The sequence below is a fragment of the Engystomops pustulosus genome, chromosome 3, assembly GCF_040894005.1.
Source record: "Engystomops pustulosus chromosome 3, aEngPut4.maternal, whole genome shotgun sequence".
NCBI classification, from domain to species: Eukaryota; Metazoa; Chordata; class Amphibia; order Anura; family Leptodactylidae; genus Engystomops; species Engystomops pustulosus.
In genome coordinates, this window is record NC_092413.1 from 188,417,908 (window position 1) to 188,545,940 (window position 128,033).

At 43.0% G+C, this 128,033-nt stretch overlaps 3 protein-coding genes across 6 annotated transcripts; 2 read left to right on the top strand and 1 right to left on the bottom strand.

Annotated features, from left to right (window-relative positions):
- Positions 1 to 28,689: 28,689 nt before the first annotated feature.
- GK5 (glycerol kinase 5) lies at positions 28,690 to 48,094 on the bottom strand. Its single transcript, XM_072143401.1, has 16 exons — positions 47,638 to 48,094; positions 44,594 to 44,687; positions 44,226 to 44,301; positions 43,165 to 43,258; positions 41,416 to 41,547; positions 39,094 to 39,169; positions 37,342 to 37,403; positions 35,734 to 35,807; positions 35,586 to 35,646; positions 35,379 to 35,505; positions 35,184 to 35,288; positions 34,249 to 34,343; positions 31,055 to 31,158; positions 29,465 to 29,524; positions 29,254 to 29,387; positions 28,690 to 28,844 (listed from the first exon to the last, which is right to left on the bottom strand). Exons 1-16 carry the CDS (start codon positions 47,758 to 47,760, stop codon positions 28,696 to 28,698), a joined length of 1,566 nt encoding a protein of 521 aa, XP_071999502.1. The 5' UTR covers positions 47,761 to 48,094; the 3' UTR covers positions 28,690 to 28,695.
- RNF168 (ring finger protein 168) lies at positions 47,703 to 56,482 on the top strand. Of its 4 annotated transcripts, none has more exons than XM_072143397.1 (7): positions 47,703 to 47,894; positions 49,629 to 49,965; positions 50,045 to 50,121; positions 52,576 to 52,755; positions 52,992 to 53,116; positions 54,177 to 54,249; positions 55,095 to 56,482. In XM_072143397.1, exons 2-7 carry the CDS (start codon positions 49,653 to 49,655, stop codon positions 55,959 to 55,961), a joined length of 1,635 nt encoding a protein of 544 aa, XP_071999498.1. In that variant the 5' UTR covers positions 47,703 to 47,894; positions 49,629 to 49,652; the 3' UTR covers positions 55,962 to 56,482. The 4 variants fall into 4 exon arrangements, with proteins under 4 accessions (XP_071999498.1, XP_071999501.1, XP_071999499.1 ...); XM_072143400.1 differs by having other exon boundaries at positions 47,703 to 47,890; XM_072143398.1 differs by lacking the exon at positions 47,703 to 47,894 and adding an exon at positions 47,990 to 48,198.
- Positions 56,483 to 62,810: 6,328 nt separating this feature from the next.
- UBXN7 (UBX domain protein 7) lies at positions 62,811 to 85,417 on the top strand. The gene is made up of 11 exons (XM_072143402.1): positions 62,811 to 63,139; positions 65,645 to 65,795; positions 71,430 to 71,494; positions 71,887 to 71,952; positions 78,692 to 78,804; positions 80,314 to 80,460; positions 81,464 to 81,554; positions 81,874 to 82,001; positions 83,827 to 84,259; positions 84,336 to 84,415; positions 85,177 to 85,417. Exons 1-11 carry the CDS (start codon positions 63,082 to 63,084, stop codon positions 85,336 to 85,338), a joined length of 1,494 nt encoding a protein of 497 aa, XP_071999503.1. The 5' UTR covers positions 62,811 to 63,081; the 3' UTR covers positions 85,339 to 85,417.
- The last annotated feature ends 42,616 nt before the right edge of the window (positions 85,418 to 128,033 follow it).

The window sequence follows — 128,033 nt, forward strand, 5'->3', positions numbered from 1 at the left end:
GAGGTGGAGTCTGCAAATTGTAATATTTTTTCACAATACACTCATTTTGGGTGGAAAATTTTACATTTCTAATGGATAAAATGAAAAAAGGCTCCACAAAGTTTGATACGCAATTTCTCCCGAGTACACCGATACCCTACATGTGGTGGTAACCTGCTGTATGGGCGCACGGCCGGGCATAGAAGGGAAGGAGGCGCCATTCAAATCAGATTTGCTATGTCACATTGTACAGGCTATAATTTTTTTCTTTTTTTTATTGTGCACCTATAGGGGCTTATTTCTTTTGCCACATGAGATGCACTTTTCTAATACATAATTTTGGGGCATCTATAGCTAATTGGTGAGATTTAATTAACTCTTTGTTGGTGGAGGAAATGAAAATCATCAATTTTTAGGAAAATTTTTATGTGTTTTTTTTTTTTGGCCGTTAACCATACCATGAAAATAGTATATTATTTTTATTCTTTGGGTCGCCACGTTTATGAAAATACTTCATTTATATATATTTTTTTATTTTTTCCCATTTTTACTGTATAAAAAGTAATTTGGCAAAATTGTTGTTAATTTTAGCATCACCGTCTTTCATATGCATAACTTTTTTATTTTTCACCTCAAAAATCTGTTTAAGGGCTTATTTTTTGCAAGAATGATAGCTCTTTTTAGTGGTCTTATTTTAGATTGCGTAACTTTTTAAAATCACTTTTTTAGAGCATTTTTAAAGGGCATTAATAAAAAATCATCTTTAGCAGAGAGAGTTTTTTTAGGTTGTTTTTTACGGGGTTCACTTTGCGGATCTAATAACGATTCTGTTTTATTATACAGATTGTTACGGACGCAGGGATACCAAATATGTGGGGGTTTTGTGTATTTTATTCAATTGTACTGAATAAAAACTAATTTGGAGAAAATCTTATTCATTTTAGCATCACCATCTTTTTATATGCATAACTTTTTTATTTTTTGGCAGATAAATCTTGTTAGGGGCTTATTTTTTGCGAGAACAGTTGTTCTTTTTAGTGGGCTTATTTTGGAGTGCATAACATTTTTTAAATCACTTTTTAGAGCATTTTTTATAGGGTATTAATTAAAAATTATCTTTTTTCGGAATGTTTTTTGCGTTTTTTTCCTCCGGCGTTTACCGTGCGGGTCCAGTAACGATTCTGTTTTATTATGCAGATTGTTACGGACGCGGCAATACCAAATATGCGGGTTTTTTTTGTGTTTTTATGTTTTTTATACTTTATTAAGTTTTTTTATGGGAAAGTGACATTTTAGGGGCTTATATTTTTATGTATTAATTTTTTATTTATTATAATGTGTAGTGTTAACTGTTTTTGCATATTTTTACTTATACATACTTGAACTTAAACCAGTGATGCTCTGATCACTGGTTTAAGTTCAATACACTGCTCTACAATACTATTTTATTGTAGAGCAGTGTAAACTGTCTGAGCAAGCTTGCGCATGCTCAGACAGTTTACAGCCAGACCCGGAAGGGGTCTGGCTGCCATGGAGACCGGGCAGCTCCGGGGCACATGCCAGTCCTCGGAGCTGCCCGGAAGAGGATCGGATCCCCCGGTAAGCGGCACGGGGATTCCGATCCACAGCGCTAACACCGTTACACGCCGCGGTCATGTTTGACCGCGGCGTGTAAGGGGTTAACACCCGCGATCGGAGCCGGCTCCGATCGCGGGTGTTAGCGCAGGCTGTCAGCTGTACTAGACAGCTGACAGCCGCTGCTTCTGGTACCGGCTCCGTTCGTGAGCCGGTGCCAGAAGCAGGACGTTATAGAACGTCCTCGTGCGCTAAGCATCTAGCCCCGGGGACGTACTATAACGTCCAGGTGCGCCTAGGGGTTAAACAGCTGTTAACATTTGTGTTTACAAAACACAACCTTAACGCTTACGTTAACATTGTGTTAACACATATGTTTGTTAACACAACAGTTAACATTTGCTTTTTGTAAATGCAAGTGTTAACAGCTATTTAATTAGGCAAATCTCTCTCCAGCTGGTGCAATGCGTTTTGAAACACATACATTAGACACAACGTGTGACTGCACCCTAATGCCGGCAGCACACGTGGCCTGTTGAACCCGTTTTTGGGCCGTTTTTTAATGCAGCCCGTTAAAAAATGCATGCGTTTTTTTAACGGACTGCTTAAAATCGGCACAAAAACGGATTCAAAATGCCACGTTTCCCGACAGCCTAAGGCTGGTGCCACACGCACCGTTTTGTCTGTGTTTGAAAACGCAAACGCAGACAAAGCCGCACCCACCGGGGCGGGCCACGGCCCGATCGCATCAGCGTTTCTATGGAAACGCCTGCGATCGGGAATGAGCCGCCGGTGTTGTGCGTTAATTTAATGCAAAACACCGGCGGCTCGTTTTCGATCGCAGGCGTTACAATAGAAACGGTGATGTGATCGGGCCGCGGGCCGCCCCGGTGGGTGCGGCTTTGTTTGTGTTTGCCATCTGACATCGCCCTAAGGCTACATTCAGATGATGTATGCCCGCCGTACCGTAGTATGGCGGGCATACATCGGCCCTCCGGAGAGGAGAAGGGGATGAGCGCAGCTCAACCCCGCCCCTCTCCATAGGAATATACAGCGCACGCAGTGGCGTAACTAGGAGAGACAGGGCCCCCTAGCAGGCTACTGCATGGGGCCCCCCTTCCCAATTAAAAAAATATAGATGTTAGTATACTCACACATATAAATACACTCATGTGCATATACACATACATACAGTGCCATATGCAACATAATCACATACAGTGTATACAGACACCATATACACATCACAGATTCTGCATTTATACATCACAGTATATGTTATATACATATTATGCTGGACATGTGCAGTACAATATAGATATAATGGTACATATGCTCCATTCTTTATTGTGTCAGGTCGGATGACAGGGCCCCCTGACACTGTGGGCCCCATAGCGGCTGCTATGGCTGCTACCGTTGTAGTTACGCCCCTGAGCGCACGGCGCCGTATCACGTAGAAAGATAGTGCTGCACCGTACCGCTTCTGTACAGGGTCGTGAGCCCATAGAAGTGTATGGGGGACGTATATCGGACGTATATAGATCCCCCATACATGTGTGTGAATGCAGCTTAGGACTGTAGTTGTGAGCTATGACTATTACCCATAATATCTCAATTTACAAAGTGTCATTTCACAGAAAATAGCGATGGTTCAGGAAATTACTGACTGTTGGTGATGATTTGTTCAATACATCTGAGGCCTCCAGACAAAATTATAAATGAATGACTGAATGAATAAATGAAAATTACAACTGCATTCCAGGTTCCATAACTGGCAATGGCTTCCGGATATAAAGATTACCTGGATTATCTGTATATTTGCATGTGTATGTGACCAGGCGCTTGTCAGATCAGTTATAAACTGTTTGATTGCTTTTGGACAGGTGAAGCCATGCAAATAATAGGAGAAACACCTGGTCCTACAACAAACAGAACCGCTCCGGGGCAGATGTTACGTCTTGTATGGTATCTTCTTATCACACGCTCATCTGTGACACTGCATAAAAAGCTCAGTCATGTCTGCCTTTATTACTGATCTCTCACCCTGATATTTACTCACTAGTTATTTGGAGAGGACAGGCAGCTGGTGTGACATGTGACAAGCCTGTTACCTGTCAGTCTCCGCTCGCTGTAGATGAAAACTCCTAGAAAGACAACACCCTGGACAACTTTTCTCCTGCCTAGGCCAATCACATCCAGACAAAACCACATACTGATGTATGAAAATGCAATAAATAACATGTGGATACAACTGCAGGACACTGAGATTTACAAATATAGGATGTAGCCAGATGTTTTGTGAAGGGTTTTCTTCCAATTTTGTGATACATTCAGCAACCGTCAGATTTAATAATAAGATCTGTTCGATGTATTCGCAGAGACTGTAAAACCAAGTCTATTTTTTATTAATCTGATTTACAGTCTTATAGGGTTTCACAGAAATAGGGACCATTTCTAGCCAGATGTAGAATGCTAGAAATGTATGGTGAATACTTTTAAGGACATCTACCACCAGGATGAAGGATTGTAAACCCAACACATTGATATATACTGGTGTGTGCCAACTCTGGCAGGATCTGCTCTGTTTTTAGCTTCTTATGCCTTGGATTTTACAAAAAAAGTGTTTTAAAATTATGCAAATGAGCCAGAGGGCCTGTTAATGTAATTTGCATAATAGTGAAAGTCTTTTCTTTTATATGTCAGTCTACTTGGTTAATAATCCTTCATCCTGGTGGTAAATTTCTTTTAAGAATATAAAAGAAACAATGGGGCCTATGTTTACACGTGGCACTTACATTGTTTTCTGAAACGCAATACACCTGAGGAGAGGAGATTAATTACATTACATTTTAGTTTACAAAACACAATGCTAACAGTTAAAATTTTGTAAACAAGAAGAAGAAGAGCTGAACCAGCATCAGCTCCATGACGTACTATTACGGCATGGAGCGTGAAGAGGTGCAATAAGACTCCATTCTCACGTTTAGGTTTTCTAATGAAGATTTTTAAGTCAAAAACAGGAATGGATCATAAAGGGACAGAAAGTATAATAGGCCTTTCTACTTTTTTTTTTTAACTCCACTTCTGGTTTTGGATTTATAAAACTGCCTCCCAAAACCTGAATGTGGGAATGGAGCCTTATTGCACTTAGCTCTCAGTAGATGCCGAATTCAGAAGAATTTGATTGGATAATAGGATATAAGGGGCTGTCTTAGGCCTCGGCCCAATCAGAGATGCGTCTCTATGGAAATGCATGACCGATGACCAGAACTGAGTGTTTTGATATTTTTTAAAATATTATAACATTTTTCGGTTTCTGATCTCTTTTGTTTCCATAGAAACGTATATGTGATAGGGCCGAGGCCACCCTTGTACCTTTTACCAACGCGGCGATAGCGGTACGAGGGACTGCACCCATAGGGCGCGTTAATACGTTCCGCTAGCGTTGCGTTCATAACGTGATGCTACTGCACAGGGGGCGGGCCAGCCCCCGCCATCTGTGCGCTAGCCCTGCGTTATGAATGCGACGCTAGCGGAATGTGCAAACGCGCCCTTAGGGTGTGGTCACATGTACCTCTTACTAACTAAATCAAAGCACATGGAGCATCCTACGGCCCGATCGCATATGAGTTTATACAGAAATGCAGATTAACCTGGTTACCAATCACATGATTTCCATAGAAACGCATATGCGCTCTGCCCTTGGAACACCCCCCTGCGCTTTGATTCAGTTACTAAATGAAATCAAAGCGGTACGTGTGATCACACCTTACAGGCCCTAATTACAGTACATCCTTACACCCTTCCCTGCTCACAAGAGCTTACAATCTATGAATCTCCATTTTGGCCCATATGGAGTACAGCGATTGCTTTACATGAACAATGGTTGTCTTCATGGGACAATATATTACTCTATCAATCTATTTACTCTTTAAGTACGGTATATCTTGGAATAAATGACTATATATACCCGAGCAGTATGCATTATTGATATACTCATTCATATATAATACGCCTGCAGGCAATGGCGCCTTTCAGTGGTTTGTTGTGAGCTGCTGTGCATGCCCTGGATGCATCACTGACAGGTAGAAAGCTATGAATGAGCCCTCACAATCCCCCACACACAGACAGGATCCTCTTCTCTGAAGTTTTCAAGTATTTTTCCTTCTTTGTGTTTGATTCCACTGTAATTACAATTGGCTCAACATGAAGCAACATCCCACTCCCCTGCGCCACTCCTGCACACGTCACTCACATCACTCACTATTTACAGGCTAAGAATAGAGATCCAGGGCCAAGTCTTTGTTACCAGCAACAGACAAACGACATGTCGCTACATTGCTCACATACTCCACGTCCTGTTTTGCTGAACCAAGGGAATCACAATGCTAGTAATGTACACAATACATTGTTATGCTTCTCCATTTACATTGTGTATTTACACAGAGGTACATGGCAAAGTCTTTATATGACTTTACTCCATTTCCCATGTATAATAATAATTAATAATTTCTACACAGATCCAGCACTCCAATAAAAGACAGAAGACAGAGCAGACAAAGGAGAGGATGGAGGACAAGGGAAAAGAGCCACAACCCTAATCGCAAGTACCGTATTTTTCGGACTATAAGGTGCACCGGATTATAAGGCGCACCATCAATAAATGCCTACTAAAACATCTAGGTTTATATACAAGGCGCACCGGATTATAAGGCTGAATGACAAGCAGGTGGCAGACCTGTGCATAGTTCAAGGCAGCTGTTGTCTGCGTTTTTCACGCGCGTTTTTTTCACACACACGCGCGCGTTTTTTAACGCATTTTTTAAAATCTCGACATGCTCTACTTTTGCAAGTCACTTGCGTGACAAACGCACCCTACAAATCTATGGAGATGCATCAAAAACTCATTGCACTCTGAGACACTTGCAAGACCAGTGCAAGTGCAATGCGTTTTTCACGCAGCAATTGCCACAGAAAAGATAGAGCTCAGTCCTCAGTTCATTTCACATGCATTACCTGAGCGTGAAAAATGCATTGAAATTGCATTGAAAACGCGCTTGAAAAACTGAGACACTGCCACAAGACCGAAAACTGATTGCACTCTGATGCAAAATGTGCGTTTTTCACTGACCAAACCCTGATCGCACCCTGATCAAACTCTGACGTGATCTGCAACCCAAATGTGGAGGGGGCCTAAGTACGGTTCATATATAAGGCACACTGGACTATAAGGCGCACCTTTGATTTCCGAGAAAATCAATGTTTTTTTGCGCACCTTATAGGCCGTCACAATATTCCGGGATTTTTCTGATACACAATGGTACCACATTTTTTACAAAAATGATCATATACATATGTACACATGTAATGGAACCACCTACCACGTAAGTTACTGTTAAACAACAATGTAATCATGAAAGTATTTTCTGATTATATCTCTGCTTCTCAACAACTTGAAAGACGGCAAATAAAAGAGAAAGCAAAGAGTCGTCATTTGTTTTAGCTTCTTTAAATAAAAATGTCACATGGATTTTAAAATGTAGGGAACATTAACTGCCCTAATGTTGTAGCTTATGTCAATCTACATTTCTGAATTTCATAGGTTACTAACCTTGTTAGTTGAAATTGAACTTATTATATTGCCGCGCTCTGACCGGTGATGGTGTTGGTGTTTAAAGTTAACAGGGCAGTTTTATATGTTTACTATAGAATTATGTCCTAATTTAGTGCAAAAATTGTCTTATATGGCTTGTGCAGCCTTGGAAAAGGGGCAGGGAAAGGAGTGTGCTCCTAAAATTATGCAAAAATAACTGTGATGTCCTGTCTTCTCCACTTGAGTCAGTCCTTGAAATCAGGTTTTGTTTTTCTTGGAAGGACCACGATGCCATGAAGCTGGACAACTTTGGGACACTTTTAATAAATCTGTCCCAGTGTGTTGTATAAAAACTTTTGCAGCTTTCTTTAGTTAGTCACAATTATTGGGGGCACAAAAAAAATGGAAGGCAAATGGAAGTAGTTTGACGGGAGTGGCTTCCTCTGTTAACAAACAGGGACACAACACGGACAGGCAGCACCGTGGGCCTACGGCAAGGACCAGTGAAGCTGCAGGAATGTACGCATAAGATTTTTTTTGTTTTTACAGTATATATATTTTTTTAAAGGCTGGACAGCCCCTTTAATGTCAGCTGTCTTCTCTTTCACATCCAATGCACAGAAGTGCAAGACATAAGAAGGCTGGTTTAGTTCTTCAACCTCCTAAATGCACTTTACAGACAGTAACAGAGGTTAATGTGACTAGGTGTCAAAACTGCGCTAAAAGTGCTGCTTCTTGATCAGGACTCTGTGGATTGATTAAATTCCCTGGGTGACCCCTTTAAAGGGGTCAATGTGCTACTGAATAGCTGATTGGTACAAGAGTACTGCTATTGAGTATAGGCCATCAATAGCAATCCCTTGAGTCATCTATTAATAGCTTAGACCAAGTCAATTTTTATTGTTTTAGCCACAGGTCCATCAGCCATAATTTCTTTATAATATATGAATGGAAATTGAACATTATTGACATGTTTGTAGATAGTAATACATATAGCATTGGCTGTTCTCGTAGGTTTTGCACTGAACACGCATCAAAATTTCTCATGCGCCGAATCTTGGATTATTTTTGTCTTTGCTTCTATACAGCAGCTCCATCCCGCAGCATTTATGGGCGTAGCACCTGCCTGGTGTGGTCGCACCATTAGTTATGTCATGTTGACGTTTTAGCTCCTGATTCAACAAGTCACTTACAAGTGACAACTACTGTCACTTGTTAACAAATGCCAATGTCCCCAGGCAGGTCGTGATGATGGTGGTGACAACCAGTGTCACTTCTTAAAAAACAGGTGCTGCATGCAACTATGTATGTGCAATACCAACACAATGGGCTGTACCGCTATTGTTGTTTTGTTTGTTTGTTTTTTTATTGCAAGAGGTGAAGTACAGCTCTAAATTCCATTTACATACATTGGTTGGATACGTCATCACTTATAGATAGTTGTGGAGGCTGGTCCCTGCCAGACCTCTAATTTCCATGTACTATATGGTCACCACAGTTTTGTGGGTCTATTTTCTTGTCTGGTGTGAAATAAAATGTGTGATGGTACTTTTATCTCTGTGTGGGCATCTGGGCATGGTTCCTGGCCAGTATACAATAAGCAGGAGCACTAGGTCCCTATTACAAGGGCCCATCGAGTTAGGTCTAAGGATATCAGAACAAGTTTGACAGCAAATACTGTACATAATCTAAACAACCTACCAGTATGTTTTGGAGTGTGAGAGGAAACCGGAGTAACCGGAGGAAACCCACGCAAACACGGAGAGAACATACAAACTCTTTGCAGATGTTGACCTGTGTGAGATTTGAACCCAGGACCCCAGCACTGCAAGGCAGAAGCGCTACTCACTCAGCCACAATTCCGCCCCTGTCAGGTAGCAAACTGCGTCAGAAATTGGATAGAGGTTATAAACCCTAGTGATAGGCACAGTAGGTATCCAGACAGTATACCCACAACACAAACAATATTCTGATTCTTGAGCCAGATTTCCACACCAACCTATATTCTGTATTTGGTCACTGGATACAGGGTGGTTATAGGACAAAACAGGCTCAGGTTCAAAACCAGTGCAAAAAAAATTAAATTAACGTGATCTGCACACATTGCATATTCTTTGCGGGCTTTATGCATAGATTTTGATGTTCAAAATCTACAGCATAATACAGTAGCAATAAAGTGAATGTTATATGGAAAAAGTTTTTTTCTGCGTAGTAATTGTTGCTCATTCAAAATAAAATAAAGTTCATGTTCAAATAAAGTACTTGTGGATTTTTGCATCCGTTTATGGGAGAGTAAAAATCCGTATCAAATCTTCATCGAAATGCTCTTTTCATGCAGAATTCCCTCACAGTTTAAAGGGCTGGGGAGGAAAGAATGTGGTAAATCAACATAAAAAATGCACAAAAAAGCAACACTAAATAGACAAATCCACATGTAATCTGCACATAAAAACAGTGCCTATTGGAGGCAGATTTTCATGCGGATTTGCCTCCTGATAACTGCTACATGTGTAGTCACAGTCACAGTCAAGCAAACAAAGTCCAATATAGAATACCTAATAACCAAACAATGGAATTATCAGTACGGCTTTCCTTTAAAGGACATCTACCACCAGGATAAAGAATTGTAAACCAAGCACATTGGCATGCTGGTGTGGGCCTCCTCTAGCAGGAACTGCTCTTCTTTTAGCTTCTGATATGCTGATTTTTACAAAAAAGGCTTTTAAAATTATGCAAATAAGCCTGAGGACTGCAGGTTCCATAGGTGTTAATGGAGCCCAGAGCCCATCAGGCTCATTTTCATAATTTCAAAAATTTCAAAATTTTGAAAAATGTTTCTCAAAAACAAGGGCATAGGAAGCTTAAAGGGGTATTCCAGGAATCAGCATAATTCATATACAAGTGGGTCCTCAAAATATAAGCTAATATGTAATTAGTTGTTATTTAAAATTTTGCTCCCCTTAGCAGAAAAATGCTGTGGACATACAATGCAATGAAGAATTAAAATGCTACCGGCCCTTTAATCAGTCCGTTAATTTCCTCCCCGCGGTCCGTTGCAGGGTATACACAGGAGAGAAGATGGCCGCTGGTCACATGTCCACATCACATGTTCTGCACCCGCCTGGGCAGGTCATGTGATCACCACTAGTTTGGCTGTAGTCGGTTGGTTGCAGTGCATCCAGTATGGCCAGTGTTTTGGTGATGGCAGTTACACATCGTTACTATGGTAACAGAGCAAGAAAACATGTTAGATCATCACTGGGAGCAGAGCATAAGAGGCAGGAGGAGTTACTGAGAACTAAAGGATCTTGGGACTTGTAGTTTCCAGTGGCAGCCATCTTGGTGATAACTTTAGAGAGGCCAATACATTTTTGTGAATCATAAAATCATACCATTTAAGCTCCATCTTGTGACTAATGACATTGAGTTTTGTTACATTCATTTACTTATAGCATCATGGGTTTTTGTATCAGACGTTCATATTTCCGGAATACCCCTTTAAAGGGCACATACCACCCCGATTCTACCTATAAAGGTAGAACAGGTGGAAGGTGGATGAATAGGACGTGAGGATAGCCCTTTTTTGGGCTAATCCTCACGTCTCGGCTATCTTTTAAAAAACTTTAATGAAGGCATATGTAAATTTTTTTATGCGGCTACTGGGGCGTGGAGTAGCCGGACATGAGGCTACTAGTCGCAGCTACTCCACGCCCCAGTAGCCACGTTACTCTGCCTACCATTTAATCTTCGGCGCACAGCTCCTCGTAGGTGCGCGCCCTCGTCCTAGTCCCCGGCGTTCTGCGCATGCGCAGAATGCAGGCCTTGGCTGTGCGGCCCCGGCTCCGAGGCCGGAGCTACTGCGCATGCGCAGAAGGCCGCAGATGCCGGGGGACTCGGGCGAGGGCGCGCAGCTACGAGGAGCTGCGCGCCGAAGATTAAATGGTAGGCGGAGTAACGTGGCTACTGGGGCGTGGAGTAGCTGCGACTAGTAGCCTCATGTCCAGCTACTCCGCGCCCCAGTAGCCGCATAAAAAATTTTACATATGCCTTCATTAAAGTTTTCAAAAAGATAGCCGAGACGTGAGGATTAGCCCAAAAAAGGGCTATCCTCAGGTCCCATTCATCCACCTACCACCCGTTCTACCTTTATAGGTAGAATCGGGGTGGTAGGTCCCCTTTAAAGGAAACCTACCACTTGTAGTGGCAGGTTTCTGATGGAAATACCGGGCACCAGCTCAGGGTGAGCTGGTGCCGGAGCTTATTTTCGTTAGTGTTTTAAACCGCGGTATCGCGGTTTAAAACACTTTTTAAACTTTATAGCCGGCGCAGGCAGGTACGCGCTCGGCGCTTACCGTGCGCGCGGCTACATAAGAAGTGAATGAGAGCCGCGCGCATGGTAAGCGCCGAGCGCGTACCTGCCTGCGCCGGCTATAAAGTTTAAAAAGTGTTTTAAACCGCGATACCGCCGGTTTAAAACACTAACAAAAATAAGCTCCGGCACCAGCTCACCCTGATGGTAAATGTCCTATACATTTTTTACACCAACAAGATATGTGCACCATAGAGGCCCCATGACATCTATCATTAATATTCTACACCCACCACTAGGTTGAAATGATATGGAGAGGATTTGGTGCACTGTACAAGAAGAATAAAACTCCTACTGGTCTCTGCCTGTAAAGACAAAACCTTTTTGTGCCTGTGTATATGTAGTTATAAATATGTGTCTATGAACTGATTGTGACTTCACAAGGGGCACAATCACTGTAATATTCGGAATGTCTTGTGTATTCTTCTACGTCTTACAATTTGCTCATTATTACGAAAGCAGACTAATATCTCAATAAGTGAGTGCAGCACTACAAGACCCTTACAATACACAATGACTTCCATACACCAAATATTCCTAATTTGCATGTAAAATGAATCCATGCAGAGCCCAGTAAATGTCACAGCAGTAATCTGATCGGAATAGAAGTTTATAACTACTAGTTTTTCTTAAAACTGTACAAATACACAATAAACTGGTGTTAACAGAAATATGTTTGTTTATGTCGTGTGATATGAAGCTACACCTAGGAAAAATTAACAAGAGCAGTTTTTTTCTTGTTTCCATTAAACGAAATCTACCATTGAAATCTATCATGATAAACCAGGGACACTTACTCATAGATCCCGGCACTGTGACTGTGGTAATCTGCTTATATATGTTATCCTTTTCAAAATATGCCCCCCCCCCTACTTCTGTCTGCTGCAATCTCACACAGTGGGAGGGTGAAGTGCTTCTGTGCACTGTAACAGCCTGTGAAGCTACAGTATGGAAGGGCTCTGGTAACCCCCCAAATCACTTCGGGCTTAGTAGCCTAATTTTAAAAATGTAATTTTAGAAGGAAGGAGGCCCATGGATAACAAATATAACAGGATCACCACAGTAAGCTCTTGTGTCACCCTCTTCATCCTCATAGACTGTAAGCTCTTGTGTCACCCCCTCATCCTCATAGACTGTAAGCTCTTGTGTCACCCCTTCATCCTCATAGACTGTAAGCTCTTGTGTCACCCCCTCATCCTCATAGACTGTAAGCTCTTGTGTCACCCCCTCATCCTCATAGACTGTAAGCTCTTGTGTCACCCTCTTCATCCTCATAGACTGTAAGCTCTTGTGTCACCCCCTCATCCTCATAGACTGTAAGCTCTTGTGTCACCCCCTCATCCTCATAGACTGTAAGCTTGTGTCACCCCATCATCCTCATAGACTGTAACCATTGTGTCACCCTCTCACCCTCATAGACTGTAAGCTCTTGTGTCACCCCCTCATCCTCATAGACTGTAAGCTCTTGTGTCACCCCCTCATCCTCATAGACTGTAAGATCTTGTGTCCCCCTCATCCTCATAGACTGTAAGCTCTTGTGTCACCCCTTCATCCTCAGACTGTAAGCTCTTGTGTCACCCCCTCATCCTCATTGACTGTAAGCTCTAGGGTTACTCCCTCATCCTCATAGACTGTAAGCTCTTGTGTCACCCCCTCATCCTCATAGACTGTAAGCTCTTGTGTCACCCCTCATCCTTACAGACTGTAAGCTCTTGTGTCACCCCCTCATCCTCATAGACTGTAAGCTATTGTGTCACCCCCTCATCCTCATAGACTGTAATCTCTTGTGTCACCCCCCTCATCCTCATAGACTGTAAGCTCTTGTGTCACCCCTCATCCTTACAGACTGTAAGCTCTTGTGTCACCCCCTCATCCTCATAGACTGTAAGCTATTGTGTCACCCCCTCATCCTCATAGACTGTAATCTAGATTCTAGTAACGCCACTGACTGTAAGCTCTTGTGAGCAGGGCCCTCAATTCTATTGTTCCATATGACTGTACACTGTAATGAAGTATTATATTTGTATATGTCCCCTATGATCTGTAAAACACTACAGAATATGATGGCGCTATATAAATAAAGATTATTATTATTGCACTAACCAACATTTTTAATAATTTGAACTACAAACAAACCCCGGCATTACCCACATGCTAGTAAACCACTGTCAGTATGTTGTCAGGAAGCTTAACAACTTCCAGATCGTGTTTCTTCCAAGGCCCACGTGGTGGCATCACCCAGAAAATCAACTTCAAACTGCGATGTAAATTGGATGTATAAAATCACAAAGGCAGATGCCTCAGCACTGAAGTCAAGCTCTCCCTGAATAAATATGCCCTTTTGTAGGTTCTTCATTAGCAAATCAGGAAAGTCCGGACATTGTTGGCCAAAATGGGAGCATGCTCATGTATGGGGTCAAAACGAAAACGAAATCTCCCAATAAGTTGTGTCAGGGCCTGTGATGCTCAGTCAGAGAGAAAATGAGAGTTATCTACATATAAAGGTTCCCATAGATGACAGCCATCAGGACACATTCATTGTTTGCCTCATTAACGGAGGGGGGTGGACTAGCGGGCAAGCTTTTAGGAAATGAGGTCAGGGGAGTGGTCCTGGATAATAGGGGTGAGGGGAAAACAATGGCAGTGATGTCCATTAAAAAAATCTTTATGGAAAAGAGGTCACAAGAAAATCTGTAATACGAAATAGGAGATAAAATGTTCTATATACTATTCTATCACTGTCCTCTCTCCTAATCTATGGGATATAGAAATTTCCAGAATTTGAATGCATGTATAGATACGATTTTGTATGATTTTGTATAAATAAAACAAATATTTAGCAAAACAAAGTGGTGGAGCGGCACCGTGAAAAAAATTATAGGGTCTTCGTCGGGGTCCGACAACCCCTCAAACAGTAGTACAAGGCAAACGGATGAAGCAGCACTCCAAGAAGGTAAGGTGAAGAAAGTGTTTTTATTCCACCAGAGATGCGACGTTTTGTCTTTTCTATAAAGACATTCTCATGCTTGAAAATGTCTTTATAGAAAAGACGAAACGTCGCATCTCTGGTGGAATAAAAAAACTTTCTTCACCTTACCTTCTTGGAGTGCTGCTTCATCCGTTTGCCTTGTAAAACAAATATTTAAGTGTAACACCTCACTGCTTGCTGTCAATGAATGTGGACACAGAGACAGCTGTGAGCTGAAGTTCTGTGTATCTATTTGTTGGATGTATTTAGCTCACAGAGTATCTGCCTACACTAAATACAATTGTATCTACATGTCAGGTCTGGATATATACAGAAATACAATGTCTGAATGTAAAGAATGTTCACAAAGAAACATGAGAACATCAAGTATATGGGAAAGTTGTAAAAAATTATATTTAAAGCCGGAAAACCCCTTTAACCAAACAGACACCTAGATAACCCCATTAATTCTTAACTCCCCCCTTTTGTCTTGATTTGTGGTTATGACTATTAAAGGAAACCTACCATTTAGAATGGTCGGAGTAAGCTGTAAGTACCGGGCACCAGCTCAGGGTGAGCTGGTGCCGGTACTTACTTTCGTTAGTGTTATAAACCGCGTTATCGCGGTTTTAACACTTTTTAAACTTTAGAGCAGAGGAGGCTTCGGCAATGTGTGCGCACGCCTACATAGGAAATAGCGGAGATGTTGCGCGCGCACGGTCGCGCGCAGCGCCGAAGCCCCTTCTGCTCTAAAGTTTAAAAAGTGTTAAAACCGCAATACCTAGGCTGGGTGCATAGGGCATTTCATCAGTAGGGGGGCTGGCTGCATAGGGCATTTCATCAGTAGGGGGCTGGCTGCATAGGGCATTTCATCAGTGGGGGGGGGGGGGGTGGCTGCATAGGGCATTTCATCAGTAGGGGGGCTGGCTGCATAGGGCATTTCATCAGTAGGGGGGCTGGCTGCATAGAGCATTTCATCAGTAGGGGGGCTGGCTGCATAGGGCATTTCATCAGTGGGGGGGGTGGCTGCATAGGGCATTTCATCAGTAGGGGGGCTGGCTGCATAGGGCATTTCATCAGTAGGGGGGCTGGCTGCATAGGGCATTTCATCAGTAGGGGGGCTGGCTGCATAGGGCATTTCATCAGTAGGGGGCTGGCTGCATAGGGCATTTCATCAGTAGGGGGGCTGGCTGCATAGGGAATTTCATCAGTAGGGGGGCTGGCTGCATAGGGCATTTCATCAGTGGGAGGGCTGGCTGCATAGGGCATTTCATCAGTAGTGGGGCTGGCTGCACAGGGCATTTCATCAGTAGTGGGGCTGGCTGCATAGGGCATTTCATCAGCAGGGGGGCTGGCTGCATAGGGCATTTCATCAGTAGTGGGGCTGGCTGCATAGGGCATTTCATCAGTAGGGGGGCTGGCTGCATAGGGAATTTCATCAGTAGTGGGGCTGGCTGCATAGGGCATTTCATCAGCAGGGGGGCTGGCTGCATAGGGCATTTCATCAGTAGTGGGGCTGGCTGCATAGGGCATTTCATCAGTAGGGGGGCTGGCTGCATAGGGAATTTCATCAGTAGGGGGCTGGCTGCATAGGGCATTTCATCAGTAGGGGGGCTGGCTGCATAGGGCATTTCATCAGTGGGAGGGCTGGCTGCATAGGGCATTTCATCAGTAGTGGGGCTGGCTGCACAGGGCATTTCATCAGTAGTGGGGCTGGCTGCATAGGGCATTTCATCAGCAGGGGGGCTGGCTGCATAGGGCATTTCATCAGTAGGGGGGCTGGCTGCACAGGGCATTTCATCAGTAGTGGGGCTGGCTGCATAGGGCATTTCATCAGTAGGGGGGCTGGCTGCATAGGGCATTTCATCAGTAGGAGGGCTGGCTGCATAGGGCATTTCATCAGTAGGAGGGCTGGCTGCATAGGGCATTTCATCAGTAGGGGGGCTGGCTGCATAGGGCATTTCATCAGTAGGGGGGCTGGCTGCATAGGGCATTTCATCAGTGGGGGGGGGGGCTGCATAGGCCATTTCATCAGTAGGGGGGCTGGCTGCATAGGGCATTTCATCAGTAGGGGGGCTGGCTGCATAGGGTATTTCATGAGTAGGGGGCTGGCTGCATAGGCCATTTCATCAGTGGGGGGGGGGTGGCTGCATAGGGCATTTCATCAGTAGGGGGGCTGGCTGCATAGGGCATTTCATCAGTAGTGGGGCTGGCTGTATAGGCCATTTCATCAGTGGGGGGCTGGCTGCATAGGGCATTTCATCAGTAGGGGGGCTGGCTGCATAGGGCATTTCATCAGTAGGGGGGCTGGCTGCATAGAGCATTTCATCAGTAGGGGGGCTGGCTGCATAGGGCATTTCATCAGTGGGGGGGGGGTGGCTGCATAGGGCATTTCATCAGTAGGGGGGCTGGCTGCATAGGGCATTTCATCAGTAGGGGGGCTGGCTGCATAGGGCATTTCATCAGTAGGGGGGCTGGCTGCATAGGGCATTTCATCAGTAGGGGGCTGGCTGCATAGGGCATTTCATCAGTGGGAGGGCTGGCTGCATAGGGCATTTCATCAGCAGGGGGGCTGGCTGCATAGGGCATTTCATCAGTAGGGGGGCTGGCTGCATGGGGCATTTCATCAGTAGGGGGGCTGGCTGCATAGGGCATTTCATCATGGGAAGGCTGGCTGCATATGGCATTTCATCAGCAGGGGGGCTGGCTGCATAGGGCATTGATGGCGAATCTTTTAGAGACCGAGTGCCCAAACTACAACCAAAATCCACTTTTTTACCGTGAAGTGCCAACGTGGCATTTTAAGCAGTAAGTTATTGCTACCTGTTGTTCCACATCTTTCAATTGTATTGGCCGCCTTAGTCTACCAATACAGTTGAAAGAAAGAGGGCAGATAGCTTCTCTCCAGGGTCTCTCTGTACAGTATGAAGGTGGGTCTAGCAGGATGACCTCCAAAAGATAATACACTTCTGTCAACACCTTCTAATTTTTTCCGCAGTTCCAAACAGCCAATGAAGTGTCACTTTAAAATAGCGCTGAGAGCAGCATCTCTTAAGTTTTGGTAGATTTGGTCCTGTTTGGTGAACTCTGTCCTGCAGTGATGGCCTGAGTGCCCACAGAAAGGGCTCTGAGTGCCACCTCTGGCACCAGTGCCATAGGTTCGCCACCACTGGCATAGGGCATTTCATCAGTAGTGGGGCTGGCTGCATAGGGCATTTCATCAGTAGGGGGGCTGGCTGCATACGGCATTTCATCAGTGAGAGGGCTGGCTGCATAGGGCATTTCATCAGTAGGGGGGCTGGCTGCATAGGGCATTTCATCAGTAGTGGGGCTGGCTGCATAGGGCATTTCATCAGTAGTGGGGCTGGCTGCATAGGGCATTTCATCAGTAGGGGGGCTGGCTGCATAGGGAATTCCATCAGTAGGGGGGCTGGCTGCATAGGGCATTTCATCAGTGGGGGGGGGGGGGCTGGCTGCATAGGGCATTTTATCAGTGGGGGGGGTGGCTGCATAGGGCATTTCATCAGTAGGGGGGCTGGCTGCATAGGGCATTTCATCAGTAGTGGGGCTGGCTGCATAGGCCATTTCATCAGTGGGGGGCTGGCTGCATAGGGCATTTCATCAGTAGTGGGGCTGGGTGCATAGGGCATTTCATCAGTAGGGGGGGCTGGCTGCATAGGGCATTTCATCAGTAGGGGGGCTAGCTGCATAGGGCATTTCATCAGTGGGGGGGCTGGCTGCATAGGGCATTTTATCAGTGGGGGGGCTGGCTGCATAGGGCATTTCATCAGTAGGGGGGCTGGCTGCATAGGGCATTTCATCAGTGGGGGGGGGTGGCTGCATAGGGCATTTCATCAGTAGGGGGGCTGGCTGCATAGGGCATTTCATCAGTAGGGGAGGTGGCTGCATAGGGCATTTCATCAGTAGTGGGGCTGGCTGCATAGGGCATTTCATCAGTAGGGGGGCTGGCTGCATAGGGCATTTCATCAGTAGTGGGGCTGGGCGCATAGGGCATTTCATCAGCAGGGGGGCTGGCTGCATAGGGCATTTCATCAGTAGGGGGGCTGGCTGCATAGGGCATTTCATCAGTGGGGGGGGGGCTGGCTGCATAGGGCATTTCATCAGTAGTGGGGCTGGCTGCATAGGGCATTTCATCAGTAGGGGGGCTGGCTGCATAGGGCAAATTATCAGCAGGGGGACTGGCTGCATAGGGCATTTCATCAGTAGTGGGGCTGGCTGCATAGGGCATTTCATCAGTAGTGGGGCATGGCTGCATAGGGCATTTCATCGGCATTTCATCAGTAGGGGGGCTGGCTGCATAGGACATTTCATCAGTAGTGGGGCTGGCTGCATAGGGCATTTCATCAATGGGGGGGGGGCTGGCTGCATGGTGCATTTCATTAGTTTCATTACTGGGGAGGCTGCAACCAATGCAGTTTCCACCCCAGGCTTATATTCGAGTCAATTTGTTTTCCCAGTTTTTTATGGCAAAATTAGGGTTCTCAGCTTATACTCGGGTCAACTTACACTCGAGTATATAAGGTAGATGGATTTCTACTGAGAACGAATAACATACAGATGTCTCTATTTACTTAGTATGTGACTTCTAAAGGCACACTACATTTTATTTAGGAGTAGTAGAGTACTGGAGGGCAGAATCATTTTGAATACTACAATTTTAATTTTTTTTGCAAACATTTGCAAAACCAATTATGATTTTTACTTAAAATTTACATGGGACTGTATGTTGCTTGATCACATAAAATACATCTATTTTATATACAGTTTGTGGCTACAACGTTTATAAATGAGAAAAAGTTCAAGGGGAGTGAACACTTTTGGAACCCAGTTTATTTGTGTGTAAACATTAGCTTCTTTTTAATGCTGGAACTTATACACTGGTGTAAGGTTCATGATAAATTCTTCTTGTTGTGTGTGAATGTTGGCTCAGAAACTTATGTCAGATAATTATTTTACATATAGAGTAGCAACTTTATTATAATTCGAGGAAAATGTCGACACCCTTTAAGCCCCTGCACATAACAGCCATGCGGAAATTCTTACCTGCTCAATCACATCAGCAAATGACATCTAATGATATATCAGAACCTTATTCTACAAGGAACACCATCTCTGTATGAAATGGATCTCTAATGTAAGTGTATATGAACAAAGGGCTATATATGTGAATGGGAGGAGAACTCTATAGTATCAACAGTGAGTGCTCGGATTTTGCAGGAAAAATCCATTAAACCATGAAATAATAACTGGAGCTTAATGATTTTCTGCTGAATTACAGGTTTATGACCTCTCCCTCAAATGGAGGAGGGGGAAATCATCACCACAGGAGTAATCAGTCTCTGCCTGTTCACAGCTTCAGCACAGGATCAGCTCTGGTTTGTTGGCATATGCTAAAAATGTCCATACGCCCCCAGGCACCAAACATATTCCAGACTGGCTTTACCAGAATCACTGAACTGAATGGTTCAGTTCAGTGGTTCAATCTGGGTAGCACGGTGGCTGAGTGGGTAGCACTTCTTCCTTGCAGTGCTGGAGACCTGGTTCTAATGCCACACAGGTCAACATCTACAAGGAGTTTGTATGTGCTCTCTGTGTTTGCGTGGGTTTCCTCCGGGTCCTCCAGTTTCCTCCCACACTCCAAAACATACTGGTAGGTTGTTTAGATTGTGAGCCCCATGGGGACAGGGACCAATTTGACATGCTTTGTGCAGTGCTGCGTAATCTGTAGGTGCTATATAAATAAAGAATTATTATTATTCAGTTTGGTTAATAGCACAGACACACAGAGCAATTTTGTCGGACCAAACTCACTCACGTGCAAAGGAAATCTACCATCAAAATCAAGCATAGAAAACCAGGGACACTTGCTCATAGATCCCGGCACCGTAACTGTGCTAACCCTCTTATATTTGTTATCCATGGCCTCCTTCCTTCTAAAATCAAAATTTACAATTACACTAATGAGCATGAAGGGCTCTCCTCACCTCTCTGTGATCTGGCTTTACAGGCTGTTACACTGTCTCACACCCTCCCCCCCCCCTTCCCCGTTTCCTCAGCACTTGTGCAGTGAGCAGATACAGTGTATATAAAATAAATTTATTTTATTAATATGATTATCTTTTTTGTCTGACGTTTGTTACTTTAACTTCCTTCCCGGCCTGATTTTGCTGGTTTTGGACATGCTAAGCACTGTATTTATTATGGTATGTGTTCATTTAAAGCTCTAGCTTTCTTATTTTGATGGTTAGTGTCGTTATCTTTGCAGTGCTTTTTCAGGTAAAATAGAAGACTCTTATTTTATATTGTTACAATTTTTACTGTTAAACCAAATTTTAAGGCTTAGAAGCCGAATTAGAATAGAAATAGTAACAAAATGTTTTTTATCATTTGTTTTTCCATTTGTTAATCATAATTTTTTTTTTACATCTTACGGTTTACTCCTGTGCAGCCCCAGGTGAAAAGGGGCACAGTGGCAGTGACATTTGTCACCATTGTTGTCGGGTCTAGATAGACCTAGCAGAAGCCGCTCACTACCAGCATCCCAGCGAGTGTTTTATCACGTGACCACCGAGATGCATAGAGGAAGTGGTCCAGCCGCTGACCCCATAGCAGTGTCTACGTGAAAAGCAGAAGACAGCAAGGCAGCTGCCCCATTGCTCCAGCAGCCACCTAGCCTGTGCCATGAATATACAATGGCTCAGGCTTCAGGGACCCGGACTGCCCCCTGTAAATATTCTACAGGTCTAGTAGGTCCTAACTCTCATCCCATTCCCTGGATCCTAGTACTCCATTCGATCTTGCTTCAATGTGAAGTTATTTTTATTTCGGCTTTGTACAGAAATACATGATGTTTCGACTTACATAGAAGTCTTTATCAAATGCAAGAGCCACTGGATGAGAGGAGAAGAAAAGAAGAGTAAGGTCCGTCTGTATGGCATCCATGCCCCAGAAGAGCATAGTAAGGGACCGGATCCATTCCAGAATACCCTACAATTTACAGGAGTGCAATACAAGATCATTAGTTGATTCCTTGGATACTTGTGTCTTTCATTCGCCCATTTATGATGGAATAATCCTCTACGGGTACTTAGATTTTCCTGCATACAGAAGTGCATAATCCCATAAACCAGCCTGAAATCCTTTGTAAAATTCCAAGCAATTTTGAGTAAATTTTGTTGCAGGTTTTCTTACCTCTCCCATAGAAAGAAAAGATCTGCTGTGAATCTGTGGATTTAAAAAAAATCTGCGCACATTTCAGTTTCTGTGCAGATAATTTCCATGTGTTCATAACTTTACTACCACAGATTCCAAAGATATTGTAATCTGCAGCAGATTTTAAAATCCACAACATATCAAATCTTGATTAAAGGACATTTACCAACAGGATGAAGGATTGTAAACCAAGCACACTGATATACTGGTGTGTGCTCCCTCAGGCAGGATACAAATCTTCTTATGCCCAGGTTTTAAAAAGAAAAAAAAGGCTTAAAAAATTATGCAAATGAGCCTTTGGGGCTCCAGCTCCATTAACACCTTTGGAGCCTCAAGGTCCTTAGGCTCATTTGTATTTTTTGTAAAAAAAACCCCCAGGAAAAAAGAAGAAGAAAGAAGAGCAGATCCACACCAGTATGTCAGTGTGCTTGGTTTACAATACCTTATCCTGGCGGTAGATGTCCTTTAAGTAGAAGTTTAATGGTCTACATTCTTGTATTTAGAACTTCATATCAAATCTTTCTGTGGATTTTAGGAGCGGATTTCATTTATCTCTGTAAAAGGGTCAAATTGGCAGTAAAATTTTTATCTGCACGTTAGGATTCCTCACAGATGGGTGGATTTTCAGTGTTTCAGTTTTTCATTGATACATTTGTGGTGAAATGACCAAATTGCTGCAAAACAAAGAGATAAAAAGTGATAATTCAACATCCTTAGAAAACACTTTTAGGATTTTGTAAGAAAGTTTGAAAGAAAAATCATGAAATGCATAATGTAAGAAGCATATTGTCACAGATGTATAGATCTCGATAAATTACACATAAAATCTTCCACACGGCAGCATCATAAAAAACTCCCTCAGAGCTCTGCAGCATTAATACCAGAAAGAACAGGCTGCGTTTTGAAAGTCCCCCCATTTCGGGCTCCCTGACTAACTGGATTAGACCACCTGTCACCCATATGCCGTCTGTACATCTCAACTTTCAGAAGCAACTGAGAGGATAATCAGCCTTATGTCTGTTCCTAGAGCCCTTCTGTAGTAGCTCTGAATGCGGGATTCCTCCTCCCTGCCCCTCCCAGTAGACCCTCACAAAAAGAGATTATCCCCCTTGGTCTTTGCCCAAAACTGATTCATTAGTAACCCATTACTTGCCAGAATTTCCTCATCTTATATGACACCAGATATGACTCTTAGTCCTTCATATAAACTGTCCCAGGAGGGTCAGAAATCAATGATGACCCCAAAAATTCAGATTTTGTCCCCAGCATTTAAGATAAGTTATCTCCTATGAACAGGCTTTGGGGATAACTTGCTAATCATTGGGGGTCTGACTGCTGGGCCCCCAGGTCTACAGACCAGAGATCCCGTTCTCAATAATGCAGCAGGACGAGTATGTGCCCTGCCACTTCGTGTAGGAACGACGGGAATAGTGGAGCACAGTGCTCGGCCATCTCTAAGCGCTCCCATAGACAGTGATTAGAGCCGCAGAGTGCATGCTCGCCCAGCCACTCCACCCATTGTGTATAAGGGATAACTTAAATACCTAGGACAACCCCTTTTACTCCTCTACAGAGATCTGGCCTTTAGGAAGCCACCAGGTCAATACATTAGTCCCACTACAGGTTGCAGATAAACAGAAGGATCATGAGATGCTGATATGACACACCAGAGGGCCAGGCAGAAAACGGGCAGGAAAAAGCCAAACTCAGGGCAGACAAAGTTCCAGGACAGTTGAGGCCAATTGTCAGGAGCAGGCTGAGGTCAGGGCAGGCAAAGTTTCATCATGGTTGAGGCTGGTTGTCAGGAGCAAGCTAAGGTCAGGGCAGGCGAGTACCAGCATGGTTGAGGCCATTTCTCAGGTAGGCAAGTCAGTACTGTGGTAAAGGATTAGTCAGGGTTGTCCCAGAAACACAGCAAATCATATAAATAACACAAGATTGAATTTGTTAAATTTGATTGAAATATGCAATAGTCACGGTAATGGACCTTTGTCACCAGGAATTTGTTGCAGACACTTTTGCAAAGGACACACTGGTCATTTACATACAGGCAGTCCCCGGGTTCGTACAAGATAGGTTCTGTAGGTTTGTTCTTAAGTTGAGTTTGGATGTAAGTCGGAACTGTATATTTTACAATTGTAGCCCCAGCAGAAACTTTTTTGGTCTCTGTGACAATTGGATTTGAAAAATGTTGGGTTGTCATAAGAACCAGGATTAACAATGATGCTTGCTTACAGACACCTCTGATAACTGTTACAGCTGTTTATTGTAGCCTAAGGATAAAGTACAGTAAATTACCAATATCCAGAGGTCCGTTTGTAACTAGGGGTCGTATGCAAGTCAGGTGTTCTTAAGTAGGGGATCGCCTGTATTTACAACCAAAGTAGGAAGGTAGTGTTGGGGGCTCCAAGTAATCCATTGGCCATGACACTGGGGCATTGGCAGTCATGAGCCATCAGCAGGAAAAAAAATATAATTTTTATCGATGTTGGATTTTTACATTTAAAACATGTTGAATAAATGTACCACTGAGATAACAAACTGATCTGGTGAGCAGGTCTCTCACTCCTGTTGTATTATCCGACAATATTATTGCTCTGTGATATCATATTTTATTCTGCATATATTCTCCATAATCTGTAAAGTTATGTGGAATAGGACAGCAATTTATACATAAAGATTTATGAGGATTAATAATAAGCGCTCTGTAAAAAAATATTTACCGATTCATTCCACCAGAGAAATCATATAATAATCTATTATGTACTTTATTTAGTAAACATTTATGTAATAACGTCGTCACTCACCAATAAGCGTACAAGCACTGCTATAGCTCTGCCTGGATGGTTGATTTACATAGGATTTGCTTGGATAATTGTTCAAGTGAGAACATAATACAGGCCAGTAGAGGGCGCCATACCGAAGCAGGAGCCAACAATCTACATGTGCTATTTCCATGTGTCATTCAGGGGATTTCAGGGGAGGCCGGATTTTTAGGTCTCCAGCTAAACTGTCAGGTTATCCTTAAACATACAAAATATTGTGTACATGCTCCATAAAAAATGTAATGTATCCTAAAACTGCTTATAGGCATAAAAAGGATCCTCTATATCTAGTTCAGTTAAAGGGCTTCTCCCGAAATTTTATGTTGCATATGACATGTCCTTTTGGACAAATCATCAAAATCAGATTTGTGAGGCCTCACCTCCAATTATTTAATCTCTCACCAGTTGGATATTAATGACCTTATCCTGAGGGTCAATATCAAGTAAATTTAAAAACAGAAAATCCCTTTAAAAGGACATCTACCACCAGGATGAAGGATTGTAAACCAAGCACACTGACATACTGGTGTGTGCCCCCTCTGGCAGGACCTGATATTGTTTTTCTAAAGCTCCATGCCTTTATTTTTTACAAAAAAAAGCTTTGAAAATTATGCAGAATTTAGAATTGTAATAATAAGTGCAGATGACAACATGTTTCCATTTCACATTTGTTCTTTATTACAGATGATAATTTACAGCACACCTACAGTTAATTAGTAAAATTCATTAATTTTATCCATAAAACTTATAACTGAGGTAACATCACATAACAACTGACACAGAGGCCTCCATTTCCTACAGTAAAAATAAACTATTTACCCTTCATTCCATTTGTTTAAGGTACAGGACACTTCAGGTTCACGGTCAAGTAGCCGAATTTCCCTTTCAGTAAGACAACAGGTGATTACATCTGTTCTGTAAGGTCCGGCATGTACATGATAAGAGGCCGGGGGTGGGATGCAATACTTTGCATAAAGTCTTTCCATCTTTGAATTAAGATTTCACGTTTTCTAACCTTTTGCTATTGTTTTGTGCTTTTCACATGATTTAGCTTAGTGTAAGGATAAGGGATCTGACCAGTGAGGGTCCTACAGCTGGGTCCTCCAGATATCTAGAGAACAGGGGGTCCCAGTTCTGCTGCTGCTCCATTCAATAAAATAAAAGTAATAGAAATTGCTGAGCGTAGCGCTCTGGTATCACCAGCACTTCTATTCACTACCTGTGTGAGAGCTGGAGAGCGGTGCGCACTGTGATTGTCAAATCTCCGATACTTCCATACTATGCAGGCTCGTGATCGCTGGCGGCCTCAGCAGTTTGTTATCCTATGGAAACGGGATAACACACAAACTTGGTACAACGCCTTCATGTCACAGAGCGTTACACATTACCTACAATGAAAGCAAGACAACTGTAGCTCTATGAGGATTTGATTTCCCTGGGTTCACAAGGTTTTATAGAGCACGTGTCTGCAGTATTGTAGACGTCTGTACTTCTTAAAAAAAAAAATAAAAAAAATTCCCTTTCTAGAATCCTGCGTTGCGATGTTCCTCCATTATTCATCATGGGAATGTATACATTATGTGAAGCTTGTGAGACCAAACTCACTCATGAGCTCCAAGCCTAAAAGTTAACATAGGGACCCGCTGAGTTCAGTTCAGTGATTCCCGGGTCTAATAAATCCCTCATGTGCACGGGGCGAGTCTGTTGGACTGATTTGTGAGCAGCGGGATTTAGGCTTCTTTCCCAAATAATTTTCTAATCCGTTGTAAGGACTGTCCCTATTAACGGAGGGCTTAGACGTATCCCACTGTACACTCATACATGGATACGTCATCCTCCCCCCTAGCTAAAAGCAGGAGGAGAAGTGAACATCAATGATTGGCTGCTGCTGATGTTCAGAGTGTTTCCCCAGTGATGTAACTGTCCAGCGGAGGCCAGGGGTGGGACACGATACTTTGCATCCGTCCCCGATAGTCACCAATAACCTCCAGTGAACGTATACATCACTCTGCAGGAGGACGCAGGATGGAAAGACGCAGCTCGTCTCAGGATGAGATGTATACTAGGCAGAATAAGCCGATAAGGATGCCTCCATCCACCAGTATACGTCTATGGATATGCTCATTGTATACGCTTGGGGCTTTCCTGGTGTATAAGTTGAGCGCATACCATAGTCAAGATGTGAATGTAGACTTACTCTGAATGAAGACTACTTCAGTTACCCTTTTACCTGTCCCAAATGCCTGATTACAGTGAATAATAGAGTGTAATCTCTAATAACATAAAGTGCAGCAAATGGATTTTAGGTTTGGTTTCCCTTTAAGATTACATCAAAACTTCATAGGTTTATAAATAGTGGATTAAACAATCTGCATTGTTCACTGCCCCGATCTGGGAGGACGCTGCACAACGCGCTTAAAATAAGCTGGCATCACTTTTTCCATGTGTTAGTATGAATTAAGATTTCACGATTATAACCTTTTGCTATTGTTTTGTGCTTTTCACATGATTTAGCTTAGTGAAGGGATAAGGGATCTGACCAGTGAGGGTCCTACTGCTGGGTCCTCCAGATATCTGGAGAACAGGGGGTCCCAGTTCTCACTAGGTGATGGAGCCACAGCTCAAGACTGTGTCCTGCTGCTCCATTTAATAAAATGAAAGTAATAGAAATTGCTGAGCGTAGCGCTCTGGTATCACCAGCACTTCTATTCACTACCTGTGTGAGAGCTGGAGAGCGGTGCGCACTGTGCTTGTCAAATCCGCAATACTTCCATACTATGCAGGCTGGGGGCCCCCTTCTTATGATCGGTGGGGGCCTCAGCAGTTGGACCCTTGCCAATCAATTTTAACAAACAAACTTGGTACAACGCCTTCATGTCACAGAGCGTTACACATCATCTACAATGAAAGCAAGATAACTGTGGCTCAATGAGGATTTCCCAGGGCCGCCATCCTTCAGGTTCACATCACTTAGTATATTTTTTACTAAAATTTTTGCTGAAATGACATTACATTTTGGTGGCAATCGCACTGGATGGAGCTTCTTATTATACTCTTGTCAAAAGGAAACTGTTGTTATATAGGTCACAAGTTTTGTGCGCGACTTTTGGCTGTTCTGCAAGTTTTCCCAAAAGTAGGTGAAGAATGGCATGACCTCCAAAGACCAGTACATTTACTATAGGTTACGTCACATACAACAGCCAGAGCAGACGCAAAAGTATGAAGCTGAAGTATGGAGGACCAGAGAGATGCTGTACTTAAAGGGGTTTTGAAACTAACTAAAGTTAGGCCCTAACTTACTGATCAGTGCCGAAACCCCCACAGACCGTGAAAACGAGGGGTCTGTCGGACCCCTTGTCGCTCCATTTTACTAATGGAGAGCCACGATCTCTGTCAGCTCCATAGTTTTCATAAAGCAGAGCGGTCATGTGCGGCCGTCTGCTCCATTAGTCTGACGGAGCGACGAGGGGTCCAACGGACCAGCAATGAGACCCTCACTGATCCCATGGATAGGGCCTAACTTTAGTTCATGGGAAAACCCCTTTAATATCAGTCTTGATACGTTACCCCCATTTTTCGCTGCAACCTTTCTACTATAAAATCTGTTCCACAGATTTCAACTAAACAAAGAAAACAATATGTTAGGAAAATTATTCCCTGATGGATAAGGTACTGAAAGGCACTATCACATAAGAAATACATCTCAACAATTGTGGACTTCCCAGCCCGGCACTATATACTATATACTAAGACCGTATGGCGGCACCAGGTCATGACTTACCAAGTTATGATAAGATGAGACACATGTAATAGATCAGTCTCTGCGCAGACTGTGATGAACAGGTATAAACTCTTAAGGCGACTACATGAAGGCACATAACTTACCATACTAGCAGCAACAAACGCTTAGAAAAGACGTGTTCTACCAATCCAGGTATAAATAAAATTCCTCTGATGTACGGACAGAGCATACAAAAACAAAAAAATAAAGATAGGTAGTAAGTTCCGATTTCCTTCCTTTTTTTCAGGCTGGCCAACCCATTGTGGTAACCATATCCCTCATAATACTATAGTCTCCTTCAAAGGCACCAGGTGTCCATAGTGTCATGACCCAGTGCCCTCAGGGCATATAGGTTACAGCGCTATCTAGCAGCTACGAGTCTCTATACCAGTTGGAGCATCGCTGTAGCGCCAGTTCCCAGCCCGTCATGGAGGACTCATAATCTTTTAGCTTGCGCCCTGGTTCATACAAGACTTCTGGAGCTCTGAGCTTCTTCAATTCTTCTTTGGTGGACCAGAAACCTATAAATAAGTGGGAAAACATGTTATTGCAAAGAAGATACTTTATACGATCTTCTGACATCCATGGCTGTATCTATAGTTCACACATGGCTTATATTAAATGGGTTTTGATTGCACCATATATACGTTCTCAGTTTAAGAAACGACTCAGTGGGAGCCCCTACTGCAATTACGGCTTCTGGCCACTATGCAAAGTATGGAGCCAGCTGATTAAGGCTCAATACCCTGTATTTTCAGCTGATTAGATAATGGACTCACACACAATTACAATGTGGCATAAGGGGAGGAAAGGTTGCAGATTCTGGGCTATGCGCTAGGAATTCCGGCTTTTTCATGACAACAGAAAACAGGCGTACAAGCCATGAAAAATACCTTGGGCCTTTCTGTCAAATGTAATACAAAGACTTACCTACAGCCAAGCCAGCTAGAAAAGCAGCGCCCAGGGAGGACATGTCTGTGTGCTTTGGTTTATCAATGGTTTGGCCAAATAAATCTGCAGTCATCTGCATCACAAAGCTGTTGTTACTGACTCCTCCATCAGCCCTGCAAGGGGGAGAACCACCCATTAGAGCAATGAAAATAGATATCAGGATATACTTATATACTGGTTATGTACATACCTGATTTTTGAGATCTTAATAGAGGTCTCTCTCTGCATGGTTTCATACAGCTGCCTATTCCTTTGTAAAAAAAAAATAAAAAATAAATAAAAAATAATATAAATATATATAACACAAACAAAAAGGAGAGAACATAACGAATATAGAAATGATACTATAATACAGATAGAAGGACACACAAAATACAAGCAGCAGAATTGACGTTGACAAAAGGTTTAAGAAACTAACCACGCAGAGTCAGCTTGGTCAGAACAACTGTTCAGTGCGGGGTAAAGTGTTAGTTTATCAATATCTGATCTGTGAGAGACCAAGTGTAGATCATTAAAATTTTGTGGACAACCTCTAATATTTTGACAAATCTTGGGCTACATGAACACATACGGCGCCATGGAGAGAAGGAGGGGTGACCCCTCCCCATAGAGATACATGCCACATGGCGCCATAACACAGGGAGAGATAGGACATGTCCTATCTTTTCCTTGTGTACGGAGCGGTACGGTGCCGCAATCTCTCTGTGCAGCCATTGCAGTCTATGGCCGTTTGCATGGGGCCTAAGGGCCAGTTTTACTTCCGTTCAGACTTCCATTATTATCTTCCGTTTTAAATGTTGAAAAGTCTAAAGGATCTATGAAAATTTTGCATTGATTTCAATGCACTTTGTTATCCGTTGGTATCGGTGTTTACCTCCTCCGTTAGGCCGTCCATTGCGTTATTTCTTTCCATACTATTGTTAACATTCTTTTCCATGGCTGACGGATGGTCTTTATTTGTATCAGTTTGCACCATCAGTTAATCCATCTTTTTTTTTTATACTGAGCATGCACGGATTTTAAATTCCAAAGTTTCAATTGAATTTAAATTCAAAAGCAGAGGAATTAGAAAAAAAAAAAAAAAAACGGTAACAAACGGTTGTTAAGCAACATTTAGAACGATTTGTTTAAAGGCATCCTTTAAAAAAACAAACCTCATATATAGCTACTGATGGATCCCTCCAAATCTAAATTACAATCTGTTATTTCCAAAATCAGAAACTACTAGACAGATGTCTGAATGCAGTTGTGACCTTGGCCTTACAGGTGACTGTGGTTTATATTATCGTTTAGTTTTTATATGATAAATAAAGAGGGATACATTTTTTTTTTTTTTTTTTTTTAACTTTATTGACTTTTACTTTTTTTTTCTTTACTCCCAGTGTAACCTAAAAAACGCAAATCATAGACTGCACTGTGTAATACAAGTACCGTATTTTTCGGACTATAAGGCGCACCATCAATAAATGCCTGGTAAATCGTCTAGGTTCATATATAAGGCGCACCGGATTATAAGGATGAATGACCAGCAGGTGGCAGACCTGTGCACAGTTCAAGGCAGCTGTTGTCTGTAAGTACGGTTCATATATAAGGCGCACTGGACTATAAGGCGCACCTTTGATTTCTGAGAAAAATCAAAGGATTTTTTGTGCGTCTTATAGTCTGAACAATATGGTACTAAGACAGAAGACCCCTCAGCACCATTTGTGGAGTGCAACCGGGGGACCATTCTCGGGGCAGATTTTAATGAAATAAAGTTAATGTGCATTTAGTAGTTTACCTAAAAGCCACAGACTCCAGTATGGCTCGTACGAGGTGGCACTTGGTGGTGGAAGGCTTCAGTCCCATGAAGGAGGCGCATGCATAAGGATCATTCACTGGAGCCTAAATAGACAGAAAACATTTAGCAGGAAGAACGTGCTCCCTGCCACTGCCTTCCATAATATAGTAATAGAGAGACACTTACATACATGTACCGGCAGCAGGGAGGGAGAAAACAGACACGTTACAAGCAGACAGTACACACTCTATATGCATCATCGCTGTCTCTAGGGACGTATATGCATATAACACATAGGCCCACGCATAACGTGCACAATTCAAGACACCATGGAGCAAGCGCTTGTTAAAAGTCGCAGGTGAACCTCAAGGCACTGCATCCCGTCATTGAGGCTGCGGTCACACGTGGCGTTTACATTGCGTTTTGAAACTCAATACAAAAGCTGAGGAGAGTTGCCTGATTACATTGCATTTTGTATGTGTAATGTTAACCGAATGTGAACGCACCCCTATGGGGGAGATTTATCATAGGTTTCTGAGCTAAAACTGTTCTAGTTGCCGATGGAACAATCAGAACTCAGCTTTAATTTTATAAACAGCTGTGAAAAAATGAAAGCTGAGCTCTGATTGGTGCCATGGGCAACTAAAACAGTTCTGCTCTAAGAGACTTATGCTAAATCTCCCAATGGATTGTGAATGTGAACACACATTGCATTAAGCCCTTTTTCACACAAACGTATGATTTCTTCAGCCGTGTATTCCTGTGCTGTATCAATCAGAATATGCGTGACGTTTTTCTTCCGTAATTGCACGTATATCACTGTGCGTATCCGTATAAAATTTGGTCGACTGGCAAATGATTCCTGGCGGACTATTGGCTGGCTGACAGAATGCACCGATGTTCCGATTGGGTTTCCATGGGACCTACAAAATGGAAATACTGGAGAAAATAGAACATGCTCTATATTTTTACGTTTCGCTCGCTCACGATATGGTGGACGAAATGGCCATGTTAATGGATAGCCGTATTGGCCATTGAAATGAATGAGGCCACATGCTACCCATATTAAAACGATATGTTGCGGCGAGCTTATGGACGTTTTCATACGTTCCTGTGAAACAAGCCCAACACAGCGATTACAAAATGCAAATGTGAACACAGTATAACACGACAAATCACCTCTCCTCAGCTGTTGTATTAGGTTTCAAAATGCCATGTGTGAACGCAGCCTCAAAAGAAATGCATGTTAATCCGATTCAATCCTATAAAAGAGCAGCCAATTACAGCATGTTTGCATTTATTTTGTGAATCCCATGCAGAATCCTGAAATGGGTAACAATGCAACCACATAAAAGCACAATGTCGCCATAGTGTCACATGCTGAATGTCTCTGCATAGGTGGATCAATAGGACGTGAGGATAGCCCTTTTAAGGACTAATCCTCACGTCCTCGCACTTTTTTGGAAACTTTTATTCGGCACATATGTAAATTTTTTTATGCGGCTACTGGGGCGTGGAGTAGCCGCATCTGAGGTTACACGAGGCGGCTACTCCACGCCCCGGTAGCCTCTTTTCTCCTCCTACTTACAATCTTCGGAGCGCAGCTACGAGGAAGCTGCGCGCCCTCGTCCGACGATCCTGCCGTCTGCGCATGCGCAGAACAGCAGGATCGTCGGACGAGGGCGCGCAGCTTCCTCGTAGCTGCGCTCCGAAGATTGTAAGTAGGAGGAGAAAAGAGGCTACCGGGGCGTGGAGTAGCCGCCTCGTGTAACCTCAGATGCGGCTACTCCACGCCCCAGTAGCCGCATTAAAAAATTTACATATGTGCCGAATAAAAGTTTCCAAAAAAGTGCGAGGACGTGAGGATTAGTCCTTAAAAGGGCTATCCTCACGTCCTATTGATCCACCTACCACCCAATCTACCTTTATAGGTAGATTTGTGGTGGTAGGTTCCCTTTAAAGCAAACTACATAAAATCAATAGAACTATGTATGTACAAGGGCAGTAACGCTACTCCTGGGGCAATACCACCACTGTCGGCTCAGTGTATGGTTTGCAGGTCTCCAAGAGCTGGACATAGCTGCTGTGACTCAGTTTCTGCTCCCTTCCTCCTCGAAGACATCTCTGTAGTCTGACACAACACTGATCTTTTGTCCATCTTGCAGAATTCAGCAAAAACAGTTAATCAGAATGTGGGCATTTAAATGGAATCCGTCCCAAAAATTAACTTAAGAAAACTGCAAATGAGGCTGAAGTGCTTTAGGTTGTCCACAGAGCCCCTGAGCTCCACAGTAATGTCCTCATCCTTCCACCTACGTCACTCTTGGAGCCGCAGCCCTTGGGAGCTAAAACACTTCAGTCTGATTTGCATATTTCTAAGTGGAGTTTTTTCATGGAAGGAACTGCTAAAAAATATTCACAAAGGTAACATAGCAGTTAGTTCAGGTATGTAAACTGTGACAACAGATTCCCTTTAAAATGGGGTTTTCCCACGAATCAAGTTAGATGCTACAGGATAGGGCCGAACTTGCTGATCCGTGGGGGTTTCAGTGATGAGACCCCCCCCCCCCAGATCACGATGGGGGTTCCAGGTACTTCGGTCGGACCCCTCGTTGCTCCGTCAGACCGTGCATGAGCAGTCTGCTCCATTCATCTCTATAGAGCTGACAGATCCGGTGAGCGCAGCGCTCTACAATTTGCATCAGCTCCGTTGAGATGTATGGAGCAGAACGGTCATGCACGGCCGTCTGCTCCATTACTCTCCCAGAGCAACGACGAGTCCAACTGAGGTACCTGGAAACCCATTGGACCCCTTGTTTTCGTGATCTGAAGGGGTCTCAGTGATCAGCAAGTTAAGCCCTATCCTGTGGTAAACCACTTTAAGCAGCCAAGAAAGTGGAGATAATAGCATTTTGTTCTGTTGGATTGCAAGTTATTTCACATAAACTTGTTCAGATGATACATGCAGTGTTTGCTGAAAAGCTAGAGACCCTATAAATGTGGAATCCATATCTAAATGCAATCAGGGTGTAGCACATGACCTTACATTCACTTAGGATACGGCCTGATCTTATTAGCGTTTTAAGTGAAACGCATGCGACTGCTTATTACTGCAAACCTGTAAACGCATTAGCTGTAAACGCAGCGCTAACGGTACGTGTGAACGCACCCTTAGGCTATGCTGAAGGCATTACCTGCAGGCCGGTAAAGGATGGTACAAAATAAATCCCTTCACAGTCTGGGACATCTCTGGCCATTAACTCTGTGTCAGCGAAATCTGTGAAAAGATCTTAGGAATGGAAACATTTTTTTATCATTCAAAGCCTTTATTGAAACACATGTTAACACATAAGGGTGCCTAACTAATACACTGATCACATGCAAGACGAGTTCCTTTACCACGGATATAGTAACCACCTGACTGACTTTTAAGCATCTATACAACGTTTTTAAAATTTTATTTAATGGTTTATTTGTTTTAACAGAAACAAAGAAAAAGCTATTGTGTTTCTATAATTTCATATGATTGGTAAATACATTTCTAACATCCATTCTAGAGGTTATAACAAAATAAAGTAATCTCTTATAATATTTCTTTACATGGGACCTTTCCCCACCTCACACATTTAGTGATCAACTTACCTTAATGTAGCTACACAGATCCTGAATTTAGAGTATCTGACCGTTATAGTCCTCTCCACTGTCAGAGAGGAGGTGTTGGTCATAACACGTGCCCTCCGAACCAGCACCATCCTTTCTGACCGTGGAGAGGAATACAATGCTCACATACTGGGACTCATAGCTCAGCAACTGTGGGGGTTAGAAAGAAGTGTCAAAGTGCCCCAGGATATGTGTAGCAGCCCCTATAGTATGGTATAGCCATTTCCACCTGTGTGAGGTGTTGAAAGGTCATCTTTAAAGGAACTGTCCTATGAACAAGAAGCCAAGAACAGTGCACGACCATCTCCGGTAGTCCAAAGGACAATGAATGCAGTGCAGCAGACATGAGCTCCCTTTGCCTACCCCCCAATCAAGTCTCCGGTTGGTGATCAGCCAATGGAAAGACAGGATTTATCTTCTATAATTACAAATAATTTCTAGCTATTCTGAAGACTTACTTAGCACTTACTCAGCTCTTGTGCCCATTTGATCGCCGTCCCTGTATCGGAGGCATTACCCTCTGCTAAACACACCAACTCATTGCCGATCTTCCAGCCCACTAGAGGGTATAGACCTTACAGGAAGAAGAACACAAGAACAATTAGATAACTTTACTAAATATGTTATGGTAAGTTATGGAATAACAGCCAATCTTGCCCATCACCTGCTATAGACGTGTGCAGATTGCTCCCAGTATTGATGGTCATAAATGTTCCAGTTCCCATTGTCAATTTAACATCCCCCACATCAAAACAGCACTGTCCGAACATCCCAGCCTGCTGGTCCGCCACCTGTACAATTATAAAGTGATGATAAATGTGAAAAGTAATTGCTTTTACCAAAACTCAGGAACATGTATGATATCACTCACCAATGCCCGAATAGGTACAGAAACACCAAATATGCTGGGATCCACTTCTCCAAAGTTATGACTAAAGAAAGGATAAAAGGGAATCTAAGGACAGAAATTACCCACATACAGGATGGATACAGACCATAAGAAACCTGAGTGACCGTACCTGGTATCCTCCACAGGAGGAAATATAGATATAGGGATGGAGAGCAGCGAGCACAGGAAGGAGCTCCAGCACATCTACAATACAAGGACAGGATCACTTATATGAGATAATATAATGTATGAATCAGGGCCAGTGTAGAAAATATCTGTTAGAAACAAAAAGATTTGGACCAGAATTGGTTTGGCTTTGGGTTAATCTGTGTGTTCCCATTGGTAATCATTCTTTACACCCCTGTACAGGGATCTGGAAGACAAAAGGCAGGTCAGAGGTCCCAGGGGTCAGGTAAGGAATAGTCAGAGACGGACCAGGATGGGGGCAGGCAGAACACAAGCAGAGACCAAGATGCAGACCATTTGTCAAGATAAGGTTTCGGTCAAGCGGTGTCATAGTAAGCCATAGGGCATTAAAGAGCAACTCTAAATCCCCCCCCCCTCACAAATCAATAACAACTTTGTCTATTAAATTTGTTACCTATATCCAGCGGTTTCTTTGCTATACCCCTTTAGATTATATCTGTGCTGAAGAAGCTTCTTCCTCTGGCTGTGCTGACAAGCCATGGAGTCCGTCCTATAAACAAATCTACGGACTCCTGGGAGGGGAGGGGCTGCTGCTCCCTGCTCACAGAGGAGGAGATTATGTGACTGTGCTCTCTCAGTGTATGTAGCAGGGCTGAGTATGTTCAGGACAGTGGATATATACGTCTCCTACACAGAACAGTGACGTACAAGAACTACACTGTTCCCTATCAGTTCCTCCATGCCAGTCTGTAATTCTACAGAACGTTCTATGTCACTCTCTGTACCTCTCTCCTTATAACTTTACAGTTGCGCTTTAAGTCTTCACGTTAAAGTGGTATTCCCACGAAAACAATTCAGGATAACAAAATAACACATTCTCTAACTCCCTGTTATTAACATAAATACAACATTTCCCAGATATAATTCCAACATGTCTCTATCAGTCCTGGTATATACAATTTTGGTTGCCCCAGGATCCGAAAATCTTCTGACTATGGTTGGGCAGGATAGATTCTTCTCATGAATAGCAACTCTTGTCTGAACACTACAGTGCTCTCTGCCTTCTGTCCCCGCATTACAAGACCAGCTCAGACACAGGCACAAGAGAAGATTACTCTACAAGCTACATATAAGATAAGGTCTTTAACCAGTGGGTGTGTTTGTTACAGCGGAGATGTGGCAGAGCTGAAGTGTTTTATATCCCTCTCATGGATCTCATTATTTCTAATCTGTCTCATTTTTCTATGTGTCAGATACTAGTAGAATGTTCAGAAGGTAAATGAAAGTGTAGATAAGCCTGTACCCTGATAATCAAAAGCACATTGTCAGCACACAGCACCTCGTAGCACAGGGGGATCATGAAGTGTCTAAAGAAAGACCCCGTAAAATTGTAACGCAAGGGGTTAAAAATAAGCTTTATATTGTAAACATAATTTGGGAATTATAAATTTTAAAACCCTTTTAATCATGTGATATAAACTTAAGCTTTCAAAAAAGCTGAAGCCTGAATGACAGCCATGGGTAACTGTTGACACTGGACATAGAAACGTTCAGTGTTCTCACTTCTGAGGAACATGTTGCGTCCACTTACCAGGTAGGGATCAAAAATTGCAGTCCCACTCGCATTGGAATAGTCTGTTGCAAACACAGAGCCTGAAAAACAAAAAACATTCATTAGTCCACAACACTTTATTCATCCAAAAACAGGGGCACAACTAAAATAAAAAGTAAACTTTTAAATAGAATATGTTAAATATTGGGCTGTTTTTAAATATAATAATGAAGTCAGAAGAATTATTGTTATTCTTGTGTAAATAGTTATATTTTAGCAGTTTATTTTCTGCCAAGTGTACACCACTATGAACTAGTTCAATTTTATTCAAAAGGAGAATGGGAAAAGAAGGGAAAAGTGGCAGTAAAAATTAACTTTTATTCTTTATTATTCTAAAAAAGATAATGCTCTTAATTAAATTGAGTGAAATTTATTAAAATCAAAAAACTGATAGGGAAAGTTTTGGGGATATTCTTCCCCTACATGCAAGTATAGACCCCTATAATTTAATTTGCATGTGATCCCCTGAATTGAGGGATTCATAAGAGGGTTGGTAGAATTCTTATTCCACCATTCTTTTTGCTAGCAACTTCATGTAATAAGTAACCTTAGTTATCTTTGTGCTATGTTGTTTGTTTAGAGATCAATTATCTGTTCACACATCATTAAGGAAACAATGTTGCAAGTCGTTGTACTCCGTGCGTCTGTTTCTTCACACACACACCGAGTCAGTTAACATTTAGCAGAGTGCGATGTGAGATCTTTCAATTAGAAGTCACAAGCATATATGTGATGTTTCATTTAGATGTCACTGGCATATATGTAGATTTTATTACTTATAACACTGTCTCATCACTATTTATTAGGATCTCTTTTAATTCTTTCTTATTGTGATTCTATTCACTCTGCTTGCATGAGTCTCAGCGGTCTAGTGTGATCGCATGCCGCGGAGCTCTCAAGCTAAGTTGATGTGTCAGGTAGTCACAAATGTGCGCTCACAGATTATATCTGCACTGTGAGACGTAATTGCGCTTCACTTGTTGTCCCAAACTGGCGCGTTATACGCCGGCAGAAAGTTACACTGCGTGTGTCGCGTGCTGACAGGAGAGCGCTTTCTCCAACTTATACTATAAGGTGCTGTAGTGCTTCATTCTTTTCCCCGCGTTTGCGAGGATTTGTAGCCACTGTCAAAAGCTCCTGACACTGGTTACTTCTATTACAGAGTTGCTATCTATCCCTCATTATCATTAGTAAAACTTTCCCTACTGAACCCTACGACCGTTTCGCCGCCATAATGCGGCTTCATCTAGGGGTAACTAAGGTTACTTATTACATGAAGTTGCTAGCAAAAAGAATGGTGGAATAAGAATTCTACCAACCCTCTTATGAATCCCTCAATTCAGGGGATCACATGCAAATTAAATTATAGGGGTCTATACTTGCATGTAGGGGAAGAATATCCCCAAAACTTTCCCTATCAGTTTTTTTATTTTAATAAATTTCACTCAATTTAATTAAGAGCATTATCTTTTTTAGAATAATAAAGAATAAAAGTTAATTTTTGCTGTTTTTAAATATACTTAGAAAATATTTTTTGTAATTTTGTATTTTATTTTTAAATTTATTTATATTTTACACAATTTATTTGGCACATAAAGAGCTCATCACCTGTCCCTATGTTTAATATTAGCCGAACGTGATACAAATCTTATTATTGAAAAGTTTCATATTATTAGAAGACGCTCTGATGCTTTAGTCTCTGTTGTAAATTCCTGTACACTTGGCACTTACCATTTGTGAGTTTATACAGTAGCCATGTGTCAATGGTCCCGAAACAACAGTTGTCCTCTTCTGCCGCTTGACGCACCTGGAAAATAGAAAGTAGATACAAATTAATGGATGTCCACCACCAGATTACTGGTGGTAGAGTGTCCTAATTAGGCTGCTTGTTCCATCTAGGGCAGTGATGGCAAACCTTGTAGAGACCGGGTGCCCAAACTTCAACCAAAACCTACTTATTTACCATCAAGTGCCAACTTGACAATTTAAACAGTAACTTATTGCTCTCTTTTGTTCCACAACAGTCAATCGTATCAGCCCCCTGAGGACACCAATACAGTTGAAAGCAGGAAGGCAAATTCAGACATCATTGTAGCTTCTCTCCAGGGTCTCTCTCTACAGGAAGAATCGTGGGGCAAGTAGTAGGACCTCCAAAAATATTCTACGTCACAGGATACGTCACTTTAAGAATGCCAAGAGCTGTATCTCAATTGTCTAGGACTGCAGGAAGATTTAAGTCCTGTCTGGTGAACTTTGACTTGGGGCGACAGCCTGGGTGCCCTCAGAAAGGGCTCCGAGTGCCACCTCTGGCACTCGTGCCATAGGTTCACCATCACTGATCTAGGGGATGGAGGAACCTTTTTTTACAAGTTTAATAACGAAATATTAACTTTTAAAAACAGCCGGAGGTGCTCAGGATGCAGGGCCATCAATTACAGTTCTACGGTGGGGAGAGCTTTACTATAGTGTTAAACTCTCCACCTTCTTGACATACTAAAACCAATTTACATCTCACTTTAAAGTTGATTTTCGGATGATACAGCCGCACTAGACGATAAAAAGAAACACAATCTAGAAACTGCTCTGCTGCTTCATAACATTCTGGTAGTGGTTTATTAGGCCAGTTTCTGATGACAGGTTCCCTTCAATTCATTGCACATTTTGCGTCTTCTGGGCACTTTCTTGTTGGCCACCGCTAGGGGGAACACCAGACACATTGGGGCTCATTTACTAAGGATCCCGTGGCCATTTTCGTTGGGTTTCCCGACTTTTCGGGAATCGCGCCGGGGATTGTGTCGCACGCGATTGGACTAAGCGCAGGATTTAACATTCAAATTTGTGTCACAAGCCAAGCACTTACATACACCGGGAAGAAGAAGGTGAACTCCGGCAGACCTGAGCAGGGAGCGACACATGCAGGATATCGGGCGCGGGATCTACGCGGATCGCGGCAGATGTGCATTCCGGTGGACACTCCGGATGATCCCTGCTGTGCGTTGTTCGACAAGAATGAACTTTGCCGCGATTCACAAAGATCGTGCGCCCGATATCCTGCATGTGACGCTCCCTGCTCCGACAGAGTTCACCTTCTTCTTCGTGGTGCATGTAAGTGCATTGTCTCGCGACACAGATTGAATGTTAAATCCCACGCTCAGTCCGAATCCGACGGCCCACCTCCCGAGTTCTGTCGCATGAAAGCCAGTGCAATTGAAGCACAATCCCCAGTTAAATACCTATCACAGCAGCGCAAATCCCGAAATTTCTAAAATCCAACGAAAGTGCGATCCGTGGGACCCTTAGTAACTAAGCCCCATTGATTTATGATGCTGCTATCAAGTATCACAGTGATTCTCTGATGAAGGCTGCAGACAATTAACCACTGAACTAGGATTGTGTTGGTTAGAAGCAGAATGGGACCACCAATTGTTGTGATCAGTAAGGTCTTAGTGGCGAAGTTCCCAATATATGTATTTGATGGGTAAAATCCCCTTTAGGTTGTGGACACATGGGTCTGAAAAAGGGGTGTGTCGTTGTTAAAAAGTGGGGGGGCCTCATTGGAAATAGCCTATGTGCCAGAAAATGTATTGTTCTGGTGCAGTAAACTAGACCAACTACTAGGCGGTGCAAAGTACAACTCACCAGTCTTACACTGCACCAGATTCATCATCCAGCATCAGACACGGTGATAAATGTGGTGCAACGGAGATCTCTAGATCTACTCTCCACTGGTCTAATGACACACTAATACACCTCCTAATGGATGATTGATCTGGTGCAGTGTAAGACTGGCGAGTTGTACTTTGCACCTCCTATAAGTTGGTCTAGTTTGCTGCTCCTCAATATAAAATATTCTGGTGCACAGGAAATTTTCTGTCCAACCAAGCAACCAACCCACCACGCCCTTTTGGATTAAATGGAAAACTGCTTAAAAATGCTCTAAAACAAAGAGGTGCAGGACATTTCATCTGAAAATTACGCCAGTATTCTGGCGTGGATAGACTGAAACATCTCTCCTAGGCTGTGATTGCTCTAAACAAATGTTCTGGTCTTTACCTCTGGAATGTTCTGTAAGACCCAGGCCAGTCGCAGGGACACGTGCTGAGGGGTGAAGTTGATCAGGCTCGCTGCTAAAAACCGCTTTCTTCGAGTGAAAAAGTGAAGGAACTTACAGGAACCATGAACAGCCTTAAGAAATAAAAAGAGTTAACCCTCCATCCTCATAGACTGTAAGCTCTTGTGATCAGGGACTTTCTTCCTATTATTACTCTGTAATATCTCTGTATATGTACCACATGATCTGTACAGCAAAATATCATGGCGCCATATGAAGATCTTAGCAAGAGTGTAAAATTAGTGTGCACACAGAGGACAGGACACCCAGGGATATACAGTAAGGTTAATACGTGAAGTCTTTAAAGAGAACCGCCCATGCAAATTAACCCACCCAAAATAAATACTTCATTAAAAACCATTATTTCCCTTATCCCTAAATTGTTCCCTTCTATGGCAGCAGTGTTAAAAAAATCAGCTTGTAAACTTATATACTAATTCCCTGATGTGAGTCCACTGAGGTCCTGCATTTTCAGTGGTTACTTCTCTGCCCTGCCTTCTTGTACATGATTGACTGGTCTCACTGAGGTGCAGAACATCCAAAGAGAGCTCTGTCACATCATTGGGCACTTCATGTCATGTGACCAGATTGATGTAATCTAAGTTCCTGTTACATTTGCACAGTCTATGCCATGTATGTATCTGATCACATGAAATCACACCAGCCTCATGGGGGCCTCTTTGATTTTATATAATTAGATAGAAAAAAGGGGTAGAAGTTACAAATGTGACATCACCCTGGTCACATGGGGGGAGCAGTAGATGGGAGGGGTCGGTCGAGCAGGGGAATCCTTCTCCGATGCCAAGAAATATAATATAAAGATTTTATATGGATGTAAGGGAAACAGTTGTAGCTAAAAGAAGGGTGTCAGTTAATAGGACTGTATAGGAACCTAGCTGTATATGTGATAATGTGGTGACAGGTTCCCTTTAAAGGAAACCTACCACTTAGAATGGTCGGTGTAAGCAGTAAATACCGAGCACCAGCTCAGGGTGAGCTGGTGCCGGTGCTTACTTTCGTTAATGTTATAAACCGCGGTATCGCGGTTTTAACACTTTTTAAACTCTAGAGCAGAAGAGGCTTCGGCACTGCACGCGACCATGCGCGCGCAACGTCTCCGTAATTTCCTATGTAGGCGCGCGCATGATCGTGCGCAGGCAGTGCCGAAGCGCCTTCTGCTCTAGAGTTTAAAAAGTGTTAAAACCGCAATACCGCGGTTTATAACACTAACGAAAGTAAGTACCGGCACCAGCTCACCCTGATCTGGTGCCCGGTACTTACAGCTTACCCCTACCATTCTAAATGGTAGGTTTCCTTTAAATATTGTTTAACTAAATAATGGTTGCTTTAGATATAATCAAAAATCTGACATTTTCAAAAACAGCTGGCATTTATTATGTTATTCTGACTAAAAACCTAAACTATCATAATTGTCAGACAAGCTTCCTCCACTCTATATCTGGGCTGAATATTTGCACTTATAGGGATATATCTGTATTACATTTTATAATCCAATTTAATAAGGATTATGATTTTTAAGCCATAATGTAAAACACTAAATTTTTACTCATGACCATTATGGTGACTTCATTGGCTTTTTGTGGTGGATTCTAAGTATCTCATCCACGTCTTAAAATCTGCTATTATTTTCGCTGTAAGTGAATGAGCCTTTAGAGGAGTGCAGTAGTTACCTTTAAGAGTAGAGAGCTGTTCCAGGAACTGACCAGCTCGGCCGCCCGCAGGTCCTGCCAGCTGATGAAGTTATGGAAGGGCTTTCCAGTCTTCCTGAAAACATGAAAAGTCAACTTCAAAAAGCCTGTTCTTAATAATTTTCATATGCCAGACATCCCCTTTAAGCAACTATGATTCAAACAAGTTAACACCAAGTAGGATTTTGCAGATCATTAAATCTATCACCAAACAATATTGTGAATTCCCATGTGACTTTTTGCTATTCTGCCACACGTGAAATTGCAAAAATATGGGCAAGACATGACTTCCTGTGGCCGATAGATTTACACAAGTGTTACGCTGCAGGAGATGACTCGCATACTGTAACTAATATGTTACCTAACTACAGCTGCAATTCAGGAATTAAGAAATAAAAGATATATTGTTGGTGACGACAGATTAGAATTGTGACTCCAAATATATAAATATATATGTGCGATTTATGAGAGATCACCCTCACCAATTTTTAACCTGTTTTGTTAAGCAATTTGGTACCAATATTTACGACTATGATCAGTCTGTGAATGGTGGACTATGCACTGGATGGATTTCACAGACCGGCCACAGTGCAGAAGATGGGCCTCCAGGCATTATAGTGATACAAGATACAAGGAGTCCCTGCTTTCCTATTGTAACCGTGATCACAGTTGTTGCAAAGGGAAGAAGTGACTCTCACACACCACCATAGCTGGTCTATGAATCACAGACCGACCACAGTATCCAGGACATGACACCTTGCATCATATATACCCATGAAGCAAGGAGTCCCTGTTGTTAGGCAGAACAGCAGAATTGTACCATATTCAGGAATGGCCTCCCTGTATGGCACTTGATGGCACTATATAAATAAAGATTATTATTATCAATATGATGTATGGAGTCCAATCCTCTGTACTGTGGCCGGTCCCTGAAATCCAACCAGTGCATATTCTATGATTCAAGGATTCACAGCCGTCTGAATGAGCTCTTAATTTGAAAAGATCATGAATTACTGTGACACTACTCATCATTTACAACCTACTTGTTCCAGGTAATGAAAGTTGCTCTTTGTGTAGAAATTCCAAGCCCAGCGACTTGACTAAGATGGATCCCGGCATCTGCGAAGACGTAAATAACATCTGAAGTATAAGGCGTTAGCAGTAATCTCCTGTGAGCAGGGCACTCACTCCTATTGTTCCATATGACTGTTTGTACTTTGTAATGTAATATAGTTGTATATGTCCCCTATGATTTATAAAGCGCTACGGAATATGATGGCGCCATATAAATAAAGATTATTATTGTAACAGTGAAAGCATCAACATCACATTGCAGAATAGAATACATTGCAGAACAGATATAAACATCACTTTAAAAAAAATAATAATAAATAAATGAAATTAAAATCACCTTTCACGGCTTCCTTCACCACACTCACAAACTGCTTCCACAGCTCCTCGGGGTCGATCTCCACCTGTCCACGGCAGGGGTACAAAACTTTTATCTGCCAAGAAAGAAAATGAACACATATAACAATGGTTTTTTTTTAATGTACCGTATTTAAGCTTCAGCCATGGCCTTTACTTCTAAATACATGAGAAATATCATTTAGAAGTCAAAGGTGCCCCCTGTCCATCAACAGGACAGTCTTGTAAGGTTTGGAAAAGTTTTGTCCTGATCTCATAGTACAAGTTACTATTCCAGGCTTTCAGTATGTATAATATTTGGATCTGCCAATAAACCTCAGCCAAATGCCAAGCTAAGTATGTGACCAATTCTTATGAACAAAGATAGGTTTTACTTTGGTTTTATATATTATATTATGTAATTATTATACTGGTCCAATTACCAGTTGTTGTTATCACTACTACTATGTGTTTTGTCAGGTTCATTGACATCAACTCATGCCACAGTAAACCAGTAGATATCTGTAGTAAGTGACAGTACTATGTCCTATTATGGCTGCTGAGTATGGGGAGACAGGAACATAGTCCATTCTGTATCTTATCTGGGATTTACCTCTGTCTCATCATTCCTTGGACCATGGGGTGACAAAAGGAAGGGTGTGTGTCCAAGAGGAGACTACACCTATAACAATACACTGAGCTGTGTTATTAGTCAGGTTACTGGAGGGCATTGGGAATACACATGGAAAGTGAGAAGTATTTTCATCTTATGACTCCATGGTTACTGCTTCTCTGCAGTATTATAAGGAGTGGATGATATCTTTGAAGTATTTTTCTTTGATACGTATTGTAGTTGTACTAGTCCTTTGTTATTCTCCTTAGAATTTACTAACTGGGTGTTAGACTACGTGCAAGTTTGTTTTTACAGAACAATCTGTTCAGAAATTCTAGGTGGAGTCTGGTAAATCCCAAACACTAAGTAAGGTGTAAAGTACCACTCTAAAGGGGGGAGGTGGGGGTATAGTCAAAGCACCATATAACTGATGATGCGTCATAGTTCAAAATTTGACTGCGCCAATATTATCAGGTCCTGCTCGCAGGTAACATAAGAGGTGGTGGAACAGTTTTCAACCATGGGCCTTAAAATTTGACATAAGTGTTATACATAGACAGGGGCGCAACTAGTGGGGTAGCAGCCACTGCAGCTGCTATGGGGCACGCAGTGTCAGGGGGCCCCAGCAACTGTGATATTGGGTTTGTCTATATGTTGTATCTAAGTATATGTGGTGTGTGTATGTTTATGCAGTGTGTGTGTACATACTATAAAAAATGTATATAAATATGTGTGGTTGTATGAACAGGAGTGTACAAATATATAATATATTTTTATAATGAGAAATGGGGCCCCATTCAGAAGTCTTCTATGGGGCTCTGTCTCTCCTGGTTACGCCCCTGCACACAGAGTGGACTGAACCCCTTTGACTCTTTTAGGACCAATGGTCATTGGTGCCCGAATACCCAGATCAAATTTTGCAGTTCATTCTGTTTCTTCAATATCCTTGGAAGAGCTTTACACCCCATAACTATTTTTACTTTGTTTTTAACTCATGACAAATTAGATTTCAACTTGATGAAATAGTTTTATTATTTACAAGTTTCATTTTTATAGAATTAAAAGACAAATGACTAAAATAAAAAATAAAGTGAAAAAATAAGCTTTTTTTTGTCATATTGCTCATTAAAGTAGTAAAATTTATCCTCAGCATCATTCCATCGCCCTGCCCAAGTTTAGCTCCAGATGCAGAGGGTGCATGTACTTCTGTTCGCTCTCTGTCTCCCTGCACATCTTTCTCTATATTTATTTCTATGTACCACAGAACCAGAGATATCTACTGTTATATTTTTCATGATGGCTTAAGATGTGCCATCTGCAAGGGCTACGTATACGAAAGGGTTAAGAGGAGGAGGGAATGGAGACTAATCTCTTGTTCTGGACACTAAAATGTACAAAAGGTTTCAGGATTACACGATAAAAATGTGCACTTTGACAACTAATGCAGAGGATCTGGTTGCAGTGTAACACACCTAGACAAATAATCCGCTTATAGTAATAGCAGATCACCGCCTATGTGGCAGGTAAAATGTATAGACACCCACTGGACTTTAGTACATTCAAGTATAATCACTCGATGTTACACACACACTCTGATTGATGACAACTGCATGGAGAGGATTGGGGTCACGGTATCAGTGCAAAGACCCCCCACTAATCACATACTAAAAACATATGATAACATATCAGTATTAAAAATGCTTGAAGAAAGACCCCTTTAATTAGAGCCATAACCTCCATGTGTTGGAGATACCCGAGCGCTGTGCTTGACAATTTGTTACACTCCTTACTATAGAATGGAAGCAGAAAGACATAGACTTGACCTTCTGCTTCATCCAATTAGTAAGAACAGGACCTCCATCGATCCTGTGGATAGAGGATAACTGTCAAACTTTGTACAAGGATTTAAAAAAATAAAAATAAAAAAAAATTATTCATCATCTCTCCTTAGGGAAATTAATAAATACCGGTATATAATTGGGTAGGCTGTGGTTGTAGGATTACTCCAATGTGCTCCCCTTCCTCGATCTGCAACATCACGTCCATTGCTCTATTTAATTTATAATAATTCCTTTATATACACAGCGCCGCACAGAGCTTTCCAAATCGGTCCCTGTCCCCATGGGGCTCACAACCTACCAGTATGTTTTGGAGTGTGGGAGGAAACCAGAGGACCCCGATGAAACCCACACAAACACAGAGAGAACATACAAACTCTTTGCAGATGTTGACCCTGGGACTTGAACCTAGGTCCCCAGCGCTGCAAGGCTGCAGTGCTAACCACAGAGCCACCATGCACAATATTCTCTATACCTCCTGCTGCTGCATATAGATAACTCTTCCTGCTCCTGAGCCTGTCCTGGACATGATGCCCAGCGCCCACATGACACATGGGTGCTCCATCTCCTATACACAGGGTGCACCTCCTGACATACCTTGTCCTCCGCGCTCCCACACACCTCGGCGGCCGGGTTGTACACGTGACAGCGCAGCACCGTGCTCCCCACGTCCACAGCCAGCAGCAGGCGCTCCCGGTAGCCGTTCCTGGCAGATCCCATGGTCGCTCATCGAGCCCAGACTTCTCTTGGGCGGGGCTACAGCTGGTGGAGCCATGTTTACGGGGGGCGGGGCTTAGTGTCTAGAAGGATTGCAGTGATTACTAACAAGTGGACGCCATCTTTACTACTGGCAGGTATCTGAGGCGGCTATACTCAGAACGTAACACATAGATTGATATAGACTGTAAATCTGGTTATGAGAAATGAATACGAGGGCGGCAGGTTTATGAGTCGCTCCTGACGCTAAGATTGTGAGGCGTTTTGTCAGGCGCTGGTCATGGGCTACGGGAAAATGGCGTCGGCTGTCGGATTTTGTCCTCTAGCGAGAATCATATGTGTGGGTTTGGCGGGTGTGTGCTGAGGGAGATTAGCGCTCATTTTTTTTTGTTTGGCGCCAGATTGGTGATGGCGGAGCGGTCCTGTGCGGGATCGGTGGCGGTTAGTATCGGCCTGGACGTAGGACTGAGCGGAGACATGGCTGTGCTGTCAGGAGGGACGTGTACAGACATGTTCTGTGTGCGGTGTGAGAGGCTGACGTGTATGAGACCCAATGTCATCACTGTATACATGACACTTATGTGTGTGACAGCTGGGACCCCACTAATCTAGAGACAGGGGTCCCCAATAGTCACATGCCCCATAGAAGTGACTGGAGCTGCTGTCACATAGGACAATCGGGGACCATATTCCTGTCCTATAGGTGGGGGCACCAGTCACTGGTCTCGTCCCATGAATATCAGGAGGGTGTGGATAGATCTCAGGTGAGATCAACTTTTTGTGACTTCGGGTCACACCAGATCTAAAACTGTCGCGCGTCCTCCTGCTACATACAATCCCCACCCAGAATGGGCTAGTGGTGGCCGTATGTGGTACATTTCACATGACTTTCATTTATATGATGAAATCTACCATAAAAATCCATAATAAACCACTTACCCATAGACCCAGGCGCTGTGACTGTGCTAATCTCCTTATATTTCATATCCATGGGCTCGTCCAGATGGATGTTTTGACATCAGTATGCGATCAGCTCACATACTGACCCTTTGAGTGAACAATTTAAAACGCAAAAATTGAAAAGGGCTTTGGTGGGAAAGGGTTAAAGGGAACCTGTCACCTCCAATCAGCTAAATAAACCGCAGACAGTCCCTTGGAGAACACTAGAGTCCTCTCAATGCTTCTAATCCTGTTACTCTGCATTGTTGTTGTGTGATAAAAACAACTTTTATTCTTCTTGTCGTTGTTCATTTATTCAGCTTTCCGACCCACTCAAGCTCTGCCCGCCGGCTGCCCCCAGCTCTATGTCACTGGCATCAGCGTCCACGGCTTGTCCTTTAGATGTACATGGCGCTGGTGAGATTGAGAGCTAGCCATGCAGGCGCATGCGCAGTGCACATGAAGGGTTGGCCGTGCATGCCGATTGTCAACCATAGTCCATTTCTGGGGAGGTGTAAAAAGTTTGTGCACCCCTTAAGTCTAGGAGTTATTTATTTGTATTAATGAGAATTTCATACTCCTCTGCAAAAAAAATACTCATCAATAAACAGTGGAGTATTATTACCCTTCTGGAAAAATGTTAGTGCGACCTCTGGATTTGGAATCATTTGGAATTTTTTTTTTTTTGGAAAAGGGGGAATTTGGGACATTTCCACCAAATCTAAATTTGCTTTTCAGCAGCAGATTTATGACACGGAGGGAAAGACTCTGCTGTACTGTCGGGGCAATCACTGGTGGAGATTCCCGCAGCATCAGGGCAGCCGCTGCCATTAGAGAAGCTGACGGCCTGAGCAGAATTGTTAGTTGAGCCTGACAAATCTTTAATAATTTCTGAATATATAGACTGACCCCCTGCCATCTTCCTTCTGCAGATGATGAGTGAGATGTAAGGGAAAATGTCGAAAAAGAGGAAATTTCCGCTGCCGCGATCAGAGTGTATTTGTGGTATCTGTCGGGAGATCCTTCTGGAGCCGGTGACGCTGCCATGCAATCACACCTTGTGCCACCCATGTTTCCAATCGACTGTAGAAAAAGCCAGCTTGTGCTGTCCTTACTGCAGGCACAGAGTCTCCAATTGGGCACGGAAGAGCGCCCGCTCCGGTACTCTGGTGGATAAGGAACTATGGGAAGTTATACAGCGCCAGTACCCAGAGGAGTGTGAGCGCCGCACCCATGGACAGGACACAGCGGAGGACGACTTTGATGATGGTAAGAGAATAAAAATTACATTTATTAGTAAAATCCACACGTAGTATATATCCACACAAAGCTTTGTTGTGTATTCAAGGTCTAGCCATCTATCCAGCACCTCTTATATGCAAACCGGGAGAAATCCGGCAAGAATATGAGGCGGAAATTAGCAAGGTAAGAATGTCTTAAAGGTTCATTCACCTTACCATGGACGGTCTGTGAATCATGAATGCATTGCCCTGTTTCATGGGCCGACCACAGAGCGAAGGACAGGCATCACCGTTGCAGTTGGATCCATAAATATTTGGACAGAGACAACACTTTTCTAATTTTGGATCTGTACTTTACTGCAATGAACTTTGAACAAAACATTTCTGATCCAATTGAAGTTCAGACTTTTGACTTTAATTCAGTAGATTGAACAAAATGATTTTTTATACACAATCCCTTCATTTCAGGGGCTTAAAAGTAATTGGGCAGATTCAGTAATTTTAAATGTTATTTTCTAATACTTAGTGGATAACTTTGTTGGTAATTGCTGCCTGAAGTTTTAAACTCATGGACATGACTTTTGGTCCCTTTTGAAAAAAAAAAAAAAAGAAAACTTGGTGCATGTTAATAAGCACAGAGGAGGACCACGGACGATCGCATACGTGTTTGAATGCAAACGCTTGTGATCCGCAACCAGCCCCTGGTGTCTTGTATTGGCTAAATACTGATTGCCTGTGGGTGCGGTCACCCGTACCATTAACTCTGCGATTGGTAACCAGATCCTGGTTCTGGTTACTGATTGCTAGCGTTTTCCTAGAAATGCGTATGCAATCGGGCCGTATGCGTATGCTAGTGTTGCGTTTGTGAACACAGTACGTATGATCACACCCTAAATCCTTCATCCAGTTTTAATGTGGATACCCTAAAAAGTTGAAACTTCATGCGTTCACACATGTTGTCCTTTGGATGCAGCTGCTGCGGGAAGGATTGAATCGTCCCAGTGAGCTCAAAATCCAGGGGAGTATCCACTTAAACGCCGCGGTCATGCTTGATGGCTGTGAGTAAGGGGTTAAACACCCGGGACTGGAGAGTTTCCAATCCCATTTATTAGTGATAACACGGCTTACGTCCTGCAAGCACGGCGCGTCAGAATTTCCCTTAATGAACGCCGCAAAAAGCCGATATGGCAGTCATTAAGGGGTTAAAGGCGATGTCAATTAAGTTTCACCGTTCTAGCCCCTTTTAGACACTAATATTAAACTCTTTGAGCTTTAAACCCCTAGAGTTTTAAGTCTGTACACTTTCTTCTGTTAATAACCAGGGTGACTCCACACATTTACAGGACTCCCAGGCTAGAAGAGGATGGTGGGGGCTGAATATGGTACAAAGAGATTAATAAAGGGAAAGGTGTCACATTAGAAGAGTAGGGCATATTATATGTCGGCAAACCTGAGCCAGGAATTTTTCCGCAGCTTATTATTCTTCCTCCTTCTTTGGTTATCATATTTATAGTAACATTTTTAAGGGTTATTTTGAGATTTAGGAAAGGTGATCGAAATTATATTGGTGGAGTTAAAAGGCTAAAAGAGTTCATTGGGGAAAAAAAATCCTATGTAGAGTCCCTGGCCAGGTTCACCTCACTTGTTTTAGAGGCATACATAGAACTGAGCTTCTGGGTAGGAGACAAAACCCTGACCACCAACCTAGAGACACAACTGGCAGCAATGAGAGGATTACAAGTTTGAAGGATTGGAGCTCTCACATTGGAGTGTGATGGACGTTTTAGAAAACGGCAACAATTTTAATAAGCGCAAATGGCAATGTTCAGCAATGGTGTATGTAAAACACTTACATTGGTCAGCAGCGTGCACGGTAAGGAGAGAAGAGAACGCTGCAAAACAATCTTGGGGGGAGATTTTTCATTAGGCGGGATTTTGCACAGTTTAGACTGGGTGGTTTCCACTAGTCGGATTTATAGTCCGGTGTATGTGCAGTGGTAAATGCCTTCTGATGTGTGTGCTATGTGTGGTCTATGCGGATAGACTGCACCAGTCACACGTATGTTTAACATCTGCTCAATTTCTGCCTTTTTGCGATGGATTTGCACAAGAAATTCTCAGATACCTCAAACATAAAATTGAGCAAAAATGTTAAATTGTGCAAGTTTGAGATAAATCTCCCCCCTGTAGTAGCAATGGACCCACATACACCACCTCCTATGGGGTGTAGATTTCCAATAAAATTTGTGTTCTTTTGTAAATTCTCAGTTGATAAATGTGGTGTTGCACACTCTGTGGTGTATCTTTTCCGCCATTGTGTGACTTTAGAGTTGGGTTTTTTTTCTCACTAAAAAAAACATGCAGAAATGATGTTTGCGCAAAAAGAATCTACATAGGACTAATGATAAATCTCCCTCTTGGTGTGCATGTACAAATTTCACACCTAAAGATCAGAAGACGTATTAGAAGCATCAGACTGTGATGTCGTCCAACCTGAAATTATTTTAAAATCATTACCCAAGTAGTCGCCCATGTCAAGAAGAAGTCACAGATCTTGGCATAGTATACAGATTTGCCGTTGGTGGCCATAACATTGTAGCCATTGTAATCTCCTTTTTCTCCCTTTTTTTCTCCTCAGATTGAGGCCGAGAGACTTAGCAGAGAAGAGGAAGAGCGCAGAGCAAGTGAAGAGTATATCCGTAGACTTTTAGCTCAGGAAGAGGAAGAGCAGCGTTTGCAAGTGGAACGTGCGCAGAGACAATTGGAAGAGCAGCTGAAGCGCGACGAGGAGTTGGCGCGGATGTTAAGTGGTGACGTGGTAAGTTGGGTAAAAATTGCACCTCGCAAAACATACAATGGACGTCAGGATGTGTAACACCTGAAAGGATGGTCCATGCAGTAGCTATATGACACCAGAACCTGCCACTTTTTTTAGTAGCTGATAAAGCATTGCAAAGTTTAGTTTTGTTTGAGTGTAATCCAGACTGAGTATTACAAGTGAAATTTGGCTTGCAACAGGGGGGTGTAACCTGTACTGCTGGTTTAATCTTGTAGAATGACTCCACCGCATCTGCATTGTCATCCATCAATGAGGTACCTGTAGTCTCCAAGCAGACCCCCAACTCCAAGCAATCCAAAAATGTGAAGTGCAAACCAAAACAGTCTGGAGACATTGAAAGGTGAGGACTGACAATTGTGCCCTGTGTGTGTTTGTGTGTTTTACCCAATCTGCTAATAACGTTAAGGATGTATGAAGAGGGATGAGCCAATGGTGGTTATTTACTGAGAACTTCTACAGCGTTCGGTGCTGTTACCTGTTTAAATGCCGGAAGCATGTGCCCTGCGCGAATGGCTATTATCCTGCATATTGCGTTACTTTAACACCCTGATGCTCTGAGGTGTGGGGGTGTATGAAGAGGGCTCACGGGATGAGCCCTCTTCATACACAGGTGGGGTTTGTATCATATTGCAACAAACCCCCGCCGCTAATCACACCGATCGCGGCTATCAACCCTTCCGCTGCTGGTGTCATTTAAAAGACGGCTTCTGCCTCTTGATGTATTAGGCAGGCAGCTGCCCAACGTTTATTCTACGCCAGGCCCTGGTTTTTACATCTGAAAAGTCGCGGGCGGCAGCGAGTGGGCCGGAGCGGGGACAGTAACGCCACGTGCCTGCCCGGCCGTGCCCCCGCCTCACTGGCGTAAAGGTGGCGGGGAGTGCAAAATAAGTGCTAGCAATAAGCTAGCATTTGCGTTATTTTAGGGCCTGATAAATGTACCCCAGAAACTCTGCAAGCACGGCAAAATCCAAGATGGTGGCCCGACCCTGAAGTCAGAAGTTAAAGGGTCGTGTCTATGGGCATCTGAAATTGTGTACAGCAGTACTGATAGAGACCGGTAACAAAGAAACTTGTCTTTGTGGGAATACCCCTTTAATGGTTAACTTTATTCCTCAGTGGTATGAAGCAACTTTTTTTAAGGGGTTAAATTAAAAATTGGGGGAAAAAACATTTATTCCCAACGGGTCAACATTTGCCCAGTGTAAATGGGGCAATGGTATACATGCCTGATTAACCCAATTGCTGTGCACCCTCATGGGAATACTGTATTGTCAGCTTCCTTAGTTTTCATGTACACCACTGCCTCTTGTAATCGCTTGGAGACTAAGCAATAACCAGTCATACATCACTTTGGTTGCTTATATTACGTTGACATGTTGTGTTATTTTAAATCCTTACAGGTTTTTGTCCCCAAAAGCTGATAGAAGTGTTCACTTTCCAAGTTCTGCTCGAGTAAGAAGCGAAGATTTAAAGGTAAATCTATGTTGTGGGACAATCATTAGAAAGACCACTGAAATTGCTCATGTGTGATAATGTCTGTTTCTAATTTATGAAAAATCTGTTAAATCCATGCATGCAGTGAAGATTTGCAGATTTTTCAAGCCATGCAGTGTCTATAAATGTTGGAGATAGATGAGGGCTGTGCTCAGCTGTTACATTGACTGGAACAACAGGCTGTGCATCAGTAGGGGGACAACAGGATCCCTTCTCTCATGGTCAGTTGGGGTCCCAGCTCTCAGACCTCCACTGATCCTACTGTTACCACATAATCTCTTGGTACAAGGTAAGATAAATATTGAAGAGATCCCTATTAAAGGACAAGCACACTGACAATACTGGTGTGCGCCCCCTCTGGCAGGATGTGCTCTTATGCCCTGATTTTTACAACAAAAAGGATCTAGAAATTATGCCTGTGAGCCTTAGGGGCTCCCGCCTTAAAAACTATGGAGTCCCTCAGGCTCATTTGCATGTTTTTATAGCCTCGGTGTGCTTGGTTTACAATCCGTCATCCTGGTGGCCCCATTTTACACAACTGTAATTGTGATTGTGTTCTGGCCACACACATTGCGGCCAGATCACATCTATGGCACCTGGTCACAGTGACCGAGCCAGGTGGCTGTGCCACAATACAAAGCCCCCTAGGCTTTCAATGGTCATGGGGTGGGTTGTGGAGTTCTCACCCAAACTGGATGCCCAGCAAGCAAAGGGCCGTGTGGAAAATTTCTCTGAAGCCAAAGTACAAGTCCTGATGAGTTTGTTTTGTGCTTGCAGCTACAGCTCAGTTTTTGTTTATATAATAATATTTTTTGTCTTTTCAGAACATGAGTTCCAGTTTAGGAAGTAGAGGATGTATTCTGGACTCGGATGAAGACTCGATGCCATCACTCTCTCCTCAGTACATTCTTCCTCTTAGTAACAGAAAAGTGCAGGACTCTGATACCGACGTGTCGATACCTAGTCTATCCTATTACTCGCCTACTAATGAATCCCAGGGTGAGTTGATGGTAGCGGGCTCTTCTAGGGGTTCAGATGCTAGAACCAGAGAAGTTGGGGAAAGACCATCAGATATGGCTGCTATAGACTTGTCTCCTCCAATATCTTTTAATGGTCGTGATGGTAGCTGGAGCACTTCAGAATCGGACTGTATTACCAGTACTCCAGAGCAATGGGTTAAAACTACAAAGAAACGAACCCTCGAATCCACTGTAGATGTAGACGTCCACGTATCTGAAAAGCGTCAAAGGGTTTGCGACTCTATCCCAGGGTTACATACAGAACAGATAATGGAATTAGAGGAGGCTCTCATTCAGAGGAAACTGCAGGAGGAGCAGGACCGGATGCTGGCATTGAAGCTGCAGAAGCTTCTGGACAAGGAACAGAACACAGTGATCAGACAGAAAGGATCCCCTGATGAGTACAAACTGCGCCCGAAGAGAACAGCTCAGCAACCAGCCGACAGTACACCTCTGAAGGTGTCCAATGACAGCAGAGTGGAGAGTCCCGAAAGTGGGGACACGTCGGATGAAAACAAAAAGCCTGCCCCCAAAAAACGGGTGCAACAACCTCAAGCCAGAGTAGCCCGTTCATCGTCAAGAACCCAATCATCTGACGGGCTCAAAGTCTTACGGCCAAGTAACAAGCAGCAGACTATACTGGACATGTTTCACAGGTCGTCTGGAAAGTGACACTACAAGTGCCCCAGCTTGACATTTTATGATTTCGATGCTTGCGCCCCGGTTGCGGTGTTCACATTGTTGCCTTCGGTTAAATGCTGTTGCTGTTCTTGTATTTGAGTTGAGGGTTTTCATTTCTATACTTAGTAGCTTGTGTCCTTGTGATTCTTGGCACCAAGCAGGGAGCTGTGTGCTACAAGCCAATAATGGGAACGGAGGAACACATATGCTGGACTGGAGGCCTCATGGAAAAGGGTCTCAAAGCATCCTTTCAATTAAAGGAAGAAGTGACTCATGGGACCCCCTACAATCTTTGTTCCGACCTTCTCTTAAGAGATGAAATGGGAAATGATATTAATGCCCAATTGCTGCTACATTCACCCTCATTTTCATCCACAGTGAGGGGGGGGGGGGGGTTGTTCAAGAAACATGCACTTCATGCTGTTTTCAACAGATTTATTTTTTTGTTTCATGTTCAGTTCCATTTACAGTTTCCAGATATAATTGCTGTTTAATAAATGGCTTGTTAAGTATTGGGTTGATTTCTGCCCCACCTCCACCCAGGTCTCCCGGTTATGTGTGTCATTGTAATTCATCTCTATTCACTTCCTAAGGCCAAGCTGTGGTTCCAGACACTGTAGATGCTCTGACACTCTTCATACCTGGGTAGAGCATTACATTGTGTATTTGAATACAGCTTCAAGAAACATGTTCTCAGGCAGTCAGTATTTCTCAGGCTAGGTTCACGTTCACACGTTGTGGTTCAAAAACGCAATGGGGAGGGGTTTGGCCAAAATGCAGGGGTCTTTCCACTGAAACGCATACATTCTGGAATACGCACCACATGTTCTTTATGGAAATAATGCAAAACACCTTGCACTCATTCCAGAACACATGCGTTTAAGGTGAAAGACATGCATTTCGGTTGCATTTAAAATCACAACTGTAACCACTTAGGCCCCTGTATGCTTTTTTTTCCCTGTCATTGCCATATTTGGCGGTATATACATGACGTTTTTAACAGTGTGCACGTAAGAAACTACAAGCATTCAGTGTTCATATAAAATATGGTTTGGCAAATGATGCTACTAGTTTGCTTCACCTCAAAATCTTTGGATACTAAGTGGCAGAATTCAGTACACAAGAGCATGCAACACGTTTTTTCGCTCACGCACGTTACGGTGGGCAATACAGCCATGTATATTGGATGACTGTATTGCCCAGTGTAGTGAATGTGGCTGTGTGATACCTGCATGAAATATATACAAAATGGGGAGCACACGCCTATGTTTCTACGGCTAAAAAGCACGACCATGGTTGGTACAAACACTCTTCTCCGCAGAACAGCGCTGTGCTGAACACATGATTACAGTACTACACTGTTTTCCAGAGATTTTGAGGTAACTCTGCGCATCATATATAATTGACACTTGTATAACTTGTTTTCTTTTGGGACTTTTAAAAGTTGTCTGAAGTCGGGATACTTTAGCAGTTCTATGTATCTTTCTTTTTTTTTGCGACTTTCATGTGCATTTATGTAACGAAGCATGGGGTCAGTTGTGTACCTGGTTTTACACCTAAAAAAAAGTCTATAATTTGCTCTACAAAAAAGTTGCAAAACAAAGAAAAAAAAATATCTGTCTTGGAAACCTACATCTAGGAACACTGCAACAGACACAAGCACTGGCTAACTTCTTAAGATACTGGCATAGTCTCAAAAATGCACCCAAAGATCTAAAAAAAAAACCTGTAAAAAGAGGAGAGAAAAAAACAGGTCGAAATATAGATACACGTCTCCCTGCCAGTGATTCACAGAACAACCAAGGCCGTGTGAATGAGTTTTTTAAAAGTAGAAATAATCAAGTTAAAGGGCATCTACCACCAGGATGATGGACTGTATGCAAATGAGCATCCCTCCATGCTCCATTAACACCTATGCAGTCTGGAGCCCCTCAGGCTCATTTGCACACAGTCCTGCATCCTGGTGGTAGATGCGCTTTAAAGGGGGTTTCCTGCTCCTTGTTGGAGGGATGTTTCGTATAGTATTGTCATATAAAATAGAGCACTTATTTAGAAGTTGTTAAATGAATGTTTCACCAGTTTGCGTTTATTTTTTGGTTTTTTTTTTTTCATTAAAGCCAGGTTGCAAAATGTTACTTTGTTTTCTAATCGGTCATTATTTTCTTTTTGTATTATTATTATTTATTCTTGTCAATTATTCTGGCTGCAGTTTTGCCCCTGCACTGTGAGCAGCACTTAGTGGCTGCAGACTAAAACAAACTGGCACTGACTTAATGATGCTTATGTAAAAATAAGCTGTGACATCATCTATCGTCAGTAGTGATGTAATGATGGGTCAGTGTTATCTATATAGAGGCCATTGTACAGGGGGAGGGAGGAGATAAGCTGTGACATCATCTATTGTCAGTAGTGATGTAATGATGGGTCAGTGTTATCTATATAGAGGTCATTGTACAGGGAGGGGAGGAGATAAGCTGTGACATCATCTATTGTCACTAGTGATGTAATGATGGGTCAGTGTTATCTATATAGAGGTCATTGTACAGGGATGGGGAGGAGATAAGCTGTGACATCATCTATTGTCACTAGTGATGTAATGATGGGTCAGTGTTATCTATATAGAGGTCATTGTAGAGGGAGGGGAGGAAATAAGCTGTGACATCATCTATTGTCAGTAGTGATGTAATGATGGGTCAGTGTTATCTACATAGAGGTCATTGTACAGGGAGGGGGAGGGGATAAGCTGTGACATCATCTATTGTCAGTAGTGATGTAATGATGGGTCAGTGTTATCTACATAGAGGTCATTGTACAGGGAGGGGGAGGGGATAAGCTGTGACATCTATTGTCAGTAGTGATGTAATGATGGGTCAGTGTTATGTATATGGAGGTCATTGTACAGGGAGGGGAGGAGATAAGCTGTGACATCATCTATTGTCAGTAGTGATGTAATGATGGGTCAGTGTTATCTACATAGAGGCCATTGTACAGGGAGAGGGAGGAGATAAGCTGTGACATCATCTATTGTCAGTAGTGATGTAATGATGGGTCAGTATTATCTATATAGAGGTCATTGTAGAGGGAGGGGGAGGAGATAAGCTGTGACATCATCTATTGTTAGTAGTGATGTAACGATGGGTCAGTGTTATCTATATAGAGGTTATTGTACAGGGAGGGGGAGGAGATAAGCTGTCATATCATCTATTGTCAGTAGTGATGTAATGATGGGTCAGTGTTATCTATATAGAGGTCATTGTACAGGGAGGGGGAGGGGATAAGCTGTGACATCATCTATTGTCAGTAGTGATGTAATGATGGGTCAGTGTTATCTATATAGAGGTCATTGTACAGGGAGGGGGAGGAGATAAGCTGTGACATGATCTATTGTCAGTAGTGATGTAATGATGGGTCAGTGTTATCTATATAGAGGTCATTGTACAGGGAGATGGAGGAGGAGCTGTATAATTTCTTCAAGTGCTGTGATCATATAAACCAAATTAGGGACATACAATAATTGAATGAAAAGTTAACATAGTTCTCATGGCTGCAGCCGATTCCTAATTCAGGTGATTTTACACAGTGATCACAAGTCTTGTGTATGGAGGAGCATGAAGGGGACATCTTCAGTACACAAGGTTGATGAGGTTGAAGCTGGCAGCGATATGTAAAGACTTTCTCTGTGACAGCGTACAGGTTGGAAAGGGACCTGCTCTTTGTAAGGTAATCATGAGGAAATGCTCTCAAAGGAAATCTGACATTAAAATCAATCACTGTAACTGGTAATCTTATTTGTTATCCATGGCCTCCTTCCTTCTAAAATCATCGTTTACAATTATGCTAATGAGCCTGATGGGCAACAATAAGTAGAAAAGCAATGAAATAATCACCTGAGCAGAGGTGGAACACAGTATATAACAATGTATACATCAATAAAAAACATCTACGACCAGAATGAAGGATTGTAAACCAAGCACAATGACATACTGCTGTTTGCCCCTCTGGCAGGATACACTCTTCTTTAAGCTTCTTATGCCTTTTATTTTAAGAAAAAAGGCTTTAACAATTATGCAAATGAGCTCGAGTGGCTCCAGGCACCATTAACTCCTATGAAACCTGGAGCCCCTCAGGCTCATTTGCATAATTTTAAAAGCCTTTAAACAAAGTGTATAAGAAGCTAAAAGAAGCATGGATCCTGCCAAGGGGGCACACACCAGCATGTAAATTTGCTTGGTTTACAGTCCTTTATCCTGGTGGTAGATGTCCTTTAAAGGGAACCTACCACCACGAAACTACCTATAAAGGTAGATCGGGTGGTAGGTGGATCAATAGGACGTGAGGATAGCCCTTTTAAGAGCTAATCCTCACGTCCCCGAGATGTTTTGAAAAGTTGTATTGCCCCAGCATTCAAATTTCCTTATGCGGCTACCGGGGTGTGGAGTAGCCTCATCTGTGGTTACACGGGGCGGCTACTCCACGCCCCAGTAGCCTCTTTTCTCCTCCTACCGAAAATCTTCGGCGCGCAGCTACGAGGAGCTGCGCGCCCTCGTCCGACGAATCTGCTGTCTGCGCATGCGCAGAACAGCTGGCTCGTGTCTGTGCAGCTACGGCTTCGGAGCAGTGACCGCGCAGGCAATGTTGGGGCAATAAAACTTTTCAAAACTTTGCGGGGACGTGAGGATTAGCCCTTAAAAGGGCTATCCTCACGTCCTGTTGATCCACCTACCACCCGATCTAGCTTTATAGGTAGATTCGTGGTGGTAGGTTCCCTTTAATGTTAACTTAGCAGTGATCTATTGATTCTTGTATAAAGAAAGGGACAACCCATTGGCTCTATATTTACTTTTTTAACAATAACTAAGCAACTGGCTTTTTTTGAGAGTTGTATGCTATTGTTTTTGTCATTGCAAATGGAATATTGACCCATTGATTCCCATGGGTCTGTCCACACATCAGTTTTTTTTCACGGATGTGCTGACAGAGAAAAATAAAAGTTTGCAGCATGCGCTACTTTTATCTCACATGCTGACCACTTGAGAAGTCAATTGATCAAATGTGGCTAGGCAACCAGCTGAGCAGGGCAAAAAGTAGAAACCTTCTTTTTTGTGCGTGTGAAAAAAACTGATAAAATATGAAAACGTCTGTATTTTTTATGGATGCGCAGTGGACATGCCCATCTCAATGAGCCCTAAAGCAAACAAATGGACACGATTCTAGACGAAATGGATCAAGTGCCATTTGTCTCTAAGATTTACTTTATTTAATTATTTACTTGTGCTGTTCCTAAGGTTGAGCAACATAATGAAATTTAATATTGCAGAAATGAACAAACCTAACATTGCACAGATTTTGTGCTGGAGGAGAGGTAGAGATTTACCCTGTAAGTGAAGCGGTCATGCAGGAAATGCTTACGGTATACATATCATAGATCAGGCGGAGCTGAGACAAAGGGGCAGATTTACTTACCTGGTCCGTTCGCGATCCAGCGGCGCGTTCTCTGCGGTGGATTCGGGTCCGGCCGGGATTCACTAAGGTAGTTCCTCCGTCGTCCACCAGGTGCTGTGCTGAAGTTTCCCGGAGGCACGCTGGAATGCCCTGAAATTCACCGGCCAATACCTAGTGAAGGTAAGTGTAATTTTCGCAACACATTTTTTGTTTTAAATGCGGCGGTTTTTCCGAATCTGTTGTGTTTTCGTTCGGCCACGGCCCCGATTTCCGTCGCGTGCTTGCCAGCACCGATGCGCCACAATCCGATCGCGTGCGCCAAAAGCTGGGGGCAATTCAGGGGAAATCGGCGCAAATCGGAAATATTCGGGTAACACGTCGGGAAACCGCGAATCGGGCCCTTAGTAAATGACCCCCATAGAGTCTGCAGGCAGCATGTTATAGAGCAGGAGGAGCTGAGCAGATTGTACATAGTGTCCTATCTGCAGGCAGCAGGTTATAGAGCAGGAGGAGCTGAGCAGATTGTACATAGTGTCCTATCTGCAGGCAGCAGTTTATAGAGCAGGAGGAACTGAGCAGGTTGTACATAGTGCCTTATCTGCAGGCAGTATGTTATAGAGCAGGAGGAGCTGAGCAGGTTGTACATAGTGCCCTATCTGCAGGCAGTATGTTATAGAGCAGGAGGAGCTGAGCAGCTTGTACATAGTGTCCTATCTGCAGGCAGCATGTTATAGAGCAGGAGGAGCTGATCAGCTTGTACATAGTGTCCTATCTGCAGGCAGCATGTTATAGAGCAGGAGGAGCTGAGCAGATTGTACATATTGTCCTATCTGCAGGCAGCATGTTATAGAGCAGGAGAAGCTGAGCAGATTGTACATAGTGTCCTATCTACAGGCACCATGTTATAGAGCAGGAGGAGCTGAGCAGATTGTACATATTGTCCTATCTGCAGGCAGCATGTTATAGAGCAGGAGGAGCTGAGCAGATTGTACATATTGTCCTATCTGCAGGCAGCATGTTATAGAGCAGGAGGAGCTGAGCAGATTGTACATATTGACCTATCTGCAGGCAGCATGTTATAAAAAAGGAACAGTTGAACACACGGTTCCTAGTTGCCCATGGCAATTAATTACAGCTCCCCTTAAAAATATTCATGAGCTCTGGAAAATGAAAGCTGAGCTGTAATTCATAAATCTCCCCCACAAATTAACGATTCAATTGTTATATTTCAGTATATTTAGTCCGACTTTGGAACTTTCACACATCTCAACACACTGTGAACAGTCACATCAATAAAGTTTGTTGTAGCGCCCAACGCATGCGCGGTCCTGTCATCCCGGGGCTTTGACTGACAGAGCAAAGCATCACTATACATAGACGTGTCTTCTAGTCTACAATAACATGGCCGCCCGCTGAGAATTCTATCGCCGCACCCTGCCCTGCGCGCTGCCCGCAGTGTCCCCGCACCCATACACACATTCTTATGGCCGTGTGTAGTGATGCGCGGGTGTCTGCCGGGGCACGGTACACTATATAGCTGGATCAGAGCTGGGCCGGCAGTGTGGGGTATATGTACCTCTAGTGACCGCGGCTGCGCGGAGATGGGAGGACTGGGTGCTGACGGATGAGGCAGTGACGTCGGCGGTTGTTGTTGTTTGGCGCGGAGAAGATGGAGGCGGATGGCGGGGTCGCTGCCCAGTTGTTGAGGGAGTTCATCTCTATAACGGGTGAGGTGAATGGCGGCGGTGGTGGGAGGTGGGCGTATGGGGGCGCTGTGTAATGTCTGGTACATGGAGGCGCTCCTGTGCCATCCCCAGAGTATAAAGATGTCACAGCTCACCCCATACTGTGCATACAATGTGCGTATTCCGTGTTACGGGGCCTGACACGTCCATGTGAATGCTGTCATACAGACATGCGGTCCCCTGGCACCTCCCAGTCCTGATTTACCTGTTACATAGGTGCACCCTGTATACAGACACTATATACAGCACTCAGATCTATGGGCTGCACCATAACAGACGCATCCTCTACCCACTGGAGCGCAGAGGTCTGACTGCTGCCTCACACCCTGAGAAGTGGGTGTCCCCCACATACAGGGGCAACCTGCACCCCTCTTCTATGGTACCCTGCCCATACTGCAGCTCAAATAGAAGTGATGGCAGCATAGATCTAACGGGCACACACTAATAATAAATAATAATTCTTTATTTATAATAATAATAATTCTTTATTTATATAGCGCACACAGATTACGCAGCGCTGCACAAGCATGTCAAATTGGTCCCTGTCCCCATGGGGCTCACAATCTAAACAACCTAACAGTATGTTTTGAAGTGTGGGAGGAAACCGGAGTACCCGGAGGAAACCCACGCAAACACGGAGAGAACATACAAACTCTTTGCAGATGTTGACCAGGGTGGGATTTGAACCCAGGACCCCAGTGCTGCAGGGCAGATGTGCTACTCACTCAGCTACCGTGCCGCACTAGTTGGTACTTATGGGCAAATTCATTGGATTTGTAGTCCCCCCGTTCTCAAGACTGTCTGGGTGCTCTGGGGACAGTTCTAGGTTTCGGCATTATTATATGCATTTTGGAAAAGTTAGACATGTTTGTTGGAAGAAATCGTCCTATTCAAGTTTGATAGACCTATTTGATTTAAACGGAGCCTACCAGTAGTTTTGACCCATACAGAACTGAAGTGTTAGGTATTGTCCCTGGAGATCTGTGTAACCTTTTTGTGTGTATGGTTAGTAGCAGGACTGTGCAAAATAGATTTATATTAAAGGATTGTAACTGGACTAGGAGCACTTAGTACACACCGGTGTGTATGCCTGACCTCTTAACCAAATATAATGCCGCTGGGGAGCAGTTTGAATGTAAAGACCACAGCAGTGTGAGGAAAAGTCTTTTAGTGCTCAAAGTCCAGCTACAATCCTGGAATTAAAATGCATTTTGCACAGTCGTCCTGCTTATTTAAAGGTATGGTTACACAGATCTTTAAGACCAATATCTAACACTGTGCAGGTTTGTATAGTCAAAACTGCTTATTGATCCCTACACTCTCCTGCAGCGTAGTCTACACATGCCACAGCTAGTTCTTACCCGAAAATTAGCTCATTTTTTTTTAACTAGTTACAAATACAAAAGTATTTTTAGGAATGTTTAATGATTTATTTTTTTCATGTCACACTTGTCATTCTGTAAGGGATTTCTGTGCAGTAAAACGCATCAAAACCGATCAAAGTAATCATGAGCAAAAGCGATGGCATTAGAAGATAACACCATATAAGAGAAGTCCCTTCATAACATCACTACCTGTCACCCACAAAGAAGGCACTTTCTAAAGTAAGCAGCTCCTAGTGTTACCACGTTTTTAGCAGTGATACCCCTCGCATAAGGCAAGCAGACACTGGCACGCAGTACAATAGGAACCTCGGACCACGCACAAAGCGGTCCGGCATACTCATGAGGAGGCGCACATGAAGTCCGGGCGATCTGGGGAAGAAGCAGCGCCTCGGACCTCCCCCAAAAGAATATGCTTTGAGCACTGTCCGGCATTCCTATAGTATCGGTGGATTCCAAAAAAGCTAGCAGTTTATCACTGCTAAACATGGGCTACTGCTAGGAGCTGCTTACTTTAGTTTTTTATTTTTTATGGGTGACAGGTCCTCTTTAACAATCTTATCTGCACTGAGCATGCCCAGAAAACTCTCCATAAACCTCCCTGTGTCGCGTGCAGACCATTGCTGAATATGGCCAAAAGGCCGCTGTAAAGCAAATCTGTAAATGCTGTTACTAGATCTCAGGCAAGATGGCTGACCCCTTAGTCATGTAAGGAAAATACAATCTATGATCAGAAAAGGTTAACAAATAGGTTAAATGATTTATTATCTTGTTTTAATGAATTAAAATTAAAAAAGCGACACATTCCTTTTAACGGGAACCTGTGATTGACCCAGAAAACCACCAGGAGTATGTTGTCATACTGTTGTCTAGATGTTTTTTCTTTCATAGCCAAGTGTGGTGGTATCATCCTGAAGTTCAACTTTAAATTGAGATGTAAAATGGTTGTATAAAGTCTAGAGTCGAGTGATAGTCTCCATGTTCCATTCATTGTTTATGTATCGGGGGGGGAGATATGAAGCGCTGAGTACAGCCGTGACTTGGATGCTGTCAGTGTGTCACTATGGTTGATGGTCTTCTCTATAACCTATATCTTTTTCCATAGGCGCCAGTGAAAGTGTGGGCAAGCACATGTTAGAAGCATGCGGTCAGAATTTAGAAATGGCTGTCACAATGTTCCTGGATGGTGGTGGTATCGCAGAGGAGCCCAGCACAAGCTCTGCAGGGGCATCATCCACGGCCCGACCGGCTGCTGAGTAAGTGACCGCAAACCTATGGGATGATCACTTCTTGTGCCGCTGTCAGATCTTCAAGGGAAAAGGCAGATGCAGGGAACCTGTCAATTCTCCTGGTTGTTAGGATATGTACTACATGTGAACTAACTATTCGCAAAGCACTTATTTGTAGAACCCTGCGGTCACCATATTGTTACCTTTGTTATTTGAGCGTATCCCTAGTGGTCAGTTTTAATTATGTTTCTAGGTGTAGGTGAAGACTGTGTAACCTAATTTTTATCTTCTTATTGGCTTAGTGGTTTCCATACTAAAGGTTTTTGTTGTCAACTGAAATAACCCAAGGAGATTTATCAATGAGCAGAATTTGTGCACCAATTGTGACGTAGGAGCTGTTCTGCAATTCAGATTTAACATGGTGGCTTAGACCGCTGGTATATGACGTGATATTGTCTGCTCTGTATTCTTTTTGCTAATGATTCACATATTTTTCTGCAACCAGTTCCTCCGTATTTCCTACTCCTTGAGGGACTAGAGTATCATAATATACAAGGTTGGAAAAACATGCAGGTTCATCATGTCTAACCTATCAGATTAAACAAAAATTTTTTTTCTAGAACACGTGATCTTTTTGTTTTCACGAAAGGCATCCAGGTCTTTCTTGAACATGTACAGAAGATGCCCCCTGTCTATGGTGATGCTAGAACCACCTCTCCTCTAGGTGTATAGGATGCCCCCTGTCTATGGTGATGCTAGAACCACCTCTCCTCTAGGTGTATAGGATGCCCCCTGTCTATGGTGATGCTAGAACCACCTCTCCTCTAGGTGTATAGGATGCCCCCTGTCTATGGTGATGCTAGAACCACCTCTCCTCTAGGTGTAGAGGATGCCCCCTGTCTATGGTGATGCTAGAACCACCTCTCCTCTAGGTGTATAGGATGCCCCCTGCCTATGGTGATGGTAGAACCACCTCTCCTCTAGGTGTAGAGGATGCCCCTGTCTATGGTGATGGTAGAACCTCCTCTCCTCTAGGTGTATAGGATGCCCCCTGCCTATGGTGATGGTAGAACCACCTCTCCTCTAGGTGTAGAGGATGCCCCTGTCTATGGTGATGGTAGAACCTCCTCTCCTCTAGGTGTATAGGATGCCCCCTGTCTATGGTGATGGTAGAATCACCTCTCCCCTAGGTGTAGAGGATGCCCCTGTCTATGGTGATGGCAGTACCTCCTCTCCTCTAGGTGTAGAGGATGCCCCCTGTCTATGGTGATGGTAGAACCACCTCTCCTCTAGGTGTAGAGGATGCCCCCTGTCTATGGTGATGGTAGAACCATCTCTCCTCTAGGTGTAGAGGATGCCCCCTGTCTATGGTGATGGTAGAACCACCTCTCCTCTAGGTGTAGAGGATGCCCCCTGTCTATGGTGATGGTAGAACCTCCTCTCCTCTAGGTGTAGAGGATGCCCCCTGTCTATGGTGATGGTAGAACCACCTCTCCTCTAGGTGTAGAGGATGCCTCCTGTCTATGGTGATGGTAGAGCCGCCTCTCCTCTAGGTGTAGAGGATGTCCCCTGTCTATGGTGATAGTAGAACTGCCTCTCCTCTAGGTGTAGAGGATGCCCCCTGTCTATGGTGATAGTAGAACTGCCTCTCCTCTAGGTGTAGAGGATGCCCCTGTCTATGGTGATAGTAGAACCGCCTCTCCTCTAGGTGTAGAGGATTTCCCCTGTCTATGGTGATAGTAGAACTGCCTCTCCTCTAGGTGTAGAGGATGCCCCCTGTTTATGGTGATGGTAGAACCTCCTCTCCTCTAGGGGTAGCGGATGCCCCCTGTCTATGGTGATGGTAGAACCTCCTCTCCTCTAGGTGTAGAGGATGCCCCCTGTCTATGGTGATAGTAGAACCTCCTCTCCTCTAGGTGTAGAGGATGCCCCCTGTCTATGGTGATAGTAGAACCTCCTCTCCTCTAGGTGTAGAGGATGCCCACTGTCTATGGTGATAGTAGAACCTCCTCTCCTCTAGGTGTAGAGGATGCCCCCTGTCTATGGTGATAGTAGAACCTCCTCTCCTCTAGGTGTAGAGGATGCCCACTGTCTATGGTGATAGTAGAACCTCCTCTCCTCTAGGTGTAGAGGATGCCACCTGTCTATGGTGATGGTAGAACCACCTCTCCTCTAGGTGCAGAGCAGGGGTCCCCAAACTTTTTACATAGGGGGCCGTTCACTGTCCCCCTCAGACCATTGGAGGGCCGGACTAAAGTCTAAAAATAAATAGCGGTACATGTGACCGCATCCATAATACACTGGCACCCCCCCTCAATTAATTATTTAATATACTGCACCCCTCGTGAACTATTTTATATATTGGCCCAATTAATTAATTAATATACTGGGACCTCTCTCCATTAATTATTGAATATTCGCCCCCCCCCCCCATTAATTACTAAACTGCCCCATATAATTAATTATTTCCTATTCTGCCCCTCATAACTAACTATTGGCCCCCAGTCGCCACAATCTTTTTACTGCCCTTTTTAATAAAAAAATAAAAACCCTGTACTCACCTAAGTCTTCTATCTTCTTGCCGCGTCCGGGCAGGAAGGGGTGCGCGGCCGCGTGATGTCGTCATCACAGCGCGGCCGCGCAGCCTAGTTCATGGAGCGATGTGCGCCGGGGTTGTATTCCGGCCACATTGCTCCAGTAATAGTGCTCGAGTGGCCGATTCCGGCCGCACCAAGCACTATACAGTGACGGGCAGGAGCTTCCTGTCCGGATGGACGGAGGCTCCTGCCCGACTGTTGCAGGCCGCGAGGGCCCGGCGCTGGCGTGCCAAGTGTCGGGGCCGGATCAAAACGGTCCGCGGGCTGCATGTGGCCCGCGGGCCGTAGTTTGGGGAACCCTGGTGTAGAGGATGCCCCCTGTCTATGTGATGGTAGAACCACCTCTCCTCTAGGTGTAGAGGATGCCCCCTGTCTATGGTGATGGTAGAACCTCCTCTCCTCTAGGTGTAGAGGATGTCCCCTGTCTATGGTGATGGTAGAACCGCCACTCCTCTAGGTGTAGAGGATGTCTCCTGTCTATGGTGATGGTAGAACCGCCACTCCTCTAGGTGTAGAGGATGCCCCCTGTCTATGGTGATGGTAGAACTGCCTCTCCTCTAGGTGTAGCGGATGCCCCTGTCTATGGTGATGGTGGAACCTCCTCTCCTCTAGGTGTACAGGATGCCCCCTGTCTATGGTGATGGTAGAACTACCTCTTCTCTAGGTGTAGAGGATGTCTCCTGTCTATGGTGATGGTAGAGCCACATCTCTTCTAGGTGTAGAGGATGCCCCCTGTCTATGGTGATGGTAGAACCTCCTCTCCTCTAGGTGTAGAGGATGCCCCCTGTCTATGGTGATGGTATAACCGCCTCTCCCCTAGGTGTAGAGGATGCCCCCTGTCTATGGTGATGGTATAACCGCCTCTCCCCTAGGTGTAGAGGATGCCCCCTGTCTATGGTGATGGTATAACCTCCTCTCCTCTAGGTGTAGATGATGCCCCCTGTCTATGGTGATGGTAGAGCCGCCTCTCCTCTAGGTGTAGAGGATGCCCCCTGTCTATGGTGATGGTAGAACCTCCTCTCCTCTAGGTGTAGAGGATGCCCCCTGTCTATGGTGATGGTAGAGCCGCCTCTCCTCTAGGTGTAGAGGATGCCCCCTGTCTATGGTGATGGTAGAACCTCCTCTCCTCTAGGTGTAGAGGATGCCCCCTGTATATGGTGATGGTAGAACCACCTCTCCTCAATGGTATTACTATTAGCATAGCCCTATCTCTGTCCCTTTCAGTTATTTGCCATATAAACACATTATACATGCCCTGTGGAGCTGCGGTGAGGCAGATACAATGGGCACCATACAGGCTTGGCAGTGCAGAGATGGATCGGGATGACAATTTTAGATATGTCATTCATCTGTTGGATAGCACCATTTTGAGGGAATAGACATTATAGTGGGCATAATCTGTGCATTTATTCCTCTTCCATTATCGAACCCCCTATGACAGTGTTTAGGAGGATAAATTTCTGGGGCTGTGTATGAGACCCATAGAGGATGAACAGAGATTGTCTGCAGCTTCTCGCTTTTAACTTTTTATGCTTGTGCATCTCACAATAACTTTTAGATCCTATATTTACAAGGCTAAGGTGTCATCCATATGAATATAGGAGCATGTAGATGTTTGGGGTTATGTGGTGGCACCTCTGGTCCAATACAATATGCAATCTGGTGGCTGTGCTTTATGAATATACACATGCATTTATATTTGATACCATGTTATAACCAGCCGGTGATGTTGAAGTGATGTAGATGTTTAACAACTTTGTGAGCTCACCGTACTCAGCGGTTAGACACTTACAGTATAACTAAAATATATGTTGTAGATGTTTTGGAATAGTGAATGGGTCTTTTGGTAGCATATACGTCTATGGATTCTTACATGTAACCGGTGCCAGTACACAGGACCGTGTGCAGCCAGATATACCTGGATAATCACTTACATGATTATGGAAGACTATGCACAGGAAAAAACCAAGTTTCTCTTTTCTATTTACAAGCAAATGTTTATATAATAGAAACTTTTTGGAAAGGCAGTGGGCTGTATGCTGGGCCTTTCATGGATCTCCTCATTTCTCCCCAACCGGGTGTTCAGTCTCTATCACCCTCAAACCACCTCTTCACCCCTCTCTGTACTGTCCTGGTACACCTACTCTTCTCCATCTATACCTCTGGCCTAGGACATCTAAGTCCCACGGCTTTCAATACCATCCCTATGCAGATGACACAATATATCCAAATATCTTCTCTAAAACTTAACATGGACAAAACAGAACTCCTAATCATTTTGCTGCCTAAGTCCTCTGCTTAGAAGTGATCTTTGACTCACACCCAGGCCCTTACTACTTGGATACTGCAGCACTTTTCTGTGGTCTCACACCTTACTTTGTAATGCCTCTCCAATCTATCCTCATCTCTGCTGCCCGGCTTATCCATCTGTCTCCTCGCTTCTCCTCTCTGCCATTCTCTCCACTGGATACACATACGCACCATGAATTCAATTTAAAATATTAACATTGATTTACAAAGCCGCCCACAACCTGTCCCCAGCATATATCTCTGACTTCATGACCCAATACCTTCCCACACGTAATCTCTGTTCCTTACAGGACCTTCAGCTTCACTTAATTACCATCCGCTCTTCTCACAACCATCTCCAGGACTTCTAATTCTGCATTATCTGGAACTCTCTACCAAAATGTGTTGGACTTTCGCCAAACCTTCCAAATCTTCAAACGTGACCTCAAAACCCTCCTGTTTAGGATCAACTACAACACCCAATACCTGCAGTGCTCTGCTCCCTCACACGTGTCTCCATCTACCCTCACATATAGCTTGGGAGCCCTCACGGACAGGGTCCTCCTTCTGCTTGTCTCCAGATCACTGTCATTTTTTGTATTTCTACTTGCATTTGTTTTTGTCTTATTGTATTTTATGTAAATCCCCTAGTGATTGTACAGCACCATGGAATTAATGGTTTTCTATAAATATTAGATATTAAATATCAGTGAGTAATGATTTGAGTATTTTACCGCTATATACAGCGGCTCTAACATGTTGACTTTTGTTTCAGAGATGAAGTCCGTGCCCCTATACCCCAGAAACAAGAAATCCTTGTGGAGCCGGAAATGTTTGGCGGTAAGAGGATTGGGTGTTAACGGTTACCTGGCAAGTGTCCCTAGGGGTTGTCTCAGATGTGTTTACTCTCATATAATGTGTGTAAGAAAGGGAAACTTATCACAGGCTTTCATTTATACTGCTGTTTGGGCATACAGTGGCATATGTCACCCAAACCCTCCAGTCTTAAAATGTACACCTATAGATGATGCTAAATTTTGCAGTACACAAATTTTTGTCACTGCCACCGTTTACGCAAGAAGAAAAGTTGTACATGAAAATGATCTACACAAAATAATAATTTTAAGGGCTAAAAATATATTTCTAAAATTTACATGGAAAAAAAGAACATTTTAATTTTTGGAGGAAAGAGTAATTGTTATTATATATAATTTTGTTTCTCTCCGGTTTAGCTCCCAAAAGACGAAGACCTGCTCGATCCATATTTGATGGCTTCCGAGATTTTCAGACTGAAACCAGTAAGTATCTCTTCAAAGATCTTTTAATACCTAGGCCTGTGGCCATGACAAGGGGGAATCCTCTACACCTAGAGAAGAGGCGGTTCTACCATCACCATAGACAGGGGGCATCCTCTACACCTAGAGAAGAGACGATTCTACCATCACCATAGACAGGGGCATCCTCTACACCTAGGGGAGAGGTGGTTCTACTATCACCATAGACAGGGGGCATCCTCTTGGTTTTACCATTGTCGTAGACAAGGGGCATCCTATACACCTAGAGAAGAGGAGGTTCTACCATCACCATAGACAGGGGACATCCTCTACACCTAGAGGAGAGGTGGTTCTACCATCACCATAGACAGGGGGCATCCTCTACACCTAGAGGAGAGGAGGTTCTACCATTACCATAGACAGGGGACATCCTCTACACCTAGAGGAGAGGAGGTTCTACCATTACCATAGACAGGGGACATCATTTACACCTAGAGGAGAGGCGATTCTACCATCACCATAGACAGGGGACATCCTCTACACCTAGGGGAGAGATGGTTCTACCATCACCATAGACAGGGGGCATCCTCTACACCAAGGGGAGAGGTGGTTCTACCATCACCATAGACAAGGGGCATCCTATACACCTAGAGGAGAGGAGGTTCTACCATCATCATAGACAGGGGGCATCCTCTACACCTAGAGGATAGGAGGTTCTACCATCACCATAGATAGGGGGCATCCTCTACACCTAGAGGAGAGGCGGTTCTACCATCACCATAGACAGGGGGCATCCTCTACACCTAGAGGAGAGGCGGTTCTACCATCACCATAGACAGGGGGCATCCTCTACACCTAGAGGAGAGGCGGTTCTACCATCACCATAGATAGGGGGCATCCTCTACACCTAGAGGAGAGGAGGTTCTTCCATCACCATAGACAGGGGGCATCCTCTACACCTAGAGGAGAGGAGGTTCTTCCATTACCATAGACAGGGGGCATCCTCTACACCTAGAGGAGAGAAGGTTCTACCATCATCATAGACAGGGGGCATCCTCTACAACTAGAGGAGAGGCGGTTCTACCATCACCATAGACAGGGGCATCCTCTACACCTAGAGGAGAGGTGGTTCTACCATCACCATAGACAGGGGGCATCCTCTACACCTAGAGGAGAGGTGGTTCTATCATCACCATAGACAGGAGACATCCTCTACACCTAGAGAAGAGACAGTTCTACCATCACCATAGACAGGGGCATTCTCTACAACTAGAGGAGAGGTGGTTCTACCATCACCATAGACAGGGGGCATCCTCTACACCTAGAGAAGAGACGATTCTACCATCACCATAGACGGGGGCATCTTCTACACCTAGAGGAGAGGAGGTTCTACCATCACCATAGACAGGGGGCATCCTCTTGGTTTTACCATTGTCATAGACAAGGGGCATCCTATACACCTAGAGGAGAGGAGGTTCTACCATCACCATAGACAGGGGGCATCCTCTTGGTTTTACCATTGTCATAGACAGGGGACATCCTCTACACCTAGAGGAGAGGAGGTTCTACCATCACCATAGACACGGGGCATCCTCTACACCTAGAGGAGAGGCGGTTCTACCATCACCATAGATAGGGGCATCCTCTACACCTAGAGGAGAGGAGGTTCTTCCATCACCATAGACAGGGGGCATCCTCTACACCTAGAGGAGAGGAGGTTCTTCCATTACCATAGACAGGGGGCATCCTCTACACCTAGAGGAGAGAAGGTTCTACCATCATCATAGACAGGGGCATCCTCTACAACTAGAGGAGAGGCGGTTCTACCATCACCATAGACAGGGGCATCCTCTACACCTAGAGGAGAGGTGGTTCTACCATCACCATAGACAGGCGCATCCTCTACACCTAGAGGAGAGGTGGTTCTACCATCACCATAGACAGGGGGCATCCTCTACACCTAGAGGAGAGGAGGTTCTACTATCACCATAGACAGGGGGCATCCTCTACACCTAGAGGAGAGGTGGTTCTACCATCACCATAGACAGGGGGCATCCTCTACACCTAGAGGAGAGGTGGTTCTACCATCACCATAGACAGGGGGCATCCTCTACACCTAGAGGAGAGGTGGTTCTACCATCACCATAGACAGGGGGCATCCTCTACACCTAGAGGAGAGGTGGTTCTATCATCACCATAGACAGGAGACATCCTCTACACCTAGAGGAGAGGAGGTTCTACATCGCTATAAACAGGGGCATCCTCTACACCTAGGGGAGAGGAGGTTCTACCATCACCATAGACAGGGGGCATCCTCTACACCTAGAGAAGAGACGATTCTACCATCACCATAGACGGGGGCATCTTCTACACCTAGAGGAGAGGAGGTTCTACCATCACCATAGACAGGGGGCATCCTCTTGGTTTTACCATTGTCATAGACAAGGGGCATCCTATACACCTAGAGGAGAGGAGGTTCTACCATCACCATAGACAGGGGGCATCCTCTTGGTTTTACCATTGTCATAGACAGGGGACATCCTCTACACCTAGAGGAGAGGAGGTTCTACCATCACCATAGACACGGGGCATCCTCTACACCTAGAGGAGAGGCGGTTCTACCATCACCATAGATAGGGGCATCCTCTACACCTAGAGGAGAGGAGGTTCTTCCATCACCATAGACAGGGGGCATCCTCTACACCTAGAGGAGAGGAGGTTCTTCCATTACCATAGACAGGGGGCATCCTCTACACCTAGAGGAGAGAAGGTTCTACCATCATCATAGACAGGGGCATCCTCTACAACTAGAGGAGAGGCGGTTCTACCATCACCATAGACAGGGGCATCCTCTACACCTAGAGGAGAGGTGTTTCTACCATCACCATAGACAGGCGCATCCTCTACACCTAGAGGAGAGGTGGTTCTACCATCACCATAGACAGGGGGCATCCTCTACACCTAGAGGAGAGGAGGTTCTACTATCACCATAGACAGGGGCATCCTCTACACCTAGAGGAGAGGTGGTTCTACCATCACCATAGACAGGGGGCATCCTCTACACCTAGAGGAGAGGTGGTTCTACCATCACCATAGACAGGGGGCATCCTCTACACCTAGAGGAGAGGTGGTTCTACCATCACCATAGACAGGGGGCATCCTCTACACCTAGAGGAGAGGTGGTTCTATCATCACCATAGACAGGAGACATCCTCTACACCTAGAGAAGAGACAGTTCTACCATCACCATAGACAGGGGCATTCTCTACAACTAGAGGAGAGGTGGTTCTACCATCACCATAGACAGGGGGCATCCTCTACACCTAGAGAAGAGACGATTCTACCATCACCATAGACGGGGGCATCTTCTACACCTAGAGGAGAGGAGGTTCTACCATCACCATAGACAGGGGGCATCCTCTTGGTTTTACCATTGTCATAGACAAGGGGCATCCTATACACCTAGAGGAGAGGAGGTTCTACCATCACCATAGACAGGGGACATTCTCTACACCTAGAGGAGAGGTGGTTCTACCATCATCATAGACAGGGGACATCCTCTACACCTAGAGGAGAGGAGGTTCTACCATCACCATAGACAGGGGACATCATTTACACCTAGAGGAGAGGCGATTCTACCATCACCATAGACAAGGGGCATCCTCTACACCTAGGGGAGAGGTGGTTCTACCATCACCATAGACAGGGGGCATCCTCTACACCTAGAGGAGAGGTGGTTCTACCATCATCATAGACAGGGGCATCCTCTACACCTAGAGGAGAGGTGGTTCTATCATCACCATAGACAGGGGCATCCTCTACACCTAGAGGAGAGGCGGATCTACCATCACCATAGACAGGGGGCATCCTCTTGATTTTACCATTGTCATAGACATGGGGCATCCTATACACCTAGAGGAGAGGAGGTTCTACCATCATCATAGACAGGGGACATCCTATACACCTAGAGGAGAGGAGGTTCTACCATCATCATAGACAGGGGACATCCTCTACACCTAGAGGAGAGGTGGTTCTACCATCACCATAGACAGGCGCATCCTCTACACCTAGAGGAGAGGAGGTTCTACCATCACCATAGACAGGGAACATCCTCTACACCTAGAGGAGAGGCTGATCTACCATCACCATAGACAGGGGGCATCCTCTACACCTAGAGGAGAGGTGGTTCTACCATCACCATAGACAGGGGGCATCCTCTACACCTAGAGGAGAGGCTGATCTACCATCACCATAGACAGGGGACATCCTCTACACCTAGAGGAGAGGTGGTTCTACCATCACCATAGACAGGCGCATCCTCTACACCTAGAGGAGAGGAGGTTCTACCATCACCATAGACAGGGAACATCCTCTACACCTAGAGGAGAGGCTGATCTACCATCACCATAGACAGGGGGCATCCTCTACACCTAGAGGAGAGGTGGTTCTACCATCACCATAGACAGGGAACATCCTCTACACCTAGAGGAGAGGCTGATCTACCATCACCATAGACAGGGGACATCCTCTACACCTAGAGGAGAGGTGGTTCTACCATCACCATAGACAGGCGCATCCTCTACACCTAGAGGAGAGGAGGTTCTACCATCACCATAGACAGGGAACATCCTCTACACCTAGAGGAGAGGCTGATCTACCATCACCATAGACAGGGGGCATCCTCTACACCTAGAGGAGAGGTGGTTCTACCATCACCATAGACAGGGGGCATCCTCTACACCTAGAGGAGAGGCGGTTCTACCATCACCATAGACAGGGGGCATCCTCTACACCTAGAGGAGAGGTGGTTCTACCATCACCATAGACAGGGGGCATCCTCTACACCTAGAGGAGAGGCGGATCTACCATCACCATAGACAGGGGGAATCCTCTACACCTAGAGGAGAAGCAGTTCTACCATCACCATAGACAGGGGGCATCCTCTACACCTAGAGGAGAGGAGGTTATACCATCACCATAGACAGGGGGCATCCTCTACACCTAGAGGAGAGGTGGTTCTACCATCATCATAGACAGGGGGCATCCTCTACACCTAGAGGAGAGGTGGTTCTACCATCACCATAGACAGGGGTATCCTCTACACCTAGAGGAGAAGCAGTTCTACCATCACCATAGACAGGGGGCATCCTCTACACCTAGAGGAGAGGAGGTTATACCATCACCATAGACAGGGGGAATCCTCTACACCTAGAGGAGAAGCAGTTCTACCATCACCATAGACAGGGGACATCCTCTACACCTAGAGGAGAAGCAGTTCTACCATCACCATAGACAGGGGGAATCCTCTACACCTAGAGGAGAAGCAGTTCTACCATCACCATAGACAGGGGACATCCTCTACACATAGAGGAGAGGCGGTTCTACCATCACCATAGACAGGGGGCATCCTCTACACCTAGAGGAGAGGAGGTTCTACCATCACCATAGACAGGAGGCATCCTCTACACCTAGAGGAGAGGAGGTTCTACCATCCCCATAGACAGGGGGTATCCTCTACACCTAGAGGAGAGGCGGTTCTACCATCACCATAGACAGGGGGTATCCTCTACACCTAGAGGAGAGGAGGTTCTACCATCACCATAGACAGGGGGTATCCTCTACACCTAGAGGAGAGGAGGTTCTACCATCACCATAGACAGGGGCATCCTCTACACCTAGAGGAGAGGTGGTTCTACCATCACCATAGACAGGGGACATCCTCTACACCTAGAAGAGAAGCAGTTCTACCATCACCATAGACAGGGGACATCCTCTACACCTAGGGGAGAAGCAGTTCTACCATCACCATAGACAGGGGGCATCCTCTTGATTTTACCATTGTCATAGACAAGGGGCATCCTATACACCTAGAGGAGAGGAGGTTCTACCATCACCATAGACAGGAGGCATCCTCTACACATAGAGGAGAGGAGGTTCTGCCATCACCATAGACAGGGGACATCCTCTACACCTAGAGGAGAAGTGGTTCTACCATCACCATAGACAGGGAGCATCCTCTACACCTAGAGGAGAGGAGGTTCTACCATCACCATAGACAGGAGACATCCTCTACACCTAGAGGAGAGGTGGTTCTACCATCACCATAGACAGAGGGCATCCTCTACACCTAGAGGAGAGGCGGTTCTACCATCACCATAGACAGGAGACATCCTCTACACCTAGAGGAGAGGAGGTTCTACCATCACCATAGACAGGAGACATCCTCTACACCTAGAGGAGAGGAGGTTCTACCATCACCATAGACAGGGGGTATCCTCTACACCTAGAGGAGAGGCGGTTCTACCATCGCCATAGTCAGGGATTCTTTACTGTTAGAGCAGTGGGACTGTAATTTTCTGCTGCAGGAGGTATATTGCACACAAGTCTTTTTGTAACCTTATATACTGATACTATGATAGTTTTCGCTTACTGTTCCATTAAGGCTTTCTGCAAATGATCAAGGCAAAATCAACTGAGAATAGTGGACTTATAACCAATATTGTATTTTCATGGCCAATTTGCCTCAGTCTGGCTTTAGTTTTTCATGGATCTTCATAAACTATAGCCTAAGTGATCCATGTAAAATGGTTCTGCTCACCAGGGGGCGCTACAATTTACTAAGTAACAGCAACATCTACACTGGAGCTCTTAAAGGATTTTTACAGAAAACCTTTTAAGTTCTGGGCAAATAACAAGCCCAATCTGCTCTTTCTATTCTATTTTTTCCTAAATCTTGTTTCCCACTCTATCCTGGTTTCTGCAGTCCGCCAAGAACAGGAATTGCGGAATGGAGGAGTGGTCGATAAGAAATTGACTACATTGGCTGATCTGTTCCGACCGCCCATTGATCTCATGCATAAAGGCAGTTTTGAGACGGTAAGTGCCATTTGCTTATGTAAAAGATTACTTTTAGGTTCAACTTTTATATATTACTTTTGATTTATGTATAATGCGTACCTCGCAAATGATATATAGGTTTACTTTATACTTTATATAAGTGCTCACATTGTCCCGTAGATATCCCTTATTTGTTGTCTATGGGACGTTTATATATGTCCAGAGATAAAGGTCCAACGACTGAGACCATGAGCTGTCCCTACTGCCCAGTACTAATGGAGTGGTGGTGCATGTGTATTAACCATTTGAAGACTGCCCAGTATCACCGTTTCAGCATTCCTATAGAATTTAGTGGTTTACCATGCATCGTACTGCTCTATTCTTTTGAGTGCGGGATTGTCTGAGTGATCTGCACTAGATGGAGAATAAGTGTTTTTTGAGCAACCCCTTAGGTTGTCTTGTCTCCCTTTATGATTATATTGTATATTAATATTTGGGGATTATATGCAATCCTAGTTTAGAATCAGATCCAATTGGTGGCATTTTGCCTAATGTCAGATTGGCAGGAAGTATTCCTGGCGAACCACTTTAAGCTACGTTCATATCTTACATTTGAATTACATTTTGAAACACAATTTTAAGCTCATTGTGAAGGAGTTGCTTGTGAATTCAGATGCATTTACAACCAAACGCTGGCGTTCTGCAATTGGCATCACATGTTTTCCTTGTTAATTGGCAAAACATGTGTTAGTAGTTCCGGAAAGCAAGTGTTTTGGTCTAGATGAATCTGAGTTTGGGAGTCCCTTCTCCCCGCTGCTTTTGAATTGTTTTGCAAAACACAATTTAAGCGCATTGTTTGATTGTGGCCTTAAATTAAAGGTGAATTCTAGATTTTAGGCCTAAAAGTGAGTCTGATGTGACAAGCTTACATCGTATGCTTGTTGGAATTTCCGTCTCAAATGCTCAGAGACCACAACTGATCGGACGTGCCGAGTTCAGCTCCGGTATCTGAGCGCTTGGCCGGACATTCCAGCAAGCACTGACTCGCTTGCGGGTTTTGGGCCCTAGTCCCCAGTCCTGGCTGTCCTGTTGACTTGCCACTAGGCTCAGCCTCTGCATCTGCTAAAGTTACGTTGTTGATTTATTTTGTAGAAGGATGTGAGTAGGAAACACTTTAAGAAGTAGGACACTTTTTAAGGAGTGCTGAAATTGAATAAAAACATGATAATAGCATAGGCAGTTCTGCTATTACACATGTTATTTTTCTGATTTCAGAACACCTTAAAAGGAGATGAAGTAATAAAGTAGTAAAAGAAGAAATCCAGAGAGGACCAGGCAGTGGCAGCATCCTGTATTCGTGTGAGTCAGGCTCCTCCTTTTTGGTGCATATTTCTATTCTGCCTAAATGATCTACTGCGTGTAAGTTATAGGTGCCCTAAATGCTTTATGTATCTGAAAAAAAAATCAATGACCCCCTGCAATATTCACTTTGTACTGCAGTATTGTTTTTAAGAATGATCTTATGTGATAAATATATTCATTTCACAGGCCAAAGAGTGTGGGCAGCTAAAGAACAAGTGGCTGATGATCAATATCCAGAATGTGCAGGATTTTTCTTGTCAGTGTTTAAACAGGGACATCTGGAGCAATGATTCTGTGAAGACTCTAATTCGGGAACATTTTATATTTTGGCAGGTAGGTTTCTTCCACTAGGTACTAAGAGAGATACTGTAACTATTCATTTAGGCCCAGGTCACGCTTGCGCTTGAACCTCCATTATTTTCCATCCCCAAAATTATCATAAGGGCGGGTTCACATTGCCAAATTGTGGTGGGTTGTTTTTTTTCTTACATCAGTTATTTTTCACTGAAGTCATTTTGGCCTACAGGCCCATACAGATTTGTTTTCTCTTCTTGGCTTCAGTGTTTTTTCACTGATCCATTACTTAGCCATTCTTTTTAATAGGCTATTTCACACTTTAAATTGTTTTTACACTGACCAGTGGACAAAATAAACTGGTGACAGAGCTGTGTGTTTGGTTCTGTCTACTTTATAGCGTCTGGCACAGGGTAAGGTGAAAGGTCCAGGGTCTGGGTGCTTGGCTCATTTGGCTTGTGCGGTTCACACATTACAGTGGTGTGAATCAGGGAGTCAGATTCTCCATTCATTCCTATAAAATGTTACGTCATTATACTAGTGATGAAAGGAGAAACAAGCTTCCGGTTAACATATTACAGTGGTGTGAATCAGGGAGGCGGTTTTGATGGTGGATATGTAGTTATGCTCGTTTCTAGAACTAACATTATGTGGAGTTTTAATACAATATTAAGGAGACCATCATGCTTTTTATAAAGTAGTCTTCCATATATTGATAGCCCACAGATGTCCTGGTACCCAAAGGGTGGGAGGCTACTTTATTAATAACATTTGATGGAAGAACAGAGTCCTCGATCTTGGATCGGTATGTCCATCAGTGTTTATCTAAGTAAAAAAGCAAAAAATGGACAAATAGGCGCCAACAGGTAAGGTACATCATAGTTTGGCAGCATAGAGTCCTGGATCCCTGATCGTTATGTCCAGTGGTGTTGATTATGTCAGAGGTATTTTGGTGGCAATTGTCCTGCTGTTTTTCAATAGCATTTCAAGAACTCTATACTGTGCACCCTAACAGGAGCATTTTAATTTTGTGTTTTCTTAGGTTTATCACGACAGTGAAGAGGGGCAGAGATATATCCAGTTTTACAAGTTACCAGATTTCCCATATGTCTCCATATTGGATCCTCGTACAGGTGACTGGCTACAATAATTACTAGTGAATTTGTTTTGTTCTTGATTTCTTTAACGTGATTTTTCAAAAATTACAACCTATCATGTTTCTAAAGAGTTGGTAGAGCTCCTACTAATCGCAAAAACACAATTACAGTCTCTTCCACACCCTCCAGTTCCCCCACTGCGGCTAGGAGGAGCCCAAAGACTTTGGATAGTGCAGAACTATTTGTCGGTCAATAGAATGCATGCTTTTTAATTCAAATTCAGGAGAAGGGCAACACCCCTTTCACATATTTTTTTTATAGATCAGTTTTTCTTTTTTCCTTCTTACCACTAAAGGCCAAAAGATGGTTGAATGGCACAAATTAGATGTTAACTCATTCCTGGAACAAGTTACAGGATTCTTAGCGGAGCACGGTCAGCTTGATGGACTTTCCAGCAGCCCACCTAAGAAACGCCTGCGTTCTGTGAGTATGAGAAACTTATGTTCCCTGAAATATTGCTATAAACTCGTGTTGGTATAAGTATGTGTTTTTTGTTTTAGTTTTTTTTTTTTTTGTTTTAAAAGTAATTTTTTTCAGCCAAACATCAATTGCATCCAATTTCATACAAACAATATCCTTAGAATGCAAGATGTATATACACAATGCTATTTACACAAGTACATTGTTGTTAGTAGCATATAAATTGGCTTCAAAAGGAAAATGAATGGAGAGGGGCGGAAGTTCAAAATGGTTCCATTTAAACCAAGTGGGGAAGGGGTAAAAAACGGGAGGGGGGGGGGACAAGGTGGTGGCAGATGCCATCATGTACAACATACAAACAACCTTACATATATACATTTGTTCCATGTGAAAGAATATGAAAGATAAATTCAGGTAAACAGATCACATGTTTCAACCGAATATCTCAGAAAAGAACTACAAATATGGCCCATGTGTGTACTAGAGCAGTGCACTTTAGCGTAGTTTGAATGGTGGGGGGGAGATGTCCCTACTTCTCCTACATGTTTTTTACCTTATTTCTTAATTTCTGAAATGGTGCCAAGGCTTCCATAGTTTGCAAGTGTTATGTTTTCTATCTGATCAGCTATTTCCTCTTGCCTGCATATTTGATCAATTTAATTAAGCCTCTCAGGTATAGGTGGTGGTGCCTTTGATGAGGTATCATTAGTTTTGTGGCTTGTATCATAATGGTTGCCAGACTATTTTTAGAAGGTGTCCAGGATTTATAAGGCAGCCATAGCAATACAGTGGCTGGGGACAAGGAAATACTGATTGTAGTATCGAGGTTAGTGATTTTAGCAACTTCTTGCCAGAATGCCCTCAAATCTGGACATGACCAAAGGATGGGTATGGGTACCTCCAGGTGTGCTGCATCTCCAGCAAAGGTACTGAAATTGCAGGTCCATGTGAGAAAGAGTTCTAGGCGTTCTGTTTTCCTGGAATCTGACACGCATGGAGAATCCATGGGGATTTAAGTGATATCTTTATCTTTAAATCCCATTCTTAACTCTGATTCCTCTGTAATAAACAGGCAGGTTTTGCATCAGGGTTACATTCTGATAATAGGTTCTCATAAGCTACAGATAGTGGTCCCCTTGGTGGTTGTTGTAGCATAATGGACTCAAGCCACCCAAGTGATTTTGAAGAAGATCTTTTGGAGTTTAGTTGTCTAACCAACATTTCAACCTGTTTATCTAGAAATTGTATACATGGGAAAGGTTGTGTAGGTGTGTTAGTGGTCAGCTGGTATATGCATGTTAAAGGGCGCCAGACCATCATTTGGGTTCCCATTCAGTCAACCAGAATGAATAGCAATTGCAAACCCAGCCTCAGCCGTCAATTTCATGTTTTAGATGGTTATAGATTATTAGTCGGATGCTGTAAGAGCTGATTAGACTGGGTTATAGATGTGCAGGACTGTCCAAAGCCTCTGGCACATGAACATCTTTTTAACTGTGTCTCATCTGCTGATTCAATAGATAGGATATGGACAAATTGATTTCTATGGCCTCAAATGTCCTTGGCTTCCATGGACCCATGTATGAGCCGTCCGAGCAGGAAACCTCGGAGCAGGTGCCATTCTTGCTGTGGTTTGAGGCTTAGACGGTCTTGATTGCTGTAATTGAAGTGTTAGCATGGCAAAGAGATGGGACCATTCATGTGCAAGAGGGCTAAGATGTGATTGTCTTTCTGAGAAGTGTATTGTATCTTTCTTTAGAGAACTATTGATTATAGTTTCCTTAATCTTGCTCCTCTAATTTGCGTTAGTGGTCTTACTGTCCTCCAGGAGAGCCTCATCGATGCAAGTGAGGACAGTCAGCTAGAGGCAGCGATACGCGCCTCCCTGCAAGAAACCCACTTCGACTCTACAGTCAGTAAACCGGCCGCTCGATATGAAGAGGAGTCGGACACGGAGCTGTACTCTGGCAGTGAAGAGTTCATCTCCGTCTGTGGATCAGATCACGAGGAAGAAGAGGAGAGGCCAGCAGTGTCCTTGCCAGAGACTGAAAACTCCTGCAGTAAATCTCGGAAGGCCACATCTAAAACCCTTGGGCACAGGAAAGACGATTTGAGTCGAGCAGAGGCAGTTGTTGAAGAATTAGAAGACAACTCCTCAAACCACCATGCGCTACCTGAAAAGACTCCTACAGAATCTCAAGATACTAAAGACAGTTTTGGGAATGATGACTCTTCAGAAGACTGTCCAGATGCTAGTAATGGTTTGTACTGTGTATACCTACTTTTTTTTTCCCATGAAAGCTTGTGGAGTACTTATTACACTTTTGTTTTCTGCAGGTCCCAAAGCAAAGCTAATGTTGCGATACCCAGACGGTAAAAGGGAACAGATTTCACTTCCTGAAAAAGCCAAGTTGATGGTATGTATTTCACATCGCCTATAACGCCTCAGGCGTGAGTAACTCAGGCGTGAAAACACATCTGTATTGACCAGGTTTTTACTTTTTGATAAACAAGTGTAAAAAAAAAATAATAATTGTATAAATCTAGTAATTGAATTGGGGACTCATTTTGGTGCCTTAAAAGTTGGAGCTGTTTTAAGTGTGTTTGATTCTGGAAATAACACTCGTTTTCTTCGATCAGGCCTACTTTTGGAAATCTGCTATTGCCACCTTACAAAAGTTTGCGCTGCTCATACTAGGGGTCATTTAATGTTTAATTTTTAACATTTCTTAAATGTCACATTTTATGGCTTTTGACTTGAGATTTGCTATCAGGTCGCCGAAACCTGTGATTTCCTGTGGTGAGGTGTTCTTGGTCATCCACTTTGGATGCTCCAACACTAATAAGCCATAAGAGCCATAGTCATAAGAACAAGGAACTATTTTCATCAACATCTTCTAAACTAGAGATGCTGAAGAGAAATGGAACCAAATTATTTCTTGGTTCCTGTAGAAATTGAATTTGAAATATGTTGGGTTGACAAGGGAACAAGGATGAAATAATAAAGCTTCATGATGGGTCTGGGGATAAAGTTATAGTAAATTACCAACATCCAGAGGTCACAGTGGGCACAGAGGTCCGTCTGTAACTACGGGTCGTCTGTAAGTCGGGTCTTCTAAAGTCGTGGACTGGCCGTAGATATGATTGACTAACTTTGCTCTTCCATCTTGTCTCCCAGGCTCTAGTCAAGCACGTGCAGCAGAAAGGATATCCCAACGAGAGGTTTGAGCTCCTAACAAATTTTCCACGACGGAAGTTATCACATTTGGACTATGATATCACTTTACAAGACGCCGGTTTGTGTCCTCAAGAGACTGTGTTTGTACAAGAAAGGAATTGACCAACTTCATATCTTCTTCCTGTTCACATTCTGTTACTTTGCCACTCCTAATAAGATTTTTTTTTCTTTATTTCCCCAACTTGGCTTTGTCTCATCCTTAATGCCTATTGCTTGGCAAATCTCCATGACATCCGGTGGTTGGGGGAGGCCTGGCTGGGAGATGAAGGAACCGTAAAGAAAGATATAACCTGTCGCACGTCTCTCTTCAGTAGTATTAGTCCTTCACTAGGACTAAGCAGCCTCTCGTGATGCCAGTAACTCCCTGGCACACACAACCCTGTAAGTCTTCTATTTTTTATTTGGGGCTTCAATGACTCTTATTTATTATTTTTTATATTTTTTTCAATTTTCTTTTTTCCCCAAAAGCTGCAAAGCTTACATTAAACATTTGACATGTTAATTCTGAAACTCTGACCCATTGTCAACCTTACATTGCCATTGTCTCTGAATTTGTTGCAAAATACCTGTGAAACTGGAGATGACCTGGTCTAATATTCCAATACCGGAGATGGCAACGGGCTAATGGAGGATGTATTTTGCCAATGTTAAATACGTTTTCCGCAAAAAATTCTTTTAGCGTGGTGTTGATGGGCCACGGCGATTCCTATTTTATGCTTTGGATTATTAGGTGGTCATAGAATTTAAAAAATTGCAATTTCCTAGTGCAAAGTACAATTACAAAATGTTTTATTTATGACAAAGGCTCCACAGCTTTGCATGTCTTTCATTAGGATGGTTCAAGTGTCGCTTTTGCACAAGCCGCTAATTTAAGGTACTAAAAGAAAAGCTGAAAAGACAAAAAATAAATCCCAGCGCACCCTCCGTTCGTTTCCTCCTTTCCTTACATTTTAAACCATGTAACATAATGGAATACTCTCTCTACGTCTTAAGGAGACCTCAGCCATTCCTCCCTTTTGGTTTGTTCATCCTCCACTGACCTGGTTGTAAGGCAACTGGCTGGAGCAGGAGCCTCCATACTGTGCTTTGTTTGTAATATTGTTAACCCCCAGCACTATAGGTGGCCATCAGTTGATGTTAAAGCAGATTATCAGCCCCTGTTCTGTGCAGGATTTCTACAGAACTTTATGTGTATGTCCAGGATTTTGGCTTGATCCTCCCATGTAGTGACAGCTGCTTATTTTAATGTATTTGATGTGTCTGGTATTGCAGGTCAGCATGTTCACTGGTCTATAGATGAGACGCAGAACAAATCTTGGCCTACAGAAAGTCTAACGACAAAAGCCTTAGTATTTCTCATGGCTAGACAGGCGGCTTGTGACGCACCATATAGAGACACATAAAGTCCCTCTAGATCCTCCACTTGCCTCTACACGGTTTGAGATGAGAGGACCCAAACTTTGTTTTAGTTGCTGTGATTGGACAGTGGGAAAACCCCTGGTTAATCACCGGCATGGCTGCAAGATAGGGCATCACTTTTCCACATAGGCTCCAGCAAGGGAGGGACGCTCGCAAACCTCTGGACCCAAATGTAAACAGTAATTTCGGCTCCTGCCCACAACTTTGAGACCAAATAGCTGTTTGAAGAACTTAGACCTCACTACTTTTACACAGCTCCACCCAGGACTCTGCTTTAAAGAAAATGCAATGTATGAACACAACCCCAATGTATAAGAGGACCTCTGGGAAAGCATCTGCTGAGGATACTCCGGCCTCGATCACGTTATTACATTCTGTCTTATTAATCTGACACTGCAATGTTTTTTTTATTTTTCTAAAAGGATACTGGTCAGCTGTCTCTAACGAGTAATTAACAATCTGGTTCCTACACATTCTGAAGTTTCTGTGGACCGTCCATATGTAAGACTAGCAATTCATGTTTTATAGTCTATTGCCCAATTCACACTAGGATTTGATGGTCTCCCAGTAAACCAAATCCCCCCCCCCCCCAAATGTGATGCTAGTGGAAGAGCCTGTTTAAGATTCATCTCCTTTGTGCAATTAGGAAGATTTATCAGCAGTTTCTAGGGTAAAAAATTTCTTGTTGCCCATAGAAACCAATCAGAGCTCAGCTATAAATTTATAAAAAGCTGTGGGAAAATGTAAGCTGAGCTTTGATTGGTTGCCATGGGGAAACTAGAACAGTTCTGCTCTCACATACTTTTGATAAATCTCCCCCATTGCAATGATTGTATAAACAATCGTCTAGCCTTCAGCATTTCTCTGTGAATACATACTCCCTGATTAAAACAATGAAAAACTGGTGAGGTTCTGATCGCTTGGTGTTTGGGAATATAAAAATCATGGACACATTATACAAAGGGACCTGCTGCTATGAAACCAACTGGTGTCACACGGTGTATTGCTGGAACGTCTGGCCCAAACACTGAGCAACCGGAACTGAACTCGGCATGTAGTTTCAGTTCTGGTTGTCAGCGGTTGGGTTGGTCATAGTCAACACATGCTGTGAGTGTGATGGAGGTTGGACACATCAGACGCGCTTGTGTGTAAGCGGCCTGACTGGAAGTAACTAAGTTTGGGCGCCTGGGGCTCCGTATGGGATTGGTTGTAGCGTCTACCATTAGTTAATCGTTATATGAAATTTGCATGTCATTTACACCTGGGTTTATTTCATATACCCATGAAATTGGAAGTAAGGAGGCGCCAATAGATTTCATCATTTGTTGTGAGAACATTGTCTGTGTAAATTTGACCTAGGATTAATTATTTAATCGGACCCTTGGGGTTCCCACTAATACTCATAAAGGGGTCTATGTGTATTGAGTGCACAATGGTTCTCCATTCTCTACCAACCAAGCTGTACTCTTGTAGTTCTTAGTCACATTGAAATGTAGGAGCATTGTGTATGTGCTGAGATTCTCACCTAGGGGGAGATGGGACCTTTTTTTTCTCCCCTGGATCGCTGGAGGTCCTCCTAGTCCTAGACCCTCACCGAATCGGGTTTCCACTTGGAGGATAGGACATAAAATGCTTTCTTTTAGAAATGTCCATGGGCTATGTCTGCCATTGCAGCCTGGTTCATTCATATGTCCATAGATGATATTCACTTCCCCCTCGATAGACCCCTTAACCGAGTAAAACATTCCAAGGGGAGTCTTGATTATTCAGTTACAAAATTAGTTCATACAAGTCTGACAGTATATTACTACCTTCATTTCTTCATAGCAAATACAACTTTTCTTGCCAAATTATTGCACAAAGAATTGTAGATTCCTTAGTGCAACTGCTAATATCCGAAGGTTACATAGTGACCATAACACATGGGATGGGAAGGGTAAATCGCCCCCTGTCCAGTACCCTACACTCCTGCTACTATACGTTTTGGTTAAATGTTTGAAGAATCTGCTGCAGAAAAATGGGGGCGTCGTCTTTTATCCTTGATCCGGTTTGCAAATTTATATTTTTCGTTTTATTAAAGTAAAAATTGGAAATGAGACTTTTCATTGACTTTTATGTTCTGATACTAGTGACACCATTTTTGTTTTCGCATCAGTGTTAATATACTGTGACAAAACACATTTTCTGTTATTGCATCCATATTTGGTAAATCATGTAAATTTTTTTTGGTTTATTTTCATTTAAAAATAAAATGCAATTTTGTATCTTAACGTTGGCTACGTGTATTCAGATTATGGGAATGGGCATAGTGAAATAGCTAAATATGCTGCTATAAAATTTGTATAAAGTAACTTCACAAACAAGTGATACAAAACAAACAAGTTCACAAACTAACACGTGTTTTGCTGGTTAACACGTTTCTAGTTCTGTAACGCCAGTGTTTGTCTTAATGCGTCTCTTGAGCAGTTACTCCGCCGCCAAGTGATTAGATTGATGATCAAAGCACAAGATCTGAGACGGAGAGTGTATCATGCCTGATAGTAGAACTGGCTCACAGTCTATATCTGACATTCATCAGCTCACAGATTTACAGTACAGGTGCTCTGCTACTTATGGACACCTGACTTACAGACAACCCCTAGTTAAAGACGGACCTCTCTGCCCACTGTGACCTCTGGTGAAGCTCTCTGGATACATTACTATAGTCCCAGACTGCAATGATCAGCTGTAGGGTGTCTGTAATGAAGCTTTATGGATAATCCTTGGTCCAATTACAGCAAAAAATTGTGAAACTCTAATTTTCACTGGGGCAAAAAAAAATGTACAATTCTAAAATTTCCAGTTTCGACTTCCATACACATTCAACTTAAGAACAAACATATGGACCCTATCTTGTACATAACCTGGGGGCTGACAGTATATATACACTGGAGATCAAAATTAGAGAACACAATTTCCCGAACATCAAGGTCATTGTGTAGTCCCATGTGACTACGGTATATCATGAGTACAATGACAGTATTTTATTTACATAAATTCTAAATGTTCTAAAGCACAGAATTAAATTGTAAATGAAATCATTGTATAAGACACTGATCAAAATTGTAAAATGCTTTCAATTATTGTCACGTTATTGGTGTTAATCTGATGCTTGGTGCTAATTTCTTTAATTACCTGGCAAACCCTATGTAAGACTGTTTCACATTTGGTGTTTTTTCACATCAGTGAATTTTCACTGAACCCATTTTGGCTTATAGACACAAAGATTGGTTTTGTCTTTCTGGTTTCAGTGATTTCTCTCTCCCCCCCCCCCCCCCACCCCCACTGATGCCTTACTGAACCACTCTTTTCAATGTGCCTTTTCACACTTCAGTTTTTTTCCACTGATCCAATGTTGCAGGTTCTAAACTGAAAAAAAAAAAGCGTGAAAAAGCCCATTGAAAAGAATGGTTTAGTAATTTATCAGTGAAAAATCACTGAAGGCAGGAAGAGAAAACCAATCTGTATGTGTCCATAAGCCAAAATAGTTTTAGTGAAAAAAAGTAACGCATAGTGAGTCCCTAATTTGCAACTTAACTTTCCAATTTGCACTGACTTTACAAAAATCGAATTTTCAAAACTGTCCTAAGAGATTAAAAAAAAAAAAAAAAAAAGCCTTATTGGTCAGGCCTAAAACTTAACTTTTATTAAATTATTAAATAATCACACTCAACTGTTTTAAAAATTTCACATGTTGGGCAGCTGTTTTTCGTATGTAAATATCACATGATGAGTAGCTACTCAATCGTATTGTCTGGAATAGTGGATCTCTGCAGCGACCCTACTCATTAACAGCCACAACTATGATTCTCTAAAAACCAAACACGAGCCAGGGTGTCTGCAGTAGGTTGTCCAGATGAATGCCAAAGGGGTGACCCTGTCAGCCATAGCAAGAGCCATTGGGCAATCCAAGTCTGTGATTTCTAGAATATTGTATGTATAGAACGTCACTAACTTATTTAAGTTCCACATGAAGGCCGGACGCCCTCAAAAGACAAATGCAAGAGAGGACAGGATAATGCAGAGACTCTCCATGGGTAATTGTTTCTACACTGCAGCGGGAATTTCTCTCTAGTTCAGGAAGGATCATAGAATGTTACAACATTTAAGAGTATTTGGACTGAAAACCCACTCTGCAGTGACCAATCAAAAGGCTAGACTCCTTTTTGTTGAGCATGTTGTGTGGGCAGTGGAGAAGTGGTCCACAGTTATTTTTAGTTATGAAGGAAAGTTTAATTTATTTGGCTGTGATGGGAAACATTGTTTGTTATGCTGATGCCTCCTTGTAGTCTCCAGTATTTTAGCACTACCTAGTCCTGTTAGATGGATGATTATTAGCAGAATATGTAGAAGTTTAGAAGACCGCAGGCTTTTACCTTGCGTGAACAAAAATTCCTGGGATGGGCTGAGGGACAGATATTGCGTTCAGGCAGAACACAGAGTTTTTTTGCTACGCCCAATAAATTGTTGTAATTGCGTTGATTCATAACCTTAATTGAGAAAAATGTGACATATTCAGCCTTGGTGCTCGGGGTAACATATACTGTAGATAAGTCTCCATGTACATTCCTTGTGCTGCAACGTTCACCCCTCCTACACAACTAGGTAACCTTAGGGCAGTTTCTCGCTGTCGATCTGTGAACCACAGACCATGCAGAGTAGGACACTGCTGGGGACGGCGGCTCCTTATATCATGGCGATCTATGGCGTGAGGAGCCCCTGCTTCTTCACTAACGGCAGCTTCGACAATGTAAACATGATTACAGTCTCGGCACCGCTGCTTCGTAAAGAAGCAGGAACTCCTTACACCATTGATCGTCTTGATGTAAGGAGTTGCCATCGCCAGTAGTGCTCCATGCCTCAGGACTCTGCATGGTCTTTGGTTCATGGACCGACGACAGCAGCGTTGAACTGCCCTTAGAGACGACAACCATCCTTGAAGGGACCTTTCTCATTGATAAAAGAAAACACAACATTGGGCAATCTGACCCATCATGATAGTCTGCTCCCACCTCCATATTCCCTCTTGGCTGCTGAGCTCACTTGCCTCAGCAAAAGAAACTGGTCCATATAACTAGCCATGTACTTGCCACGCGTCTGCCGTAGAGTTTGGAGCCCTCATGTGTAAGAATCACTACTACAGTCATGGCCATAAGTTTTGAGAATGATACAAATGTTAATTTTTACAAAGTCTACTGCATCAGGTTTTATAATGGCAATTTGCATATACTCCAGAATGTTATAAAGAGTGATCGGCTTAACAGCAATTAATTGCAAAGTCAATATTTGCCTAGAAAATGAACTTTTTCCCCCAAAACTTCAACTTCATTGCAGGCGCCTTAAAAGGTACAGCTAACATTGTTTCAGTGATTGCTCCAGTAACACAGGTGTGGGTGTTGATGAGGACAGGGCTGGAGATCAATCTGTCATGATTAAGTTAGAATCACACCACTGGACACTTTAAAAGGAGGCTGGTGCTTGGCATCATTTTTTCTCTTCTGTTAACCATGGTTATCTCTAAAGAAACATGTGCTGTCATCATTGCACTGCACAAAACTGGCCTAACAGGGAAGAGTATCGAAGCTAGAAAGATTGCACCTCAGTCACCAATCTATCTCATCATCAAGGAATTCAAGGAGAGAGGTTCCATTGTTGCCAAAAAGGCTCCAGGGCAGCCAAAAAGGACCAGCAAGCGCCAGGACCGTCTCTTAAAAATGTTTTAGCTTGGGGATCGGGCTACCAGCAGCGCAGAGCTTGCTCAGAAATGGCAGCAGGAAGGTGTGAGTGCATCTGTACGCACTGTGAGACTGAGGAGACTCTTGGAGGAAGGCCTGGTGTCGAGGAGGGCAGCAAAGAAGCCTCTTCTCTCCAGAAAAAAACATCAGGGACAGACTGATATTCTGCAAAAGTTCACACTATTTTCAGGGATCCTACATGACATCATCAGAAGTTTTGCAAGGTCAAAACTGGTGATTAATTCCCTTCAACGTAATAGACTTTAACCACAAGACCTGGATTTGACAATTAACTAGAACACTGAAAAAATGTGCCATAAACACAAGAAAGTATTACCTTCCTTTCCAATGCAATTTTGAAGAGATTTGCCTTTTAGCTCCCTCTTTGCACAATGCTCCCCATGTCGGTAGGAAATTCCCCACAGCATGCACACATTTACTCCCTCAGCTATAAGAAGATATACATCATCAGTGGGTGGTCACATTTCTAGTAATTGCTGAGTAAGACACCACCACACTGTGCACCAAAAGTAACTGCAGTTTTACTGGACCAGTTTCTTGCTAGTTAAAGGAATTCTTCATGCCTATCCAGGAAAAACTTGATGTCCCTCCTCACCCCTATCTATCAGCTGTTTGAAGGGACAATTGTGGTCAGTTGCAATACCTAACATAACCACTACAGAAAGTACAATCTACCCCCCCCCCCCCCCCCAAAAAAAGCCCCTTTAAAGGAGGTGTCCACTTTCAGCAAATAATTGTTAATGTTTGTGTGATGAAAAGCTATACAGTCACAGGGTTTTCTAGATCTCTGTTTGCTGTCATTCTATTGGAAGCTTCATTGTTTAAATTAAATTGATAAAAAAAACCACTGGTCCCTGGTCATGTGATGTCATACAGGTGAGTGGCTTGTTATATCACTGAGCATAACCTGTGTGACATCACATGATCAGGGACCAGGGTTTACCAACAGGAAGCGAATATGTTGTCATTCTGTTGAATGACAGAAAGCAGAAATGTAGAAAACCATGAGGAATTAATGCAAAAAGCATATTGGAAAATTGTATAACTTTTCATCTTACAAAGAATATCTAATAATTGCTGAAAGTGTACAACCCCTTTAAACAGCTGATCCATCTTATACCTCCACTAGTCAGATAATAGTAGCTCCTGCCAGGAATAGATGGATGAAAGCAGACAGCTCCATACACTGTATAGTGGCCATGCTGGGGAACTGCAGATCAATATACCTTTAAGTGAATGTGTCTGTAAATATCTGCTTTATCTTTATTAGTTTTCAGGTGTGTGATGCAGTAAGGAATCTTGGTTATCTAATATATAAAGCTGAGTATATGTAAGTATGTCAGCTAAAGGAATCTGCAATCACCAAATTTTACACAGTTGATGCCTGTGACTCGTAGACCAGTTGTGATTTTATAAACAGCTGTGCAAAAATGAAACTTGAGCTCTGAGACAGTCAGTCGACAGACAGTCACTGAAAGAGACTGCCGGCGACAGACAGTCACTGAAAGGGACTGCCGGCGACAGACAGTCACTGAAAGGGACTGCCGGCAACAGACAGACGGTCAGAGACAGTCTGTAGATACATATAAAACATTTTTTGTTAACCCATTCTATTTTGTTGTAGCTAAGAGCAGTTATTTACTATCCCGGGGAACGTCGGGAGCTACAGCTAGTATTCAAATATTTTTCTAGAATTGTCCTGTTCTTTCTGATATGTTTTCACTGATCGGACTGTTTGCCCTTCACAGTTAAGGTAGCTGTAAATGATAGGAGTACACACATACTATACCTATGATGTAACATGTATGTTGACATCTACTTTGCTCTATTGTTTTCTGGTATCACCTATTTCTTCCTCCTTCTTTTGTTCTTTGTTGACTTCCATTACACACACATCAAAGCTGGTTTCTGGATCACAACGCTACAGCATGAGCTCATCCGTTATTGTTTATCCTCTATATGGTGACCCCTTGTCAAATGTTTTTATACATTTCCACGTGTTTAATTATTACCTCATTGTTGTGTATTTTAGTTGTTCTCATTACTCTTGTTTCTATGACGCTATGTTCCTCTAGGTCATAGTTTGACGTATTTTACTGGTTAAACTTTATGTAGATGCTTTAAGATGTGTCTTCCTTGTATCCTTTTTTATATTTATTCTCCTGTCATTTATCATTTCTGTGACATTTGCAAATATAATCCTGTTCATTAATCTGACAAACATTTCATTTACTTCAGCAGCGCAAATACCAACCTGACAGTTACACCATTGTGATGTCCCCACCAGAGTTTTACTCATTTGTCTTGTTACATTGCGTTACCCATCCGGTATATCATAAATGTGTGATCAGGGCCGGCTCCAGGTTTCAGTCCCTCAAACTATTATTATTTTTTATTTTTTTTTTCAATTATTTTCTATTTCCCCAAAAGCTGCAAAGCTTACATTAAACATTTGACATGTTGATTCTGAAACTCTGACCCATTGTGAACCTTACATTGCCATTGTCTCTGAATGTGAGACAATGTAATGAATGTGCTGCAAAAATGCCATATATTGCAATACAGAAGTATTGCAGTATATGGTAGGAGCGATCTGACTATCTATGGTTAATGTACCCTAGATGGTCTAAAAAATAGTGAAAAAAAAAATTAAAAAAAAAGTCTAAAAAATAAAAAAAATTAATAAAATATTAAAAGTTTAAATCACCCCCCTTTCCCTAGAACGGATATAAAACATAATAAACAGTAAAAATCACAAACATATTAGGTATCGCCGCGTCCCAAAATGCCCGATCTATCAAAATACCAAAACGGTTACGGGCGGCGGTGACCTCCAAGGCGGGAAATGGCGCCCAAATGTCCGAAATGCGACTTTTACACCTTTTTACATAACATAAAAAATGAAATAAAAAATGATCAAAATGTCACACAGACCTCAAAATGGTAGCAATGAAAATTTCGCCTCATTTCGCAAAAAATGACCCCTCACACAGCTCCGTGCGCCAAAGTATGAAAAAGTTATTAGCGTCAGAAAATTTTTTTTTTTCTTTTCTGTACACATTCGTTTAATTTTTGAAAATGTATTAAAACACAATAAAACCTATATAAATTTGGTATCACCGCGATCGCACCGAACCAAAGAATAAAGTAAGCGTGTTATTTGGAGCGAAGAGTGAAAGTCGTAAAAACAGCCCACAAGAACGTGACGTTTTTTTTAAATTTTTCCACATTTGGAATTTTTTTTCAGCTTTGCAGTAAACGGCATGTTAAAATAAATAACATTACGGGAAAGTAAAATTTGTTACGCACAAAATAAGCCCTCACACAGGTCTGTACACGTAAAAATGAAAAAGTTATGGATTTTTTAAGTTGGAGAGCGAGAAATGAGCTGAAAAACCCTGCGTCCTTAAGGGGTTAATTAGGTATATACAGCCCCCTGCCCCATGAATTAATTTAATGCACATTAAGTTCCATATAGTGGGCAGTAGAAAAATAATAAACGTTAACTTACCTCAAGCATATGCAGGTCCAGGGCTTCATCCCGCGCTCCTCTTCACCTCAGTGACGCTGGCGGCGTGAGGTCATCACTTCGCCAGCCAGCATCCTGCACAGTGAGCAGAGACACTCTGTCTGTCAATTGCCGAAGCAAGCTTGTAGTGCAACCCTCCTTCCCCCTCCTTTTCCCCCCTGTCACCCCCGTCACCACCCCATCGCCAGCGCGCGTCTCTCAACTACATCGCCGTCACAAGGATGCCGTTGTAATTGAGTTTTATGATCAGACCAGTGTGTGCCGCGGGCCCCTCTGGGAGATGTGGGGCCCCGGCACTTTAGCCTGGGTAAGCCGGGTGCTGATGCCGGCCATGTGTGTGATACATGCAGATCCCACCTCTGGGACCGGGACCTATCTCTATAATAAAACCTATTGGCTCCCTGTTCCTTCTGATGGGCTACACTGTCTCCGGGACTCCCATAAAAGTTATGGAAACATCGCACAGCGGGTGAAATAAGTATAGAACAGTGCATCCAGCCACTCACTCCACTTTCTCATTATCAGGCTTCCCCCCTCTTTTGGAACACAGCGCGTTCTACTAGCAACAACTTTGGTAAGAAACCCTCGTTGGGCGATACAGCCGGTATCCAGTGGCCGCTATTGTCCTCCGCGCTACCAATAAAAGACAGAATCAAACACTTTAGTGATAGTTAGTTTGTCTTTTAGATACTATTCCCTGCCATGGATTATTTTGGAATGGAAGTTGCCTATGTCCCCAATTTTCTAACTTATAAATAACAGGGGTGACATCACTGTCTCTGACCATGTGACCAGCCTCATTTGCATAATAAAGAATAGATGATTTTACAATGAATAATGTATGAAATAACTAGATAAAGGCTGGGATGGGATCCTTGTGACCTGCTCCAACAGGTAGAGGTGACAGGACTAGTGACACAGACCTGATGACAGGTGCCCTTTATGTGATATGGAATCCAAGATGTTCAATTATATTACATTCTCCCAGTATTTCACAGGCTTGTCTGAAAGTTGTTAAGGAAACTTTAAATGCTCTTGACCATACTTTTTTTTTCAAAGGAGTCTTGCATACAATGTGCATAAAGGCTATGGAGGTGGAGTGAAACAATTGTGCCTGATGATTCTTGGTCTTTCTGTAGATCTCACAGGTGATCATTGACCCTTGGGTAAAGCTTCTGATGCCAACTCAGCACTTTACAGATCATAGGGTATATATAGAGATAAAATAAGGCATTACATGGTATAACATGGTAGATGGAACAAAGAGCTTACAATTGATGCCATTGCAAAGATCTTTAGCAAACTGGTTTTTCCTAGTATGAGATGTTTTTCTTGTGTGGCTTCTTAGTGACGCGACAACTTTATCACTAAGTGACAGTTTTGCTTTCTGATCACTTTTTTCATGACTTTTCATGGTTTTTGCACAATTCTTTCTTGATGTGTTCAATACTTTATTATTCATTATTAATTTATTGTCCTAATTTATTTCCATTTACATCATGAATTTTTACAAACATCTAGTGAGAATTTCTCTTATCAATATCACCCTTTACAAATATATTTGTAAACTTTAAAATTTAAATGGGAACCCACATTTTTTATTTCAGTTTCGGATTCCACCAGAAAAATTGACCAAGGTTTTTTCAATTTTGGCACTGAAATTGGTAAAAATCGAAATGTGTGCAAAAACGTTTAAAAAGAGCATACAGGCTACTTAAGGGCACCTGACTTACAGACGACCCCTGGTTACAGACCGACCTCTCTGCTCAGTGTGACATCTGGTGAAGCTCCCTGGATGCTTTACTGTAGTCCCAGGCTGCAATGATCAGCTGTAAGGTGTCTGTAATGAAGCTTTATTGATAATAATTGGTCCCTAGAGGAGAGGAGGTCCTACCATAACCATAGACAGCAGACATCCTCTATGCCTAGAGGAGAGGTGTTTCTACCATTGCTATAGGTAAAGATTCTTTACTGTAAGAGCAGTGAGACTATGGAACTCTCTGCCGCAGGAGGTTGTTATGGTGGATACTATGTACATGTTGAAGAGAGGCCTGGATGATTTTCTGGAGAGAAATTATATAACATCGTATGGGAATAGACCTTTTTGTCAGTAGTTTCTGTTGATCCAGGGAGTTTTTCCGACCTTCATGTTGTGGGCCAATTGGCATGAGCATTGCAAAGTTTTTGCCGAGTTTTGGATCAACGCAATATATTGTATAGATTGGACTTGATGGACTGATGTCTTTTTCTAACCTCTTTTACTATGATGCTATGATGCCACCTAAACATGCCACCTCCTTCCATGCAGGACCACACATTACTGTAACAGTTCAACAGTTTTTAGCCAAACTATTTCTTAGACAATAGTTTGGAAGAAGAGTTAGAAATGAGTGGCAGCTCGTTCTCCAGACTGGTCGTCATTACACTTTTTCATTTGGGGCCACCTAAAAAGCCGTGCCTACAGAACGAAACCCACTGCAGTAGTCCCCAAACAAGGAATAACTCCAGCACGTCCACGGGAATACTTTTATCATCATCCATGGCAAACAGATAAATGACCAGACTGGACCTAGTGTGAACAGAGCGACGCGTTTCATCCTACACAGACTTATTCATGGTCATGTTGGTTGTTTGTGCTCCAAACATTTAAATGCAAAAACCAACACGAACATGAATACGTTTGCAAAATACAAATGTCACATGTACCAGTAATAGAGTCATACAAGACCATCAGCTATACGGCAAGCTATGTCATGCCAAAGAAACCAAGGCTGCCCTCACACACATACATGTATAATCCTACACCAAACCAAAACAAAGAGGGAATGAGAATGTACCATGCTGTTCTAAAATGAGCAATCTTCATTGTTTACATCATTTGTTAAAACAGGAGAGATATAAAATGAAACAGTCCAGGTGAATCGTCCACAAAAAGCAATAATCCAATGTACACCGACGGTACAATAACATTCAAATTAATATCTGCAATGCATCATATATACCAAATCCAACTTGCAACTAGTATCATTATATAATCCTACAATCATATCATGCAACAAGACATGACAACATGAGTTTACTCTTTGTGGTTAATCATTGCAAGAGGAATGTTGTGTGCACCATACTACCTGGCTGAAAACGCCACCTGTGGAACGACCTGGTGGTACCCTGCCACAGCAAGACCATCCTGCTTTGCGGCGGGCTCTGGTGAAGACCAGGTGCCACTTAGACTCCGGTCCCAGGTGTTGGCTAGTACTACCTCCCGCGGTGGTCCAGAGCATCCACTGATCCCAAATCCTGACAATCTTTTTGCTGTGTATGATTTTTTATAACAAGAAATAAAAGAAGACATTTTTTTAAAGTATCCCCGTGGACGTGCTGGAGCTAATCCTTGTTTGTGGACTACTGCAGTGAATTATATCTCCGTGCATGAAGGTCAAGCGCCTGGAGAGGTGAGCTGGATTTTGTTGTTCTACAGAACGAAACCAACCACATTCAATGATCTTCAACAAAGGAGCATGGAAGAAGCAGCACTTATTAATATTCAAATTATTAAAACACTATAGGCGGATTTTACCATTGAATAGCATATTGTCAGAATCCACTAGCTGCACAGTTTAAACTCTTAATGTAGAGCATTCGATATTTGAAAACTTGTCAACTAGAATGATCCCCATCTTCAGAGGGGAGGAGACTAATCATTAATACAGCTTTCCGATGTGTGAGAGGCGGGGACTCACGTTAAACCAGCCCCCGAGGAGAACAGAAAAATACTACATCCACGTCGCTGTATCTGGGTTATGCTGAATGTAGTTTCTACATTAAAAAAAAGATTCCTTCTACTACATCCCGGGAAAAGGGGCTGGGAAAACAGGGTGAACCTTAGTTTCATTGGATAGATTTTTATGAAATATTTGTCCCATGTTTATTTCTGTAGTTATCCCCACTTTTTAAATTTTTTTTTACCCATCTTGGTTGAAAGCTTAAACCCTTTTGGCCCTAATAACAGTTTACTATTACTGTGTTACATCATTCTAAGCAGAGATTCATGGATTTTTATGAAACTTTGCTTTCCTCATTCTTGAAACCAAGGGTAAAAGGGAGCCCCTTTAATTACTCCTTTAAGTGACAGGTGTTAATTGGCATACACTTATGTTGTGATTAGGAAGTTAAATCAATGTTCATGGGGTCAGAACACAGGGTATCTTTGCTCCTTCACCATGACTCAGTAGACAGTGAGCACAGGCTGACCCTCCATGAATAATATGGTCATTCATCTTATAGTGAATGAGGGGTTAAGAGTGGGCAGTGAATGGCCGCCTGCCCTTATAGTATGTGCCTAAGTAGTGCTCTGAAGTTTTTTCTCACCCACAGGGAAGTACTGCTTCCTACTGAATTGTGACTAATTTCTCAGGATATTTAAAGGGATGGTTCATCATACCTGCAGTATGTTTTGTACCGCAAATGTGATGAACTAAAAAGCTGCTCCCCAACCACCCAAACCTTGATTTGCGGTGGTTGTCGGTAGCGGGCTACTTAATGTTTCTTATGCATGCACCATTCATCTCTATGGCGCTTATGGAGAAAGTACTTAGCAATCGTCGTCAGCGCCATAGAAATGAATACAGCAGTCGGCGCATGCGCAACCGGCTGCTTTCTTCATTTCGGGCTACAAGAGAAACACAAAGGACTAGTGACTCATGGGGGTCCCATCACCGAGACCCCAGACGATCAGCAAGTTAGCCCCTATCCTTTAAGTGACACAATGGTCCACATTCCACTGTCCATTACACAGTTTATGAGCCTGATGTATTCATGAGGAGAGCACTTCTCTTTCTAATAAGGTACATAGATGCACAAAATGTTATGTTCTCCATGATTTTGCCCATTACTACCGTGTATCTCTAGATGTAAGATGAACCTACCCAGATTACTAGAAAAGATTTTAAAGGAGAGAATTACAAAATACATGACCACTTTTTTATTGAGATTTCCCATGGATGCAAATGCAGCCGCCATGTTAATGATAATCAACAGTCATGTGAAACAATAGTGAGGGCCCTGCTCACAAGAGGTTACAGTCTATGAGGATGAGGGGTGACACAAGAGCTTACAGTCTATGAGGATGAGGGGGGACACAAGAGCTTACAGTCTATGAGGATGAGGGGTGACACAAGAGCTTACAGTCTATGAGGATGAGGGGGTGACACAAGATCTTACAGTCTATGAGGATGAGGGGGTGACACAAGAGATTACCGTCTGAGGATGAGGGGGTGACACAAGATCTTACAGTCTATGAGGATAAGGGGGTGACACAAGAGCTTACAGTCTATGAAGATGAGGGGGTGACACAAGAGCTTACAGTCTATGAGGATAAGGGGGTGACACAAGAGTTTACAGTCTATGAGGATGAGGGGGGTGACACAAGAGCTTACTGTCTATGAGAATGAGGGGGCGACACAGGAGCTTACAGTCTATGAGGATGAGGGGGTGACACAAGAGATTACAGTCTATGAGGATGAGGGGGTGACACAAGAGCTTATGGTCTATGAGGATGCGGGGGTGACACAAGAACTTCCAGTCTATGAGGATGAGGGGGTGACACAAGAGCTTACAGTCTATGAGGATGAGGGGGTGACACAAGCGCTTGCAGTCTATGAGGATGAGGGAGTTACACAAGAGCTTACAGTTTATGAGGATGAGGGGTGACACGAGAGCTTACAGTCTATGAGGATGAGGGGGTGACACAAGAGCTTACAGTCTATGAGGATGAGGGGGTGAATCGAGATCTTACAGTGGCTGAGGATGAGGGGATGACACAAGAGCTTACAGTCTATGAGGATGAGAGGGTGACACAAGATATTACAGTCTATGAGGATGAGGGGGTGACACAAGAGCTTACAGTCTATGGGGATGAGAGGGTGACACAAGAGCTTACAGTCTATGATGATGAGGGGGTGACACAAGAGCTTACAGTCTATGAGGATGAGGGGGTGACACAAGAGCTTACTGTCTATGAGGAGGTGACACAAGATCTTCCAGTCTATGAGCATGAGATGGTGACACAAGAGCTTACAGTCTATGAGGATGAGGGGGTGACACAAGAACTTCCAGTCTATGAGGATGATGGAGTGACACAAGAGCTTAGAGTCTATGAGGATGAGGGGGTGACACAAGAGCTTGCAGTCTATGAGGATGAGGGAGTGACACAAGAGCTTACAGTCTATGAGGATGAGGGAGTGACACAAGAGCTTACAGTCTATGAGGATGAGGGGGTGTCACAAGAGCTTACAGTCTATGAGGATGAGGGGGTGACACAAGAGCTTACAGTCTATGAGGATGAGGGGGACACAAGAGCTTACAGTCTATGAGGATGAGGAGGTGACACAAGAGCTTACAGTCTATGAGGATGAGGAGGTGACACAAGAACTTACAGTCTATGAGGATGAGAGGGTGACACAAGAGCTTACAGTCTATGAGGATGAGGGGGAGTGACACAAGAGCTTACAGTCTATGAGGATTAGAGGGTGACACAAGAGCTTGCAGTCTATGAGGATGAGGGAGTGACACAAGAGCTTACAGTCTATGAGGATGAGGGGTGACACGAGAGCTTACAGTCTATGAGGATGAAGGGGTGACACAAGAGCTTAGAGTCTATGAGGATGAGAGGGTGACACAGAGCTTACATTCTATGAGGATGATGGGGTGACACAAGAGCTTAGAGTCTATGAGGATGAGGGGGTGACACAAGAACTTACAGTCTACGAGGATGAGGGGGTGACACAAGAGCTTACAGTCTATTAGGATGAGGAGTTGACACTTGTGGTCTATGAGGATGAGGGGGTGACATGTTGGCATAGTGGGCAGGAATCAGTGTACCTTTGTCCTAATGAATCTGAAACAGAAACACATACAGGATATTCCTATAAAAGGAAATTAAATCAGCCCACAAAATACATTTACGCAATAGTTACCTTCAAAAACTTGAAACTTAAAAATATCAGTGCTATTAATCCATCAATGGTCTCTAAATAGACTGTACATGGTTAAATTAAAAAGGAAAAAGACCTTAAAATACTTCTGTACAGATGCTTGTACATGTGTGACTAAGCCGGAGTGTGAGTAAGTATGGGAAGGATTTTCTGACTCAATGAGTGATGGATTCTATAAGGAAGTACAAGAAGAACCACATTCCTCACGCATTCAGTAAACCGTTGTCCCATTACGTAGAATACACGTACAGCATGTGACAGATTAGTGGCTTTTATGACATCTTTTTTATTTTTGCTAAATGTTTTACTATGTTTTCTTAAAATCATTAACAGACAAGGCCACACGGAGACATATGAAAAATATATCTATTACATAAACATAACATAATACAGGAGGATCCAACAGTCCAGGATTTTCGGGTCTGTCCGGCGGTCCTGGGTTGTGGGAGATCTGTCCAAGGCTTCAGCTCTATCTGCATCCTCCATTCTCTGCTCCCTCTTGGTGGTGGGCACAGTCTGCGTTCACCGTCTTGTTTCTAAGGTCTAAGCATTTTCGCCTGGTCTGTAGCCAAGGTCTGCACATCTTTTGGCACTGCGCTCATTTGGCGCAGATTCTTGTTTGCCTGCGGCATGAAGTTAGAGCAAGGACCAACTGAGCTCCCCCGCTGCTCCAGTCCTGTCTTATAGTAGGATCAAGTCAGGGGATGCAGCACTTACCATAAGGATGCATAGACCAGTCTTATTACAGTCCCCTACTTTGCTTCTGAAGAAGGTAGAACCGCCCAGTGGAACTGAGGAACTGCCTCTTTCTACACCCTCCATTGGGGGGGGGGGGGGGGGGCGAGACACCGGAAACTGAAAAAAGTATCACCTGCCGTAAAGGACATCTACCACCAGGTTGAAAGACTGTATGCAAATGAGCCTAAGGGGCTCCAGGTTCCATTAACACTTATGGAGCCTGGAGCGCCTCACGCTCATTTGCATACAGTCCTTGGTGGTAGATGCCTTACAGGATAAACCAGGTTCACTTACTCATAGATACAGACACTTAGACTGTGGTAGACTTTCTATATTTGTTATTTTATATTTGTTATTCTAAGTCAACTTTTACAATTATGCTAATGAGCCTGAAAGGCACTAAATAAAGATGATGATGATTATTATAATTATTATTAAGGGCATTGTCAGAAACCCTCTGTACTGTAATCTTCACAGGCTTTTACACTGCCTTCTCTCCCCACAGTGTAAAAAACTGTGAAGCTACAACACACAGGAGCTCTGGTAACACCCCCATTAGCTCTTTAGGTTCATTAGCATAATTTTACAAGTAGATTTTAGAAGAATAACCAGCATAAGAAAAATACTACAGTCAGTATCTATGAGTATATTCCCCTGGTTTCTTATGCTTGATTTTGCTGGTAGTTTTTCTTTAAGGGGTTGGGCAAGGGAAGCAGAAATTCGGGAAATGAAAAGCAGGCCACGTTGTAAAAGAGCCAATTCAGCATTGCTTATTATTGTAATCATATTTTCATGATTGCAGTGAAGTAATAATCTGCGAAGAAAAGAGCCGCTAGATAGAACATTCATATCCTGGAGCAGTGAGGAGTGGCGCAGGGATTATATATCTTCTCACATGTCAGATGCCATTGTCAGCCACCCGCGGTATTTCATGTCTTCTTCATAGTTTTTGCTTAGTTCAAATACACAAAGGGAACACTAAGGCAATGTATATTATAGGATAATGAGAAGCGTATTGTGAAATAAAGACTTGGGCCCTAAAAAGGGTTTGCAAACCTCATCTAGGCGTCACTTACTGCAGCTGCGTCCCCTACTTAAGAACACCAGACTTACAGATGACCCCTAGTTACAAACGGACCTCTGGATTTTGCTAACCCAACATTTTTCAAATCCAATTGTCACAGAGACCAAAAAATTTTTGTCTGGGTTAACAATTATAAAATATACAGTTCCGACTTACATACAAATTCAACTTAAGAACTACCTGTACTAGACTATGAATTACAAACATTCACAAAGTAGTAAGGTGGTATTTAAGGAGACATTTGCAAACCCGCTTGTTTCACAGTTGGCTCCAGCCCCCCATCATGTCTCTTAACCTCAATTCAACTTATGGAGAAATTTCAGTCTTAATGTGTCATAGTCCCTAGGTCTGTTTTTCACACATATCAGTAGGAACACAGTTGAGTACGGCACAACCAACATAAATGCTGCCCTACTGGTGCCATCCTCCCCTCCACATGCCCCATTATTCTTCCATTATGGCTGGAACATGCAATTACATTTACTTCAACCCCATTAAAACTAGGATCTCGGTGGTTCCACAGACTATCCATACATTCTTCCCAAAGCCCACCATTGCTGTTTGTCTTGTTTGTTCCCCTGGCCATCCTACGTTTCTGTTCAAACAATCTACAAAACAAGAGCATCCCAATAAATCTAAATTCAATACATACAGTTAACATTTATATAAGATCATAAGGAAAACTCAGATATACTATTGATGATGATGATCACCCTAAGAAGAGACTGCGCTTGCCTGTACAAAGAGAAAATAATTTTACAAAATGATTAACAGGAACATGATTAACCTTGTGAATAGAGTAACTAATTACATAAAATACAGAAATAACTGCTATGAGCTCAAACAAAATAGAATGAGTTAACAGAAAATAATTTATATGTTTCTAGCGCTCTCTGACAGTCTCTATCTCACTGTCACTAACTGTCTCTGTCACTGACCATCTCTGTCTCTCACCATCTCTTTCAGTGACTGTTACTGGCCATCTCTTTCAGTGACTGTCTCTGACTGTCTCTTTCAGTGACTGTCTCTGACCGTCTCTTTCTGTGACTGTCTCTGACTGTCTCTTTCTGTGACTGTTTCTTTCTGTGACTGTCTCTGACTGTCTCTTTCTCTGCATTCTCTGTCTTTAACTGTCTCTTTGAGTGACTGTCTCTGACCGTCTATTAAAGTGACTTTCTGACTGTCTCTTTAAGTGACTGTCTCTGACCATCACTTTGTCTGGGGAGATTTATCAGAAGTGTCTGAGAACAACTGCTCTAGTTGGCCATGGCAACCAATCAGAGCTAAAGTTTCATTTTTGCACAGCTGTTTATGAAACCATTGAATGGTTTCCATGAGCAACTGGAACAGTTCTAGCTCAGACATTTCTGATAAATCTCCCCCCATCTCTGTATCTCTATCCATCTTACCTCACACATAACGGTCATATATACACACACACACAAATACACTCAGCTTTATATATTAGATAGTTAATGACACAACCGCTTCAACTGTGTATGGAGATGGTCTTTGCAGGTGTACAGAGACTTAAACGCCATGCATGCTCCACTGAGGATTCTGGGAATATGAATATGCAAATATGTTTTTCTGGGAGGCCAAAGAAAAGCTGTGGACCCATTTATTTAGCTGTTTGCGTCTGTTTCCTATTTCCTCTATTTCCACTGTTTCCTCTCTAGCTGTTTGCGTCTGTTTCCGATGCTCACAACTTTGAATGAATTTTTTTCTTTATATGTTTCCTGCACTTCTAGTTTACCAACACCTTTTTCGGGTGCAATTAGTGTGGAGCCCTTAGACCTACAAAAGGCAAGTCTACCAAGTTCTATAACTCGTTTATGAATGTGAAGAGTCATTTCAGACACTTTCTGCGGTATTTAAAATTATTTAAATGGGTTGGCCAATTTACCTCCTAATTTTTCTAGTGTGTGTGTAAGTTTGGGGGCAGGATATTAGGCAATTTATAAATTTACATCTATTAATAGTTCTGCTTTGGTTTCTTGATATGTAAAGTGAAGCCTCCTGTCTTTTACCTCATCAGCCAGACATTCCTGTCCATAAAATGGCCACAGATGGAGGGTCATGTGATCTCTATCTGTCCATATACAATCGTCCTGCCAGGTCCTTGATCCTATATTCATGAATACTATCATAAGGTGCTGGGCAGGGTGTTTGTTCCTGGACAGATACGATCACATGACCCTCCATCTGCAGCCATTTTATGGACAGGAATGTCCGGCTGATGAGGTAAAAGACAGGAGGCTTCACTTTACATATCAAGAAAGCAGAGCATGTATATTGGTAAATTACCTAATAACCTTACTTACACACATTACAGAAAACATGAGGTAAAGTAGCCAACCACTGCAGGGTTTGCTTGGTAGACTGCTCATCCAAACGAAGGAGGGAAAGTTGTCCTTGGCTAAGGATAGGCAATAACAGAAAAATCCTAAAATGTTCTTTTAAGGCCAGAGAAACATAGGGGCAGATTTACTTACCCGGTCCGTTCGCGATCCAGCGGCACGTTCTCTGCGGTGGATTCGAGTCCGGCCAGGATTCACTAAGGTAGTTCCTACGCCGTCCACCAGGTGGCGCTGCTGCGCTGAAGTTCCCCGGAGGCGCACTGGTATGCCCTGAAATTCACCGGCCTATACCTGGTGAAGGTGAGTGTCATTTTCGCGACACATTTGCATACCAGCGCCGATGCGCCACAATCCGATCTCGTGCGCCAAAATCCCGGGGCAATTCAGGTACAATCGGCGCAAATCGGAAATATTCAGGTAACACGTCGGGAAAACGTGAATCGGGCCCTTAGTAAATGTCCCCCATAATGTCTAATGGCTCCTTAATACCTAATGTGGAGTGTGGTTGGAATAGTATTTTTCCCTACAGTCCATAGTTCTCTTATACATCACATCATATGGTCAGAACTTTTCTTTTTTTTCAACATGTGAAAACACTTGCAGTGATCCTTCCATGATGTCAGTTCTCTTGATCCTTTTTTGGATGCTTTTCATAACAAGGCTAAACAATGTAATTGGTTTGTACAGATATCAGCAGGCTGGTGGTATGACCCTTGACACCACATCTTGCCACCCACTCCCCATGACTAAGCCTATTCCTACTAGTGATCCCATGTATGTTCTGGTTTCAGGCTATTTTGGGTTTTGTCATAAGATATCCAGCAAAGACACAAAAAGAAGAGATACAAGAATTGGAGGCTCGATAAAGTGTCAGTGTTAGAGATGAGCGAGCACTAAAATGCTCGGGTACTCGTTATTCGAGACGAACTTTTCCCGATTTTTCAAGGGGACCAAGGCTCTGCACAGGGAAGCTTGGCCAAACACCTGGGAACCTCAGAAAAGGATGGAAACACCACGGAAATGGACAGGAAACAGCAGGGGCAGCATGCATGGATGCCTCTGAGGCTGCATAATCGCACCATTATGCCAAAATTATGGCCAACAGCATGGCCATGACAGAGTGACAGAATGAAGCTAGATAGCATCTAAAACATCCAATAATTGACCCTGACACTATAGGGGACGGCATGCAGAGGCAGCGGCAGCAGCGGAAGGCTAGAGAGTGTCATGGCGACATACCCTAAATGGACTCAGGCTTCAAACCAATGGGTAGCAGAGAGGAACCAAAGGAGGTGAGCAAGAAGCGCTCAAATAATATTGGTACATGATAAAAGTTTGCCAGTATATTTTGTGGATTACACAGCAGGGTGGCGACAAAGTTAACATGGAAGCCATGAAAACAATCCAAAATTCTGCCTGACACAGCTCGTTTGATAAGGGGACGATGTATGGAGGCAGTGAACTAGTAGTAGATTAAAGGTGCTGCAGTTAAAACTATGTTAGTTGGTTCTTGGCATGGAGCTGGCGCTCCGCTGCCAGGCGAGCTTTCGCCAATCCAAGCCCCTGTCTCTAGGCTACTCCCCAAACAGCACTTCTAAGAACCTTTCGGATAAGATCAAGTGTAGTAGCGTTCTTATAAGTTTGGGATATGGCGGGTGAGGGGAATGTAAACATCTGCGCAAGAAGCGCTGAAATAATATCCGTAAATGAAAAAAGTTTTCCAGTATATTTTGTGGCTTACACAGCAGGGTGGCGACAAAGTTAACAAGTTTGATGTGGAATGCCCTGCAATAGCTCTTGGGCGGTGTGCCTTTTATCACCTAGGCTCAGCAGTTTGAACACCGCCTGCTGTCGCTAAGCAACGGCACTGCTGCTGTGCCTAGAGCTACCGACTGATGGCGCCATGCCCACGGATGGTCGTTCGGAGGAGGAGGTGGAGGAGGGGTGGGAGGAGGAGGAGGCATAGTAGGCCTCAAACACCTGGACCGAGGTAGGCCCCGCAATCCTCGGCGTCGGCAGTATATGACCAGCCGCAGGGTCACACTCGGTCCCAGCCTCCACCAAGTTAACCCAATGTGCCGTCAGCGATATATAGTGGCCCTGCCCGGCAGCACTCGTCCACGTGTCCGTGGTCAGGTGGACCTTGTCAGAAACGGCGTTGGTCAGGGCACGGATTATGTTGTCTGACACGTGCTGGTGCAGGGCTGGGACGGCACATCGGGAAAAGTAGTGGCGGCTGGGGACCGAATACCGAGGGGCGGCCGCCGCCATGAGGCTGCGAAAGGCCTCGGTCTCTACTAGCCTATAGGGCAGCATCTCCAGGCTTAGCAATCTGGAGATGTGCACATTAAGGGCTTGGGCGTGCGGGTGGGTTGCACTATATTTGCGTTTCCGCTCCAGCGTCTGGGGTATGGAGAGCTGAACGCTGGTGGATGCTGTGGAGGATCGTGGAGGTGACGATGGGGTTTTTGTGGCAGGGTCCTGGGCAGGGGGCTGACTATCAGCTGACACAGGGGAAGGAGCAGTGGTGTGCACGGCCTGAGGTGAACGCGCTTGTTGCCACTGAGTGGGGTGTTTAGCATTCATATGCCTGCGAATACTGGTGGTAGTTAAGCTAGTAGTGGTGGAACCCCTGCTGATCCTGGTTTGGCAAATGTGGCACACCACAGTCCGTCGGTCATCCGGTGTTTCCTTAAAGAACCTCCAGACTTCTGAAAATCTAGCCCTCGCCGCAGGAGCCCTCGCCACGGGAGCTTCACTAGTTGACACATTTGGCGCTGATGCACCAGCTCTGGCCCTGCCTCTCCGTCTGGCCCCACCACTGCCTCTTCCAACCTGTTCTGGTCGAGGACTCTCCTCCGTCTCAGAAGCACTGTGTTCACCCGGCCTCTCAACCCAGCTTGGGTCTGTCACCTCATCATCCTCCGATCCCTCAGTCTGCTCCCCCCTCGGACTTCCTGCCCTGACAACAACTTCCCCACTGTCTGACAACCGTGTCTCCTCATCGTCGGACACCTCTTTACACACTTCTTCCACTACGTCAACAAGGTCATCATCACCCACAGACTGCGACTGGTGGAAAACCTGGGCATCGGAAAATTGCTCATCAGCAACCGGACAAGTGGTTTGTGACTGTGGGAAGGGTCCAGAAAACAGTTCCTCAGAGTATGCCGGTTCAAATGGCAAATTTTGCTGGGAGGGGGCAGACTGGGGGGGAGGAGGCTGAGGTGCAGGAGCTGGAGGAGTGCCGATTTCGGTGACATGGGTGGACTGCGTGGAAGACTGACTGGTGGACAAATTGCTCGAAGCATTGTCGGCAATCCACGACATCACCTGTTCGCACTGTTCTGGCCTCAACAGTGCTCTACCACGATTCCCAGTAACTTCAGACATGAACCTAGGGAGTGTAGCTCTGCGGCGTTCCCCTGCTCCCTCATAAGCAGGTGGTGTCTCACCCCGCCCAGGACCACGGCCTCTGACCCCTGCAGTAGTTGGACGCCCACGTCCCCGCCCTCGTCCTCTACCCCTAGCCCTCGGGTTAAACATTTTGAAAATGAGAGTTATAACTTGTATTTTTTTTTTACCTTTTTTTGTTTTTTTTTTGTGTTTTTTAGTTTTTAAAACCAAACGATGCTATCCTATTGCTATGGCTATTTTCTAGCCAAGTATTACAGCACACTACTATGCCAGATGAGATGACGCTGAGTTATGAAAAAAATAAACGTAAAATAAAAAAGGAAATGGCAGACTGTGCCTAGTTGAAATACAACCCCGGGCCCTAATAAATTTTTCCACTTCGGTCTTTGCGATGGATATGTGCGTCACTAAAACACAGTGGTCGCAAGTCTGACTCCAAATTGCTCCCAATTTGATAGTAGATGCACTGCAGCAAGTACAGCCACCAGCAGATCAACCAGAAATCAAATATATATAACGCTACTGTAGGCGTAATTAAGACGTTTGTATTCTCCTATGGCTATTTTCTAGCCAAGTATTACAGCACACTACTATGCCAGATGAGATGACGCTGAGTTATGAAAAAAATAAACGTAAAATAAAAAGAAACTGGCAGACTGTGCCTAATTGAAATACAACCCCGGGCCCTAATAAATTTTCCCACTTCGGTCTTTGCGATGGATATGTGCGTCACTAAAACACAGTGGTCGCAAGTCTGACTCCAAATTGCTCCCAATTTGATAGTAGATGCACTGCAGCAAGTACAGCCACCAGCAGATCAACCAGAAATCAAATATATATAACGCTACTGTAGGCGTAATTAAGACGTTTGTATTCTCCTATGGCTATTTTCTAGCCTAGTATTACAGCACACTACTATGCCAGATGAGATGACGCTGAGTTATGAAAAAAATAAACGTAAAATAAAAAGAAACTGGCAGACTGTGCCTAATTGAAATACAACCCCGGGCCCTAATAAATTTTCCCACTTCGGTCTTTGCGATGGATATGTGCGTCACTAAAACACAGTGGTCGCAAGTCTGACTCCAAATTGCTCCCAATTTGATAGTAGATGCACTGCAGCAAGTACAGCCACCAGCAGATCAACCAGAAATCAAATATATATAACGCTACTGCAGGCGTAATTAAGACGTTTGTATTCTCCTATGGCTATTTTCTAGCCAAGTATTACAGCACACTACTATGCCAGATGAGATGACGCTGAGTTATGAAAAAAATAAACGTAAAATAAAAAGAAACTGGCAGACTGTGCCTAATTCTACTCAAACCCCTAATAAATTTTCCCACTTTGGTGTTTGAGGTGGATATGTGTGTCACTAAGAGCTAAACACAACGGTAGCAAGTCCCCCTGCTAATTCCTCACAATATGGTACTAGCTGCAAATAAAAAAAAAAAAAATTATAACGTTATTGTAGCCCTAAGAAGGGCTGTTGGGTTCTTTTAGAATCACTCCTGCCTAACAGTAAGCTAATAGAACACCCTAACGCTTTCCCTGAGCAGCAGCAGCTCTCTCCCTAGCGGCATCCAGACAGAGAATGATCCGAGCAGCGCGGGCAGCGGCTAGTCTATCCCAGGGTCACCTGATCTGGCCAGCCAACCACTGCTATCTACGTGTAAGGGTACCACGTCATGCTGGGTGGAGTGCAGAGTCTCCTGGCTTGTGATTGGCTCTGTTTCTGACCGCCAAAAAGCAAAACAGCGGGAGCTGCCATTTTCTCGAGCGGGCGAAATACTCGTCCGAGCAACGAGCAGTTACGAGTACGCTAATGCTCGATCGAGCATCAAGCTCGGACGAGTATGTTCGCTCATCTCTAGTCAGTGTTCCTCCAGGGAATACACTATACATTTTAAAGCAGATTAAAAATCTTACTGTATATTAGTGTATGTAACAGGGTGGACTTATTTACTATAGTCTATGCCAGAAGAGACTACAGCAAGAAATCTCCATCAGGTTCTAATAATAATCATCTTTTATTTAGTTTTTGTGGCAATATTGCTTTTAATGGGCATTCTGATATATATTTTACAGCTCAGCTTTGTGGTCAAAATGAAAATTTTGTGGTCTGACACCTGGCACCCTCATGGATGCTTGAAAAAATTGTGTTGTTTCAGTGTGAGCAGGGGCATAACTACAGGAACAGCAGCCATGGCAGCTGCTATGGGGCCGACAGTGACAGTGTCACGGGGCCCAGCCACCTGATCTGGCACAAATCTAAAGAAATGTGTGCAGTGTATCCTGCACAGTGTACAATTTACCACTTCAGTCAGCCATTGGCTCAGGTGGAAGGAATGGCCAGACCAAGTTTCCAGCTGTTCTTATTCTTACATATGGTTAAAGCTGCTGGGCTGCACACTAACTTGTCTGTGACCTTCTGACCCAGTTGATAAGCACCCTTGGCTAATGAACAACAATTGAGAAGACTGCTGGAAAGATCTTCTGGGGTACTGTTTGTTGGGGTATAGATGTACAATGTACAATATGTGTATATGGGTGTATAAGGTACTGTATGTGTGGGTATGGGTGTATAATGTACTGTATGTGTGGGTATGGGTGTATAATGTACTATATGTGTGGGTATGGGTGTATAATGTACTGTATTTGTGGGTACGGGTGTATGATGTACTAAATGTGTGGGTATGGGTGTATAATGTACTGTATTTGTGGGTATGGGTGTATAATGTACCGTATTTGTCGGTATGGGTGTATAATCATTTACACAGTTGTGGTCAGTCAGCGGATCAACCATAGTACAGAAGACGAGATATATTAGGTATGGAGACCCTGCATCCCAAATTACAGTTGTGAGAGTCGTGAATTCATGCCTCTTGCGTCATACATACCTCCCTTACCTATATTGGAGAGGGAGGTGGTGTCATGCACAGGGTATGGATCTCTCACATCATATATCACTATTATGCAAGGAGTCCCAACCTCTGTACTGCAGTACTGTGAAATCCATGACATGTGTAAGGGGAAGGGGGGGGGCCCTATTCAAAACTTTGCAATAGGGTCCAGCCTCTCTTAGCTATACCCCTGAGTGTGAGGCTACTTTCACACATTCAAGTTGAATTGGGTTGTCTGTTCGAACGAATAGAGCTGAACTGGAATATCAATTCTATAAAGAAATGTATGATTTATGATTTCCTTGAGATTTCTCTTAGTTTCTCTAAATACAGAATATGGAACTAGAGATACTGAAAACATAGTGATCGCCGCAAGCGCATGTTTTATGTTTCATAAAGTGTTCCTCAGCATATTGCAGATAACACTTTAATGTTCTTGTCTCACAATTGAGAGAATAGTGTGTGCACTAAAGATAGATTTACCTCTGAGTGGCACATACTTAGTGATTTGTCCCCTCCCGATAAATCCTTAGGGTATGACGTATATACGAGGAGAAGAATTTTTGAAATGTGAATTCTTGACTTGGTAGAATGTCTACAAAATACACCAAAGGGCCCGCATAGCAAAAGTCATGTACCATTATTTATGAAGAGTTTTCTGACAGTTTTCCGACTAGTACTGCAAAAGGCACAGGACTGTGAAAGTGAGGGGAGGCTCCATGGTCAGTGTGCCAAAAATTGTGATTACTATTCAATACAATACAGTCAGGGACTCCGTCTAACCTTGACAAAGACACTGCCGTGTCGAAACGCGTTGGTCTGTGACGCTAGCTGTATATTTCCTTATGTGGTTTTACCCCTTGGATTAATAAAGCAAGTATTTTTACTCATCACTGTGTGCTGGACCTGAAGCTATATGTTTCGTCAAGTTCATGTTTGCATGGTTAAGCTCCGGACCAGTCCGTGCACTCCAGTGAGAGAGACATTGTCCGAAAATTTGTGGTGAGAGCCGGGTTTGGGGGCTTGTTGTCTACCGACCCTTTTTTTGATGTGTCTCTTCTGCCTGCTTTCAATATGTGGTTATAGGACCTCTGGAGGACCTTCAAAGGTCCTGAAATGGCTCTTTTGTAAACATGTGTTGAGAGCAGGAACAGACATAAAAGGATTTTATGGGTGAAGGTCGTTCCCCTTACAAAATTTGGTGGGTGATTTGGATGGCCTTGGGCCCCCTATAAGGCATGGGACCTGGGCTACTGTCCAATCTGCCTACATTATAATCCACTATAAGAATCATTAAAGGAAACCTACCAGTTAGAATGGTCGGTGTAAGCAGTAAGTACCGAGCACCAGCTCATGGTGAGATGGTGCCGGTACTTACTTTCGTTAGTGTTATTAACCACTGTATCGCGGTTTAACACTTTTTAAACTTTAGAGCAGAAGAGGCTTCGGCGCATCGCCTACTTGGAATTGCCGGAGTTGTTGCGCGCGCACGGTCGACTACTTGGAATTGCCGGAGATGTTGCGCGCGCACGGTCGCTCGCAGCGCCGACGCCTCTTCTGCTCTAAAGTTTAAAAAATGTTAAAACCGCGATACAGCGGTTAATAACACTAACAAAAGTAAGTACTTTTTTTCGGTACTTACTGCTTACCCCTGCCATTCTAACTGGTAGGTTTCCTTTAAAGGAAATCTACCACTCACAAAAAGTAAAAAGCCTACACATATTCCTCTTCATCCCGATCTCGGCGCTTTTCTTCTTTAATCTTGACATGCCGGGATCAACCCGAAAAAAAGACTTAAAAAAGGGCCTTGGATGCGGCAAATTATTCAGGTTCGCTGCGTGACATCCCCTCCCTCTCCCAGCATGTGACGGATTGAAATACAATTTTAACTCCTTAACAACCTGGCCCTTTTTTGTTTTTTCATTTCCATTTTTCACTCCCCACCTTCAAAAATCAATGATTTTTTTATTTTTCCATGTACAGAGCTGTGTGATGGCTTGTTTTCTGCGTAACAAATTGCACTTCATAGTGGTGGTATTTAATATTCCATGCCATGTACTCGGAAGCGGGAACAAAATTCCAAATGCAGTGAAATTGGTGAAAATCACATTTGCAACGTTTTCTTGTTGGCTTGGACTTTACGGATTTCACTGTGTGACCCAAATGACATGTCCACTTCATTCTTTGGGTTGGTATGTTAATGGGGATTCCAAATTTGTATAGGTTTTAATAATGTTTTCATTAATTTACAAAAATTAAAACCTCCTGATTCTTGATTTTGCCTTACTTTGGGCACTATTTTCTGCAGCTGGGTTAAACGCAGTGAAAAACTATTATTAAATTTTGATAGATTGGGCATTTTAGGACACGGCGATACCTCATGTGTTTATTTTTACAGTTTTTTTACATTTATATCAATTCTAGGGAAAGGGGGGTGAATTTTTAAGTTTTTTTATTATAATTTTTTTAAAACTTTTTTTATTTATACTTTCACTATTTTTCAGACTCCCTAGGGTACTCTAACCCTAGGTTGTCTGATCAATGCTACCGTATATTGCCATACTAAAGTATGACAGTATATGCCGACACACCATATACCGTATGACTAGGACAGAAGAAAAAACTGTGTCATAAAGGCTAAACAATAAATACAAATTAGTTTATTGAGGTTCTACAAAACCCTACACAAACAATAGAATATTAAAACTGTTAAAATTGCTCAAAAAGTACCCACAAAAACACATCTTGTTCCATCCAGATAAATGAAACAGCACAACACCTCCTGTTAAATGGCTTACACTACATCAAAGTAAAGGGAAGAATTAATGCCAATATACAACGGATTAAGATCAAGCCACTGTAAGATATGGTACACGCTACCTAGGAAATACACAAAAAAAAATCTACATCTAAGAGTAAATGATGAGACATAATATGTAAGCAAATCAAATCCCTGGTATACATTACAGGTCACATAGCAGCGAGTGTACATCCATGTATCACAGCATCAAATGGGGGTAAGTGACTGTCCAGGAGGTGGAGGGCAAATGGCACATTGTAATGAATGGGTTAAAACGAGATAGCCAGCCTCAGGTCTTTGGGAAGACCCGAGGCTGTCATGGCGACCAATCGCCGCTCCCCGATGATGTCATGGGGAGAGACGATTGTCACCAAGGTGGCGGAGCCCTTTGTTGGCGGGACAACATTGTTTTTTTTAAATGTAAAGTGAAGTGTCTGGTTGAAAAATGTCTTTTATCTGGCAGGGTGATTGTTCATGGACAGGTAGAGATCACATGACCCTCCATCTGCGGCCATTTTATGTACAGGAATCTGATGGTCCCAACCCCATTTATAAGGCAAGAAATCCCACTTATTAAATCTGACAGGGCACCTGTGATGTGAAAACCTTTTTCTGGTGACGACCTCTTGAAGCTCATTAAGAGAAGCCAAAAGTATGCAGAGCAGTAATCACAGCAAAAGGAACCTAGAATATAAGACATATTTTCCATTGTTTCACACTTTTTTGTTAAGTATATAATTCCACATGTGATAATTCATAGTTTTGATGCCTTCAATGTGAATCAACATTTTTTATAGTCATAAAAATACAGAAAACTCTTTGAGAAGGTGTGTCCAAACTTTTGGTTTATACTGTATATACAAATAATACTAGAGAAAACCTTTTTTAAAAAATAATCATAATAATAAAATTTAAAAAAATGTAAAAGTTCTTTGTATGGAAGATGGCAAAGATTGCTTTAAGCGTCAAGTTCTTTGCCTTTAGGCTCGTTGACATAGAAGAATAGCTCTGAGCACATTCCAGTCAGCATTACATAGACTGGGAAATTCCACCTTTTTGTTCATCTAATAAATGCCTTCCGGGGCTGAGTCGGACCGTGCACCAGATTCATCATGCAAAGTCCTCTGCATGCCCTATATTACAGGTGCACCACAAAAAAAGTACAGGGAGCAACAGATTACTGATTTCTGGCACCCGTTCTTCATGAATCTGGCGCACCCTCCACTATACACAGGCATTCAGTGATTCTTATGCTCACCCCTATTTTAGTAAATTGATGGAGTGGTAAGTTGCGCATGAGTCCTGCCACCATACTCTGGCATTGTTGGAAATAGCCGAGCACAGAACAGCTATAACTGACGCTCTCTTAGACAATGAATGGGAGAACCTGAGATAGGCGAGATAGGCGAGTGCAGTACTAAGGAACTCCATCAGGAATAATGAGACCCTAGTTCTCATGGTCAGTGAGGTCCCGGCAGTCAGTCCCCACCAATCAGATTGATATCCACTATTCTGTGGATAGAAGATACAAATCAAACTTGGTTAAACCCTTTAAGACTGTCTAGTGTCTTCCTTTTAGACAGTACAGGCGATCCCCTACTTAAGGACACTCGACTTACAGACGACCCATAGTTAAAGACGGACCCATCTGACCACTGTGACCTCTGGTGAAGCTCTCTGGATGTTACTATAGTCCCAGGCTGCAATGATCAGCTGTAAGGTGTCTGTAATGAAGCTTTATTGATAATCCGAGGTCTCAGGGCAGCAAAACATTTTGAAACAACAATTGTAACTGGGGCAAAAAAAAAAAAATTGTCTGGATCTACAATTATAAAATATACAGTTCCCACTTACATACAAATTCAACTTAAGAACAAACCTATGGAACCTATCTTGTACGTAACCCGGGGACTGCCTGTACTTGTTAATCTTCTCCAATTATATATATTATATACCGTAGTTTTTTTTGCTCATCCCTATGTAGGGTGCCCACATCTTTTTCTAAGGTTGTTTTTTTTTTTACTTAAGGTTAGTACAATGTAGGAGATTAGCAGCAGAATACACTATTATACCCTTAGGCATTCCTCAAAGTATTACATAGACTGGGAAATTCCACTTTTAGCTCTAAATATTTTAAGTCACTGACATTTATCTCTCTCCTCTATCGTGCAGCTATTGTTTAAAGGTGACTGTTATTTGTACATTTATCATTAGATGGTAACTTACTGCTAAACATGTGTAGAATACATTTGGAAGTACAGGCGGTCCCCTACTTAAGAACACCCGACTTACAGACAACCCCTAGTTACAAACGGACCTCTGGTAATTGGTAATTTACTTTACTGTAGCCCTAGACTACAATAAACAGCTATAGCAGTTATCACAGGAGTCTGCAATGAAGATTTATTGTTAATCCTGGTTCTTATGACAACCCAACATTTTTAAAATCCAATTGTCAGAGACCAAAAACATTCTGGCTGGGATTACAATTATAAAGTATACAGCTCCGACTTACATACAAATTTAACTTAAGAACAAACCTACGGAACCTATCTTGTACGTAACCCGTGGACTGCCTGTAATTACTGAAAAAATAAATATTATTTAGCTCTTTAACTGTTTTGTATTCTTTTATTAAAAAAATGTGTGTAAGGCCTCAACTTAGCAACGTTCTTCCTGAGCTCAGCAAAGGAAAGTCTTTATCCGAAGCTTCAATCTCCTCTTCAAAACACAATGGCCCAGATTTATCAAAAGAAGCGCCTTAGTTTGCTTCAATAATGTGCAGCGTGCGCCAGATTTTTGAATATTGGTGCACAATCTTTGTTAATTTGGTGCACCGAACAGAGAGTGTGTGACACAGAGGGGGATATTAATCATACGCTGGCACTCGTGCGCCAGCGTATGATCGCCCCGCCGCTGCAAATTCGCAGCCCCATACATGAAGAGGCTTCTGCCTCTTGATGTATCGGGCTGCCAGCAGCGTAGCATTTAACCTACGGCATGCAGGGCCTGGTGTAGAAAAAAACGCAGCCGGCGACTTTTCACGTATGAAAAGTCGCCGGCAGCAGCGAGTGCGCAGGCACGGGGACAGTAACGCCCTGCGCCGGCCCACTCCCGTCCAGCGGCGCCCCCCGCTCGGCCAGCCGCGCTGCCCCCCTTCACACCCCTTCACGCCCCACTCACGCTTCCATCTTAACCACAACCCTTCCAACAAGATGCACTTTTTTCTGTATTACTAAATTTTTTTAACAACTCTGAACAATAATTCCATCTGTATAGAATTTTTTTGCTACTTCTATATGGTTTATACAAATAGAGTATTGTGAAATTGATTTCCATGATCATTCCCATTCTCTCAATCTAAGTTCTCTACCGAAATCCTTATCTCATTTCTTCATATAATTAGCTGTAATATTTTTTGTTGTGAGAAAGAGATTCCTATTTCTGAAAGCAGTTTATTCTGGGGCTGCAGCTTTATTTATAAACTATTTATTTATGCAAAGTCAATTTCTTTTGAATACCATGTCTTTTTATAGAGCTGCTAATACTCATATAGATCAAAAAATCACCTCCTTTAAGGGTACCAGCATCCTTTGCTTCATCAAAATAAATCATTCTATTTCCTATGAATAAGTTTTCTAATGTAAACTTATCACATCTCTGCCAAAATTTCCACGAAGCAATAGTTGGATTTTCAACTAACCGCACTATTTTAATTTCTTTTTTTATCAAAACATACCCGGTTAGTTTCTTCAGAATCCTTCCATACTGCAAGAAGGTGATCAATTGTGGAAGATTTATATGACGGGATTGGCAGACCAGCCCCAGACCTAAACAATATCTCTTTCATAGAGCTACTTGGAGTAAACAGCGCTTCTTCCACTTTTAGCATTGTTGCTGGTTCACTTCTATACCAATCTGTAATGTATTGTAGACTTAGTGCTCTATTATATAAAATAAAGTCTGGGAATCCCACTCCCCCATGATCCCATGGTAATGTTAATATTTTACCAGCCACTTTTATCCCTTTCCCCTTCCAAATATATTTAAATAACATGCTCAGTATACCATTTAATGTTTTTATAGGAAGGAATGGAAAACAACAAATTGTTTACAGTATTTTTGGGAGCAACAGCATTTTTACTAGATTTACCCTTGCAATCCAAGTAAACGTACCTCTACACCTCAGTATGTCCTCCCTAACCAGTCTGATCAGTTTCTGAGAATTGACCAGGCATTCTCCAAATTCTCCCTTAGTTCAATCCCTAAATAATTTATTGTTTTTACACCTTTAAACCCATATCTTCTTGTTATTTCTTCATAAATATCCATTGAACCATTAGTCATATAGTACTGGCATTTTTCTCATTTAAACTATTGAGAACTGATCTATAATCATTTTAATATGCCGCAGGGACATTAATGGTTCCGAACATGCTAACATAATATCATCAGCATGTATAGATAATATGGTTGCTTTATCTTTACCATCAACTTCCTTCACAAAAGGACAAGATCTTAGAGCAATAGCCAAAGTCTCTATGACTAGATTAAAGATTAGTGGGGATATGGGGCACCCCTGCCTTGTCCCATTATTTAGATTACGGTACATTTTTTAGAGCTTGATCTGTTATATATAACTCTAGCACTAGGAGACGAGTAAAGTGACATTATAGATGACAAAAAGGGACCTTTGAACCCATAGCCCCTAAGAACTTCAAACATAAAGCCCCGTTCTATCCGATCGAAGGCTTTAAACAGCATCCAAAGATAAAAATATGGGCACCCTTCTGTATGGAAAGTTCTATTAAATTTATTACCTTCCGTACTGTATCAGTGATTTGTTTCCTGGTCATAAAACCAACCTGATCTCGTTCTATTAAAACGCCCATAACTTTCCTTAGCTGAGCGGCTATAACGGCAGCAAAAAATTTTTATATCCCCATTTAACCCCTTCCCTTCCCCTAATTGCACATTGAAATGCATGGGGAGTAAAATCCACATATACTGCCATACTGTAGTATGGCAGTATATGATAGGATCGATCAGACTACCTAGGGTTAGAGTACCCTAGGGAGTCTGAAAAATAGTAAAAGTAAAAATAAAAAAAAGTTTAAAAAAAAAAAATTATAATAAAAAAACCTAAAAATTCAAATAACCCCCTTTCCCTAGAACTGATATAAAAATAAATAAACAGTAAAAATCATAAACACATTAGGTATCGCCGCGTCCGAAAATGCCCGGTCTATCAAAATATGATAATGTTTTTTCACTACGTTTAACCCCGTAACAGAAAATCACGTCCAAAGTCGAAAATGGCATTTTTTTGCCATTTTGAAAAATATAAAAAAATTAATAAAAAGTGATCAAAAGGTCGCACAATCCCAAAAATTATAGTAATGAAAACGCCATCAAAATTCTCAAAAAATGACACCACCCACAGCTCCGTACACCAAAGTATGAAAAAGTTATTAGCCCCAGAAGATGGCAAAATAAAAAAAAAATATTTTGTACAGGAGGTTTTAATTTTTTTAAATGTATGAAAACATTATAAAACCTATACAAATTTGGTATCCACGTGATCGTACCGACCCAAAGAATAAAGTAGACATGTCATTTGGGACGCAGAGGGAAAGTTGTAAAATCCAAGCCCACAAGAAAACGTCACAAATGTGGTTTTTCACCATTTTCAATGCATTTGCAATTTTTTTCCCGCTTCCCAGTACACACCATAGAATATTAAATACCGTCACTATGAAGTGCAATTTGTTACGCAGAAAATAAGCCATAACACAGCTCTTTATGTGGAAAAATAAAAAAGTTATAGATTTTTGAAGTTGGTGAGTGAAAAATGGAAGTGAAAAAACTAAAAAAGGCCAAGTCGTTAAGGGGTTAACAAGGTCTGTAATCTTCCAGCGATTCTAAAATCTCACCGGATTTTGGTATTGCTACAATCAGACCCTCTAGCATTTCTTTTGGTAAACTTTCCCTGTCGGCAATACAATTATATAATCTAACCACATGCGGTACGAGGATCTGGACAAAATATTTATAATTACAATGAAGTGGATACCCTGCACTACCCCTTGAGGACAATTCTCTCCTTAGCGCCCTTCTCCAGTCAGGGATAAAGGTTGCACTCAGGTGGTGCTCAGCTGGTCAATAGAATACACCAATAATATCACTATAGTGGAGAAAGCAAGAAGCGGCACTCACCGGACTCGTGCAGAAGATTTATTCAAAACCACAGAGTTCAGACGTTGGACATGGTGCAGACCGCGGCAAGCGCCACACAAGCGCGAAACGGCCCGTCGCTTGCCGCGGTCTGCACCATGTCCAACGTCTGAACTCTGTGGTTTTGAATAAATCTTCTGCACGAGTCCGGTGAGTGCCGCTTCTTGCTTTCTCCACTATAGTGAAAATATTTATAATATTCATTGCATTGCCTGTCCGGGCCTGCTGCTTTTTTGCAATAACTTCTAAAATTTCCGGACATTCAAAAGGTGTATTCAGTTCACATTTTTGTTCTTCTGTTAGTCTGGGTAATTTAATTCTATTCAGAGAATCAGAAGAACCAAATTTCTTATTTTCTCTTTCTTCTCCGGACACTTCTCTCAGATTATATAATTCTGTATAATAGTCTGCAAAAATGTTAGCAATTTCTTCTGTTGAAAAGACAGCTTCCCCTTCCTTATTTTTAATACCATACCTGAAGTTCTGCGCTTTTTACCTATTAATAAAGTTACTTAATATTGAACCTGCTCTATCTCCCACTTCATAGTGCTTAGCTTGTGTTTTCTTAAGATTATCAGCATATTCATCTAATAATAAGTTTTTTATCCTATCCTGTATACCATCAATTTCATCCATTAATTTTTGTGATGTTGATATCTTAAGTTCCCTTTCAAGTTTTGTCAAATCATAACGATGTGTAAGATAGAAAAATGTGCAAAAAAAGCACATAGAAAAAGAGAGATCATGAGTAATGAGATGGATAAAAGACACAATGACACACTCAGCCCTGCTATCTCACCTATAACACACACAGTGAACTGTTCTATGCCTCCCAACCCCAAGGTAAATATTTTGTCTGTAGCTAGTAGAGTAAGTCTCTGCACACTGCTGCTTGTTTTTGAGCTGGTCTTGTAATGCAGGGGGGAGGGGCAAAAGGCAGAAAGCATCGCAACATGAGCTGTTTCTGCTTTCTTCCACACATACCGCTTAGAATTAACACCAAAACGTTCAATCTTCGTCTCATAAGAAAGGAGAATCTTATTTCTCATAGTCTGGAAGTCCTTCATGTGTTTTTCACACTGTATGGGGCTTTCATATGTCTTGCACAGAGGCTTCCATCGGCACACTCTGCAATAAAGCCCCGACTGGTGGAGGCTGCAGTGATAGGTGACTTTATGGAACTTTCTCCTATCTTACTACTGCATCTCTGGAGCTCAGCCACAGTTATCTTGGGGGTTTCCTTTACCTATCTCACAAAGGCTCTTCTCTCACGATTGCTTAGATTGGCTGGATGGCCAGGTAGAGGAAGAGTTGTGGTCATCCCAAATTTCTTCCATTTAAGGATTATGGAGGCCACTGTGCTTCTTAGGAACCTTGAGTTCCCAGAAATTTTTTTGTGACCATTGCCAGATCTATGCCTTGCCATAATTCTGTCTCTGAGCTCATTGGGCAGTTCCTTAAACCTCATGATTCTCATGTGCTCTGACATGCACTGTGAGCTGTTACGTCTAATATAGACATCTGTGTGCCTTTCCTACTCAAGTCCAATCAATTTATTTAAACACCGCTGGACTCCAATGAAAGTAGAACCATATCAAGAAGGAACAGAAGGAAATGGAGAGCATGAGAGTTAAATATGAGTGTCACAGCAAATGGTCTGAATACTTATGATACTTGTGATATTTCAGTGTTTTTGTTTAATAAATAAGCAAAAATATCAACATTTCTTTTTATCTGTTAAGATGGGGTGCAGAGTGCAAATTAATGAGCAAACAAAAGAACAAAAGAACTTTTTTTGATCTTATCAATTGGCTGCAATTAAACAAAGAGTGAAAAATGTAGATGTGACTGAATACTTTCTTTACCAACTTTATCTGACAAAACCCAAAAGGGCTTTTTTGTTATAAGTGGCCAGGTCTCAAATAGTATGTTTTCAAAGGAATCTGATTGTTATGGATCTAGTGACTGAGGTACTTTATAGCCTCTGAATAGCACTGAAAGGGATTGTGATTAGAGATGATTAGGTTCCACCACATGACCCAGGCATTTTGCCAGATTGACAGCCGAACAGCCAATCCAGTAAATTGACTCCCCCTGGTAACTAGCCATGGCTATGATTCCCCAAAACCGAACTCTAAACCCCAATCCCATCATCGGGTCCACTCATCTCTAGTTGTGATCTTTAACATGCCTAGGTTCATCAAGTGGCAATGAAATGGTAAGGGCCTCTCATATGCAATATTTTATTTTAAAATGACTCAGATGACGCTAACATTACCCTAGCTTGGGACATGATAAATAGCAGGTCATCTGTGTTTAAAGAGGCTTTTCAATGGATAATTTTAATTACTGAAATAAAAAAAATTGCTCCAGAGTCTTTAAAACAACTTACAATTGATTATTATAGCGGAGTAGGGGGACATTATACTTTAAGTGACTGTGTTTCTTTAGGGGTGCAGTGTGGAACTGTGATAATTGGGGTGGAAAAAATCAGCAATGATAAGACACAGCTGGGAGAAGTTTTCATAAGGTACTGTACCTAAAGGAGCCCATTCAACACCTATCACAACAGTATTGACTGCGAAGACAAGTTACCCGTCTCCCAACTGATAGCTTTTTATACATTTAGCTGAGGGAGACTTCCATTGTTTCTATCCTGCTGCCTTCTTTGTGGGTAGTTTGGCTTTCCTTGACTGCCGGGACACGTACAAAAAATGGTATCACCACACACCTTTCCAGGGCTGCGGACAAACACTAGCTACAGTTCTGCATTGTCAGATTGTTCCATAGATGGTTTATCTAAATGCATTTTCAATGTACGGTACACATTTTTATTATTTTTTATCACTAACATCACATGATTAAAATCTTTTATCATTTAGTATACGATAATGGATACATGAATCTATTCCATGCTATAGACTCATGCTCAATCATGTTGACCAAGTAAGGTGCCGCATTTATGTCTTTTGCAGTGACAATTCCTCTTTCTGGACTAAATTTGGGTCTTGTGGTTTTGTCAGGCTGTATATATACATGAAGGAGCAGTAGGAAGTTACAATCCTGATTTATGGGAAGCAGATTTCTGGTACATTACACATCATAGCCGGGCAATATTACAGCTCATTAAAGGTGAGTTTGATACTTTGATATTTTGTATTATTTATAAGTGGTATATATGGCAATGGAGCCAGTTAGCTTTGCAATTTACAGTCCTGTTGTATAGTTTCCAAGATCTTCTTCCATTAAAACAGACAAGGGATAAAAAGGACAAATCTTATGTGTCTCATTAAGATGAATGGAGGGGCATCTCTCTGTATGGACAGGAGTAGGAATCATAGTCTTCCATTATTTTGTCAAATTAGATAGATGCTGCCACATCTTTCATCTTTACTTGTGACTGTATGAAGATGTTGAGATCCCCCATACAGTTCTTCCCTACCCTTAAATTGTTAAAGCAGTTTTACCTCAATTGATCCATATACACTCACCGGCCACTTTATTAGGTACACCATGCTAGTAACGGGTTGGACCCCCTTTTGCCTTCAGAACTGCCTCAATTCTTCGTGGCATAGATTCAACAAGGTGCTGGAAGCATTCCTCAGAGATTTTGGTCCATATTGACATGATGGCATCACACAGTTGCCGCAGATTTGTCGGCTGCACATCCATGATGCGAATCTCCCGTTCCACCACATCCCAAAGATGCTCTATTGGATTGAGATCTGGTGACTGTGGAGGCCATTTGAGTACAGTGACCTCATTGTCATGTTCAAGAAACCAGTCTGAGATGATTCCAGCTTTATGACATGGCGCATTATCCTGCTGAAAGTAGCCATCAGATGTTGGGTACATTGTGGTCATAAAGGGATGGACATGGTCAGCAACAATACTCAGATAGGCTGTGGCATTGCAACGATGCTCAATTGGTACCAAGGGGCCCAAAGAGTGCCAAGAAAATATTCCCCACACCATGACACCACCACCACCAGCCTGAACCGTTGATACAAGGCAGTATGGATCCATGCTTTCATGTTGTTGACGCCAAATTCTGACCCTACCATCCAAATGTGGCAGCAGAAATCGAGACTCATCAGACCAGGCAACGTTTTTCCAATCTTCTACTGTCCAATTTCGATGAGCTTGTGCAAATTGTAGCCTCAGTTTCCTGTTCTTAGCTGAAAGGAGTGGCACCCGGTGTGGTCTTCTGCTGCTGTAGCCTGTACTGTGCGTTCAGAGATGCTCTTCTACCTACCTTGGTTGTAACGGGTGGCGATTTGAGTCACTGTTGCCTTTCTATCAGCTCGAACCAGTCTGCCCATTCTCCTCTGACCTCTGGCATCAACAAGGCATTTCCGCCCAATGAACTGCCGCTCACTGGATGTTTTTTCTTTTTCGGACCATTCTCTATAAACCCTAGAGATGGTTGTGCGTGAAAATCCCAGTAGATCAGCAGTTTCTGAAATACTCAGACCAGTCCTTCTGGCACCAACAACCATGCCACGTTCAAAGGCCTCAAATCACCTTTCTTTCCCATACTGATGCTCGGTTTGAACTGCAGGAGATTGTCTTGACCATGTCTACATGCCTAAATGCACTGAGTTGCCGCCATGTGATTGGCTGATTAGAAATTAAGTGTTAACGAGCAGTTGGACAGGTGTACCTACAGAAGTAAAGTGGCCGGTGAGTGTATTGATTGATTGACTTACCTTGACCATTAATAGTGCATTATATGTTAACTTTTATGGTAAAGGGATTTTCATATCTCAGACATGTGTGGTATATGCACAGGACCCACCTCTGGGACTCATTTATATCGAGAACCTGGGTTGCTTATGATGGATGTTTCTTCTTGTATTATTTGCAAATAACTGTCTCCAAGTCTTTAGATTTCAGTATAGTTTTTAATGACCTTTCTAATATACAAGTATATTTTAATTGTACTGTATCTTTTGAAAGGGAACCTACCATGAGGAATCTACTATCAGAAGTGGATCTGATGGCAGATTCCTCCTACTGTCTCTGCCCTAATCTGTAATTTACTCAACCTGCAACCTAACTTGGTAAAAAACTTTATTTATGTAAATGGACTGCTACTGGGGTGTGTCCTAGCCTGGCCAGGCACTGGGAGCTAAGGCTACTACACGCCTTAGTAGCCTCTGATAATTTACTAAAATAAAGTTTTTCAACAAGTTAGGTTAAGTTCCAGGATTAATAAACTACAGATCAGGGCAGAGGCAGGGAAGAGGAATCTACCATCACATCTACTTCTACTGGTACATTCCTCATGGTAGGTTTCCTTTAATGACCACCTTTGTCTACTTTCATTTAGGATCTGTTCAGTGTTTCTTAAATATGAATGTTTAAACAAACCTTAAAAGGGGTTGCCCACATTCAGCAAAAAATTGTAAATTGTTTGTGTAATACAAAGTTATACAAATTTCCAATATACTTTCTGTAACGATTTCTCACTGTTTTCTAGATCTCTGCTTGCTGTAATTCAAAATGAAACTTCACTGAATCAG

Bases quoted from the DNA above. Each gene is read 5' to 3' on its own strand.
- GK5 (XM_072143401.1), bottom strand. From the start codon at position 47,760: ATGGGATCTGCCAGGAACGGCTACCGGGAGCGCCTGCTGCTGGCTGTG. The intron at 35,506-35,585 runs GTGAGTGATATC...ATAATTGTACAG, and splicing joins CTGTACCTATTCGGGCATTG to GTGGCGGACCAGCAGGCTGG. The intron at 28,845-29,253 runs GTAAGTCTTTGT...ACTTATTTATAG, and splicing joins TCTAGCTGGCTTGGCTGTAG to GTTTCTGGTCCACCAAAGAA.
- RNF168 (XM_072143397.1), top strand. From the start codon at position 49,653: ATGTCGAAAAAGAGGAAATTTCCGCTGCCGCGATCAGAGTGTATTTGT. The intron at 49,966-50,044 runs GTAAGAGAATAA...TGTGTATTCAAG, and splicing joins GGAGGACGACTTTGATGATG to GTCTAGCCATCTATCCAGCA. The intron at 53,117-54,176 runs GTGAGGACTGAC...AAATCCTTACAG, and splicing joins CAGTCTGGAGACATTGAAAG to GTTTTTGTCCCCAAAAGCTG.
- UBXN7 (XM_072143402.1), top strand. From the start codon at position 63,082: ATGGAGGCGGATGGCGGGGTCGCTGCCCAGTTGTTGAGGGAGTTCATC. The intron at 71,495-71,886 runs GTAAGAGGATTG...TCTCCGGTTTAG, and splicing joins GGAGCCGGAAATGTTTGGCG to CTCCCAAAAGACGAAGACCT. The intron at 81,555-81,873 runs GTGACTGGCTAC...TTACCACTAAAG, and splicing joins CATATTGGATCCTCGTACAG to GCCAAAAGATGGTTGAATGG.